The 141,696-nt window shown below is 53.7% G+C and overlaps 2 protein-coding genes across 2 annotated transcripts; one reads left to right on the top strand and one right to left on the bottom strand.

Moving 5' to 3' along the window:
* Window positions 1-45,129: 45,129 nt before the first annotated feature.
* WNT4 (Wnt family member 4) lies at window positions 45,130-64,093 on the top strand. The gene is made up of 5 exons (XM_062193152.1): window positions 45,130-45,206; window positions 56,435-56,670; window positions 62,752-62,883; window positions 62,971-63,113; window positions 63,618-64,093. The coding sequence occupies exons 1-5, from the start codon at window positions 45,130-45,132 to the stop codon at window positions 64,083-64,085; spliced, it is 1,056 nt and encodes a 351-aa protein (XP_062049136.1). The 3' UTR covers window positions 64,086-64,093.
* A 31,581-nt stretch (window positions 64,094-95,674) lies between these two features.
* Window positions 95,675-140,103, bottom strand: CDC42 (cell division cycle 42). The gene is made up of 6 exons (XM_062190590.1): window positions 140,000-140,103; window positions 111,600-111,753; window positions 107,878-107,950; window positions 103,126-103,235; window positions 102,805-103,002; window positions 95,675-96,631 (listed from the first exon to the last, which is right to left on the bottom strand). Exons 2-6 carry the CDS (start codon window positions 111,702-111,704, stop codon window positions 96,542-96,544), a joined length of 576 nt encoding a protein of 191 aa, XP_062046574.1. The 5' UTR covers window positions 111,705-111,753; window positions 140,000-140,103; the 3' UTR covers window positions 95,675-96,541.
* Window positions 140,104-141,696: the final 1,593 nt, after the last annotated feature.

Below are 141,696 nucleotides of genomic sequence, written 5' to 3'. Positions count from 1 at the left end.
GTAAGACGTCTGCTCTGTGAAAGGCAAGAGAGACTGAGAAAGTGTGCCAGGCCACTGTGGTGCCGAGGGCTAAGCTGCTCCCCGCAACACCTGCATTCCCTATCGAAAGTCCAGCTCCCCGCTGAGGCTCCTGGGAAAGCAGCAGCAGGTGGCCCGAGTGCTTGGGCTCCGGCCACCCACGTGGGAGGCCTCATGGAGTTCCTGGCTCCTGGTTTTCGCCTGGCCCAGACCTGTTGCAACCATCTGGGGAGTGAACCAGCAGATGGAAGATCTCTCCTCACCACTCCCCACCACCACTCTGCCTTGCAAAATAAATCTTGAAAAGAAAAGAAAACAAAACAAATCATGGGTTGCAAAACTTGTCTCTGCTAAAGCACTTGAATCCAAGATGTACAAAGCACTCTGCAACTCAGCAATAAGAAAGCAAAAACCCAGGCGCAGCCGTTCAACCTGGCGGTCAGGGTACCGGCATCCCACGTCAGGTGCCAGCCTCGAGACCTGGCTCTGGCTCCGGCTTCCTGCTAACACAGAGCCTGGGAAGCACCCAGGGATGTTGCAAGCAGCCGAGTTCCTGCTACCTACAGGGGAGACCCGGCCTGAGCTCCTGGCTCCTGGCTCCCACTCTGGCCCCAACCCAGCTGCTGTCAGTTTTGGGGGACAGAACCAGGGGATGGTGTTCTCTCACAAGTGCGCTCTCTCTCCCCTCCCTTTCTTAAATAAAAATAAATCTTAAAACATTTTTTTAAAGAATAAGCAAGCAAAAATCCAATTTAAAAAAAAAAATGGGCCAAGATCTGAACAGCCACTTCACCAAAGATTTACAGGGGTAAGTCAGCAGAGGGAAGGGCGCTCCGCACCCAGGCAGCACGAACCAGAGCAGCGATGGGGGACCCCCACCCAGCTAAGGAGCAGCGAAATCCAGAGCTCAATGCTGGCAGGTGCAGAGCCACAGGGACTCGCGCTCCACGCTGGGAAAGTTTGGCAGTGCTTTGCGATGCCAAACATCGTCTCCCGTACAGTCCAGCAACCACTATCCTGGGTGTTCAACCAGGTGAGCTGGAAACAGGCGTCCACACAAAAACCTGCGCACAAACGTTTATAAGCAGCTTTCTTATTCTGAACTGTCCCCAGTCGGAAGCAACCAAGAAGTCCCCACAAGGGGAGATGATAAACAGAAGCAGAGGCACATCGAAAGGAGCGTCAAGCCACGAAAAGGCCCGGGGAGCCCCCAGTGCTCAGCCCTGAGTGGAAGCGGCCAACTCCAGGACTGGAGACGGTGAAAAATCGGGGGCTTCCAGGAGTTCTTGTGCTGAGGGTGGGGGTGAGGAAGGGAATGAAGAGGAGGCTTGGGGAGGGGCTCAGGCGGCAAAGCAGCCCCGTACGACACCGCACTGGGGGACAAAGCCGTAAACCTGTGTGTCTCAAAGACAGAAACCCAGTGTGGACTACACACGGGAATCAGTAGTCTCTCAATACCGGCCCATCGGAGATCACACATGTGCCACACTAAAGCGAGTCGTTAATAGAAGGGAAGTGGGTGTGTGTGAGCACGCACATACCACGGCCCAGGGGGACCCCCTGTGCTGCCACCCAGCCTAAAATCTCCCACAAACCAACGTCTGCTGATTGCAAAGAGCACCCTGGATGGGCAGACGGCTGTTACCACCGCTCTATAGCGATCGGTGCCGCCCCCGTGTTAGGGAGGCATAGTTCACATACCCTCCTTTATACAAGAGGAAATTAAAGCTTAAGGAGGCTGTGCGCACTGTTCAAGGTCACACAGCTGCCACAGGACAGGGTCAAGCTTTGATTAGTGGGCAGGTGGCCAGGAAACCCGCCGGGTGTGGTGCCCAGAACCTAACAGTCCTTGGAATAGACATGCTGACATCTGAGTCCCTGCTGAGCTCCCTCTGCCCAGCCTCCCCCCGTGTCCCTGCACCATGGACCTTCTGGGGGACCTGCAGGGACCTGCAACCCCCACACTGAGCCGCCACGCATGAGGTCATCCTGGGCTCTTCCCTCTCCCCACTCCCCACCCTCTACGTGCAGGAAACCCGGGAGAGGTCTGCAGAAGTCTGCCCAGGGCCACCTGGCTCTGTCCCAAGAGGTGAGTAGTGGATGCGCAGAACAGACAGGTGGCTTAGGGTGGAAGACTTGACCTTGGACCCTGTTGTCACGGTTCCAGATGGACCAGAAATGCAGCGTGGGAGCCTAAGCCTGTGCGGCCACCATCACTTCCTCCAGCACGGGAAGCCCACGTCGGAAGGACACCTGTGAGGGCATCAGATCCAACCATCCACTCCCATCATGAGCTCGCCTCTCGGAGAGGAGACACCTGCCAAGTGACAGCACCAAGGCCACCCTGGGGGTGGGGAGCCGTGGTGAAGCAGCAGGTGTCTGTCCTACGTGGGACTCGAGAAGCTGATCTCAGACAAGACAATGGCAAACTCCCGGGACAGCCTGGAAGCCCCCCCCGAGACACTGACCAGGGGCCCTAGGACTCCTGCTGATAGTCTACGGCCAGCAGGGGCGGAGGACACGTCCATGTGGTGTCTGATCAGAGAAGCCCGGGGGTCCTGGAAGCAGAAGGAAGCCCGGGAGCCCCTCTCGTCCGAGGAGAGGAGCCGGGCAGAACGAGACTCCCGGCGGGGACCCAAGGCCACTCCTCAGCCAGCACAAGGCCTTCCCCGGTGGGATGGGCCTGGGGTGAGGCCGCTGGGGACGACCCGAGCCTACAGGAGGCAGTCTATGTCTCCTCCAGGCGCGGAGGCTCCAAACCAGGCACTTGGCCCTGGAGGGAGAGGACCGGACGGGTCAGCTTGGGTCCTGGCTCTGCCATGGCAGGCTCCGTGGTCAGGACTGAGCGGTCCATTCCTGGAGTCTCTCATAAGCCAGCGAGAGCTCCCACACACAGGTGTCCCCACCGTACCGCTCAGAAACCAAACGTGTGGAAACCATCCAGCTGTCTGCCCACAGGAGGCCGCTGGGTGGACCAGGGCACCTCAGCGCCTAAGTGACTTTCTTAGCGACTGAAGGTCGTGTTTGTAAGGAGTCTGAGATAACTTGGAAAAAACTTATCTTTGGAAGTTCGCTGTAAATTGGAATGCACATTTGGCTATTAAGTCTGACCCCAACTATGTAAAGTAAAATATGTAGTGAGAGAGAGAAAGGGAGGGAGGAAGGGAGGGAGGGAGGGAGGGAGGGAGGAAGGGAAGGAGAAGGAGAAAAAGAGAGAGAGAGAAGAAACAGCATCATGTCTGCACTGGGCACTGGCAGGTTAGGGCATAAAATGAATATAAAGAAAATGATTTCTTTCTACCTTTCCAATTCTGTAAAGGAAAATACTAAACTGAGTTTATTTTTAAATAAGATATAAGATGGATCTGAAGATTCAATCCCATAACGATGCCGGTTCTCGAACTGAAATGGAATTTCAACGCCATCACAATTTCAGAACTCCCATTAGACTGTGTGCCCGTGTGTTTCCTTGCAAGGCGATGATGGGGACGCAAAGAACTGAGAATACTCAAGTCAGACTTGAAGAAGAAAGAGAGCTGTGTCCACATCTACGGCAAGATGTTGGTGCAAGGACAGGCAGACCGGCAGAATAGTCTAGAAGGGTTCAGAAACACGCACTCAGTACTGATGTGCAGCCAAGGCGACCTCCGTGTTGCTGTCCTTTCAACACTGGATCCATTTGCGCTCCCACGTGAGCGAAGGGCTGGCCCCTGCTTCGCACACCGTGCAGGAAATTCTCCCAGAGACCTTGTAGATCTGAATGCGAAGTGTGAAACAGCAAAGCCTCTAAACCTTCGTGACCTCGGGGCTGGCAGGAGCTCCCTAGACAGAAAACAGCATTGTCATAAAAGCAAATAACAGATAAATCGGAACACATGGAGATTTAGAACTTGCACTCATCAAAAGATGCCGGCAAGCGAGAGGAAGAACAGGCTACAGGGCAGGGGGAAATATCTGCAACACAGAGATCCGGCGAAGTGCTTCTATGCAGAGCGTTCAGAGAACTCTATGGGGCTGGCGCTGTGGCGTAGCAGGTGAAGCCACCACCTACAGTGCCAGCCAGCATCCCATATGAGTGCTGGTTCTAGTCCCAGCTGCTCCACTTCCCATCCAGCTCTCTGCTATGGCCTGGGAAAGCAGTGGAAGATGGCCCAAGTTCTTGGGCCCCTGCACCCACGTGGGAGACCCAGAAGAAGCTCCCGCCTCCTGGCTTCAGATCAGCGCAGCTCCAGCTGTTGCAGCCAATTGGGGAGTGAACCAGCGGATGGAAGACCTCTCTCTCTCTCTCTCTCTCTCTCTCTCTGCTTCTCTCTGTGTAACTCTGACTTTCAAATAAATAAATAAATCTTTTTAAAAAACCCTGTTAAAAAAAAAAAAAAGAACTCTACAAATCAATTAGGAAAGATCACCCCATATAAAAACGGGCAGAAGAAATGGACACGCACTCCACCCAGGAGGCTACCCCATGGCCACGATAAAAATCACAACACAATGCTGTTTCCAGCTCATAGGAGTAACCGAAATGAGCGGCAGGTGTTGGGTGTAGCAGTTAAGACACCACCGGGGGCCGGCGCTGCAGCTCAATAGGCTAATTCTCCGCCTGCAGCGCCGGCACACCAGGTTCTAGTCCCGGTCGGGGCGCCGGATTCTGTCCCGGTTGCCCCTCTTCCAGGCCAGCTCTCTGCTATGACCCGGGAAGGCAGTGGAGGATGGCCCAGGTGCTTGGGCCCTGCACCTGCATGGGAGACCAGGAGAAGCACCTGGCTCCTGGCTTCGGATCATCGCGGTGCGCCAGCCACAGCACACCGGCTGCAGTGGCCATTGGAGGGTGAACCAACAGTAAAGGAAGACCTTTCTCTCTCTCTCTCTCTCTCTCTCTCTCTCACTGTCCACTCTGCCGGGAAAAAAAAAAAAAAGACACCACCGGGGATGCTCATGTCCCATGTGGGAGTGAGTCCCAGCTCCTCCACTCCTGCTCCCTGCTAACGCACACCCCGGGAGGCAGCAGGTGATGGCTCAAGTGCCTGCATCCCTGCCGCCCACATGGGAGATTCAGACTGAATTCTGGGCTCCTGGCTTTGGCCCCGCCCAGTCTGGCTGTTGGGAGCGTTAGGGAAGTGAACCAATAGATGAAAGATTTTTCTTTGTTTTTCTGTCTCCCCATCTTTCAAATAAAATGAAAACAGATAAATAATTTAAACAAAAAAAGAATAAATGGGGAGTGGAATAGAGACCCTCTAAATGAAAAGCCGGACAACAGAGCATCGGCAAGGACGTGGGACAGCCGCTGGAACCCTCGTTCACTGTGGCGCATGCAAGAGTACAAGGTTGGGCAGAATTCACTGAAGTGAGGGAACTTCAAAAAGCGTGGGGAGCCAGCGTTGTGGTGCAACAGGGTTGCAACCCAGCTCAAGTCCCAGCCACCTCACTTCCCATCCAGCTCCCTGCTAACGCGCCTGGGAAGGCAGCAGGTGGGCCACTGCCACCCGTGTGGGAGATCTGGATGGAGTTCCTCGCTCCCAGCTTCGATCTGGCCCAGGTGCAACTTTTCAAATAAATCACTCATTTTTTAAAAGCTCATTGAAAATGGAATTCATAATTTTATTTTGATACAAAAAGTAATTTAAATTTCATGCATACAACGAGCCTTCAAAACGTCCATGCAACTGTATTCACAGGGGTTGATGCTGTAGCTCAGTGGGTTAAAGCCACAGCCTGCAGTGCCAGCATCCTATATGGGCGCTGGTTCAAGTCCTGGCTGCTCCACTTCCGATCCAGCTCCCTGCTAATGCACCTGGGAAAGCAACAGAGGATGCCCAAGCACTTGGGCCCCTGCACCCACATGGGAGACCCAGAAGAAGCTCCTGGCTCCTGGCTTTGGCCTGGCCCAGCCCTGACCATTGGGGCCATTTGGGGAGTGAACCAGCTAATGGAAGACCTCTCTCTCTGTCTCTCCTTCTTTCTCTCTGTAACTCTGCCCTTCAAATAAATAAGATAAATCTCTTAAAAAATGTATATCATGGAAAAATTGCAGGTATTTCAAACATCTTTACACCAAAATGCTATCCTTTAATTCCCATTTTTCCACGAACTATTTGAAGCACTCTCATGTGTACACTACATAACCCAGAAATCCCATCCATAGGTTTAAACCCAACCAAAATTAATGGCCGTGCACCCCTCAAGGCGTGCACAAAATTATTCTCAGAGCATTGTTCCTAACAGCCACGACCTGGAAACAGCCCTGTGTCTGTGGACAGGACAAATCACTGTGGGACAGTCACACAGTAAATTCCACTTGGCAATGAGAAGGGGCGATGTACAGCTGCACACAGCAACATGGATGAGAGAAAGAAGCCAGACGCAGGGATGCCACGGCCCCCTTCACACAGAGGACAGAAACAGGCAGCATTAATCGATGTTGACAGCGTGATCGTCTTCGAGGGACAGCTCAAGAACGGAAGGGGGAACAGGGTGGGGTGGGGGAGAGGTCCTGGGGTGTTAATGAAGTCCTTGACCTGGGAGCTGGGTGTCTGGGACCTTGGCAGAGAGAGCGCTCCCCCACTCACCTGGTCTTCCGCTGCAGCTCCTCCACGACCCCCAAGCCTGGAGCCCTCTCCCCAGGCACCCTCCAGACCCCCCCATGAGAGTCTCAGACAGTTTGCTCAGGCCTGTGACCAGCGCCCCCTCCCTGGTCTCCGCTTTCCTCCCGGGACATCTCAGCCATGGGCCTCCCTCTAACACCGCCCAGCATCTCCACCCACCCAGACTCACTCCCCCTGCTCCAACCTCAACCAATCAGCGTGTCCACACCTCTCCGCGCCCCGCCCCCGCCCACCGACAGCCCTGCTCTCAGTGTCAGCTGCACGTGGACCTGTGTCTTCCCACTGGGCTCAGGCTGGACAGGCACGGCGTTAGTGGCCAGCTTGCAGCAGGCGCTCTGTGCGCAAGCCCGGTGATGATCGCAGGAACCACGTGGCTCTGTCCGCGGTTACCGGCGTCTCTCCTCTCTCGCGTGGCACCCATGAAGCCTCCACTTTGCCAAACTGCATCCCAGGCTCGCCCAAGGGTCTCTGTTCCACTCCCCCCAAGCCTGTCGGGACCTTGAGTTGACCTTGGTTTCTTGGGACCATTCGCATCACGGGTGCGAGAAGCAGCTTCGTGGAGGAAGCTGTGGCTGGACCGGCTCCCACCGGAGCCTGACTGACTGGCGGGAGGGCGTGGGGCCTCAGCTCCCTCTCCCCACTGCTGACCAAGGGACAGTCTCTTCCCTGGGGGAGGCACGGAGGCCCCCAGCTGCTCTCCCACCCTCTCATCCACCCCAGGATCGCTACACGAGTCCTAGAATGTGGTTCCTCAGCCAGGGCCGCCTGTGTAGCCTGAGAAGCTCTGGTCAGGGGCGCGAGCTCTCGGGCTGGCCGGCCTGGCCGGGTGCCCAAGTCTTGGTGTTCAGCTGGAGCGAGCCCCCGGCATGGCAGCCACTGCCTGCAGGCTTCACCCGTCCAGACCTCGTTAGTCCTACAACTGCGCTCCCTTTCTATTTTCTTTTTTTAAAAGAAGGTTTATTTATTTATTTTTAAAAATCAGAGTTACAGAGAGAGAGAGGGAGAGACACAGAGAGAGATCTTCCATCTGCTCGTTCACTCCCCCCGTGGCTGCAATGGCCGGCACTGGGCCAGGCTGAAGCTGGGAGCCAGGAGCTTCATCCGGATCTCCCACAGGGGTGACAGGTACTTGGGCCATCTTCTGCTGCTTTCCCAGGCCGTCAGCAGGAAGCTGGATTGGAAATGGAGAAGCCGAGACTCGAACCGGTGCCCATATGGGATGCTGGCACTGCAGGAGGTGATGTTACTCGCTACACCACAGTGCCAGCCCCTCCCTTTTCATTTTCACAAAGATCTCACAAGGTCAGGATTATCTCTTCATTTTAGAGGCCAAAAACTGGAGCTCTGGGCAGGAAGTGACTTTCCCAAGGTCGGGAGGCGGGGTGGGGGTGGACAGGGTAAGCACATGACCCCCAAGTCCACAACTTTGGCCAGGCCAGCCCCTCCCGCCTCCCTGGTCCCATCCTCCATTCCTCAACCCCTTCCCTGGCCCAGTGGTCTCTCACCCAACACTCATTGCCTCCCAAACACAGGGAGAGCCCTGCGGGAAACCCTGCCGGACGGAAAGGGCCGCCCTCCAGCCGCCCGGACGCCCACCACGGCCCCTGCAGGCTGGACCCGGGCAGGAGCAGCCACCACGGGTCACTTCGGCCCTCCCCAACTCTGTGCTCCTTCCTGCCCCTCTCTCCCTCCCCCCCGCCCCAGGGCCGACTGCCAGGGCTGGGCAAGGGGCCACGGGGAGGAGGATTCCTAACTGGGCGGTGGAGGGGCTTCCAGGGTCCCCGCCTGCAGGGCAGGTCCTGCAGCCCAGGGAGGCGAGCTCGCTCCCACCACTCCCGGAACAAGGGAGAAGAACGGGCCCCGTGCCAATCACAGGACAAGGCAGGATTAGATTCGGGCCTTAAGCGCATTTGTCCTTTGCAAGTCTTTGATCAAACCAAGATAGTCCCCGTGCCCGCTTTTTAAATCCTTCCTTGAATCAAGTCCCAGAAGTGCAGTCCTGCGTGCACGCACACCTGCGGCTTTGCCCTGCGTTGCAATAGCTCCGTGCCCCTGCTGTGTGAAGCCCTGTGCATGGAAGAGCTCAGGCAATCCTCACCACGGCGCTGCGGGGGAAACCTCACCCCCATTGTACAGACAGGAAACTGAGGCCCACGAGAGTCGCTAGGAAACAGCCTGACCCCACGTGGGTGGTCTCTGAGGCCAGCACCGGCGGCGGGAGGCCCTAGCACAGACTCCACCCGGCGCCCACACGGGATTCTGGCATCGCAGACAGCAGCTCAACCTGCCGTGCCACAGCACCAGCCCTGGAACATCTGGACACTGAATCCACTTGTTCAACAAACAGCATCTGGGGGCCGGCACCGTAGGGCAGCCGTAGGGCTGCTGCTTGGAATGCCTGCATCCCACGCTGGCGCGGCCGGGTTTGAGTCCCACTTCCGCCTCCGATCCAGCTTCCCACTAATGCACACCCTGGGAGGCAGCAGGTGGTGGCTCAAGTAGTTGGGTCCCTGCCACCCACGTGGGAGACCAGGATAGAGTCAGACTGGCCCAGCCCTGGCTGCCGAGTCCGTCTGCAGAGTGAACCTCCAGGGAGAAGATTCTCTTTCTCTCTGTCTCTCTCTCATAAAATAAATTTTAAATATTATTAAATGCGGCTCACTAGCGTAATCCTCCACCTGTGGCACCGGCACACCGGGTTCTAGTCCCGGTCGGGGCGCCGGATTCTGTCCCGGTTGCCCCTCTTCCAGTCCAGCTCTCTGCTGTGGCCCGGGAGTGCAGAGGAGGATGGCCCAAGTCCTTGGGCCCTGCACCCCATGGGAGACCAGGAGAAGCACCTGGCTCCTGGCTTCGGATCAGTGCGGTGTGCCAGCTGCAGCGCGCCAGCCGTGGTGGCCACTGGAGGGTGAACTAACGGCAAAGGAAGACCTTTCTCTCTGTCTCTCTCTCACTGTCCACTCTGCCTGTCAAAAAAAAAATTATTAAACACGCACACACACACACAAGGAGCATCTGACGGCAGGGCTAGCAGGGACAGACAGGAGGGTAGGGGACAGACAGGAGCTGGGTCACACAGGACCCATGAGCCATAGTAAGGAAGTGGGATTTTATCAAAAAGCCCCCACAGCCTTGGCAGTTAGGAGTGTGGGCTGGGCGGCCAGGTGGTCTGCATCCGAATCCTGGCTCTGCCACTGAGCAGCTCCATCACTTTGGGTAAGCCACTCACACTCTCTGGGCCTCAGTTTTTCTCATCTGTAAAATGGGGCTTAAGGAGCACCAGCCTCTTAGGGCAGCTGTGAGGCCGATGCCAGTGCCCGTACTGGATCCTGGGGCACCAGGTGCTCAGCCGGGTGGCAGTGAGGAGGAGAGGGGTCCAGGTCCCTGGAACGGGGACCTCCAGCTGCTGACGGAGGAAGCAGTGGCCTGCGGTCAAGCATTAGTGGCGCTGCCACTACTCTCTAACCAAGCTGAGCTCTGTGAGCTCAGGGGCCCAGCCACTGCTTCTGTGCACAGCAAAACCCCAGGGAGCACCTGCTGTGCACCCAGCAACCCCGGGAAGAGGTCAAGGGGAGGATCCACAACCCCCCTTCCCCCACATGCCTCCTGGGAAGCCAGATAACCCATGTGCGAGCCACAGGCCAAACTCGGCACACAGTAGACACTTGCTGAATACTCATCGACTGACTCTCTGTGAGGGACCCTGGCTGGACGCGAGCAGAGGCCTGTCCAGAGGGAAGTAGGCCCAGCACAGCTGAGCACACCCAACCCTGCCCGGCCGTGGCTTCTCCAGCCAGCGTCTCTGCTCACTCTGCCGGCCACGGGCGCTCAGGGGATGGACTCTGAATTGGGATCCAGGCACCTGCGATTGAGTCCTCGGCCAGCTGTTGGTTCCTCTGGGCCTCGGGGCCGGCACGTGCCCCGTGGTTTGGACTGGATGTCTGTGGGTCCCGATACCCCCTTGGCTTCTGTTCAAGACACATGCACAGCGCCAGGCCCAGAGCTTCATCCCGTGTGCTGGAGCCTCAGAGAGCAGAGCTACCCGATGGTTCAGTCCCAGGGGACTTGCTGGCAGAGGGGGTGCCGGGGCTGGGTCTCACAGGATGAGTGGGAGTTGGGTGGGTGACAGAGAGGGCACATCGTGGCCCCGGACGGACAGTGTGGCTTAGAGAAAGCACCTTGGCAACTCTGTGGAAGAGAGACTGAGTGGGAGGCGGGGGAGGTGCCTGGAGTCCAGAGAATGGTGGCCTGTGGACATCCTGGACTGGAGCTCATCACAGAATGTTCTGGAAAAGATCGGCGCAGCTGGTAGCCAAGGCCATGGAGCCAGACAAGACTGTTAAGAAGGCGCACCCCAGCACCTGCCAGCCGAGAGCAGGGGGGAGGAGGTGCCGCCAGGGACAGCCTCTGTGCTCCGTGCCCAGCAGGATACGGTGGCCCCGGCACCTCAGGCTCGACCCGGCACAGGCTGGCGGCAGGTGCTCCCAAAACTCCTTTACATCAACAGAGAAAACGGAAAGAGCCAGGGGAGTGAAGCCCGGGAGAAGTGGGCTGCGCGGAGGAGGGAGCAAGCCCCGGGGTCATGACTACCTTTGGGCTGTGCCCGGGAAGGCCCTGGGGTGGGGGAGGGACCACAGGGCAGACAGCACTGGTGTGAGAGGACACGGAGACACCGAGCGCAGGGCGGGTGGGCTTTGGATCCCACACGGAGGCTTTGGATCTCAAAGGCGCCTCTGGCTGATGGAGCTCAGGTGGGGCAAAGCCCTGCTTGGAGCCCCACCTGAAAAGTGACTGGGGACAGCCAATGAGTTCACCGCAAAGTGCTAGCACCCAGCCCGGCACGCATGGCTCCTGGGAGATGTGTTGTCACCTCCCACCAGGGCCCCATCCAGCTCAGGGGGTGGGGGTCAGGACTAGCCACCGCCACCCCCCACCCCTACCCCCCCGAGGCGGAGTCACAGAGACGAGGGCTCAGTCAGGTTCTGCCTGCTCAGTCCAGGCCCCAGACACCGCAGGGCAGCCCCAGTCCTTCAGGGGTGTGAGAAAGGTAAGAGCCTGGCACAGAGCCTGGCACCAGAACATGCCATGAGTGAAGGGAAGAGAGAGAAGCCGGAGGAAGGCTGCTCTGGCCTGGCATGGCTGCCAAGTAGACCGAGCTCAGCAGGTGGGCAATCGGAGCCGGGCATTTTGGTCATGGGAGCCAATCAGAGCCGGGCATTTAGGTTGTGGGGGCCAATCAGAGCTGGGCATTTGGGTCACGGGAGCCAATCAGAGCCGGGCATTTGGGTAGTGGGAGCTATTCAGAGCTGGGCATTTCGGTCATAGGAGCCAATCAGAGCCAGGCATTTAGATTGCAGGGGACCAAGTTGGTCACAGTAGCCAATCAGAGCCAGGCATTTGGGTCATGGGAGCCAATCAGAGCCAGGCATTTGGGCCCCTGGCAATGCCTCATCAGGGGATTACCCCAGGGTGCCTTAGGTGCTGGAGTGCGTGTTACAACCTGGTTCCCGGGCACCCCCACCACCCCACAGCTTACTGAATAAAACTAGAAGTGGGACAGACGCCATACCTCTGGGGCGACGCTGGGAGCCCATGGGTCATGCATCCCTTTTCCAGAGAAGAGAGCCCCCCTAAGACCCCATGACAGAGCCAGCCAGGGCCTGATGGGTCACCCGGGTGCCCCGGCTCCAGTCCCCGTCACTGCCGGTACCTGCAGGTGCCCTGTGGCTGGAAGGCAGGCAGAGGAGCAGCAAAGAGGACGTTCAGCATGGCAGAGGCCAGCGGCCCCGCCCTGTGCACCGGGCACCTCGCTCTCCCCATCAGCCGCCTGCACCTCCATCACGTGGGTTTGTTATCACCATGTCCATCGCACAGGTGCGCCAACGACGCTTCAAGAGGTGAAGCTGACTGCCCGGGACCTCACGGACCAGGGAGCCAGACCTGCCTCACGCGGGAGCCAACCTCCTTGGGCACCTGGGCACACGTTCTCCCAGAGAACAGGAGATGGGGAAGAAGGCCAGTGAGGAGAGGCCCCCGGAGGGGGAGGACAGGGGCGCGCGTGCCCTCCGTGCCCACCCAGGTGGCCGAGCCAGGCTGGCTATGGCCGTGGGGAGCTGCCTGCCTGTCCCGGTGCCCTGTGGTTGCCATGCCGACCCCGGGGCTGTGTTTGCGGATGTTATATTTGATTTCACACATTTGGAACTCCGATTACGTCATTTCGCAACACAGGGTTGCCATGACAGCAGGCCCCACGTTCCCCGGATGGCTCACACCTTGGGGTAAAGGGAGGGGCCCGGCTGGCTGCCCCCAAGGAAACTTAACCCAGAACCGCCTCGAGGGACAAGGGCAGGAGCGTGGCGTGGACTGCACCTCGGGGGTCGCTCACCATCCACATTTGGGGAAACTGAGGTCTGTGTGAGGAGCCCACTCCCTAACCTCCCACTCTCCCCCCAGCACCTTCCAAGGGCTGAGGGCCCGGCAATGGCTTCCGTCCTGGAGCATCCCATGACTGCTGCCTGGTCAGGACGCCCCGTCGAGGGTGTGCGCCGGTGTGGACGGGCAGGGGTCTGCGGACGTGGGCTTTGGCGTCAGGCCGGGGTGCAAGCGCAGGGGGCACGCTGGACGGGGCCCCCTGCTGAGCTGCCCTAACTACATCTGAAAGCAGTGGGCAGGTGCTTCCCCCCCCCCCCCGGCCACAGGACCAAGGGACGCCTGCCCCAGAGAAGGCGCAATCAACGGCGCCAGGCTCCCGTCCCTTCCCTCTCTCGCGCCCTCCCTTCCTCTCTCCCTTTCCCTCTTTCTTTTTTGCCATCGCCCTGTCACTGTAGCTAAGTTCTGGCCTCGGCCTCGCCACCAGCCTGCTCTGTGACTTCGAGCAGCCGGCACTCCCTCTCTGGTCCCCTAGAGCAGGAACCATGCCATGAGCTTTCTCCAGGGCTCACCTCCTCACCATCAACCTCTGCGCCCCTGGGCCCCAAGTTCCTGCTCTTTAGCCTCTCACCTGCTGGCTGCTGGCCGGAGCTCAGACGCCTCGGTGAGACACAAACAGCCCCGGCTCCCGCTGTGCAGAGAGAACCCACGGCCATGGCCAGAGACGCCAGGGGACCCTGGGGCTGGACCTCGTCCGCCCACCTCTGGGCCGCGAGGCTCCCAGGGGAGCTGACAGAGCTTCCCAAGAGATCCCCGGCGCACGGTCACAGCCAGCCTGGCAGCGGCTCTGCCCCCAAAATCCGAGAGAGAAGCAGCCGTTCGAATCCCCGTTATGTAGCTGGGCAAAGTGAGAAGCAGAGAAGTGGCAGGAGTTGCCCAAGGTCTTAGTAACCGGTGAGCGGTGACTAATCCTAACACAGGCACACGCACATGCCCACGCACACGCACACGCACAGACTCCCGGGAAACGTGCCGGGCTGTTGTACAGGGAGGCCGAGCCCTGGGGCAGCCATCACAGGCCTCAGACCCCCCTCCTGCCGCCGCACCTGCCCACCACCCCCCATGTGCCCCACACCCAGAGCCAGGCCCAACGCTCCGCCTCTGACCTACAGGTGCTGAGTTTGCTGGGAAACCAGAGGCCGCCACGCGTGTGGGAGACGTGCACTGGCGGGTCTGCCTCGGGCCTAGCCTTGGCCAGGAGCAGAGCACTGGCCCGGGGGTCTGACCCGCCTGGGGTTCCACCCTGCTCTTCCCCCACAGCCACACTGTGCGAGTCCAGCCCCCGCCCCCCTGCCTTCCTCGCCTGCGGAATGGGAACAAGGACGCTGCTGTTGGGAGGAAGGTGTGGGCGTGCCTGGCAGAGTTGTCCACCACACAGCCACGCCTGCCCTGCTTCTAAGAACAGGGAATGAGGCCACCGTGGTCCCTGCAGCCAAGCAGCCTGTGCCCAGCAAAGCTAATCTCGGCGAGAGAGAACCAGCGAACGCCGGATGCTGCAAGGTGCCTCTGCGCCTGGAGGAGTCAGGAGGGGCTTCCTGGAGGAAGAGGCAGGACGTCGAAGGAGCTCCTAGAGACAGATAGGGAAGCAAGGACTCACAGCACAGCCTGTGAGTGTGCGAGGTCACAGATGGGAGCAGCCGAGGAGCAGCGTTGGGGGCAGGGACAGAAGGCACAGAGGGGGGCCCCTCCAGAGGGGGCCCTGAGGGTGAGTGGGCAGTGCAAAGGCACTGAGGTAGGAAACAGCCCAGGGCGCTGGAGGAATCAGTGGACCAAAAAAGAGGGAGGTGGAGCCAGGAGAGACAGGGGACAGATCAGGGAGGGCCGAGGAGGCTGCCTGAGGGGCTCCAAATCTGCCCAGGAGGCCCCGGGGAGCCCTGGGGAGGGCAGGCGGGGGTCTGAGCAGGCGTGGGGAAGCTTCTTTGCCTCACAGGGACCATTGATATTTACAGCATCGCCGAGGGCTGTGCAAAGCCTCATTAAAGACCCCCTGCTGCGGACTCAGTGAGCTTCCAGTTCCACCTGCGGTTGCCTGGCAAGGCCAGAACCGGTGACTTCCCGGGCCTCATAGAGCCCGTGGCTGGACGCCCCCCAGCCCTGCTCCACGGGAGGCAGCGGCAAGAGCAGAGGTGGGGCTTAGAGATGCCTGCGGACCAGGGATGCGGGCGGTGGGTGCTGAGCGTGAACTTCGAGGCCCTGAAACCAGAAGGTTCTACAGTGGCCCCACTGTGCGTCCACAGCCACGAGGAGACCAGGAAGGGACGTGAGACGGCAGCAAAGTGCCAGCTCTGTCATCCTCTCCTGGCAAACTCCGGTGTCGCAGCCGAGCCCAGCGCCCTCAGCCCCACCCACCCCGCCGGCAGAATCCCGGCCCTCAGTGCCAGCCAGCAGCCAGCACAACGCTTGTGCCCGTGAACCTGACCGCCCCAGCATCTCACATGAGCCTAATCCTGCCGTGTTCGTGCCACTGGGACCGACCGGCGGGTCTCGGCGTCAGGTCGGCGCAGCCTCGGCGGCCTCTCCCTCCCTCTACAGCTGCGGGCGCTGACCCATGGGGGCCCCCACGACACTGACATCGGGCTCGCTCCTGCCTCGGACAGTGGTGAATGCCGCCGCTGGGACCGTGGGGACTCCGCTTACCGAGGGACCGCCCTCCTGCGGGAATTCCATGCTACATTTTTTGAGCAACCTCCCTATGTGTTCCATGGTGGATCAGAAGCCTACTTTGTCTCTTAAAGATCCATTTTATTCATTTGAAAAGCAGAATGACAGGTGTGGGGGAGAGAGAGGGGTGTCTTCCATTCACTGGTTCACCCCCGAAATGGCCACAACGGCTGGAGCTGGGCCGGTCCGAAGCCAGGAGCCAGGAGTTCATCAGGGTCTCCCATGCAGGTGCTGGGGCCCAAAGACCTGGGCTATTCTGCTGTGTTTCCAGTCGCATTAGCAGGGAGCTGGATTGGAAGCTGAGCAGCGGGACTCGAACCAGCGCTCAGATACAGGATGCTGGCGTCAAAAGTGATAGCTTAGCTCCCAGAGCCACCATCTGTGCACAGTGCTCCAGTCCCACCCCCCTTCCCCAACATTGTTACTTTCCGGGCTTCTGAGAACAGCCATGATAATGGAGTGAAGTGCAAACTGCAGGATCTTGGTGACTGGTTGTACGCTTGGAGCCGAGGGGCCAGGACGGTGAGGAGGAGGAGGAGAGTGACCTGTGGGTTTGCCCTGGGCCAGCCGAGTGGAGGGAGAGCCGGTGGCTTCATTGGGACTCCTGGGGGGCACGAGAAAGACTCTGGGGCCACTGGGCTTGAGGGATTTTCAGCACCCGTTGATGGGGGCCCAGGAGCTGGAGACCCTGAAGCCACCGGCGCCCGCGGTGAAGCCCCGAGCGAGAGCAAGGCTGCTTAGGACGGGTGGGCAGCGAGGGAAAGAGGAGGGTCTGGAACAGAAGCTGAGGAGGGGGCCACAGAGGCCACTCAGCCAGAGACGGGGGGAGATCAGCCTGAGAGGAGGCGGGAAAGCAAGGAAGCGAGGTCCCAACTCTGCTGCTGCGCAATCCAGAACCAGGTTCGGCCTAAAGCAAAGAAAATGCACATCAGTGGCTTCGAGAGGCCGCAGGTTCATCTGCAAAGAGACACGGGGTTGACGCGCGCCCCTGGCCGCGGGCTCCGAGCCCCGCAGCTGGAACGTGGTCTCCGCATCGGCGCGCGGAGCAGCCTCTAGGACAGACCGCACCGGGGGCCGCGGGACAAGTCTCAGCAAGCACCGAGAGACCGAAATCATGGTGCGCACCTGTTCTGACCGCAGTGGAATAAAAACTGGAAATTGGCAGCAAAGGCAACTGACGCGATGACACCAACACAAGGAGACCGAGCACGGCGCTCCTGACCGGACGGCGGGTCCACGAAGACATCAGAAGGCAAATCTAAAACTTTTCTGAATCAAACGAGGAATAAAGATGTCAGAACCTGTGGGGTGCAGCAAAAGTGGCTCTAACAGGGCAACGTATAGCACTCAGTGCCTACATCAAACAAAGAAAGCTCTTGGGCTTGGTGCTGTGGCGTAGCGGATAAAGCCTCCGCCTGCAGTGCTGGCATCCCGTATAGGCACTGGTTCGAGTCCGGCTGCTCCACTTCTGATACAGCTCTCTGCTGTGGCCTGGGAAAGCAGTGGAAGATGGCCCAAGTCCTTGGGCCCCTGCTCCCGCATGGGAGACCTGGAAGAAGCTCCGGGTATTTCAAGAGCCTAGAAAAGCAAGAGCAAACCAAACCCAAAATTAGTAGAGGAAATGGAATGAAGATCAGAACAGAAATAAACAAAACAGAGACGGAAAAGATAGGGGTTCGGTGATCTGTGGAGTGGGGCGCAGAAGGGGTTCGGCAATCTTTGGAGTGAGATGTAGAAGGGGCAGCCTCCCGTCCTCAGAGTCTTGAGTTCTTTACTATTCAGAGCTCTGATTTCTACCATCGTGATCACTTCATGGGCACAAAATTGCTGCTACAGCTCTCACTGTCACACTCATATTCCAGCAGCAAGAAGGGAGAAGCAAGAGCAGGAGACTGGCCTCTCAGGTGAGACTGCCCGCACTCTTACAGAATGTTCCTGGGAGTCCTCTCTCTCTCTCTCTCTCTCTCTCTCTCTCTCTCTCTCTCTCTTTCACACACACACACACACACACACGTGGCTTTCCCTGACACCTCACTAGCAAAGCTGAGCGCTGAGGTCTTTGGGCAGAGCACATGACTTCCTGAATAAAGTCCAGATTGTGTTGGTAAAGATCCAGGGGGAGTGGCTACAGGGGCTAGGTCCCCTGCAGGCGCTAACACAGAGGGAGAAGAACTTTCTAGAAGGAAGCGGTAGATGCATCCACAGGGTGTAAAGTTGGACTCTGCAGGGAGGCCACTGGCATCCTGCTGCAGGATGGGGGAGGGGAGATGGCCCTGGCCCTGAAGGCCACAGTCAGGGCTCTCAGGAGGGCAGGGGAGGGGAGGGAGGGCCCTTGACTCCGAGACGTGAGTGCCGATCGGCAGTAAAGCTGAGCAGGCTGAGCCACGGAAGGCAGCGGCCTGGGAGAATGGGGCCACGCAGGGGCCAGGCCCCAGGGGAGGCGGAGCAGAGCAGGTGCCCCAGGCAGGAGCCCAAAGCTGGGGACAAGTGGCCAGCAGGTGCAGGAGTGCAGGGGGTCGGCGGGCGTGAGAGGCCAAGGCCTGGGGTGGATCCTGGGGAGGTGGCCGGCCATCACTTCCTCCAGGTGAGGGGACACAAGCAGCCAGGGGCCCCAAAGGGGGTGGTGAGGGTGAGGACAGAGAGGAGGAACTGGGGAGGAGCCGCCGGCCACAGGACCCGGGCTTGCAGGGAGGTGTTGAGGCCGGGGGTGGCCGGAACCCCCAGGCGGGGATGCGGGTGGCGGAAGGGGCATAGGGCTGACGGGGCTGGGACTCCCTGGGCAGGCAGAGTGCCTGGGGCAGGAAGGGCGGCTCTGGAAGCATTCAGGGGGCTGCATGGGGCAGGGGTCTTGGCGCAGGGGTGGGGCGAGGGCCTGGAAGGGGAGGAGGTGGTCCCTGCCAGGCAGTGAGGATTGGCGCTTAAGGTTCCAGAGGGGGCCTGACCTGGGGGACGACAGGGCCAGGTGGCCGTGGCCCTGGGAGGCGTGGAGTCCCAGAGATGAGAAGGAAGTGAGCGGCCAGGGTGCTAGGGGGCCATCCATGAGGTCACTTGAGTCCCCCCAGGATGACGGTGCCGTGGGGGAGGGGAGGAGCATGAGCCCAGGGGCCCAAAGGGGCAGAGCATGACAAAGGGGGGGTGTCCCCATGGACAGCAGGGTCCCAGGAGGGTTGGGGAGGGGGTCAGGCTGAGGAGGGGCTGGGGCGTTCTTGGGTGGGCAAGGGTGAGGCAGCAAGAGCAGGTGAGCGGATGGCAGGGCCGGGGGAGGGCTGTTTGCTCATGAAGCAGAGAGAGAGAGAGACAGAGAGGGAGAGAGGGAGAGAGGAGAGAGAGAGTGCGCACTCCCATCTGCCCGTTCACTGCTCAGATGCCCGTAGGGGTCAGGGAGGCCGAAGCTGGGAGCCGGGAGCCCCGTCCAGGTCTCCCCTGTGGGCGGCAGGAGCCCAGTGGCTGCTGCCTCCCAGGTCCGCGTCAGCAGGAAGTGGGAGTGGGAGCCGAGCTGGGCCCAGACCCGGGCGCCGCAGGCTTCTGCCTGCCCGGGAAGACGGTGCTTCCAGAGCCGATTCGTCGCTCCATTTCGCAGATGTCAGAGCAGAGCCCAGAGAGGATGAGGGTTCCCCAGACGCACGCAGAGAGCGCAGAGCGCGGGCCCCCGGCCTCTGCCCTGGCCACTGGAGCCTGTGCGAGTCCCTTCCCCCCACTCCGGGCCGCCGTGTCCCCATCGGTGAAATGAGACCGCTGATGTGGCTGGACCTTAGCTGTGACCGTGAAGATCCGGGGACTATACAGATGTCCTTGGCGTGACAGATCCCCTGCCCCACCCCTCCCTGCTCCACGAGTCACCCCTGGAATGGCAGAACCTCCCCAATTCCCTCAGCGCCGCGCTGGGGCCTCGGGGAGCTGAGTCACGGGCGAGAGCAGGAGGCAGGCAGTGACGGCGACAGGTGAAACCAGGCTGCCTCCGGCCATCGTGCAGGCTCCCTCTTTCCGAAGACGCTGCCTCACCTCCGTCCTCACCAATTCACCTGCAATGATCTGGCCAACAAACCCTGGATGGGAGTGGCGCCCCCTGCCAAGCGCACCTGCCCGGTCCCACCCCAGCTCCAGCCCAGCCTCCAGGCGCTGCCGGAGCCACCTGCCCATGGCTAGCGTGCTCCTGTCCCTCTCCTACTCCAAAGCCTTCCATGTTTTCCTGTGACCTCCAGAGGAAGTCAAGTCATAAGGCCGGTGTCATGGCACAGTGGGCAAAGCCACCACCTGCAGTGCCGGGATCCTATATAGGAGCACCAGTTCAAGTCCCGGCTGCTCTACTTCTGATCCAGCTCGCTGCTAACGCACCTGGGAAAGCAGCAGAAGATGGCCCAAGGGCTTGGACCCCTGCCATCCATGTAGGAGACATGGACAGCGTTTGGGGCTCAGCCCCAGCCATCTGGGGAGTGAACCAGTGGATGGAAGATCTCTGTCTCTCCACCCCCGCTTTGCTCTGCTTTTGAAAGAAAAAAAGAAAGAAGATAGAAGAGAGGGGGAGGCAGGAAGGAAGGAGGGAGGGCCAAGTCCCCTAGAGCGCCAGGTCCGTCGTGAGGCCCCATCACCCCCTGCAGGAACCCCGTCCTCAAGTGCCCCACGCCACCTACTTTCTACTTCACAGTTTTGTTTTTTTTTAAGATTAATTTGTTTTTTGAAAGTCAGAGTTACACAGAGAGAGGAGAGGCAGAGAGAGAGAGAGAGGTCTTCCATCAGCTGGTTCACTCCCCAAATGGCTGCAATGGCTGGAGCTGTGCCGGTCCAAAGCCAGGAGCCAGGAGCTTCTTCCAGGTCTCCCATGTGGGTACAGGGGCCCAAGGACTTGGGCCATCTTCCACTGCTTTCCCAGGCCATAGTAGGGAGCTGGATAGGAAATGGAGCAGCCGGGGCTAGAACCGGTGCCCATGTGGGATGCCCGCACTGCAGGCAGCAGCTTTGCCAGCTACGCCACAGCGCCGGCCCCGACTTCACAGACTGCACACCTGGGGTTGCACACTTCCCCTCATCTGGTGGGGGCGCCTGGCTGGCAGTCACCATAAGCCAGCGCCCCACGCTCTCTGGGGCCCCCACCTCCTCCATGTCAGTTACCAACGGTCATTACTGAACACTTCAAGCCCCGCCCGCCATGCCGCAGGCATCCCAACGCCATCTCCGCTTCTCTGAGACCCCTCGGAGAGGCGAGGGTCCCTGCCTGCTTCACCCCGGATCTGCCCTGGCCCGAGCCGCAGCCCCACTGCCCCTGCTGTCACCGGCCTCACTCTGCTCCCCGAGCCCCACCCGGAGCCGTTGTGCAGTCGCGGACTTGGCTGAGGTCGGAGAAAGGAGGGGGGTCCGGACCCTCCCCGGCCACATCTTGCTGAGCGCTTCACTCACTGCTGGGGGCCGTGCTGGGCCCTCCCCGCCAGCCGGCTGCTTGGTCCTGGCTGCCCCTGTGCTCCTGAAGCCCTCTCCCCAGGGACCCAGCTCCTCTCCACCCTACTCCCAGTCCACGGGAGCTGCCTATGTCACACTCTGCTCCCGTGACACACAGCCACGCCCTCCTCCTTACAAGGACCGGACTCTCCTAATGGAAGCAAGATAGCAGCCTCCGGCTCTTTAATTAAGCAGGGGGGGGCTTCTTAGGGGGGTTGTTGTATTTTTCTCGCAACATGGAACTTTAGAGTCACAGGTGGGGCCATCAAGTCCAATGTCATCACTTAGTGCGTAGGAGGCTGCTTGAGATGCCAAGGTCAGGGTCGAGCCCAGCGAGTCAGTGCCACGCCCCGGTCCTCACTACTCCCGACAGCCCCGCCCGTCCACAGCAGTGGGAGGGGCCGGGAGGAAACTGGCCTTGACTGAGCACCTACTACGTGCCGGGCCTGGTAGGAGATGCTCGCTGCCTCCTGTCCCCTAATCCTCACATCCACCCTGCAGGAGCTGCTGCCCCCACTTCCGGATCAGCAAACGGATCCCCACGGAGGAAGCCGCCCGTGTGGCCCAGGGTCACTGGGCGCAGAAGCGCATCACAAGCAAGGCCAGCTCTTGAGGAAGTGATCCCGGCGTGGGCTGCAACAGGGCCCCTGGACTTCACCGCAGTGAAAGCAGACGCCAGGCCCCAGGCTGGTGGTCTGAAAACACGGTTCAGTGTCTTCAAGAAAGAGCTATTATTTCTTTGAAGGGCAGAATGACAGGAAAAGAGCTTCCACCTGCTGGTTCTTTCACCCCCCAGATGGCTGCGACAGTCAGGGCTGGGCCAGGCCAAAGCCAGGAGCAGCCTGGAACCTGGAGCCCCATCTGCGTCTCCCCGGCAGGTGCAGGGGCCCACGCACTCAGGCCGTCTTCCGCTGTTTGCCCAGGCACGTGAGCAGGGAGCCGGATCAGAAGCAGAGCAGCTGGAGCCTGAACTGGCGCTTCGTTGTGGGAATCCAGCGTGGCAGGCGGCAGCTTTACCCGCTGGGCCACAACGCCGGCCCCATGATTCGTCGTCTTAGACGCCCCCGTAAGCCCAGGAAGCGGGCAGGGTTCCTCCCACTCACAGACAAGGAGACGGAGGCATGGCGAGGCCAGGTACTCTGCCCAAGAGGCACGGGGAGCTCCCAACCCAGGCCCAGGAGTCACAGCCAGGGTCTCACTGCGCCCCTGCTTCCTGCGTGGGCACAAAGGCCAGTGCCCGGGGCTGGCCCTCCCTCAGGCTCCCCCATCTCGGGGCCTCCCTTCCTCCCCGTGTGTGAGCCCACTCCTGGGCACTCGGGACTCTTCAGCCTGGAACACACCCTCCCAGAAGGGACAGTCCATCCCCCACCACTGCCAGTGCTTGGCAGAGAGCAGTGGGGTGGGGCTGGGAAGAGCTTCTGGGCAAAGTCCCAGCTGTGGCCCCGGGTGCTCCTGGGGCTGCACACTGGCACCATGCAGGGGTGGAACCAGCTGATCTCGGGGCCCCATCCAGGGCCAAAATGGGGACCTCCCCTCCTGCAGGCACCACCCCCTGCTGCCCTCTGCAGGGGCCCCGGCTCTAAGCCCCACCCAGCCACGGCTGGAGAGGCCCCGGGCTCCTCTGTGTGCAGAGCCATGTGTGGTTGGACGTTTCTAGACTTAAATTTTTTTTAAAGATTTTTATTTATTTAATTTAGAGGTAGAGTTACAGACAGTGAGAGGAAGAGACAGAGAGAGAGCGAGCGAGATCTTCCATCCGCTGGTTCACTCCCCAAATGGCCACAATGGTCAGAGCTGGGCCAACCTGAAGCCAGGAGCCAGGAGCTTCTTCCAGGTCTCCCATGCAGGTGCAGGAGCCCAAGCACTTGGGCCATCCTCCACTGCTTTCCCAGGCCACAGCAGAGAGCTGGATCGGAAGAGGAGCGCTGGGATTAAAACTGGCACCCTTATGGGATGCCGGCACCGCAGGTGGAGGATTAACCTACTGAGTCATAGCACCAGCCCCGTCCGTAGATCTGAGAGATGCTCCCGCCGAGCTCCTTGGTACTGAGCAACAGAGCCCAGTGTGCCTCCTTACAGAAGCTCCTGGCTCCTGGCTCCAGATCGGCCCAGCTCCAGCCGTTGCAGCCATTTGGGGAATGAACCAGCAGATGGAAGACCTTTCTCTCTGTCTCTCCCTCTCGCTGTCTATAACTCTATGTGTGTGTGTGTGTGTGTGTGTGTGTGTGTGAGAGAGAGAGAGAGAGAGAGAAGAGAGGAGAGAGGGAACTCACTGTGATTTGGGGAATTTGTTGAAATGGATTCATGTTGTATCCATCCCCCGTATTAGGCCTGTGTGGGTTCACCGTGCACGCGCACTCTGTGAGCAGCCTGCAGACAGTGCCTGGAGCCCTGGGAGTGGGAACTGGAGGGCCCTCCCCGGTTACAGCCCCAGGCTCCCCAAGAATGGACCTGCTGAGCGCACAGATGGGGCCTTGTGGGAAAGGACACGGCCCCTTTGACCGGGCTCCTCCGCGGGTGACAGAGCCCACCAGCACCGGGTCGCACTCCCTCCAGCAGGTGGGTCACTCAGGACTCTTGGGTTGCAAGCCACAGAGATGAGCTTTGCTAACGTCAGCGAAAGGAGACAGACTGGACAGGCACGGGGAGCCCACGGGGCCAGGCCTGGGGACCAGGGATGCTGCCGGGGTGGTGCAGAAGGCAGAGCAGGGGGCTGGCAGAGGGAGGTGCAGCTGGCAGAGGGAGCTCCGTGTCCAGCTCAGGATCGGATTCCAGGGAAGGGACCTCTGTTCCGCCCACCTGTAGCTAAGGCGAGGTGGGGCCCAAGATAGTTCCAAGAAAGGAAACCAGGGGCGTGGACGCTGGGAGCCAGGAGCAGAGCCGCCTCCCCGCGGGGACGGCGCAGCCTTGGTGGCTCGCGCGGGAACCTCGCCCTCACGTGGGAGCGACGCTCAGTGACTTCACCACTGCCGTTGCCACCGCTTGTTTTTCCCTTTGGTTACTCTGGAAGCCTGCGCTCGGATTTTTCCCGGCTCTGGTTTTCTTTATGTTTCCGTAATCTCTCGGCTCCTGGGTGGTCTGGTTTCCGACAGGCAGCAGCGTCAGCCGGTTCTCACGGAGTCCGTGTGCTCGTGGAGGAAATGTGGCCTGAGCCGGTGTCACCCCGCCCACAGAAAGGAAGTGGCAGCTACATGTGCTGGGGAGCCCACAAGCGATCCAAGAAGACCAAGTTCAGCAGCCTTAAGCAGTCAGGGTGACTTACGGGCTCCCATTAGGAAAAGACCTTCAGGAAAAGCTTGATCCAGCAGCTTAAGAGGGCCAGCAAGGGCCAGCTTCTTAGTCTTTTCCAGCACTGGCTCCTTTTGTAGACCCAGACCACCTGCCAGGTGTTCCAAAGGAGCAGGCTGGGCTCCACAGGGAATTAGCGAAGCGTCTTGGCCCTGGGTTCACATGGACAGGACAGGTCTCTGACACATGCCCACCCATGAACCAGTCATTGAACTGGAGAATGTATGTATTTTTTTAAAGATTTTATTTATTTATTTGAGAGGCAGAGCTACAGATACAAAGAGGGGGAGAGAGAGAGAGAGAGAGAGAGAGAGAGAGGTCCTCCATCCATTGGTTCACTCCCCAAATGGCCTCAACAACCAGGGCTGGTGGAAGCCAGAAGCCCAGAGCTTCTTCCAGGTCTCCCACGTGGTACAGGGGCCCAAGCACTTGGGCCATTTTCTGCTGCTTTCCCAGGTGCATTAGCAGGGAGCTAGATGGGAAGAGGAGCAGCTGGGACTTGAACCAGTGACCATAAGGGACGCTGGCACCCGCAAGTAGATGCTTAGCGCACTGCACCACAGCACCGGCCCCTTGTATGTATGTATGTATGTATGTATGTGTTTGAAAGTCAAATTTACAGAGAGAAAGAATCTTCCATTTGTTGGTTCACTCCCCAGATGGCCACATGGCCAGGACTGGGCCAGGCAGAGGCCAGGAGCCAAAAGCTTCTTCCAGGTCTCCCACACAGGTTCAGGGGCCCAAGCACTTGGGCCATCTTCCACTCTTTTCCCATTAGCAGGGAGCTGGATTGGAAGTGGAGCAGCCAGGACTCGAACCGGCACCCATATGGGATGCCAGGATCCTACATCAAGAAACAGAGTCGCTCTTAGACCTACGCAGATCGCCAAGCCAGAATTGAGGCTTATATGGGAGGGGATGAGGGGCAGATACTGAGCAAACGGCCCCTCAGGCCCTCGCACTGGGCCGACACAGCTGTGGGACGAGTTCGCTGGTTCACCATCTCCACTGCAGCGCCCCCCAATGGCAGGTCGTGAGCATCTCCCAGGCATGAGCTCGCTGACAATTCGCTAAGTCCCGAAACTCATGGGTGGTGTCCCCTTCATTCTGATTTGCACACAAGGAAGCAGCAGGTTAGTGAAGCGACTCGAAATGTCATGGCCAGGCTGTCAGAGACCTTGAAGCTAAGTCCATCGCACCCCAGAATCCCTCTCCTAACCTCTCCCCAGCGTGCCTCCTGCCCGTGTGCCTGTTGGGATTACCCCCCCACCCCCCCACCCCACCCCCCGCCAGGCAAGGAGCCCATTACTCAGCTCCTTAGGAGCACCTGCTGTGCGCCAGGCGCCAGGTAGTCAGCACAGGTGTGGTCTGGCTCCTGTGTGGTCCCTGGGGCTGGAAAGAAGTTAGCTGATTGCCACTATGGAGGCATCACAGGCCTGGTTGCCCTGGGGAACCTGGCCTTATCTCGTCTGGATGCTCGCAGGGCCAGTGAGGGGAAGAACTCCAGGTGGCTGGGCTCCAATTCTGGGAGCCAAGGGGTCATTTGGGAAGGTCAGATCAGCAAGAAGACAGCCACGTCAGAAACAGACGGGCCAGGAATCCGAGGCCTGGAGGAGGGGTGGGGCAGCCGGGTTGGGGTAGGCAGTGAAGGCTTCCTGGAGAGCAGGTGTTGCTGAGCCGTGGGGAGTAAGGGAACGCGTGCTAGGTGCCTGGGCTGGCTCCCGTGCTGACCCCTCCACAGTGCCCTGGGGACTGGCACTGCCACGGGCCCCCCCTCTGAAATTCCCACCCAGTCTCCAACAGGAGAAGTGCAGGAGGCTGTGGCTCCTACTAGAGCCCCTGGTGAGCAGGGGTCAGCATCGGGGCTCAGCACCGGGCTCCATCTCACCGGGCAATCAGCCTGCGAGGCAGGAATTGCAGCCATGCAAGAGAGCGGAGCTCAGGAATCCGCCTCCAGGCCCGACCCGGAATCTCTGCGGGTCCTGAGGCCTGGGCACTCTCCCCAGGCTGGGGCCTTCCTGAGGACTCCTCCCCCACCTGCCCTCCCGCCAGCCCCGTGTCTGACCCAGGCTCCTGGCCGCGAACATTCTAGAACCCCTGGGTAACTCACGAGCCTCAGTGACACCGTCAGCAGGGACCTGGGTTACCCAAGCCTCTCCCAACCTGCCTGTCACTCCTCGAAGCCTTCCTGGAGGAGGTCAAGGCAGAGAGCCCGGAGAGGAGGAGCACTGTGTTTCAAAGACCCGCAGACCCAAGTTTGAATCCAGATTCAGACAGCCCCACGCTGTGTGACCTGGGGCAGGTCATCGCCTGTCCGGAGCCTACTTCCCGTGGTGTTAACTGAGTGCCAACGATCTTTCTTCCTCAGGAAGAACTGAGGGGTGCAAGCCAGGAATCCAGACGCTGGCCTGGGAGGTGTCTCCCCACCGCCCCCCTCATCCGACCAGGCGCCAAGTCCCGTTCACTTTACCTCCAAAATGTTTCAAATCCCTCCGCCTGCCTCTGACCCCTGTGCCCCTCCCTGGCTCCAGCCACCTCCTGCAAGGGCCACTACCATAGCCAACCTGCTGACCCCTCCCCCCCGTCCCGGCGCACACGTGCTGCCGATGCCACCGCCTCCCGCCCCGAGTTGGACTCCCCAGCGGCTTCCGACATTCTCAGGGCGACTGCAGCCTCTCTGCTGTTTGCACAGAGGCCCACGCGGGCTGACCTGCCGGTCCCCTCAAGGCTCTCACGGCTGCTCTGTGCCCCCCGCTTCGGACGCTCTCTCCCCTCCCAGGCTGGTTAACTCTGGCGCATGCTTCAAATCGGCGGTCGGGGCCGCTCCCTCAAGGAAGTCTTCCTTGATTTCTCTGCCAGGTGAGAGTCTCCTGCTAATTGATCTCGCCCTGCACTTGTCCTGTGCGGCTCCAGTGACCAGTGCAATCAGCTAAGTGTTGGGTGAACTGGTTCTTTTTTTTTTTTTTTTTTAAGATGTACTTATTTATTTGAAAGTTAGAAGCCGACGCCACGGCTCAATAGGCTAATCCTCCGCCTGCGGTGCTGGCACCGTGGGTTCTAGTCCCGGTCGGGGCGCCGGATTCTGTCCTGGTTGCCCCTCTTCCAGGCCAGCTCTCTGCTGTGGCCCGGGAAGGCAGTGAAGGATGGCCCAGGTCTTTGGGCCCTGCACCCGCATGGGAGACCAGGAGAAGCACCTGGCTCCTGCCATCGGATCAGCGCGGTGCTGAAGCAGCCATTGGGGGGTGAACCAACAGAAAAAGGAAGACCTTTCTCTCTGTCTCTCTCTCTCTCTCACTGTCCACTCTGCCTGTCAAAAAAAAAAAGAAAGAAAGAAAGAAAAGAAAGAAAGAGAGAGAGAGAGAGAGAGAGACCTTCCATCCACTCGTTCACTCCCAAATGGACACAATGACCAGGGCTGGGCCAGCTGAAGCCAGAAGCTTCACCCAAGTCTCCCAAAGGGTGCAGGGTCCAAGCACTTGGGCCATCCTCTGCTCCTTTCCCAGGTGCACTAGCAGGGAGCTGGATCGGAAGTGGAGCAGCCGGGACTCAAACAGGCGCCCATATGGGATGCCGGCATCTTAGGCGGCGACTTTACCGCTAAGCCACAATTCACCACCAGGCCACTGCCTATTGAACGTCTGTGGTCCCAGGCGCGGATGCGCTGTTCTTGCCCCTTCCCCAGGGGGATGGCTTCTGCCCCACCTGGGCCAGAGGTAGGTCTGGACGCAGACAGGATCCGGGGATCTGATGGCCCTGGGGAGCTGTCGCCCTGGGACAGGAAGCCCCAGATGGAGACGCAGAGCCAGGAGATGGAGAGCAGCAGAGGCCACCATGTCCTCTCACCCTGCAGCCAGCCCTGTCTGGGAGTCGCTAGTCACCCGTCCCCACCCCAACCCTGCACCACACGCGAGCCCCTCCTCCCTGCACCGTCGGCGCCATCTTCCTTGAGTGGCCTCCCAGGGAGGACCTCCCAGCCCAGAGCACCCGTGGTCAGCTGGCTTCGCCATGTTTGCAGGAAGGCAGCCCACGGCCCAATGGGGAAAGGGGCAGGGAATAGTCAGAAACCGATGCCCTAGCTCCCTCCCTCCCCTCGCGTGGGGCCGCACCTGAGCAGAGCCCCCGGCTGTCCTCACAAGCCCTCCTGGGCGGAGTCGGGGTAGCTCGGTCACAGCAGGCTCCTCGGGGCCCCAGCTCCTGCCACCACCTCGCTCTCAGAACCTGAGCCCTCCCGGAACATTCCAGAGCTGACCCAGGAACCCGGGCGCGCCTGAGTGGCACTGTTTACCTTCCGCCCGGAGAAACCACCTCCGGCTGGTGGCCGTGCCCACCCCACAGCCACTGTCTGCCCGCGGCCTGGCCGATCAGGCAAAGGTGCTTCCCGCCAGGGCTTGGCACTGCCAGGCTGGGCTTCTCACCCCTCCGTGCCCCCCGCTGCTCCCACAGACACACACTCAGCTCTGGTCATCTGGGAGCCAGAACCCATCTCCGGCGTCACCTCCGGCCACACTGTCCGGGGCCTCAGCACACAGCCGGGCAGCACGGAGGACTTGGCTCAGCGGGCAGAGGCCCACCGCCAAGCCCAGCCCTGCCCCGTGCAGCTCTGTGGCCTCAGGCAGGCCGCTGTCCCTCTCTGAGTCTCTTGATCCCATCAAGGCCTGAGAACAATGACAGTGGCTGGGCCCAGCTGCTGTGACAATCATGTCAGCGTGACGGGATGGGACCTCGGCCAAAGAGCTGACCCCATCCTGGGTGGATGCCAGAGCTCACCCCTTCCCTGAGGGCTGGCCGGGGCAAGAGACCCTGCCACCCTGTGGGGGGAGCAGCCCCTAGTTGGAAGGCAACCGGGGTGTGAGCCGAGGCTGCGGCACATGGCCGGCTCCCTGAAGCCACCCGCCTGGGGTTTCTCTGTCTGGAGGTGGACCGGGGGCTGCCGAGCTCCCAGCCTGGCGCTCGATGCGGCTGACACCTCCTACAGGGAGCCATCCTTGCTGCCTCAGGACAAGCTTCCTTTCCCATCACCCCTCACCACGCTGGCATCAGGGCCTGTATCAGCACCTCAGACGGCCGTCTACTGAGATAGACAGACAGACAGACACCCCCCCAGGGCCGTCTGCTGAGACAGACAGACAGACAGACACACCCCCAGGGCCGTCTGCTGAGACAGACAGACAGACAGACACACCCCCAGGGCCGTCTGCTGAGACAGACAGACACACAGACACACCCCCAGGGCCGTCTGCTGGGACAGACAGACACACAGACACACCCCCAGGGCCATCTGCTGAGACAGACAGACACACAGACACACCCCCAGGGCCGTCTGCTGGGACAGACAGACAGACACGCCCCCAGGGCCGTCTGCTGAGACAGACAGACAGACAGACAGACACACCCCCAGGGCCATCTGCTGAGACAGACAGACAGACAGACACACCCCCAGGGCTCTGCTGAGACAGACAGACAGACACGCCCCCAGGGCTCTGCTGAGACAGACAGACAGACAGACACGCCCCCAGGGCTCTGCTGAGACAGACAGACAGACAGACACACCCCCAGGGCTCTGCTGAGACAGACAGACACACCCCCAGGGCCATCTGCTGGGACAGACAGACACATGCACACACACATGTCCCCAGTGCCATCTGCCGAGACAGATAGACACACACACACACACGCACACACACACATACACATACACACGTCCCCCTGCCCACCGGCTTTGGAGTTAGAGGAGCCAGGCTGTCCTCCTGGCTGTGTGGCCTTGGCCTTGGCCGGGTCACCGACTGCTCCCCGTGCACTGGGGCCAGGAAGACGGTGCCCAAGCCCTGCATGCCGTGAGGTTAAGCCCGGGGAGCTGTGCATGCAGCAGCCCCGGGGCCGTGGTGCGCGGTGTCGGGAGCTGGGCCCACGGGGGCTGTGTAGGTCACGGAGGGCCTTGCAGGAACCGAGCCGTCTCCGTGGACACACACGTGTGTCCCCCTTCACCCTGCCCACGGCAGGAAGGCTCCCGGGACGATGCACACGCTGAGATCCAGGCCGCGGTGGCTCCGCGCTGCACACTGCCCGCTCCTGTGCTGTGGCCGCACAGACAGACTGACGGATGCCCAGCAAGGGTCGCGCCTCGTCCTCCTCCCTGACCGCCCCCCTCAGGCGCTTCCCAAGGTGGGGTTGGCCTGGGGCGGCCTGGGAGAGGCGAGGAGCCGAGCGGCTGAGCCGGGCTCCGGTGGGCACTGGCCATCAGCTGGAAACAAGAGCGGGCCTTGCGGACCCCAGTGAGAACCCCATGAAGGCGACAGAGTGGCCTGACCCTTCCTCTCCCCGCCCCGGCCACAGCTCCCAACCCCACCCAGGCCCCCGCCAGCCCCAACACCTCCATGGCCACCTCCCGACCCAGAACATGGGCCCTGCACAAAGCCGTCCTCCCTTGGGATAGTTCACAGGGAAGGGCCCACACAGGCCCAGGGGTGGGCCTGGGTCTCGGGCAGGCCCAGCCTGCACAGTGTGGCCTACAGGGGGTGTAGCATGGGCTCATGGTGGGCACATCCCCTGGGCCCTTTAGGGGGTGGGTTGTGGGCCAAAAGTGACCGCGGAGGGGTCCAGGCTCAAGGTCAGGGCAGTTACGGACAGATGGGCTTTGGGCCCTTGCAGCAGAGTGGAGCAGAGAGCACAGATGTCACCCAGGGAGCTGTGAGAAGCTGAGCGCGCCTGTGGCAAGCACGCCTGACCTCAGCGAGGTGACAGCCTAGCGTGGAGACAGACAGACAAGCAAACACTGACACGGTCTCCAGGTGGTGCTGAGTATCACAAGGACAGGAGAGCTCAGGGAAGGCTTCATGGAGGAGGTGACAATTGAGCCGAAACCTGGAGGACGCAAAGCCAGGTGCAATAACCGGTCAGCAACGCGGCCACCCCTCCTCCAGCCGGGCCCTGGTTGGGGGGATAGCCGCTGGCACAGAGAGGCCGTGCTTCCTCCCCCAGGAGAAACCTTCGCACAGTCAGCACGCGGGGAAGTGGTGACGCGGCCCCCACCACACACAAACAGGCCCGGCCGCTCCGGCGTCGCCCTGGCAACCTGCGGTCAGCGTGGACTTAGCTTACGGCCGGGCTCCCGGCCACTACGAGCCCAAAACGGCTGAACAAACTCCGAGCTTCGAGGTCAAGGCCAGAGCGTTTCTCCAAAATCAGAACCGCAACCGGAAGGCACAGAAGGCGCCCTCGGCCACCGGCCAGCCTGGCCCCAGGGCTCGGGCCAGGCTCCCCCAGGGGGGTCCCGGACGGCGCAGGGCTGGAGGGGAGCCAGGCGCATCCCCAGCTGCGGCGCCCCTGCCCGGCCCAGATGCCACCGTGCCCGAAACCCCCCCTGGGGAAGCGGGGTCTGGGGCCAGCACAGCCCTGCCGCGGGGTCCCAGCCTCCAGCCGGAGTGTGTGTGGTGCGGCTGTGCCCACTGCGGGACTGGAAGTTTCCTTGACCGTGCCGATTGCCCATTGTCGGGACCCATTTCCCCAGAGAAGCCACCGGGGTCTCGCTGAGAAATACGAGGATCCTCGTGGTTAGCTGTGGCAGGGAGCCCGCGGCCCGGCTCTGCCACTCGGCCAAGATTCCCGTCCCGTCCCGGGCCTCGCTCTGTTCACCTCTGCCGCAGGGAGCGGGGCCGAACTGTCCGGGGCCCTCCGGCCGACCCTTCCCCGACGGGAGGGAGGGCTCTGGTCAAGGACGGCAGCCGTGGCCCCACGGGAAGTCAGCAGGGCTGGAAAGGCCCCGGGGTCGGAAGGAGAGGACGCCGGGCCAGGCCACCTGCTGCCCCCTCGCCCACATCTGCTTCCTTCTCTGACCTGCAGGCCTCCGGGGAGCGAGACCCAGCTGTCCCAGGCCAGACCCGGGCCCACACTCAGGCCAGCCGGGCAGCCACAGCCAAGGGCCAGGGCCAGGCCAGACTGTGGGAGAGAGGCGAGGCTTTGCCAAAGCTGCCGGGGCTGTGACCAGCACAGAGGCCCGAGCACTGTCCACGCAGGAGATGGCACAGGAGCTGGGGAGGCAGGGACCTGGCCTGGACGCTGTGTGCCATCTGCTATTCACCAGGTGGCCTTGAACCAGCCAGGCCCTCAGCCCCTCGGGGCCTCAATGGCACCACCTGCAGAATGGGCCAGTGACTCCTCGGAGAGCCCAGTCGTGGGCCTACTCTGCCCAGCTCAGCCCATGGCGTGCGGCAAGAGCTCCGGAGAAGAACCCCGACCTCCCCCTACTGCACGCGAGCTGAACCGCACGCCTGCTCCGGCCCGGGCATCTAACCCAGAGGCCAAGCTTCCTCCACAAGTGGATAGGGCTTCTCCCCGTTCAGTAACAGTCACCACCCTCCCCATACGTCTGTCACCGTGTGAGTCCTGTCCAGCTGCTGCTGATCACACACCTGCCATGCGCTGGGTACCACACGCGCCTCGCTAGGCCCTCACAGCAGCGCCGCCGAGGAAATGCCCATTTCACAGATGTGAAGACTGAGGCTCAGGGCAGTGCATTCCGGCTCAGGGGTCTCCGACTAGGGGAAAGGGTCTCGGTCCCACTCTGCCTGCACAGCCATGCCTTTTCCACGAGGCTACCCTGCCTCTCGAGGCTGGGGGAAGCCCCCGCTCCTTCAGGACCCCACTGAGGGCAGAGAGAGAGCCTGGAGGAGCAGCAGAGGCCCGAGGGGCTCCCCTAACCAGTGACCATCTGACCCCCAAAATCAGATTTTCCCCATGGGAAGAGCTCCTCTTTCTTTCCATAGGAAGACCTGGGCTTCAGGGTGGACTCAGCTCGGGAGGGGCCCAGAGTGGGTTGTGATGGTGGGCACACTTCAAGGGTGAGCACGCCGGCCCAAATGGAGCCCCAAGGTCCCCCAGGTGGTGAATTCAGGGCCACTCTGGGCAGCAGGATCCGGGGGCTGTGGCGGGCAAACTCCCATGATGCTTCAGTGCTCTCGGGCAAGTGCAGCTGCGCAGACTGGAACCCAGGGTCCACATCGACGAGCCAGCCATGGTCATCAGGCTCCTGTGGGCTTCTCCAGTCGGACTGAGAGTGGTCAGGGAAGGCTCCCTGGCAGGATGGGTGAGAAGGCATTTTAGGGAGAGAGGACGTGGAAGACAGAGAACACGCATCTTCTCCAGACTCCGTGGAGAGGGTCGCACTCCATGATCAAGCAGGCCTGGGTTTGACTCATTGGAAGGATGGATGGATGGACAGATGGACAGATGGGCAAATGGGCGGATGGAGGGACAGATGGATGGATGGATGGATGGATGGATGACTGATGGGTGAATGGATGGGTGGGTGGGTGGATGGATGGATGGGTGGATGACAGATGGGTGAATGGATGGGTGGGTGGGTGGGTGGATGGATGGGTGGGGAGGTGTGTGGTTGGATGGATGAGAGGGTGGATGGATGAATGGATGAGTGGGTAGATAGGAGTGTGGATGAATGGGTGAGTGGGTAGATAGGAGTGTGGATGAGTGGGTGAGTGGGTAGATAGGAGTGTGGATGAATGGGTGAGTGGGTAGATAGGAGTGTGGATGAATGGGTGAGTGGGTAGATAGGAGTGTGGATGAATGGGTGAGTGGGTAGATAGGAGTGTGAATGAATGGGTGAGTGGGTAGATAGGTGTGTGGATGAATGGGTGAGTGGGTAGATAGGAGTGTGAATGAATGGGTGAGTGGGTAGATAGGTGTGTGGATGAATGGGTGAGTGGGTAGATAGGAGTGTGGATGAATGGGTGAGTGGGTAGATAGGAGTGTGAATGAATGGGTGAGTGGGTAGGTAGGAGTGTGGATGAATGGGTGAGTGGGTAGATAGGAGTGTGGATGAATGGGTGAGTGGGTAGATAGGAGTGTGGATGAATGGGTGAGTGGGTAGATAGGAGTGTGGATGAATGGGTGAGTGGGTAGATAGGAGTGTGATGAATGGGTGAGTGGGTAGATAGGAGTGTGGATGAATGGGTGAGTGGGTAGATAGGTGTGTGGATGAATGGGTGAGTGGGTGGTTGGCTGGATGAGAGGGTGGACGAGGGAGGTAGAGATGGATGGATGGATGGACAAATGTACAGATGAACGAATGAATAGACAGTTGGGTGTGGGTGAGTGAGTGGGCAGGAGGAAAGGTGGATGGACAGACAGATGGAAAGTCGGATGAAAAGTTAGGACAGGACAGAGGACCCATCAGCATTAATTAGCGAACCCTAGGGTGCAGCCCGCCCGCACCTGCACCTCCTGCAGACGTGGCTCACCACCAGTGGGTCCATAGAGCCACATGCGACCCCAGAGCCTCAGAGGCTCCACCAGTGAGAGCCTGGTTCCTGCCCGGGCTTCACACTCGTGGTGGCTGGGGCTCTGCTCCCTGCCGTCCTCACACAGACCCAGCCGCCGCCTTCCTGCTAGTCGCTGGCTACTGTCACATTTCACTGGCCAAAGCCAGTGCCAAGGCAGTGGGAAGCGTGGTGGTCCCTGGGTCTGGAAAGGGGAGAGCCCCAACATCTGTGAGCAGTGCTAGGAGCACGACCCCTGGCCAGCGAGACAGGGACTCTGCAGGGGCAGACGGAGCAGAAGGGCCCTGACCCCGCCCCAGCTCCCAGCTGCCCGAGGCGGCTCCCAGCCCGGCTCGCTCGGGTGCAGACAAGGGGTCAGGTGGAGCCCATCTCCCACCTGCACACGACCACGGGAGCTGGGATAAGATGCCTGCCCTGCCTTGGCCGGAGTCCCACCCTGAGCCAGGTGTGCAAACACGGCGCCCTGGGAAGAACTGGGGGGCCGGGCCCGGATGGCGCCCCCTCTGCAGCGTAGGGGCACCAGCTCTGAAGCGAGGCGGCCCTGTGTTCACGTCGCGTCCCAGCCGAGTGTCCTCGGGCAGCTCACCTCTCCCCGCTGAATTCAGTTTCCTCGGTAGCAACGTGGGGACAAGGATGCCTGCCCTGCTAACTCACGGGGCTCTTGGGAGGAGAGCCCCCTTGGTGACATGTCCGCCAGCAGCCTAGCGGTCCTGGGTCCCCCGGAGCCGTCGCGGCGTGTTTTGAAGACTCGGATTTACACGTGCTCCGTTCACTTCAGCCAGCCCACTTCAGGGTCAGGGCCGCCGGATCAAGTGCTCAAGCTCTTCTGTTAAAGACGCAGGCAAACAAGGAGTCCCGGGTCACGTTGGACGCTGCGGGCTGCTCAGGTCACAGGTCTCTAGCCCCTCTGCCCCAGCAGGGACCCAGCGTGACCTTGTTGCTTCCAAATCCCCAGTGCCTGGCATGGGGCCGCTCATGAATATTTATGGACTGAACGAAGGATCCTGTGGCCTCCAGCTCTGGTCCTACAGATTCTTTATCTGTAAGATGGCCGGGTTGGGGGAGGGACAGACGGTTAGCCTAGTGGCTAAGACGCTGCCTGGGACACGCATGTCCCATATCAGAGTGCGTGGGTGTGAGTCCTGCCCCCACTCCTGACTCCAGCTTCCTGCTACCATGCACCCTAGAAGCCCACGAGTGATGGCTCGAGTGGGAGACAGGGGCTGAGCCCCCCGCTCCCAGCTTTGGCTGAGCCCTCGCGATTGCAGCATCCGAGAGTGAATCCACACATGGGAGCCTCTGCCCTCTACGCCAGCGCCTCTTCATCTAAAGAAAGAAATCAGTAGATGGGGAAGCTGGGTGAATGAACTGAGCACGGAAGACTTGGTTTGCGAAGTCCCTGGCCCATCAAGGGAGCAGTGAGCAGGTTTCTGCTGGACTCACGACCCTCCCTACACGCTAGGACCCTGCAGAGAGGAGAGGAAGCCGGGGGAGGGGCTGCCAAGGCCGCCGGGGGGCTCCAGCCCAGCCCACGGTGTGTCCCGAAGCACCTGCCACCCCCGCGATTCCAGCCTGGCCTCCCCCCCATGTTCGGGATGAGAACAGTGAGAGAACTCACCCAGGGCGCACAGCACCTACGTGCCAAGATCATGGCAAGCGGCTCCTGATCATCCCCACCTTACAGGTAGGGAAACTGAGGCTCACAGGGGTAAGGGGCCTTGCTTGAGATCCTCACCAGTGAGTAGCAAAGCAGCAGCTCCCGTCCCCGCCCAGGCCTCGGCCTCGGACCCCAGTGCCCGCTCCACCCTGGGGGGATGGGGATCTGAGCAGCGGCCCCTCCACCTTCCGCCACTCCCGGAAGTGCCCTGTGCCCACACCTTGATCTGCACACCCACAGTGCCAGGAAACCCCAGCAGAGGCGGCGGGCCGGGGGGTATTTATAGCAGACAAGCAGAAAAGCTGCCACCCCCATCTGTTTACCCAACAAGGCCCTTCTGGGCGGACACTCACAGCCCCGCCGGCCACAGACAGACCCTCGCGGCCGCCTCGTCTATTTTTTCCTCCCCACTTAATTTTGCATCATCCCAGCTTCCAAAATAAACTTCCCCAAACCAGCCAAGCTCATTCTGGCCCAGAATCCCTGCCCGAGAGCCCCCTTCAGCCCCTGCCCCCACTTCAGCCCGTGCAGAGCCACCGAACCAGCCGGCCCGCGCCTGCCCTTGGCCTTGATTTAGAAGCAGCTGCTCCTGCCTTGGCGGGTTTCTGTCTGCATCTGCGGGGACGCCGGCTGGGCATCTGTGCACTCGGCTCCGGCTGGAGCTGCCGATGCTACCTGTTCCCCGCACAAGCATGCAAACATGTACATGCGCGCGTGCACAGACACGCATGTACACGACACAGGTGTGCGTGCGCGTACACACGTAGCACTGCGAGCATGTACACACATACAGGATATGCACGCACATGTACATACAACACGTGTGTGCACACTGGCGTACAGCCAGTGTCCCACGAGCTCCGGCCTCCTCCAGGCTTCCGTCCCGTGCTGAGCGACCTCCTCCCAGCTCAGGCCCTGGCCGCTTCATCACACGCCCCGCCCTCGCCTCATCTGATACGCGTTCGCACCCGTGCCTTCTCATCTCCAGGCCCTGGCGTGTGCAATTCCTTCAGCCTAGAATACTTCCCCTCCTACCATTGCCAAGCTAGCCTCATTGACCCCACAGGATCAGATGTCAACTAGATGTCAACTCCTCCAGGAAGTCCCCCGGGCTGCACAGGGAGGCAGGTGTTCTGAGCCTCCTCTCTCCCACCTCAAAGGCCCAGAGAAGCTTAGCGGTCACACACCCGGTGGGGAGTGGAGCCCCACAGGTTCCCCCAGGGAGTCCTCTGCCCAGAGCACACGCAGGTCAGACGCTCGCTCCTCCCCAGGTGTGGTGCTCCTGCTCCTCAGTGCCCGGAGGGCCTCCTGGTGTCCACCCCCGAGTGCAGAAGCCAGAACACTTCCATCAAACACTTGGGTTACAACTGCAGCTTCAGGTTCAATCCTTTGCGTTGTGGGCTTTTTCAGGCTAGAAATTTCAGACACCGTTCATTTCTGCAAAGGATGAGGACAGAAAGGCGCTCTGGTTTCTCAGGTGCATCTGTTCCCATTTAAAAGAAAGCTAACGGGGCTGGCGCTGTGGAACAGCAGGGGAAGCCGCTGCCCGGGTCGCCTGCACCCCGTATCAGAGCCCTGCTCCGACTCCGGCTGCTCGGCCTCCAATCCAGCTTCCGGCTGATGCGTCCTGGGGTCAGCAGATGATGACCCAAGTGCTTGGCCCCTGCCACCTACAGGGGCGGCCAGGATGGAGCTCCTGGCTCCTGGCTCCTGGCTTCAGTCTGGCCCAGCTTTGGTTGTTGTGGGCATTTGGGGAGTGAACCAATGGTTGGAAAATGTGTGTGTATGTGTGTGTGTGTGTGTGTCGCTCTGCCTTTCAAGTAGATGAAAATAAAGATTTTCTTAAAATAAAAGAAAGATACTCACAGACCCATTTTTCAGATGCAGAAACTGTGGCATCAGCATTTCCTGAGCCCTCCCGTGTGCCAGGATCCCTGCATGGCAGCCACGGCCCCACGGGGCAGGCGCGCCCCCTGCCCTCCTGGAGACCACGAGCCTCAGAAAAGACACGCTAGCCAGGTACCTGGACTCCCGTTTTTATTTGCTGTGCTTCCAAGAAAAAGAGAGAAAATGTAGCCAGGAAGGCGAGGACGTGAGAGCTGAGACCGATGGAGTTAGTCCAGGCGAGCACGGGTTCGAGCGCTCCCGGCAGGGACATGGCACAGAGCAGATGAGGGGCAGGCCCACGCCTCGCTGACCCAGGGCCCTTGCCTGTGCCCCACCACCACACCGGCACCTCGGAGACGCCTCCGGGGCTGCCTCTCTGTCCAGGAAGCTGGATCTCAGCCGTAAACATGACAAGCATCACTCATTCCATTGGGAATGTTTAAGAAAATTGAGTCCCCGATTCAAACACCTAGCAGCCCTTTTTTTTTCTTTTTGGAGGTTCTGAAATAAACAAGTCAGAATATAAGTGCTCAAGGACAGTCTGGCCCTTTCCGCAGTCGTCCCCAGCCGACCCTGTGTCCTTGACCTTGACACCGGCCACTCCTCTCCTACCTGGGCTTCTCTACAAGTCAGACCTCATCCCAAGGCTCCCGAGGCCTCTCGGACCGTCCGCCTCCTCTCTGTGGTCACCGCGAGGCGAGCGCTTGGCTCCTCTACGCTCCTCTGACTCCTTCCCCGGGAGGGAATGTGAATTAGCTTTGAGAAAAAGGCCAAGTTCACACTGCCCACCCTCGAGTTCCCTCCTGGGCCGTGAGGGGCGGCTCCAACAGGGCTGGCCCGCACCTGCATAGTAGGCTTCTCGGGCTGGGTCCTGCTGAACTCAGCTTTCTGCCCAAGAGGCTCAGGACACAAACTTCCGGCGTGAGGCCCAGAGAGCCCGCAGTCTCCCCGAGGAGCCAGCACCCCGTCGGGCTCAGGCTGTGCTGCGTGATTCAGGCAGAAGCAGTTTCTGGAGGGGCTGAGCCAGCCCCCAGGCGCTGGGGGAGAAGCCCCACCCTCAGTGCGTGACCTCTCCCAGCAGGAGCTGGAGGCACAACCAAGGCAGAGCGTGGTGAGCACTCCAGGGACAGACTGGACTTGGAGTCCCGGCAGCCAAGTCGGGTGGCTTTTCTCCTCGGTGCTGGCAGAGACGTGCAGAGCAAACAGCACCTAAAGCTGCAGAGACTGCAGCCAGACACACAGTAGGAACACCTGCTCACCCAAGTGACAGCGTAGGGGACAAACCCCAAGGCCGCTGCAGGTCTTCTCCCTGGAGGGGCCGGACTGTGGAGGGACCTGCCCCAACCAGCGAGGCCCAGTCACCAGGGCCCAGCTGTGCTGAGAACTGACCGTAGCCATGGCAGAGTCCATCCGTAACGCGTGCACTTGGAGTCTATGTGGACAGGAGGACGACAAAATCCACCGTGGATTCAAAACTGCTTTTCCGTGAATTTGCATCTCACTCATCCCCAAGCCATCTGCAAGCATTGAAAAATGAATTGCATGAGCCCAGCAGCAGCCATAAAGCCCTCCACCTGGAAACCTGGGGCGGAATCCATTCCAAGTCCAGAGCACCCAGGGGCAAGGCAGGCGGGGACAGAGGGACACGTGAACGACCTGACGGATCTGCCAACCTCATGTCTGCAACGACTCAGCACATTTAAGAAAAAAAAAAAAAAAAAAGCCACAGGTCGGGGACAGAGGGGCACTGCCCAAGCTTTAGAGAAATGAAGACAGATCACTCCCAAATGTCACAGCCCAGATCTTGTTCCGGCCGGGATTAGACAGAGAGCCACTTTCTCCAAACTGTCGGGGATGTTTGGTTGAGGCTGTTAGGTAAGACACTGAGGCAGGGGTCGGGTAGGAGTCTGTCTGTCCACGTGTTCTAGACCATAGGGCGCTGGGAAACATTTCACAGCCGGCTCTCCGCGCTGGGGCTGTCCGTGGCACCTGCAGTGTCCACAGTGCAAACACCCCCAGCTGCCAGACGACTCCACTGCACGTGGAGTTGGGAAGAGAGGCACAGTGAGGTGCCGGCTGCTCGGCGCACCACTGGCTACAAAGATGCACAGGTGGGTGGAATGACAGGTATCTGGCAGGCGTTTGCAATAATTCAGTAAAGTTTCTAAATGCGATTTATGTATATGAAAGGCACAGTGACAGAGACCTTCCATCTGCTGGTTTACTCCTCAAATAGCCTCAACAACTAGGTCCGGGCCCTGCCCACGTGGGTGGCAGGAGCCCAGGGACTTGGACCATCCTCCACTCCTTTCCCAGGTGCGTTGACACAGAGCTGGATGGGCACTGGAGCAGCCAGGATTCAAACTGGGGCTCTGATGCGTGATGCCAGCATTGTAGGAGACAGCTTAACCTGCTGCACCCCAACAGCGGCCCAGGAAAGATGTTTAAGAGCAGATGAAGCAAAAGAAGGAAATATTAACCACTGAGGATCTGCGTGAGCCAACTCCGGGGGTTCCCTAGACCATGGCTGCCTCCTACCGTGTGCATTTGAACTTTTACATACTAAATCCCTGAAGGCTGCCACCATCTTCTGTGTAGGAGGGAGACTTTCATCCCGAGAATCCTAGGCAGGCACGTTGATTCCTGGGCCCCTAACCCCGCAGCCTCCTGGTGGTCTGGAGGTCCAGGATGGGAACCTTAGCCACAGACATCACATACTAAACCCATCTGTCAATCATTATCACCCGCTGAATCCACCTGTCAATCATGAACACACACTAAATCCATCTGTCAATCACCAGTTGGTCAGAACCAAGGTTTCTCCAAAGACCGTGTGCGGGGCAGAGAGCTCACAGATGGCCCAAGAGGGACACAGCAGCCAGGGCGCCGCCTGGAAGTCCTGTCTGTGCTGTCTGCTAACAGTGTGGCCTCGGGCACCTCACTCCAACTTCCTTCCTGACAATAAGGGCACAGACAATTTAGGGTGAGAGCGTGCGCACTACACAAAGAGAGCTCCTGACCCGGCCTCGGACGCACAGCAGGATGCTCAGGAAACACTGGGCGCCCTCCTCCCCTCCGGGCTCTGTCGGGTTGCAGGGAGGTGCCCGGCTAACGGCAGAGTCTCCCTCCTTCACCCAAGACCGATATGGCCAGATCTGCCCCCTTTCCCGGAGCAGCTGTGCACATCTGCCCAGAAGCCCGGCACAGTGCTGGCCACAGTGGCGCTACCTTTCGGCTCCTTGGAAAACACACCTGTGAGGGTCAGAACTTTCTAGACCCCAAGCCCAGGCCTCGGGTTTCTCCATCTCAGAACTCGGAGAGGCTGGACTAGCAATTCCAGGCATGGGCCGAGCAGATGCTCCGTCCCCATGCGCTTCCAGGCCTGGGCTGGAGACACCGCCAACCACACAGCTCTGGACGGCTTCCCCAAGAGCTGGCGATAATTTAGACACGCTGTATGTGATTCTTTCTGATTAAAAACTTGGCCAGGCGCCCCGCCCTCTGTGAATTTTCATAGTTACTAAGAAGAACTCACTCCAAAAATGGGCTGATCAGAAAGTCAAGAGATTGGCCTGGTGGAGCTGGGTGAGTTCGGATTCTGCCGCGTGGGGGGAGCTCCAGGCACCAGTGCCGCCGTATCTCGGGCCCCGAGGCTCTGGGCCCAGCCGTGCCCTCCTCAGCGGAGAAGACACTGGCCCAGTGACGGGTGGAGCGGTGGTCCAGCGCCCAGCCCTCCGGCCCATTTAACCTTTGTGTGCCTCACTTTCCCCATATGTAAAATGGCAAAAATTGCAGTAACAGTCCCAGCACTGTGGAGGTGTCGATGTCTCCTAGGGACTCACAGCCCAATAGTACCTGCCTCCCAGGGCTGTGGCCAGGGCTGAGTGGGTTCACCCAGGAAAACCCCTTGGAACAGTGGCCGGCGGGGAGAAGGCGCCGGACACGGCCACCTATTAATACCAAGGAGCCCCTGACCACTGAACTTTCTGGAAACAGCAGAACTGCTCCTGAAAGCCCGGAGAGACGTCCACTGACTCAGAGACGTCCACTGACTCAGCCGCAAGGGCTCCTCCGAGCCCTTATCTCAGATCAGGGCGCGTCTCTCTGGCCAGCGGCTGTGTCCCCTCCCTGGACAGCCCAGCTGGGTCCAGTTCCCAGGGCTCAAGCAGAACCACTGCTTTGTGTCTGTCTCCGGCCCCCACTGGGGAGAGGGAGAACATGGATTTGGTTGCGTTGTCCTCACCCGAGGGACACAGACACTGAAGCTCCTGTGGCTCCCCAATGTCGAGGACGTGTGCTTGGGGACAGAGGCTCAAGTCCAAACATCCACGTCCCAAGTGCACCTCTCTCCTGGGGCAAGCCGCTCGTCCCTCTGCAACGTGGGGAAGGTTTGCGGCAAGGCTTGCAGGAGTGAGTGTGAGGCCCTTAGAGCAATGCCTGGCCAGGGGCTCCACGCTGCACGACACAGCCCCGGTGCCTGGCACAGTCCACATTTGGCCTGATTCCCCCATTATGCCTGAAAAAGTTCTGATTGGGAAGGAAATTCCATGGCCACCCTAAACTAATTACCTGTCGCTCTTTATTATTGTTGCTCTCTGCCGTACCACACCCCAGCCTACAAAGTGAACAGCCCAGCTCAAAAGAGCTCAGAAAAACCCAGGAGTGGCCTTAGTCCGGGGGAGGGCAGCCTCTGCCCTGGGGACACTGTGCTCCGGCCCTTCTCTGGCTGACCGCTCCGCACCCAGGCCAAGGGGCGTCCCTAGCCCCTCCCCACTGGGTCACACTCAGGCTACCCAGCCCCTGGGATTCGCACGAGAAGAGCCCTGAGCCCACTCCTGGGACCTGTGCGGGTCTCTTCCCAGATCCAGCCTCTGAGGACAGACTGTCCCCTGCTCCAGTGCCTGAAGGGTGGCCAAGAGGCCGCCCTCCGTGGGGTGCAGGGGGAGGGGTGACCCCAGCTTGCACGCGCAGACTGAGATGTGCACGTATTTGCACGTGTATGCACGAGGCCCTGATGGGCGGGACAGAGACCAGGGTGGGGCGGGGCACGGGCCAGGCACCAGGGGCGCCCTCCCCTGTGCGTCATGGCGCTCCCTCGTGGGGTCGCCGGATTCTGAGGCTGCCGAGGGCAAAGCTGGCCAGCCAGATGTGTCTGTGAGAGGAGGCACGTTTGGTTAGCTCCACTGACAACCTGCACGTATTTAGACACCGGGCATGTCAGCCTCCATCTGCACTCCCACTGGGCCCCACGGACCCCTGCCCCCTTCCTGCCCACTCTCAGGGCCCAATGTACCCACTTGCACCAAGCCCCTCCTGGGTGCCAGGCACCATCGCAGCAGGCAAACATGAGCGGCTCTGTGGGAGCCAACCTCCTGCGGATCCTTGCCTCTGTCCCCAGCCCCAGTCACGGGGGGCAGGTCCCTGTCCCTCTCAGGGCCACAATGTCCCCATTTAGATAAGAGGACCCTCTGGCTCTGAGTGACAGCTGAATGCAACTCCAGGCAGGGTTGAGGTAGAATCAGACCAGCGATCTGGGAGGGTGTGCCCCGGGGCGTGGGGAATTACAGTGTGGGTCTGGGCTCTCCCACCAGCCAGGCACAAGCTCTGGCAACCTCTCTCTCATTCATTCATTCATTCATTCATTCATTCTGCAATTGCCGCAGCCACCCACCCTGTGCCAAGCTCTGGGCAACAGCTTCGGGTCTGGGGACTGAGGTGGCTGGATCGCCCCGGTGTGGGAGGAGAAAGCAAACCAGCCCGCAGAAAACTGACACGCAAAGCCAGACTTGGAGACCCTGTGCAAAGGAGCCGTTCCCTCGCTCGGTCCTTCCTCCCAGCCCTAGGGGGTCCTATGCTGGCTTCTCGCAGGAGAAAACCGAGGCTCTGAGAGAGTAAGGGGCTTGGTCAAGACCTCGCAGCTCAGGGCGTGCCCAGAACTTGTGGCTAGCCAGAAGCGAGGTTTCGGATTCCGCAGTCTCGGGCCACTGTCCCGAGCTGCCCGAAGCCCGAGAGGCCCCGTCCAGCTCCCGGAAGGCTGGAGGGAGGTAAGCGCCAGGGAGGGGCTGGGAGGCAGGACGTGCGGCCCCGGAGGCCGGGAGGGGCCCGGCCGGGGCGTCCGGGCGGCACCGAGCGCCCGGGTGCGCGCAGCTCCGGGCGCCCGGAGCGCAGGAGCCCGGGTGAGCGCGAGTGGCAAGAGGCGCTGGGGCCGGTGGCCGCGGGCGGGCCGGGGCGTGGGCTCCCAGGCGCCGGCGGCGGGCGGGGGGCGCGGCGAGGGCCGCGCTGCAGTGCCCGCAGCGGCGGGCTGGGGGAGCTGTGCCCGCCTGTCCCCAAGGCCCCGGGCGGGGACCGGGCAGCTGGGGCGGCGCGCCTCTAGCCCGGCCGGACGAGGCGGCGCGCAGCCGGGCGTGCCCCGAGCGGGCTCGGGCCCCAAGTGCTCCCGGGCGCCCGGCCGGGGAGGCCCCCGGAGAAGCCCAGTCCCGCGGGCTAGGGCGGCTGCCGCGGCGGCCGCTCCGGCCCGCCCCCGGGGGGTGTCCCGGGCCGCTGGGCCCGCCCAGGTAACCCCACCCTCGGCCCGCCCCCGGCCCGCCCCCCCCGGCCGCCCGCCCGCCTCCGCCGCCGCCGCCGCCGCCGCCGCCGCCGCCGCATCCCGGCTCTGGGGCGGCGCTGACAGTCTGGTCCGCGCCGGGCAGCGGGCGCACAGCGGGCAGGGCGGCCGGCAGGCACGGAGGCAGAGCTCCGCGCGCGCCCCGGCCCGCGCCCCGCGCCGCGCCGCAGCCCGCCCGCGGGCGCCCACCTGCCGCCCCGACGGGAGGCCCCCCGCGGCCGCAGCCGCTGCCCCGGGCCGGGCGCCCGCGGCGGCACCATGAGTCCCCGCTCGTGCCTGCGTTCGCTGCGCCTCCTCGTCTTCGCCGTCTTCTCGGCCGCCGCGAGCAACTGGCTGTAAGTCGGGCCGGGACCCGGCAGGGCCGGGCCGGGGCCGGGCGGGGCGGGGCGGGGCAGGCCCCGGGGGCAGCGGCCGGTGCCAGGCGGCGCGGGGCAGCGGGCGCGGGGGGCGCCCGGCAGGTGTCTCGGCCGCCGGACGGGAGGCTCGCGGGCTCTGCTGCCGCAGCCACAGCCCGGGCCGCCCTCCAGAGAGCCGCGTCCCCCTGCCCAGGTCCGGCTCCCGGACCGGAGGTGGCCGGGCTGGAGGCGGCGGCGTCCGCACCCGTATGGGCGGCCCGGGGCGCCCGCGGACGCGAGGGGTGCGAGCGCCGGGCAGCGGCCGGGGAGGGGTGCCGGCACCGGGCGCAGCCCAGCGGGGTTGACAGGTCGCGGGGGAAGCCCATTCCGGGGAAGGGCTCCGGGACATAATAGCAGGTTAATCCCGAGAAGCCCGGAACGAGCTCCCCGCGCAGAGCTGCGCGGATCTGCGGGCTGGGCGAGAGAGGCGTGCAGGGACCTGTTTCTGCTGGGGGGGGGGGGGGGGCGGGAGCCCGCGATAGCAGGAGGGAAGGGCCGGGGCCGCCGGCTGCGGGGCCTTGGTTTCCCCGGGACAGGAGGAAACTCCTTCCAGCCCTGGGAGTCGAGCACAGCCCCGCGCTCCCTGCGAATGCTCACGGAGGACGGGGTGGTGACTGCCGGTGACCCGTCTGCCCGGCCGCTTCTCCTGTGCTCAGGGCTCCTTGGCAAGCGGCAGAGGGCCACTGGGAGTAGGGGTGTAACCGCGCCAACCCGGGGCAAGGGGACCCTGGACTGCTCCACCCACCCCCACCCCCAGGGGTGGTTCCGGGTGCCCCAGGGGGTAACCCTGCCCAGAGCTCTGCCCGCTGCGGGCAGCCAGTGGGGAGCCAGGCTCCAATATTGATCTGAAAAGCATGAGGTGGGAAGGGGGCTAGCCGGCAGTGTAGCCGGGTTTCCATGGAGACAGCGGGAGAGGAAAAAATTCTCTAGGCATCAAGACTGAAGAACAAATATCTCCCATGAAATTGCCCCGAGTGTCCAATGGCTGTTGCTATGAGGTCATTGTGGCCAGCCGGGGCCCTGCAGGCTGGAAGGAGTGTGTTCGTCGGGGTCAGAGCCACCCAGGGCTTGGGGGACGGAGGTGATGTGGAATTCTCCCAGCTGTTCCGGGAGTGAGCGGCTCCAAGGCAGCCCAAAGTGGCTGCGGGGCTTTTGTTTTTCTTGGAGCCTTAATTTGATTAACACTTCAGGAGCAGTGGCAGGGTGTACAGAAACCAGGGCACCGCCACCTCCCCCCCCGAGTGGGGCCTGGGCCACCGCCACTGAGCCAAGGAGGAGAGCTGGTTTGGACTTTGGGGGAGCTTGGGATCCTTGGAGCTGGCTCTCCAATGAATGGGCTCAGGGCTGGAGTCGCCCCGACAGGCCTGAGCTCAGGAGGAGCAAGAGGTGGCTCTGACCTGCCCAGCACAGACAGCTGCGAAAAAACAGAGACGGGCGGGAGGGAGGGAAGGCGGGGGGGGGGGGGGGGGGGGCAATTCCAGCGCCGGCCCCAGGCCTTGAGGGAAGACAGCGACATCTGCAGAGCAGAGTCCTCCAGAGGACTCTAGCCTTTCAGGCCACTTTACAGGTGAGAAAACTGAGGCCGGGCAGGGGAAGCCCCCTTGCCCGCACTCCGAGCTGAGCGCTGCGCCCAGTGGTCTGACTCCCAGGCAGTGACGCGACCCCCCCCTCCCTGAAGCTGCTGCACAGTTGAGCCGATGTGGCCCACGTGGGCCCTGTAGCCACCTTCAGCCACGTCCACGCCCAGAATCCCAGCCAGGGCGGCAGCTCCGGCTTTGGGTCACGCAAACCATGGGGAATTCCAAGAGCTCAGTTCCCCGACCCGAGCCATGCGGGTGGGTGAGGAGGGGTGGCCCAGAGGGAGGAGAGAGGTTGGCAAACCTGTTTTCTGCACGGCGATGGTGCGGGTTGCCACGAAGCAGGTCTCTGGATGGCCCCGCTTACTCCTGCTCCACCCGGGCTCTGAGCCAAAGGTCACTGCTCAGCCCAGAAGGAACAGGGGTGTCCCAGGACCCCACCAAACGAGAGAGCTGAACGGGAGCCCAAGCAGTCAGAGGGGGAAGTTGGCCCAGAGCTTGTAGGATCTTGACACTGATTGTTGTCCTAACTCTCACGGCCCTGAGTCCCGGCAACATTTCAATCCCATTGTACAGATGAGAAGGTTGGGGATCCCACAGGCAATTGCCTGAACCCCCCCTAGCACGGAAATGGCAGAAGTGTGGGACCCAACAGCTACCTCCATAAAGGAGCACTCCCGGCGGGACAGGGGGATGTGCCTTTGGGGCTGGTGGCTGGCATCGTGCCTTTGCAGGTGGGAGCTCTGCTGGAGGCCCGGCCCCCAGAGCCTGGCCAGCAGTCGGCACGGAGCGCAGGGGCTCCCTTCCCAGTACCTGGAGGCAGGCTTCCGTGCAGGGGTGGGCTGCTGTCTGTTGTCTCAGGAGGGCGGGCAGCCTGGCGGGGAGGCCAGGTGTCCCGCTGCGTGCAGCTGTCGGGCAGGACAGGGCTTGGAGCTGGGAGGGCTCGGCAGCCTGGGGCCTGGGCAAGCCCAGAGAAGCTGAGAGCTGTTGATCAGAGTTGAGTCTGGCACCCAGGCCAGGTTGACAGCTTGTGGCAGCTCCCACCACTGAGGGAGGAAGGGAGGGAGGGAAGGAGAGAGGCTGGTGGAGAGAGCCCCTCACTGGGAGGCCTGGGCTCTGTCCTCCAGCGGCTGCCCTGCCACCGACTCGGGCTCAGCACTGTGTCTGAGTGCTCCTCCCGCACCAGCTGCACCAGGACCAGGAGCCCCAGCTCGGCGCCACATGCTAGGTGGCCCCGGGCGGCCTCTTCCTCCCTCCGGGCCATAGTCCTCAACAGATCATCCCGAACCCTGGATGGAAGTGCTGGGACGAGCTGGCGACTCGATCAGCCGAGGTCCCACTGTTGTGAGTTTCCTGGGGAAAGGCAGGCTCTGCTGAGCTGGGGCCCAGGCAGGAGCTCCCGGGGTGAGGGGAGAGATCCTGAGCTGCAGTCCGGGGCAGCCAGCAGAGGGCTGAGACCTGGGACCCCGGGGACAGGCGGCACCAAGTCCAGCCCCAGCTCTGACACTGCCCAGCTTAGTGACCTGGGACAGGTCACTTAACCTCCACGAGCCCCAGGTGCCTCTTCTGTAATGGGTGCAGACAGTACAAAGTGGTGGGCGGGAGGAAGGGGTGAGTCCCTGGGTGCAGCCTGCAGGTGCAGGACCAGGCGCCCTCGTGGAAATGTAGCCACAGCGGTACTGGAGCCGGGGGTGGGATCGATGAGCTGCACATGGCCCTGTCTCCAAGAGGCTGGGGAGAGCAGGTGCTCAGGCTGCCGCTCCCAAGCCCTGCTGCTCCCAGACTGTCCTGCCTGGATCCTGTGGTCTCACCCAGGTGGGATGCTGTGCCCCTGCCCTTCAGCCAGGGCCCCCGACAAGTCTTCTGGAGCCAGGGACACCCCGCCTGGCTCACAGGCAGATCCCTGCTGGCCAGAGGCGCTGGGCCTGGGAGCACCCTTCCGTGCCACTGGGGGAGGCGGAGTCTTCACACACCTCCCTGGCTCGGATTCCGCACAGGTGTGTGTCTTTGGGCCAAGCTCCCGTGTGCCTGCTTGCCTGATTGCGGGGCGGGGTGACTCCCTTAGCTGTGGTGGGGTGAGGCCCGGTGCCCGGGCACAGCTCCGTGGCCAGGTGTGGGGCAGAGCAGCCAGCCCCACAGGTAAGGATGTGGCCGGTCTCCCCAAGAAGTGGTCCCCTGGCCCCCAGTTTAAAAGATCCCCTCCTTCCCCTCTTGAGAGTAAAAACTCATCTCCTTGGAGCTCCTCCCTTGGCTCCAGGAGTCACAATCACAGCCCCACCCACCGAACTTTACAGTTTACACTGGTTTCTCTGCAGTGCTATTTGGGGCCTGGTGCTGCTGTGTTCCGAGTCTGGCCCGGGCAGCATCCAAGGCCTCTCACTATTAGATGCCCATAACACCTCTTCCCTTTCCAAACAACAAGGTACAGGCGCTGCCACAGATACCACACAACCCTCCTCCCCAGTCTTATTTTCAACCCGACTTCCTACTCGAGGTCGTCTGCGCAACCAAAGCCAGGACTTGAACTTGACTCGCTCTTGCGCACAGTCTCCTGCCCCTGCCTACAGAACTGTTTCCTACTGCACGGAACTGCAGGCCCCGCGGTTGCTCCTGCAAACACGTGGAGGCCAGGGCGGGCACACAAGCTCCCCGGGACAGCCTTGCAGGGCCTGGCGCCTGCCTGCGGGGAGTAGGCGCTCAGTTGGCCCTCCATGGACCGTGGGTCTAAGCCATCACCGAACGGCAGCCCCCCTCCAAAGACCCTGCTCCCGTGACCCTCGGAATGTGCCCAGGTGGGTGCCAGCAGGTGCGGCTGTCCCCCAGCATCTCCCGTCCGTCCTGGGCTGTGGCAGCCTCACAGAGCCAGGCCGGGCCGTTGCTCTCCCTTCCGTCCCGGGGCCCCAGGCCCCGGCTCTGCCTGAGGGGTTTGCTCAGGCGACTCACGACCCAGCTGTCTGCCACGGTTTGACTCTGCCTTCAGCCCTGGATTAGCAATTGAGCAACTCAGCAGGCATCTGACAAGACAGCGCTCCCCAAACCTGTTGAAACCCGCCCAACTCAGGCCCTGGGGGTGCCTCTGCAAAGCTGAGCCTTGCACCCAGCCTCCCCCTCCTCCCCTCCTCCTCCTCTCCTCCGGCGGAGGAAGGGCTTGGGCTGTGCTGACCACGGGGCACACACGGGCCAGGGCGCTGCTGGCTGGGGTGACAGCCTCCGGTCACCCCTCCGCTCCAGCCGAGCCTGCAAACCCAGCTGCAAGGCGGAGCTGCGACCCTGCGCGCGCTTCCCAGATTTCCGCAGGAGTTGCCAGCTTTTATCTCGGAGTCCTGAGCTGCATCTTCTATGATTCAGCCAGACCCGGAGAAGGCTCGCTCCCTGCCGTGACCCCACCGGCTCCCCCTTCCCCCGTCCCAAGTCCTCGCCACCTCCCCCATCTCCTGGCAAACTGGAAACCAAACTATGTCTTAGAAGTTCCCAGCCAAGTCAGAACCCCCGCAGCGGAGGGGACCTGGTCGGTGGGGGAGAGTGAGGGAGCCCCCGTGTGCCTTTGGAGGGGCCCTCCGCTCCGTGGGGAGCGGCTGTGGGCCTCCGGGGGCCTCTTCCCAGCTGTGACGCACAAGGTTCCTTCCTGCCCTGCTCTGGCTGTGTTCCTGAGCAAACCCTGTCATCCCAGGATGGACCCCAGGACCCCTCCCCCTGGCCCAGGCCTGCAGACGGCAGCCTGTTCCCTCCAGGGTCAGGGATGCACTGCTGTCCAGGTGCCCCAGGCTCCAGAGAGGCGTCACAGACCGCAGAGCCCGGGGTTCTTGGCCCCACAGGGGAGTGAGCGCCTGGTCTGCCCAGTGGGGCAGGCAGGCATCAGACCCCCGCGCTAGGCATGTGGGGCCTCAAGCACGGATCTCTGCCTTCTCCCCAGACCATGCCCTGCAGCAGATGGAAGCAGAGCTGCAGCCCCCAGACCCGCTGGAGGGGCGGGGCAACGGGGCAAGGGAGGAGCCAAGGTTTCCCACTGCCAGCGCCTGGATTCAGCTACCAGCTTCCCCGAGACTGGGCCTTTAGAAGCAAACCCGGAGGCAGCGGTCTCCCTCCAGGAGGCCAGCGCGGGCGCTGGACAGCTCAGCTGGACTTTGCCCTGTCCCTCCTGGCTCCCACGCTTGGGGGTTCCATTCAGTGGCAGGGGGAGCTCTGTGGATGCGGGTTGGGGGGGTCTGCAGAGAACCCTCTGCTGCCACATTAGGGGTCCAGATGGGGCCAGGCGCACCTCGCCCACCAGCTACACCTACACATTGAGGTGGGGGGTGGGGCTCAGGTCTGGGGGGGCTCCCAATCAGGAAATGGGGGACACGGAGCCCTGCCGTGGGAAATATATGGGGCTGGATCACCAGTGTCCTGGAAGCGATGGGAGCCGGGAAGCCAGACAGCAGTGTGGGCGCCGGGGCTCTCAGGATGAGGACCAGAGGGAGGTAGGATCCCGGAAGAGTCCTTGGGCACGGGAGGGGGTCTGGGCTCCAGAAGCCACCATTTCTAACTAAGGAACGCCCTTGTCCCCAGGAGTCATGCTAAGGCTAGGAGCAAGGTGGGGGTAGAGATGACACCCCCGCCCCCCCAGGCCACCAAGACGCTGCCAAATGCAGGCCCTCCCCACCGACTGCCCTCCAGGGTTGCAGGCCAGGGGTGGCGGCTCCTTCCAAGCCCACAGATCCAGGCACAAAACCAGCGAAGCGTCACCCTGCCCCCCACCTCCACCCCATCCTCACTGTGGCTCAGAAGAGGCAAGCACTCTAGAAACACGGACAGGCAGCAGAAGCCCGCCTCTCCCCTCTGGGGACCGTCAGACTCAGTGCCCCCGGCCAGCTCGGAGTCTGATCAGCCACCCTCAGACCCAGGAACCAGAATGACCCGTTTCCTAACTGCCCCTGACGGGACTGCGGGACCTTAAACACAAACCTCTCCGAGCCTCAGTTTCCCCATCTGTAAAATGGAGCAGGAGATGCCTGCCTGGCCAGCCCTGCACTGTTGGAACGAGGGAGTAGACTGGGAAACACGTTCTCTGGTCACAGACCCGGTGGGGAGGGGCCGCCCAGGCTCCGCAGGTGGGAGTCCCCCAGGTGCGCTTGGCTACTGTTAGGATCGGGTTTGTCACCCCGTGACTGCTGATCGATGGCACAAGCGACAGGGAGGGGGAGGAGCATGCTTGCAGGCGTTCTTGTCCCCACACATGGTTTCCAGTCCCCTTGGCACACGTGAACTTGACACAGGCCCTGCCTTGGCCACCCCAGTGTCCCCAGCTCTTGCTGGTCCCATGCCTCAGCCTGCACGCTCTGGCAGGGTGAGTCTCTGGGTGGAATCACTAGGAGACGCGTCTCTGCACACAGGGTCAGAGGGTGTCTGTCCAGGATCTGCCCCCGAAAGAACCCGCTGTGTCCACTGGGAGTGGCTTCTACCCCGAGGTGTGCTGGGCTGAGAAGAGGCTGGGCCCCACGTGCAAGAGGGGGCCCGGACAGCCAAGCCCGAGAAGTAGGAATGAGCAGAGCTCGGCGCTGCGCCTACCCAGGGTGCAGCCGGGGTGCAGCTCGCCAGAGCACGGAGGGCTTCGGAGGGGGTGGGGGTGACGACAGGGAGGGCAGCATCTCCATGATGACGGCCAGGGGATAAGGCGGAGGTGCAGTGGCTTCCGTGTGCCCATCTCATCGCCGTGAGCCCTGAGGCGAGGACGGCCAGCACCCCCAGAACACCCCGAGGTGCAGAGACGTGCGCCGGCTCGCCCCCAGTGGGGGCACAGGGGCGTTCTGACCCAGGCTGTCCCCCTAGCCCCCATGCGTGTCCTGACTCCGCGGGGGACAGCAGAGCAGATTGCTCAGAGCCGGCCCAAGACCCGAAGACCACTGACCCCCCCGGCCGCCCGAGGACCCGGTCCCACTCGCTCCCGCTTCCTTCTGCTCCCCCGCCTGCTGCCCTCCTGGCCTCCTTCCTCCCCGGTATCGCAGGCACCACCACTCCTGAGGAGGCTCTAAATGTGGCCCGGGCAGCCAGGGAGGCCAGAGGGAGGGGGCGGAGAGGCCTGGGCCGGCGTCCCAGCCCCCACCTGGGCACCCGCAGGGCCAGGACCGGCGACACTGACCTGCTCGGCCTCCCAAACGCTTCAGCTATTTCCCGTCCCCTCTCCTCTTGACGCGCAGAGTGACAGCCGGGGAGGAGGTGCGGAGGTGCGATTTTCCTCTAGGAATTTGTATGTATATATATATTTTTTTAAAGTAAGCGAACCTGGAAAAGCTTGGGACAAGCCCAGCTAATTTTAGTTTCTAATGAAAACAGCAGGTGGCTGAGAGGATCTGATCTCCTGGCAGGCAGGGCCAGGCTCTCCAGCCTTGCGGGCTTGCAGGCGCGGGGCCGTGCGGGGAGGGCCTGCTGGGAGGAGCCTCGAGGACCTGTGGCCCCGTGGAGAAGAAGGGCACGAGCTGGCTGGCTGCTGGGGTAACCCGATCGATGGCACAGCCGTGGCTGCGGTCCGGGGTGGCCAGGGCAGCAGGTGGCAAATTGCTAGGCCAGGGCTCGGCTGCAGCCGCCGCTGCCGTAGCAGGGAGAAGCCTGAAGTGGGGCAGTGTGGTCAGGCCTGGAGAAGGAGCAGGAGTGGTGGGCCAGGCCCCCGTGGGCCGGCGGCAGCCAACACCCACCTTGCCCTGGCTCTCTGCCTCCCCCGGGAATGACCTGTGCCGTGGGTATTTGAGCCCCGCCCAGCTCCAGGATCAGCAAGGGGCATGCATTTCTCTGGGTGGGGGGGAGGGGGAGTTGGGCCACCTTAGGGCACTAGGAACTCTTGCAGCCTCCAGGACTGGCTGGGCCCAGCCCAGTGGGTCTCCAAGCCCTTGGCAGTTCCCCTTGTCTCCCTACATCGCGGCAAGCAGAGCGCGCTTCCTCAGGCCAGAGCCGTCCGTCCAAGCTGTGAGCATTTGCTGAACACCTTTCTATGCACTGAGCCCTGTGCAAGGCGCCGGGGGGTGCCACAAGCCAGGTGTGACAGCCAGGCTGCTGTCGGCTCTCCCTGCCGTCATCCACAGTGCGTGCCAGGGCCAGGGAGCTGAGAGCCAGAGCAGGGCTGCCACCCCAGCTCGCTCTGGGGGAGTCGCCTCAGCCCCCTGGCCCTCGGCTTGCTCATCTATGACGCAAGGCCAGGCACGCACCGGAAGCCAGGAGCAGCAAGAGAGGCAGCACAGGCCAAGTCTGTGTCGCCTGCTGTCTTGCCTCCCCCAGCCTGCACCAGCTCCGTCTGCAGCTCTGGCACCCTGCCTTCCCCAGGCAAGCCCCTGGGGTCTGGGAGGGCAGGGGTGGGCCAGGCCACACGTGCATGGAAGGGGACAGCTGCCGTGCCAAGTGAAGGCAGGGGCTGGGACGGGCACTGGTGCCCGCCGGAAGAGGTTTCTCAGTTTCTTCCTGGACGTGGTCCCAGTGACTCACAGCCGTGGCAGCCCAGCAGCTCGCCCTAAGGCTCCGCACTGTCATTTCAGCTCCCCTTGGAGACTGCTGAGCCCAGGGGAGGGCAGGCGGCTCCGCCGGCCCACCCCACTGCTGGATCAATGGCGGAGGTGCCACCAACAGCCTGGTCGGGGACCCGCTGGCCTCGGAGGCCCGGATAGATACCCCACCGTGCATCCCTCCCCCGGAAGGATGCCCGCCTTGTGTGCAGACCCACAAGGAGGCGAGCTTGGAGACTGGGGGAGGGGGACTTGCCAAGGTCACCGTCGGCTGGGGGCTCCGCCAGGCCTGCCCAGCCCGCTCCCCCTGTCCTTCACCAGGGCCAGCACCCAGCATGGCCTGACCTCGGCTGGACAGAGGGAGCAGAATCTGAGCTGGGGGCGGGCCAACTCCGTGCCCCCTCACCACAGAGGGAACGGGGCTGGGCAGGAAAGGATCTCATGTCAGGCTCAACCCCTGTCCCCTCACTGAGGGACACCTGTGACCTCTCCAGCATGGACCTGGCCCTCCGCCAGTAGCTGGGCTCTTGGCGCCCCCTGCAGGCCATGGGTGACAGGTGGGACTGGCTGCAGAGGAGACCCCTTCCCAGGCTGGGCTGAGGCCTCAGGGCCAGCCCACCCGGAATCCCCTGGGCAGGACCTGGTAAAGAAAAGGAAGAACCAGGGAGCCCCTGGGGGACCGGGGCGCGAGGACTGCCCCACCCTGAGAGCGGCCAGCCCATCTCCCACCAGCCTGCCAGGGAGGGGACGAGCCTCTCAGCGCCCTGGGCCCTGGGCTCTCACGGTGACTGGGCACAGCGGCCCTCACGGGGAGCGTCCCTGAGTCTCTGCCCGAGTCCAGGGCCCCTCGGGCTCAGCGGGAACCCTCGCCCATGCCAGTGGCTTCAGACGCCCACGAAGCCCCACCTGGAGCACAGCCCAGGCACCTGTGCTGCCCACGAACCTGCCAAGGTTTCCCACGCACAGCCAGACTCGGAACCGGTGCGGGGGCCGCCCACTCGCGTGACGGGGAGGGTCTGCTGCCACTCACCCGCCTCCAGGGTGGGGAGGCAGCTGCTGGCCACTCGTGCGTGGGTCAGCATCCTTAGGTTCAGCAAGGCCAGCTCCCAGCCCTGGAGCCAAAGGGACACTGGTGCTACCACAGACCGGGAGGTCATTCACTCATTCCTTGGCTCAGCAAACAAGCGGTGGGTCCCAGCCTCATTGCCACACACTCTTGGACACACAGACCCCTTCTGCTCCTAGCTGTGGGCGGCAAGAGTGACTCCTTCCCAGGTGCTTGGTGAGAACACGGGGAGAGCAGGGACCTTCCCCACACTGTCAGACAGGAAGTGTGTGCAGCTTCACCCCCCCACACACAACACACCCAGAAAGCCCCACGTTCAGGGAAAGCCACTGGGGGTGGGGGCGAGGCAGCGGGGAGGGTGCAGCTCCCTGCAGAGGCCCGGGCAGCAGGACACGTGCTTTTCTGCCCAGGACCCCCAGCCGGTGGAGCTAGGGCTGCAGGTGGAGCAGCAGCCTGCACTTCCTCCTGCGAGGCCACAGGAAGACCGTCTTACTCACCTCCAGGTGCTCCACTAGGAAACAAGGGGTCTGGACCACACCGGCTTTTGGAGAATATTCCGGGAGTGTGTTTCCCCGCATCCCGCTGCTCCGTCAAGACCCTGGATGGCAGCCCCACCACCACCAGATGCACCTCCCCTGGACAGATGGGGAAGGGACATCTTCCAGAGTCACCATGCAGCTCTCCTCCTGGGCAGGTTGCTGCCTGTGCCCCTACTATGCGCACTTGGCCTTGACTGGGGACGCTAGGGCAGGTTAAGAGGCAGTGGTTAGAACACAGGCTGCTGGGTCGTCTGGACCTTGGCTATAGCTGCACCTGCAGCTGGGGACCGTGGGTGTCACTCCTCTCTGAACAGTACCCAGCACTCAGTAACTGCTCAGTTAACCCAAGCGCCCCTTCCCTCAGGAGGGGGCGTCTCCCAGCTCTGCAGGGAAGCTCTCCCACCCTCGGCAGGAGGGTGCCTCATCCTCGGATGGGGGTGTGGCCTCACCCTGGCATGGACAGAGGAGGGGCCGGGGGTTCCAGCGGGCTCAGCGTCACGTTCTGCCCCCTGCCCAGGTACCTGGCCAAGCTGTCGTCGGTGGGGAGCATCTCCGAGGAGGAGACGTGCGAGAAGCTCAAGGGCCTGATCCAGCGGCAGGTCCAGATGTGCAAGCGCAACCTGGAGGTGATGGACTCGGTGCGCCGCGGCGCGCAGCTGGCCATCGAAGAGTGCCAGTACCAGTTCCGGAACCGGCGCTGGAACTGCTCCACGCTCGACTCCCTGCCCGTCTTCGGCAAGGTGGTGACACAAGGTGAGGAAGGGTGCGTGCGCGCGTGCGCGCCGGGCTGCGGGGGCGTGACCGGAAGAATGCCGGGCTGCGAGGGCGCCGGCTGGGGTGGGCCTGGGGTTCGAGACAAGACTCGGGCCGGGGCTGTGGGAGGGCACTGCTGCCTGCGGTCGGCTTCGGGGGAAACCGAGGGTGGACAGGGGCTGCTCCCCCCATTTTAAGGAGGAAGAAGGCGAGGGGACAGGCTTGTGTGGCCCGAGGCTCCTGGGAGGGTGGGGAAGAATCGGGTCCAGGCCTGGGTCTCCCAGCCCCCAGCCCAGTGCTCCCCCACCTCAGGCCCCCCGCCTCCTCCTCCTCGGGGACTCCCAGCCGCCGCACAGGGGCATGTGGCTCACTCACCTGCGGCGCCAAGCCCGGCCCAGACCACCCTGTATGGTCCCAAGTAACGTAACTCATCAGCCATCTGAGATAGGCATACGTGAGGCAAATAGAGAAACCGAGGCAGAGAGCGAGCCAGTGAGCAGCTCTCTCAGGGTCACAGAACCAGAAAGTGGCAGAGCTGGGGCCTGGGGCCAAGCAGTGCCGCCCCAGGGTCTGTGCTGTCACCCATGAGGGACACAAAGATGGACACACTCCCCGGTCAGGCCTGGGGCACCCAGGGAAGGCTCTCTCGGGGAGGTGGGCCCTGGGCCAGGATCCGGAGGCCAGAAGGCAGGGAGCCAAGGGGAAGCGAGCCAGGGCACGGAGAACCATCGATGGAGCTGGAAGGCGCCTCAGGAGGTCAGCGGGTCGAGCCCTGCCCTCGAGGAAGTACTCCCAACCGGCAGCCTCCCTGTCTACTTCCTGAGCATGAAACTGACACTCCGGAGCCACCAAGAGTCCCTGGGGCCCTCGGGAAGCAGGAAGGGGCCGCCCGGCCACCCCACATCTTGGCACCTGTGGCCCTGGACAGCCAGGGCTGCCGGGCTCGTGGCAGGCCATTTGGATCTGCTGGAAACCACCTGTGATAGAAATTTGGAAGCCGGTCTCCTGGGAGCTGGCAGGGGTCAACAAGGCTCGATCGCACTTGGCATTGCTGAACATGGCTGCTCTTGCAAAGAAACAGAGCCAGGGAGCAGCCTGGGGTGGGGGATGATGGTGCCATGGCCCAGAGCCTAGGGCTGCCTGGGTGAGGAGGCTTCAGAACCAGACCCCAGCTCGGGAAGCCCTTTGCACACACAGCAGGTGTTTGGAAAGTGTTTCAGGCAAATTGGGGGGTGGGACAGCAGGGTTCCCTATGCCGGGCCCTGCCACACCCCTGGGCCTTTGCACATGCTGTTTCCCCAGATACCCCAACCCCTCCCAGACCAGCTCAGCTGTTCCTTCCGCCTCCACGCCTCCCCAGCTTCCCTCTGGGCTCCAAAGCTCTTACTGGGAGAGGATGGTCCTCTTTTCGGTACAAACTCAAGACAGTTACAAGGGCTCCCTGTAGGCTCTGACTAGATGCACAGCTGTGTACACCTTCCTCCGCTAGCCACGCTGTTCTCTCTCCAGAGACAGATACGCAGGCACCCACGACTCCGTCTCAGCCGTGTGTGTCCACGCAGCTCTCCCAGTGAGAAGCACCTTCCCAGATGCCGGGCACGAACCAGGAGGGGGACCTCACATGGTTCTGGGGACACCAGGAGTCCGGCCGGGCCGGGCCAAGCTGCTCCAGGTTCACTCTGAGCCTCTTGGCCAAGCGTCTAGTCAGGCACCTGAGCCCAGGCCTGCTGAGCTGAGCTCCTCGCACTCACGCACCTCCACACATCTGTGTTTTGTGGTTTTTTTGTTTGTTTTTTTTTTTTAAGATTTTATTTATTTGAATGAGAGAGTTTTAGAGAGGCAGAGGCAGAGAGAGAGAGGTCTTTCATCTGCTGGTTCACTCCCCAGATGGCTGCAACAGCCAGAGCTGGGCCAGTCTGAAGCCAGGAGCCAGGAGCTTCTTCCAGGTCTCCCATGTGGGTGCAGGGGCCCAAGGACTTGGGCCATCTCCTACTGCTTTCCCAGGCCATAGCAGAGAGCTGGATCGGAAGTGGAACGGCCAAGACTTGAACCAGCGTCCATATGGGATGCCGGTGTTGCAGGTGGAGGATTAACCTACTGTGCCACAGCGCCAGCCCCCACACATCTGTGTTTCAACAATTTTTTAAGAAGATTTATTTATTTGAAAGGCAGATTTAGAGAGAGGGAGAAGGGTAGGGGAGAGAGAGAGAGAGAGAGAACTTCTGTCTACTGCTTCACTCCTCAAGTGGCCACAACCGCCGGGGCTGGTCCAGGAACGCCATCTGGGTCTCCCAAGTGGGTGACAGGGGCTCAAGGCCCACTGCTACCTTCCCAGGAGCACGAGCAGGGAGCTGGGTCAGAGCTGGCAATCCACCAGGGGATGCAGGCATCGCAGGTGGCAGTTTAACCTGTGTCACATCACCAGCCCCTTCTTGGAGAATCCAGCTGTCTCCACTGGGCAAGTAAGGGGTGGGACGAGTCCATCCCGGCTTCTGAGAGCAGAGCGTTGGCCCTCGGAAGCCCCAGGCTTGGCTGATGAGGCTGATGGAGGGACAGCACGCACAAGCGCAGCCTGGGGCAGTGCCCGCGCTCTGCGAGATGTCCCCACCCCCGGCCCCCGGCCCCGTCACCCAGAGGGGCTCACGAAGACGCGGTGACACGGGGGGGGGGGTGCTCGTGGGCCTTGAAGAGCCCCCTCCCCACCTGCTGCTGCTGTCTGCGGTCTGGGAGCCTCCTGCCCCCCACCGTCCAGGCATGGGGGCCTGGCTGGTACACACACACACACACACACACAGTATAGCCACCTGTGCCTGGGATGTGGGGCGGGCCGGCTGGCGGGAGCTCCTGCAGTCTCTGGCAGTCCATGCTGGGAAGGGGTACGGGGACGTGCGAGGCTCTGGCCTGCAGGGGCGGCACGGCGGTTCCCGTGTCAGTGAGGGGACAAGGCTCAGAGAGGAAGGGCACACCACTGGTGAGTCCAGCGTGGCTCCGTCTGACCCTACCCCATTCTGGAGGTGACTTAGAAAAGCAAGGCTTCTGCAGACTGGAGGAGAAAGGATGCTGCACAGCCAGGCTGGGGGCAGAAGCAGGGGCTGGGCGACAGGGTTCCTCCCAGGGACCAGCTCCCACGGGCTCCACTGCCTTAGGTCTCCCACTGGGTGTGCTGGGGAAACGCTCGTGTTGTGCCCGTTCCCTGACCTGTGCTCAGATCCAGCCCGACTCGGCCTCAGCCGGTTCTGTACCACACTCCTCCCTGCACCAGTGTCCTGCCTTCCAGCGTCTGGGAGAGCCAGCGCCCGCTGAGCAAGGGCTGAGCAAGCACCGCCTTCCTCCTGCAGCTAGAACGGGCAGACCCCTCGAACAGGGCGCCGTAGCCACCATCTGCTGGGGACCGCCTTGCTGCTGCACGCCCCAGCCCAACCTCAGCCCTGTCTCTGGGCCTGAGCAGCCCTGCGAGGCCCTGCACTGGCGAGCGAGGGTCTGCCCTGGGTGCCTGGGCAGCTGGGGGGCTGAAGCCAGGCCTGTCAGACAGGGTTTTAGGCGCTAGGCCTGGTGGGCTGTTGTGCAGAGCCCAGCGGCCCAATGCCCACACTCAGGAACTGGCTCCTACCACACCTAACACTTAGGGGAGACCTAGGGAAGTTCTCGCCGGTTCACAGTGGGAGGCAGGAGACCCACTGAGGGCACAGGCCCAGGGGCTCAGGCCAGCGGGAAGCAGGCAGAACACCGTACAGAGCCGAAGCCAGGCTGCCTGAGTTGAAGTTCCAGCTCCACCACTTCCTGGCGGGCACACTGATCCACCACTCGGTGCCTCGGTCTCCCCATCTGTAAAGCAGGGGTTAGAGCCGTCTGCCCGCAGAGCCGTGAGCAGCACGCCACTGCAGGTAGCTAGTGCTTGGCACCCAGAGCACGCAGCTTTAGCTCTTCCTGTTGAGGGGCCTTCAGAGTTCATTAACAGTGCAATTAAAAGATAAGTTGATTTCGGTGCAAAAAAAGTTTGAAGCCCATGCATTTTTCCCTCATAATGGGCATTTACTACGAATTCTTTGAGGCCTCCTCTTTTCCTTCCAGAGTCTTCCTCCAGCTGAGGAAACTAGTGGCCTTGTCCTCCTGCAGCCCAGTGGATGGATGTTGGCTTAGGGAAGCAGGCAGAGGGCTCCCTGCGCCCCAGGGACCCCTGGCACTCAGGGGCCGAGGTCAGCCCAGAGCTGGAGCCGGGCTGGGGCTGGACAGGAGTCAGGAGAGGCAGAGGAGAAGGGACTAGGCTGGGAGCTGAGGCCGCCGCCACCATTCCATCAGCCCTAGCTCCTGCCTCCCCTGCCCTCCCCCCTTGGTCTTTGGGGCAAAGATTTGTGCTGGTTCAGGCCTGGAAATACCAGAAATACCAGAAACTGAAGTCGTCTCTCTTTGGGCGGCCACAGCATAAAACCAACCAACATGATCCTGCTATTAACCTCGATTAACTTGGAGAAGATTCCGTCTCGGGCTGTCGAGGCTCCTTTGCTCCGGCCAAGCCCCCCAACGCTGGCCCACCACGGCCAAGCCAGGGCAGGGCCTGGGCAGTGGAGTGCGGGTGGTGGGCAGTGTCCCCGGCTAAGGGCTCAAACCCAGAACAGGGCGTCCTGCGTGGTCGGGGGCCGCGCGGCCCCCCACCCGGCGCTGGGCTTCTCCGGCTCTGTCCACAGACACCGGCACAGAGGCGGTGATTGTCTGCTCTGACCACGGGGACTGCTCCCCAGGGCGGCCGGGAGCACAGGCCTGGGTGTCACACAGGTAGCTGCCAACCGCGGGGCCGAAGCCTGCCCGCTCGGCTCCTGCGGACACAGAGCCCGCAGCGGCAGACAGAAGGACAGTCATGGCACACAGAGGCCCTCACAGGGCCAGGAGAGGAGCAGGACCTGCTGTCTGCTCCCACCTCCCCCTGGAGACTCCACAACAGCTACGCCCCCGAGGCCCCTTCCTGGGAGGGTGAAAACATCCATTCAGGCAGGGAGGAGGCGGGCCCCAGACCAGAATGGCGGGTAGTCGGGGCATATGCAGGGGCACACAGGCCCAGGCCCGAGGCCCCGCCTGTCCCTTCCTGGCTGGGTGACGGGGCCCAAGCCTGTACCCTCTCGGAGCCTGCGGTTCACCTGTAAACTGGGGACAGACGAGGCTCCAGGGGCAGAGGGTGTATGGGGGACAGGCAGCACCCACATCAGCACAGGGCAAGGGCCGTCTGAGGCTTTACTGTCCACATTCTGAGTTACAAGGAGCAGAGGCACCAGCCCCAGGAGGAAAGGGCCAGGCAGGATCGAAGGAGCGGAGCCACCCTCTGCGAGCCCAGCGGGGCCAGCTGGGTCAGAACGGGAGAAAAAGGGGTCCTTGGGCCGGCGCCGCGGCTCACTAGGCTGATCCTCCGCCTGGGGCGCCAGCACACCGGGTTCTAGTCCCGGTCAGGGCGCTGGATTCTGTCCCAGTTGCCCCTCTTCCAGGCCAGCTCTCTGCTGTGGCCCGGGAGTGCAGTGGAGGATGGCCCAAGTGCTTGGGCCCTGCACCCCATGGGAGACCAGAAGCAACTGGCTCCTGCCTTCGGATCAGTGCGGTGCGCCAGCCGCAGCAGCCATTGGAGGGTGAGCCAACGGCAAAAAGGAAGACCTTTCTCTCTGTGTCTCTCTCTCACTATCCACTCTGCCTGTCAAAAAAAAAAAAAAAAAAAAAAAAGAAAGAAAGAAAGAAAGAAAAGAGAAGGGGTCCAGCTCTGCTATGTCATGGCTTTGTGGTACGGGGTCAGGTGACCTCTCACAGTCTGTCTGGTTTACCTTAACTGTGTGACTTATCAACGAGTCTCTGGAGAACCAGGGCTGTGCCGACTCAGCCATGTGCTGTGTGACCCGACAAGCCACCTAACCTCTCTGTGTGGCGGGGATAATCTGTCCCAGTTTGCAGCACCTCTGGGAGGGTGAGAGGATCTGCTTGTGCCTGGGGAAGCGCAAGGAGACGCGACTGCCAGCTCAGAGCCAGCACCCAGGGCTCTTGGGTGTCGGCTGGCCCTGCCCCAGCCCCCCACCAAGGAGCCCTGCCCTCTCCCCACTCCCACAGGGACTCGGGAGGCAGCCTTCGTGTACGCCGTCTCCTCGGCAGGCGTCGCCTTCGCCGTGACGCGGGCGTGCAGCAGCGGGGAGCTGGAGAAGTGCGGCTGTGACCGCACGGTGCACGGGGTCAGCCCCCAGGGTAAGCTCGGGCCGCGGGCAGCGCGGGAGGGCAGGGACGAGCCCGGGCCCAGCTCACGGCGACCTCTCTCTGCCCGCTGCGCCCCAGGCTTCCAGTGGTCGGGATGCTCGGACAACATCGCCTATGGCGTGGCCTTCTCGCAGTCCTTCGTGGACGTGCGGGAGAGGAGCAAGGGTGCCTCGTCCAGCCGGGCGCTCATGAACCTCCACAACAACGAGGCCGGCAGAAAGGTAGGCGAGAGCCTGGAGGGGCCTGGGCGCCACCCTCCCACCGGAGACCGCCATGCAGGCCCGTGCCAGCCCGGGTGCCTGGAGTGCGCTGGCACGGTGCAGACCAGGCTGGGCGGGGAGTAGACAGGGGGGCAGGTACACAGCCAGCAGTGCCGCCCTCCGTCCACGCCTGCGCCCATCCTTGTGACACACAGCAGAGCAAGGTGCTGACCCCTTCCTGCACTAACCATGACACCCTCTGCTTCCCGCCACCCACTCCCCAGCTCCCTGGGGGGAGAACGCCCCTGGGACCACCTGTCACTCCATTTCTCTAGTCTCTCTCGCATTAGCACTGAGTGCCCCAGGCACAGGGACAGCATCTGGTCCCTGTGGCCCATGCGTGGCACCCAGCAGGCGCTTACTGTGGGGGAAGTGTGACAGGAGCCCCCTGACTCAGCAGTATCCCCACCTTCCGTGCTCCCGTCCCCTGCGTCTCCTGACGGCCGCCTCTGTCCTGCCCCCCAGGCCATCCTGTCACACATGCGGGTGGAGTGCAAGTGCCACGGGGTGTCGGGCTCCTGCGAGGTGAAGACGTGCTGGCGGGCGGTGCCGCCCTTCCGCCAGGTGGGCCACGCACTGAAGGAGAAGTTTGACGGCGCCACCGAGGTGGAGCCGCGCCGGGTGGGCTCCTCCAGGGCCCTGGTGCCGCGCAACGCGCAGTTCAAGCCGCACACGGACGAGGACCTGGTGTACCTGGAGCCCAGCCCGGACTTCTGCGAGCAGGACTTACGCAGCGGCGTGCTGGGCACGAGGGGCCGCACCTGCAACAAGACGTCCAAGGCCATCGACGGCTGCGAGCTGCTGTGCTGCGGCCGCGGCTTCCACACGGCACAGGTGGAGCTGGCGGAACGCTGCAGCTGCAAATTCCACTGGTGCTGCTTCGTCAAGTGCCGCCAGTGCCAGCGGCTGGTGGAGCTGCACACGTGCCGGTGACTGCCGCCAGCCCTGTGCCCAGGAAGGCCAGTAATTTAAACAGTGTCCCACCAGCTACCCCAAGAGATACTGGTTGTATTTTTGTTTTGGTTTGGTTTTTGGGTCCTCATGTTATTTATTGCCGAGATGAGGCAGGCAACCCCAAGGGCACCGACTGGGGCCTCCCCAAAGCCTGAGCCTTTGTGGCTGCCGCTGACCAAAGGGACCGTGTCTGTGCCCCTGGCTGTCCACACATGGCCGCTGCTGACCACTCGGTTACCTGTGTCCACCTGGCTCCTTGCAGACTGAAGGTGGCTAACACGGAGTGCACCAGCCCTGCCCGCCAGTGGGGAAGACAGGCCCCCTCCTGCCTGGGAAAGGGCTCACGACTGTCCACCCCACACTGGCATGGAGAGCCCTGGAAAGGGCAGATGGCAGGTCAAAGGTGGCGGGTCATTTCAGCCCTCACCTGAGCACCTGTCTAATCTCCGTGGGACCTTCCAGGAAGCTAGTGCAGCCGGGATAGGGGCGGGAAAAGGCTATAGCCTCTGCTCGGACGCCAGCCTGTCCCAGCTGCCCCTTGGGAAGGGGACAATGCCAACCTCCCCTTCCAGTCCTTCTCAACAGGAGTGTGGGCTGCCATCCTGGCTCAGCACAGCAGCCACAGCCCTCAGTCACCGCCTCACAGTGACTCTGGGAAGGGAAAACACACACACGCACACGCACAGAGGGAAGGGCTGTGCAAAAAAGTCCTGTCCCATGATGTCACTCATTTCATACAACTCACTGAGCACCACCCGTGCCATGTCCCCTGATGATCACAACAGCCTGAGGGCAGACAAAACAAGGGTGAGTGCTTCTCTTCCAGCAGGGGGTGGGCAGTGCAGGCCGGGCCCCAGCAGCTGGGTGGAGAGCCACAGACGTCCCCCACTCAGGGGCGGGCACTGCAGGTCTCCGTGGGGCTGGGCTTTGGGGAGGGGACTCTGGCTGGAGGAAAGGGGGCAGGGAAGCAGCAGGAGCCAGAGACCACAGGCTGAGCTGGCCACGCAGTTCCAGAGGGTGGAACAGGCTTGGAGGGGAGAGGGGAACAGCTGGAAGGCTGGTGAGGCCTCAGCCGCTGAGGACGCCCCCATACTGGGACCTGTAGGCCCCCGAGGCCCGAGGGACCGTGGGTACTGCCAGACCCCAAGTCCAGGCCTGATGCTGAATATCATTGGGAGCCCCAGCTTTCCCAAGCAGGAGCAAGACTGGCCCTGGACCCAGCTGCTGCTCAGCTGGACTCCCAGCCACCAGAGGAATCTGCCATCAGCCCAAGCGGCCCCACACTGGGGCTCCAGGCTCCAGGATGGTGGTCTGCTGTCCGGACCCCCACCAGGGGTTCCACACTCCAAGCTCTTGCCTCCTGGGTTCAGTACTGAATCCCAAGTTCCAGATTTGTGAGCTCCGGCCTGCAGAAGCTCCCCGGGCCTTGTGGTCTGTGCCTCCTGCCGCTGGCTCCCTCACCGGGAAGGTCGACCACTTTGGCCCCCAGCCAAGCTCTCTGCTCAATGTCCATCCAAGGAGGCCAAAACCAAGTGGGATGCTCGAGCCACATTTGAATTGGGGGTAATCTCGGGGCAGGCCGGCTCTCATGGGGATGAAAGCTGAGCTGACTCAGTGTCCCCACAGCTGTGCGGCTGGGCTTGGCTCCCTCGCTGGCAGACAAAGAGAGCGTGGGGACCCCTCCCTTCAGAGACAAGGCAGAGCCACTCTCCCCCCACCTAGTGGACTGAGGGCACTGCCCTAGGACCAAGTAAGAAGGGCTGTGTCCTCTGCCCGCCAGGGAGCTTCTCAAGGCGGGTCCTCCTGGGGTTCTGAGGGCCAGGACCCAGGTCTCAGAGATGCTGGGAGTCACTGCCAGCACACCACCACTGCTGAGGTCAAGGGCATCCACAGCCACAGGAGAGTGCTTCCTTGGACATGCCCAGCCCCAGACTGTCCGTCTGAAAACAAGAGGGACTTGCGTACACCTGACAGCCCACCCACTCTCGGTCCCACAGGGGCCTGGAAACTGGCCGCAGGGTCCACGTCCTGCCCAAACTGCCTTCCACTAGTCTTGTCCCAAGGCAAAGGCGATGTCCTCTGAGGCCTGCGGCTGGGTGAACCCCAGCTCTGGATGCTGCTACCCCACGCTGCGGCCCCCACCCCACCCCACCCCTCAGTTTTTATACTAGGCTCCTTGCCACTGTGACAGCCCATGACATAGTCTGATGCACGATAAAATGATTATTTCTTTACCTTGTAGTTGTGCCCGTGACTTTTTTCGTAGAAGAGAGGGAAGAGACTCGGGGAAAGGCATAGGAAAAGCAGATGAGCAGCAGCAACAGCGAGATCCCCGTTGCTTTGCTTCTCCTGAACAACTCGTTTGCAGGGGAAGAAGGACCCACTTGAATGTGGTCTGAGACGCCACCATTACCACTCAGGAGCTGTGTGTGTCTCACTGAGCCACAAGCAGGTTACCCTGGGCCCGAATGAGGTGAGCAGACCTCGGGGAGTGTGACACAGGAGGGGCACGGCAGAAGAGACTGCGGCTCCCGTCCGAGGCCTGTGGCCAGAGGTCAGTGCTGGGTGGACAAGTTCAAGTCACTCAAAATGGGTCTGGGTGGACAAGTTCAAGTCACTCAAGTCAAAGCCACAGCTGATGGAGCTCCCTGCTCCGGGGAGACCCAGGGCGGCTTCTCAGGAGCCTTCCCCTTGGCTGGGCGACATCCTCACCCTTACCCCACCCCGCAGCAGCAGGGCAGCTGGCAGTCACGCACTTGGCTTTCTAAAAGCCAGCAGGTGTGGGTGCAGGCGTGAGTGTGCATGTGAAGACAGGAAGGGCGCTGGAGACCAAGGATGGGCGGGGCTCGGGCTCGGGTGCATGAGGGTCAGGGCAGAGGAAGGGACCGGCCACGCAGAAGGTCCCGAGGGCAGGGCCAAGGGACAGTGCTCCTCCCCCCCCCCCCCCCACCATTTTCTGGAACTGAGATAAGGTCCCAGGCTCTGCAGTCAGACAGACCTGGGCTGAACCCCGTGCTGCTACTTCCTCTCTAGGCAGGGACTTAGATAACTCACTCTACTCTCTAGGAGGGGCTCTCAGCTGCTCCCTGCCCACCCTCATCACACACCTCACCTGGGGAGGATGTTCAATACGCTAATGTATGCAAAACTCAGCATGTGGCTCCCCGTTCAGGGATGCAGGAGGCAGGTGAGGCAGTTACAAGACGCAGAGAGCCAGAGCAGGAAAGCAGAGAGTGTGGAACCGGGCAGGGGCTGAGGCAGGCGGCCCCCTCCCAGGGAGCAGAAGCAGAAGCAGAAGCAGGCTTCTAAAGGAGAGTCCCAGGCAGGGGTGGGGCTGGCAAGGCCTGGGGGCAAAGCTGCCCTGGGAACCCCTCATTTACCGTGATTCTTCTGAACGACTGGCTGGGGTGAGGCCAGGGAGCAGGAGTCAAGTGGGCACAGTCAGAGGAGCGGGAAGGGAATACAGCCGGCTGGGGCTCCACCTGAGGGGATGAAGCTCTGGAGCCCATCCTTGGAGGCTGCCCTCCAAGCTCAGACCGCAGGGCCCCGAGAGGGGTGTTCAACGGCAGTGATGCAGTGGCCCCCCTGCTCGGCCTCGTCCGGAGAACAGCAGCTCGTGCACAGGAAACCTGGGGAGCACCGGGAAGCCTTCAGGTCCAACGGCAGCCAGGCGAGGGCCGAGGACACAGAACAGGCAATCAGGGGACTAGAACCAGAAACAGAGGAAGGGAAAGGCAGAGGGAGGGAGGGCAGGAGGAGCAAGGGGAGAAGACACAAGGAGACGGAGAAGGCAGCGCGACAGACCGGCGGGCAGTGGCTGCAGTGCAGCGCCGGCAGCTCCCAGTCAGACAAAGTGCCGAGCTTCAGGAGGAAAGCGTCTGATCGGGGGTGGGAGGGTGGGAGCAGCAGTAGGGGGGAGGGGTGTGCAGAGCGTGGCCCGGCCTGGCCCAGGCAATGACTTCATAGGCATCTGCTCCCATTCCTTCCTGAGCCGCCGGTCCTGGTGACCCCCTGCCCGGATCTCAAGGGTCTAGGCCAAGCAGGCGCTGACAGGGGAGAAAGGGGGCCCTTCTGGGCCAGGCCCCCAAGCCTGGCACAGTGCCCGCCAGGGGGAGGAGGGCCCAGAGGCCAGCCCTTGTCAGCATCCCGGCCGGCACTTCGGAGGCAATTAGCAGCCCAGCTGAGCTAATCCCCCGCCTGGCGAGGCCAACACAAACAGGCCCAGGCCGGGTGCACACTCGCCTCCCTGTTTGCTGAGGGGCCCGGTGGTCCGCCAAGAACAACACCAATAACCCAGGGCCTTCTCTGGGTTAAGAGGAGGACTCGGGCCTGCTGAAGAGCGGACAGTGCCCGGCAGAGCACACTCTGGCCAGGTGCCCTGGCGGCCCCAGAAAGGCAGCCACTGTTTCCAAGCCGTGGGCCAGGAGGGAAGAGGAAGCCGGACACAGGAGCCGTATTTTCTGATTCAGCACACACACACACACCCATCCTGACCCACGCCACCTGCGAGGGAGCAGGCCCAGCCCATACTTGTGCCACCTGGGCCAGTGCAACAACTGAGACCGGGAGGGGACAGGCCCTCTGGTCAGTCTAGGATTACAGGCAGGGAGGCAGGCGCTCCCGGCCTAGGAAGGGAAGAGACCACGAGACCAGGACTAGGCTCCAGCCCATCAGCAGCATCTCCACACCTGGAAAGGCTGATGTGGAACCCGCAAGTTAGAGGAGGCTAAGGGCGACCCAGGAGAAGAAACAAAGGGAGGCTCAGACTGCTAGACGGGAGAGATGGTGCCCTGGGCAGCAGGACTCCCAGGCCACGCTCTGCTGTGCGCTGCTCCTGCACCAGAAGTGGCTGCCCTGGGTTTCATTAGCTCAACCAGCAGCCAGGGGAGGGCTCAGCTTAAGCAGCCCCAAGCCCTCTTGCTCGGAGATGGATTCTAGACCGGGAGACAGCATCTCCTCTTGGAACCAACCCCTCTCCCTCAATGTGGAAGAGAGGGGCCCTCTCTTCCCCTCACCCCCGCGTCCTCACAGGCCTCCTGTCAGGAACATCAGAAACTGGCTTCCTTGGGAGATGACACCGCGGCCTCCCGGTTGGGCTGGGTCCCCGGGACACTGCACCACGCTGGTCGCCAGTACTAAACATCACGCCCTTTGTGAACCCAGCAGCCAGGGCCAGTCCCGCACCCCCACAGCCCTGGCCAGCACTACTTCAGGTCCCACACGAAGATGAGAGCTGAGTGTGAGCACACACTTCCTGCTGTGTAGACTGGCTCAAAGGCAGCTGTGTGACTTATCCCCCCTTCCCAGATGAGACTGAGGCTCACTGAAGGGAAGAGACTTGCCCAAGCCCAGAGCCCAGTCAGACGCACCGCCTCGCCATTTCCCTCTCTCCCTGCTGGCTGGCGCTCTGACGGTTCTGGCCACAGGCCCCCTCCTCCCCACCAGGCGGTATCAGCTGCCTCTCGTGAGGCTGGGCAGAACTCTGCCCCTGTGCTAGAGACCTGCACACCACTCTCCAGCCGGCCTCCTCTGCAGGGCACCGGGCGAGGAAGGCCAGGCCCCCTCAGGACGGCAGCTGGGCCAGGACACTTCAGGCCCAGCAGGGCTGTCGGCCCACCCAAATCCCCCAGGGGTCACTCCCACACCTGGCTTAGAACATCTAGCCCACCCAAGGTACAGACGAGTTGTTGAGTCCTCTTCCCCTTCAGTTCAGCCAGACAGGGAGGAATTTTTCAAAAAGCTCTTCTACAAGGACACTGAAGGAAAACAAACACACAGAAACAAGCAGACTTTAACCAGCACCCAGCAGGCTCCCAACACATGCTGCTCCTAGGGCTGTTCGGCGGCGCTGCCGGGGTCATGGGCCAGCATCCTGGCTCCCACCTTCCGAGCGAGGGAAAATGTGCTTTGGGCTCGAGTGGTGCTGAGGTCCCCGGGCTGATCATGTTTAGACGACACTACAGTTTGCAGGGTCTCTCTCCTTGGAGTCTCCCCATCCCTCCTCCTCTCCCTCCTGCAGCCTGGGCCTCCTCCCCCACCTCCTTGGAGAGCAGCTGCAGCCACCTGGGAAACTTCAACAATGGCTGATGGCTATCACAGCCAGGACAGGGCAAGCGGCTGCCCCTCAGACTCACCACGGCGCTGGACTGCATCCCGAAGTGACCGAATGGACACAGGGCTGCTGCTATGAATTCCTACTGCTCCAACCCTGAGCCAACAAAGCTGAGAAGGAGCAGCTCAGCGATCCAAATGAGAAGGGGCTGAGGAGGGGAGCACAGACCTGCTCTTCGGAAGAAGGAAGAACGTGCCCAGTGTGGTGGGACAAGCCCCAGAGCTGAAGTGCCCGGATGCAGGCCACGCCTCACCAGCTGACCACAGGTGAGTTAAGCCCTGGAGTTCTCAGCGGCCCCATCTGCTGTTGCAAAGGGCTGTGTGCTAACTGAACCGCAATGCCGGGGTGTCCAGTAAACACTCCCTTCACTTCTACCTGGGGTCTCCTCCTCCAGCCACCCCAACCTCTCAGAACCTGGGACACACTTAGTGCGGCAGATGGTTCTGGTCCCCAACAGCTCAAGTGCCCATTTTCAACCACAGCGTGCTCCAGTTGACAGCAGGACCCCAGCCCGTGGAGGACAAGGCAGGGCCTGGCCGATACCCACTCAAGGGTCAGAGCCCCACACAGGTCGCCTGTTAGAGGCACTGATCGTGAGCCAGCAAGAGGTTCTCCACCTCTAACTTAGGTCCCTCCCCTTGAGAGACAGAACTCCTGCCTTGATAATTCTGACATTCCAAAATAAATCTTGTGAGCAAAAACAAATCAGAGCAACAGCGATTTAAAAATAAGCATTTGGGTTTGTACATACCACGTGTCCACCGATCAGTGGATTCCTCCCCAGGGGGAGGGGTGTGGTAAAAACCTCTGGTGTCCCATCATCCCAACTCCCCTACTTGCTCACTCTGAACCTTTAACAACTCACTTAACCTGCCTCCCTGGGCAGAAACTGGCACAGAGTGGGTGTGAAGAAAAAGCGTGCAAAGCACTCGCCTGCCCCTGTCACCGGCTGTGACTACTCCGGTTAACCTCAGGGACAGTCCTGCCCCTACCCTGGTCCTGGGAGCCTGTGCTGGGAGAAGCTGGGTTGGGGGGAGTCTGCAGATTTCAGAGGACACGCTGCAGGAACAGGGCCGATGCCTTGGGTGGGCCTATGCTTCCCCTGAGGCGCACGCCACACCCGCCCATCCCACACGCACTCCACACTGTGTGTTTGTATCCCCTCAACTGCGAGCCCCTCAGGGTGGGATCGGCAACCTCTGCTTCAAATGGTAGGTGGGTAGGGAGTTGGGAGGTGGCACGGAATGAACGGCCAATGAATGTAAATACGAGTGCTAGGAAAAAAGCAACACAACCATCTCCGGAGGCCGAGACAGGCACAAGAGGCTGAAGCTGACGGCGGGCGCCACGGTAGAGGGCGCTACTTCTCTAAAGCTCCAAACCCATGGCTCTGCGGCTGCTTCTCTGTACTCCTCCACAACAAAGGAGTCCGGGCAGTGGATTACACCACCTCTGCCCGCTGTCCTGCATTTCAGGACCCCGTAATTTGCCTTTCAGAGCCCCTGGGAAGAGACTCAGCCTAGGTCTACGGCCCTGGTCCCTGTGCAAGGCCTCCCTGAAGGCCCTCACGGCTTTGTTCTAAACGATGCCCTGGGCGGCCATCTGACCTGCTGTCTCCTGGTCGTGTCTGCGAGTTCCCGAAGCCTCGGCCAAAGACAACAATGTGGGCGCATTTCTTTGGGGCCCAGAGCGGAAGGCTCCCCAGCACCTGGGAGCAGCTGGAAGTTGGATCTCAAGGACTCATCACTGCTGGTCTCCCCGTCCCGTGCCAAGTACACTGTAAACAAGTCTTCCCGGTGGCTCCCTGCAGCTGCTCCCCGAGGGGTCAAGAGGGAGACAAACAGCCTAGAATCTGGGCAGCCCACAGCTTGCAACGGAGAACCTGCTCTGAAAGGTGGTCCCTGGCTGCAGCCAGGCCTGCACAGCTGGCCCTGTGCCCAGAGCTTTGGATGGGCTCCCTACTGCTGAGGACTGCTGCAGGGTGCCAGGCTGCTGGGACCCCAGGAGCCACAGGGCCTGTGTCACACTGCTGTAGGTCCCACTGTTTTACAAGCTGGCGGGGAGAACGAGCTCACTGGGGCGGAGATGCCTGGATGCTGGGCTGTTGTGCGTGATCCTGTTTGCTATAAAACAGTCAGACATTCCTAGGACCTGGAACCGCGCCGAGGCCATGGAGTTAGCCTTCCCGGCCATATATCTCCAGGCGGGGGACAGGCCTGAGACATCTGAGATAATAAAGACATGACTGTCTCAGTCCTGGGGCTTGTCTCCCCTTCGTCCCAGGGCTCAGCAGCCAGCAAGAAGTTTAAAGACGTCCTCCCCCTTCTCCTGGGAAAGTACAAACGTATGGGGCTCTACAGCCCCACTGGGGGAGCTTCCCAAGAACCAGGCCTAGCCCAGGATGCCTGCTCTCGGCTCACCAGAGCTCAGCAGAGCAGAAGGTGGTGATCAGGGCACCACACAGGAGAAGCAAGGAACTGGGTTGGAGTGAACGCTCTTCACATGCCATGGTCTGTGCACATATCCCTAATTCTCCCCAGCCTTACATGACACAAGGACTTAATTTTAGGAAAAAAGAACAAAAGTTGGGAGAGGCTAATGGACTTGCCCAAAGCCACGGTGATCAGAGGCAAAGGCACGGCTGACACCTGGATCTTACTCCAAAGCCTGAAACTCGTGGGGGAAGTATTAAACTGTTTAAAAAAAAAAAAAAAAAAACATACTCCTTCTCCTCTAACTTCCAGTTTCTCATCCTCAAAGGGGAGAGGGAGAAGGTGCTTCTAAGACCTCAAGAGAAAGGCTCAAATCAGGGAGGCAAAACCCAGACTCCTCAACATGGAAGCCGACACAGCAGCTCCACCTGGCCGCTCACAGTCCCTCCTGCCTCCATCTAACAAGTGAGGGCAATGGCCTGTCCCGCAGGTGCCTGGCCGCACTGGGGAACTCAAGGACATGAGAGGAACTCAGGAGGCGCTCGCTCACCCTGTGCAGTGGCAGAAGGCCAGTCCTAGCCCTCCTAACCACAGAGTGCACCGGCTGGAAAGGGGCATCTCACACACACACACACACACACACACACCAGGTGCTCAAGTAGAGAGAGCACGAGACTCAGAACCAAAAAGCTTCAGTTTCATCCATGAAATCTTGGAGATGCTCAACTCTCAGCCAGTTTTCTCATTTATAAAATAAACACCTGTTCGACTTGCTGTACAGGCTCTTATGACAACAATCATGAGAGGAGAGCGTGTCTTTAGCAGCTTTATAAACTGATGGCATTATCTATCACCCACGTATCCCTTTTCCTTGTTGGCTTCTTCTGCATTTCTGGCTTCTCCTCTTCTCTCTGCATTTCTTTTCTTCCAACATCTGAACTCAAAGCCACGCCAGACACAAAGAGAGGCTCAAACACAGGTTAAGAGAATGTGACAGAGACCCAAGACCAGAGTGTGAGACCAGAACCCACTGGCTGCCAAGGAACTGAAGGATCAGGCCTGCCAAGGGACAGGCAGGTCTGAGGTCTACTTGTACTTCTACTTCTGTCTGTAGAAGCTTCAGGCCTGTTCGAGGCCCTCTCGGGCTGGCTGCAGAGCCTCGAGACTACAGTTTGGCTTCCCCCTCACCCAGTCAGGTTCCACTAGCCCACAGGATCCTAACAATCCACCCCTAAGTCACCTGCTTTTTCCATAATCTACTCACAGACCTTTGCAAACTGGGGAGCCTCAACTATTGTATGTACAACTGCCCTCCTTGGAAGCAAAACAGGATCTACAGAAAACAAGCAGTTGGGATTCTTCCCGAATGACACAGGGAAAAACTGAACAGTTCCCTTACTCACCCCTCTGGCCACCTGGGTTGAGACCTGTATGGGAACGGGGAGGCCACCTGGTCTAACGGTCCCAATGCACGCTCTGAGGAGGGCTGCTTCTGCTCACTCTCAACCAGCCCAAACTTCTCTAGAGCCCTGAGATAAACCAATGCTGCCCGAGCCCCTCCTCACACACGGGACTTCACTATTCCCAAATGCAATGCCGTAGGTAGGAATGGAAAATGTCTATACAGAGAAGGCCTTGGTCTACAGGTGCCCCAAAGACAGTCTGCACCAAGGCTTGATGCATGGTCCAACCTAAAAAAAGAGACAATAAGGACAGATGGTTGACTGAAGGTTAACTAAAAGTCATGCAATTTCATGAGAACCAAGCCAACTCCAGTCTATGTAAGGAATGGCAAGCAGTATCCCTGGCTTTACAGGGTAGCAGTCTTAAACATGGAAGCACAGGCTATAGCTATAGGGCAGGGGGACTTTTCCCAGTAAGTTTGGAGACTGTTCTCTCAGGGGCAATAAGAGAGAAACTCAAGAAATGTTGCCAAGTCCCAGGTGCACAACCAATCTGACTTTTCCTGCTGTTTCTCTGCCATCTAGTGGCTGCTCTGGGTCATTGCAGGCCAACCTCAAGGTCTTTCATCCCTTCTATCTCCCTGTGGGTACCATTTAGCCAGACACACTGCTGGGTGCTTCACCTACATTACGCTTGGTCTCCACAACACTGCAAGGCAGGCATCAGTCCATTTATCAAATGGGATACCCAAGGCTTACAGAAGTCACCTGTGGTAGGTTGCAGAGGATCACCAGAAAAAGTGATACCAAAGTCTACTCTCATCACCGTATCACCCCTCCTGAAGAGTCAGAGGTCCTAAGGCTAAAGATAACTCCAGTTTCTCCACGAATCCTGCATGCTCCAAGCAGCTCCCAGCTGGTTACCCTCCTGCTCCATGGGATGGCACCCAGCTGCCTCCAGCCCCACAATACAGCACTGAACATTGGACAAACTACCTGAGTGAACCTTTCCACGTGAAGACTGAGGGGCCACTCAAAGACATGTACCCCAACGTTCAGTGGGATATTATCCATAATAGCCAAAAGGTGGAAACAACATTAGCACCTATCAAGAAGGAAGAAGCAAACTGCAGTACATCTACACAGTGGCTACTATGCACATCACAAAAAGGAACAACGTAGGGGCCAGCGCTGTGGCGTAGCGGTTAAGACCGTCGCCTGCAGTGCCAGCATCCCAATATGGGCGCTGGTTTGAGTCCCAGCTGCTCCACTTCCAATCCAGCAGATGGCCTGGGAAAGCAGGAGAAGATGGCCCAAGTCCTTGGGCCCCTGCACCCACGTGGGAAACCTGGAAGAAGCTCCTGGCTCTTGGCTTCAGATCAGCGCAGCTCCGGCCATTGCAGCCAATTGGAGAGTGAATCAGCTGATGGAAGACCTCTCTCTCTCCCTCCTTCTCTCTGTGAAACTCTTTCAAATAAATAAAATCTTAAAAAAAAAAAAAAAAGGCAACGATGTAATGTAATGGCAGAAACTGCAACATGGATTAACCTTGAACACAGTTCAGGGACACAAGCTGCCACAAATTAGACATATTCGGACCCCACTGAAATGAAATGTCAGAACAGGCCAATCTACAGAGACAGAAGATGAATCCGAGGTTACTTAGGGCTGCGGGGGATGGTGTAAGAGTTTTGGGGGATGAGAGCTCAAGGGTACGAGGTTTTTTTCCGAGATAAAATCCACTGACTTGCCCACCGTAAGCATGCGATCTGTGTGGTACATAAATTACCTCTCAAGAAAGCTGTTACACTTGCACCAACCCAATAGAAGAGAGAGGGCTAACCAACCTCCACACGCCCGGCACTGTCCTGTTGGCTGAGAAAGGCGCCTACCACTGCCACCCCCAAACTGCTACTAACCAGCTCCATCAGGGCCACCTGATAACTACAACACGCACTCCTTTGGAGCCTGCAGCAGCCTCCGCCTGCCCAACGGGCTTTCCCTCCCTTCCGCCTTGGTCCCTCCTCTTCAAATAAATTCTTAAAAATTTAAATAAATAAATAAATAAAATTCTTAAAAATTTAAATAATTTATTTGAAAGGCAGAATTTATAGAGAGAGGGAAAGACAGAGAGATCTTCCACCCACCCATTCACTCCCCACATGGCTGCAAGGGCTGGAGCTGGGTTAGTCTGAAGCCAGGAACCAGGAACTCCTGGGTTTCCCACATGGACTGCAGAGGCCAATGACTCGGGCCATCTTCTGCTGCTTTCACAGCCATTAGCAGGGAGCTGGACGGGAAATGGAGCAGCCGGGACTCGAACCAGCACCCCTATGAGCTGCCAGCATCACAGGCGGCGGCTATGAGCTGCCAGCATCACAGGCGGCGGCTTTTACCTGCTACGCCACAGTGCCCGCTCAGTGCTTCCTCTTTCACGGCGCCCCCTAAAGCATGAGTCCGACCCTTCTGAGACAGTACACACTGCGGGAAAGACATCAGCTTCAGAATCAGAAGAGACCTGGAGGCAAGCTGTGGTCTTGGGGTTAGATGCTTTGTTGTGGACAACTTAGCTGCTCAGCATCAATTTCCCATAAAATCCTTGTGAGTAAGCTCAGGCCACCATTATGAAATAACCCTGCATCATTTGGGGGGTAATATTCAATGACACAGGCCACGGTGCCAGACATCAGGAACACATCGGACAGTCCTACCTGACGTTCCCATCTCACTGCTCTTAACTTTCAGTCTCGTGGCCCGCAACCTAAAAAACACCTTGTCTGTGGAGTTCCTGCTTCCCATAATCTGCTAAAGCCCAAGTTCTACTGCTCTTCATTATCAAGAGTTGCCCAGCCAGTCCTTTGAGAACGTTAAGGGCTCTGATGTGTGACAGTACAAAGTCCTGGAAGAGCATACGACCCAGGTTGGTTCTGCCACTGACTATGCTTTCTACAACTCTGGGTGTAAGATGAGGGACTGAGAACAACTTTAGATCTCTCCGAAGTGGACAAGACATTCCCCTAAAACCTGTGGTCACTAACTGTTTAAAAAGCAAACAATACAGGGGCCAACACTGTGGCACAGTGGGTAAAGTCACTACTTGTGATGCCAGCATCCCATACAATGGTTCGTGTCCTGGCTGCTCCACTTCCAATCCAGCTCTATGCTAATGGCCTAGGAAAAGCAGCAGAGAGTGGCCCAAGTATTTGGGTCCCTGTCACCCAATGGGAGATTCAGGAGTTCCAGGCTCCTGGTTTGGGCCTGGCCCAGGCCTGGCTCAGGCCTGGCTATAGTAAAGTCGTTTGGAGAGCCAACAAGTGGATCAAAGATCTCTTTGTCTCTCTCTTTAACCCTGACTTTCAAATAAATAATTTTAAAAAAATTTTTATAAGCAAACAATACATTTAAATGAGGCAGAAAAGATACCTGTAACCAGAAAGCAAAATAAACTCTTGGGGTCAGACTGGGCTCTTGCTAAATTTTCACTGTCACTGGCGCCATCCTGTCAGCCTTTCTCCAACGTGGGCTGTAATTCTTCTTTTTCTATAGGAATGCACTGGGATTTGTTACTACAGTGTCAAAAAACTCCTGAGAGTGCTTTAAATACTTCAGAGACTACAATATCTTCAGGACAACTAAAAACCACAGGAGAACTAAACAACAATCTAAAAGCTGTCTAACTCTTTAAAAGAGTTCTGTGTCATAAATCCTAGATTTTTGAGAAGCAGTTCTTCCCCCTTTTTGGCCTTGGAAGATTTTTATTAAAACCTCAAAAGTCTACGGTCTCAGAGCTGACAGCACTGCAGGGCCCCTGCCTTTGCTGTGTCCAGGACACTGACCAGCATCTCTGACAGCTCATGTCTTTTACTCGCCTGCCTTCCCCTGCTAGAAGGTAAACTCCATGGGCAGGAGGAAGTTTGTCTTGGCCACCTGCTCATGGTAGGCATTAAATCAATCAATCAATCAATCAATGGGTGTTATGAAGGTGAAGGAACTACACAATAACCCCAAGGCACACCACAGAAAACTGCAGCTCGATAAGCAAAGTGGTTGGAAATCACTGTGGGCAGTGACCAGATGTGGCAGAACTAAAACTGAGTACTGACAAATAATCACATGCGCTCGCACTGTCCCCACGAGCCACCCTCACTGAGGGAGGCCAGACTGTGCTTTCTCCATCACTACTGTTACTGTTCCCAGGGGGGCACAGGTCACCAATCCCTAGATCACTGGTTAATTCTTGGCGACCTCAAAGTTTTACTTTCTTAGAACCCCCATCAAAGCAAAGCAGAATAAGGTTGATGAAAAGCAACACTGGCCTGGCCTAAAAAGGGTTTGGCCACTAAATAACTATACAAACCTAAGCAAAGTGTCTCCCTTCCCAGAGCCCATGCTGCTATTCTAAAATATAATGAATTACTTCTGGCCTGCCTACCTCCCAGAGACTGTGGGGATCAACTGAAAGAATGTGCACCACTGTGCAAACGTAAAATCCTGCTCATTCCTTCCAGGGAGGAAACACAGGCCTCAGCACATCTCAGCAGACACTGGGGTCTTACCCAGAGGGACTGCAGGGGTCACTGGAAATACTGCTGGGACTGCCTGACAGATTTCTGAACGGTTAAACATGGCCTCCAGGAAATGCCCACTTCAAACAGAGCAGCCATTCAGGGCATCTTCGTAGGTGTCGGGATCTCTGAGCAGCATGTTCCCCTGCAGGTACCACACAGCAGCTAACAATAAACAGCCAAATACTGTTTGAAGTACGATACCCATATTAACTTCCCTAGCGCTGCCCAACCCCTGCGAGGTGATTACTGATACAATTCTCACAAAACAGCCAAGGTCAAGAGCTTGCCCAAGATCATATGGCTGGTAATGACTGAGCCGAGACTCCAACCTGGGCTGTCTGGCTCTTGAGTCCCTGCTCCCAGTCACTACTCTGTCTCTCGCAAAATGGACAAGACCCAGACCAGTGTCCTTGAAAGGAATGCACCCCTAACCAAGGGTAAATCACAGTGGGCGATTTACTAACATTATAAAAGGGGATATCATTCCGTGAGAATTCCTGGAAAGACAGAGCTGTGCCTGTCCTTTCATCGGAGGAGCGGGAAGAAGGGAAAGATAGATTACCCCGATCTTCACGGCAACTCCACAAAACGTTAGCAGATATTACTGGCTCAATTTTACAGATGTATCCAGTAAAGACTCACAACAACATAATCTGCTCAAACGTGGCTAGGTATTAACAGAGCCAGCTTCAAATTTAGGCCCTCCTACTTCAAGGTGGATATACTTTTTCTACTATTCAATACTGTTTCTCTTTGAAATTAAAAAGTTCGATGTAGAACTAGCACTGGAATGATTCCTTAAACGTGAATAACAGCAGCAAATGTGCCACCGATTCTACATGTTCTCTAAGGGGGGCCTCCCAAGCACCTCTAAGAGTAGACACACTTTAGCAATCTAGTTGTACCACTGAATTTTATCTATGCTTGGATCCTACTGGTACAGGGAAACAAGATCCCTAAAAGGGAAATACCTGTCTGCCACCATTAAGAAGTCTTATTAGGGGCCGGTGCCGTGGCGTAGCAGGTAAAGCCACCGCCTACAGTGCCGGCATCCCATATGGGCTCCAGTTTGAGTCCCAGCTGCTCTACTTCTGATCCAGCTCCCTGCTAATACACCTGGGAATGTAGTTGAGGATGACCCCAGTTCTTGGGTACTGTTGCCTGCATGGGAGATCCGGATGGAATCCCAGGCTCCTGGCTTCAGCCTGGCCCAGCCCTGGCTGTTGCAGCCACTTGGGGAAGGTCTCTGTCTTTCTCTCTCTCACTGTAACTCTGCCATTCAAATAAATAAATCAATCTTTAAAAAGAAAAGAAACTGCTGGGTCTACATCAAGCACAGAAGCTGTTTCATGTGACACCCTGTGCTGTTTCTAAACTGGGGTTCTACATAAAATTTTGCTTAGGGAAAAAAAAAGCCTACTGTTAAAAAGACTCAAACCAAAAAGGAATAGGAAGACATTTTATTCATACATGGGAAAACTGAGACCCAAAGAGGTACAGCAGCTTGTCCAAGGAAAACTCTGGAGCCCCATTTAGAACCCGGGTCTTCAACTCCCAATCCAGAGCTTTTCTCAGTAGTTCTGTAACTACCACGGGAGGAAGGAAGTGAACACATCAAACACTGTAATGCAAGCTAAAAGCAAAAACAGGGCTCCGTCGGTCACACTGTTTACCAGGGCTCGGGTCTCGCGGGGAAGTGGGTGCTAAGGAGAGGCTGGAACCCCTGACAAGGGAGTTTTTGTCAGCAGAGGAGACAGCCACCAGTTCAGCCTCCCGTGAGGCCGCAGTCCCACCCTCTACAAACTGCTGGTGGATGCACTCAACTCCCAAACACCTCTAACTCCAGCACAACTGACAAGTTCCCAAATTATGAAGAAAAGAGTGTAGTTCTTTCAGAAGTTGAGGCTTCAGAATCAAGCCAAAACCCCTTTGCCCATTAAACCAGGTTGAATCTGATAAAGCTTGAAAGGGAGGGCCCAGCAGCTCACCCGGTGGCTCTGCCATTTCCAGCCCCGTCTGAGTTGGTGAGATGAGACGAAAGGGAGTACGATACACCCTCCAGCTCCCAAGGCCGCATCCCACTCCTGGCACTCACGCAGCAGCCCGAGACCCAGAAGTCAAGCATTCTGTGTCCTGGTTTGACACAAGGAGGACAGTCCCGGTGCTGGAGGTGCCAGCTTCTAAATACCCCATTTACAGCCGAGCCCTGTGACTCACCAGGCCCCGGGCTGAGTGCTTTCCTTATCACAAGTCTTGGAACTCTCGCAACTCTCAGCAAGGTAAGAGGAGTGTGCAAGAACCAGGCCCGAGTCATCTGCTCAGAGACCAAGTTAGTGGTAAAGCCAAACCCACGTCCAAAGCTCACGCACGCTCTATACGACACCACAACGCCAAGGCATTTGGCCTCAGTTCTGCCACCTCACCAAGGACACCTGTCCCTGCCACTCTCTCAGGGTTGTTCTGAGAGTCAAGTGAGATCAGTGGTGCAGACATGACTTAGGTTTATGATTTACCACCTGAACTGGTGGGGAGATGTAGCTGGAGCTCCAACCGTCTCTCTCTATTTGGGTCAAGTCAGAAAGAGAACTTGGCTATCATCCACCAAGCCCTGGGTACACACTAAGGTCCAGCTCTCTCACCAGAGAAACTCTGCTCTGCCCAATTTACAGGCTGAAATATAATGGGAGTTAAAAAAGTGGTGGTGGGGGGGTGACAGCTCAACAGAGACGACCTGAACTAAATCTGTTCCCTTCCTAGTTCTGAAATCCTGGGCAAGTCGTAACACGCCTCAGCTTCCACCCTCGAAAATGGACTGCTGTGAAGAGCGAATGACTAAGTCCCTTAGGGCTTAGGAGAGTGCCAAGCACAACGTGAACACCCACTCCAAAAAAAAGACAAAACACAAAGGGTGACAGCTCCTCAAAAAGGAAAAATGTGTCATTCCCTCATGCTACAGGTGACCTAAAGCCATCTTCTCGGGTCTGGCATTGTGGTACAAGGGGATTACGCCGCTGCCTGCAACGCTGGCATCCCACATGTTTGAGTCCCCATCCTCTGCTTCCAACCTAGCTCCGTGCTAACGTGCCTGGGAAAGCAGAGGAAGATGGCCCAAGAACTTGGGCCCCTATCACCCACATGGGAGACCCAGATGGAATTTCTGGCTCCTGGCCACTGGGGTGTGAACCAGCGGATGAAAGATATATGTCTTGGCTCTCTCTCATCATTCTGCCTTTCAAATAAATAAAATAAAATCTTTAAGTCTTTAAAAAGCCCCCGACTAACCTATCCTTGTAGAAGACTTTGGACTTTGCTCTGTTGACCTAGGCATTATGTGATGCTTGAACTTCTATTAGTCACATACATTTTATTTCCACAATGACACTGCAACAGTCAAGCACACAGGTTCCGGAATCACAGAGCTATGAGTCCAACTCTGGCTAGAGGAACGGAGTATCTTCGAGTCCTTCTCTGTAAAACATAGATACCTGTAGTACCAACCTCACTGAGCTGAGCTGCTGTAAGGACCAAGTGTGGTAACACGGTGTTAATGCAAAGCACTAGTAAGGGTCCAATAAACACAGCTTCTATTTCACCAAAGACCATGCTGTGTTCCTCCCATGAGCCTCAGCAGCTAGGGCAGAGCCCTCCCACAGCGTGACTAATGTTCCCTCTTCAGTGCACTCATGTGATTGGGTGACTCTTTAAAAGCAGCCAGCTAGGCCAGCGCCATGGCTCACTAGGCTAATCCTCCGCCTGTGGTGCAGGCACACTGGGCTCTAGTCCTGGTAGGGGCGCCAGATTCTGTCCCAGTTGCTCCTCTTCCAGGCCAGCTCTCTGCTGTGGCCAGGGAGTGCAGTGGAGGATGGCCCAAGTGCTTGGGCCCTGTACCCCATGGGAGACCAGGAGAAGCACCTGGCTCCTGATCAGTGTGGCGCGCCTGCTGCAGCGGCCATTGGAGGGTGAACCAACGGCAAAGGAAGACCTTTCTCTCTCTCTCTCTCTCACTGTCCACTCTGTGTGTAAAAAAAAGGGGGGGGGGGCAGCCAGCTTCCTTCCCACTGGAGCTTTGTCCCATGTGCTGGTGAAGCACGACCCTCCATCTCTGTTCATATTCTCTCTCCACCCAAGAACTCATTCTCACCTACCTGATATACTCCAGCCCTATATACCTACACATGTCTAAGTCTGACCCATCTTAGAAGGTAGAACTAAAATATTACCCTTTCCAAGAATCCTTTCCTGATTTCTTCTCACCTCTCTTTCCCTCCCCCAAGATACACAGCCAACAAATGTGATTCTCTCCCCCGGTGGATCCAGTCACCTCCCCCCTTTCATTCCTTCTACAGCCATCCCCACCCACAGGCCATCTCACAGAGGGCCTCTCATGTTAAATATCCTATTACACTGACATTCTACACACACAGCAGGCATTTGGGAGATTCGCAGCGATTACTGTAACAGCGTCTTCTGAACACTTCTTACCCCTTGGTGTTCATAAGCTGCCTGGGACTGGCATGATTCTCATGCTGGCTTCACATATTGGCCCATCTGAGACAACCAATGCCAGCAATCCTGGCACACAGGAGATGCCTCACATCTGATCTGATCATCACAGGTTTCTCATCTCCTTGACTCCCAGGGATCCCAAGAAACAGGAATTTCAAAGGTGAAACATCTAGGGCTCTTTAGAAACATGTCCTACACACACGAAGCACCTATGACATTAAGAGCTTGAGAGGAATCTCTCTCTAGGTCTTATGCCCTTCTTAAAGGCAGCGTTAAAACTAGCTTGAGCTACAATATTCTAGTCCCAAAACACTAAGTAACTCCTGTAACTACTAAAGCACAAAATCTCACACCCACAACACAATGCAATCAGTAAAGTCTTCCCACTGCAGTGCAAAGCTGATCACAGCTGGTGTCCGCACAGCGCTCCTGTGCTCCCTGCTGAGATGTGGACGTATTATCTTTCCCAATCCAGAGAAGACGCAAGCGGAGCTTAGGGACGCCCACAGACTTCCCCAAGACTGCGGCTAGTGGAGGCGGAGGGGAGACTCCAGGCAATTATTTTCCTACAGAAGACACTCTCTTGAATTTTAAATTTTGACTGACTATATATAGCTTCAGATAGATTAACGGCCTCTTGAATAATCCAGCATTCTCTCCCGCCCAGCAAGAAACTAACTCTGCTTGTATTACTTTGTGCTATCCATCAAGACCCCATGAGGAAATTGTGTCCAGAATTAGGTAGAAGGCACCTTGGATTCAACTACAAAAACTTTAACTTAGATGCACCACTGGGTGAAGTTAACCTCAACAATCTAAGTATCCCCTGGGATACCTCACCAGGGGAAAAACCGTAGAGGAGCCAGACCTAAATTTCTGCTCAAAAGCAAGAAACAGACAGCATGGTACAGGTACAAGCCTTTTCACTTTTTTATGTGATCAGAAAACTTCGAGTTAAGGGCTAGTGGCTTAGGGGCCAATGCTGTGGCACAGCAGGTTAACGCCCTGGCCTGAAATGCCGGCATCCCATCTGGGTGCCGGTTCTAGTCCCGGCTGGTCCTCTTCCAGTCCAGCTCTCTGCTGTGGCCTCGGAAAGCAGCAAGAGGATGGCCCAAATCCTTGGGCCCCTACACCCACGTGGGAGACCTGGAAGAAGCTCCTGGCTCCTGGCTTTGAATTGGCGCAGCTCCGGCCGTTGCGGCCAATTGGGGAGTGAACCATCAGAGGGAAGACCTTTCTCTCTCTTCTGCCTCTACTCTCTCTGTATAACTCTTTAAAAAAAAAGGGGGGGGGGGGGCGCTAGTGGCTTAAAAACCTGAGTGTTTATAAGCACACACTTCCAGTTCCCATCTCTGCATAGACCAGTTTTGTTACTTTGCATCAATTCACATGTATCAAGACACAGGAACTAAGGCCCTATCTAATCAAGAATCAATTCATCACTATTAGACACATACACAAAGAAATCAGGTAACTGTTTAATCATTCAGACTTAAAAATGAACCCACTTGAAACTACACAAACACTGACAAGAGCGGCCCACATTAACATTGTCCACACCCTGCCCAAAAATCTGACTGAAAACAAAGATGGTGGGGAGAGTGGATATCTGTAGTCAAAGAATAATGCAGGTTCATTTTTAAGTTAGCAAGAAAGTTCATTGCCCCAGAAGTCCAATCTAGACTGTTGGTACAGCTTTAATATTCTAGTGCAAACTTAGAGTATGTGGAATTTGATCCTGTGTACCCTCTACAGATGTCTTAAAATATTTCCAAGGGGTGAAAAAGATAACCATCTCCAATGAAGCTTGTATGGCATGCTTGTCAGGGAGTTATCGGGGAAATACGGCCTTCTACATTCTAGCTCTTACTGGAAAACCTTCGCTGACCTCTGTGATTCAAATATCTGCCCTCTCCAACAGCTGCCTCAGCCATCTAATTACTTAGGAGTCAACCAAACGATCTCAGTGCCAGTTCCCCAGTAAGATTACAGACAGGAGCCAGTGTTGTGGCCTAACAGGTAAAGCTGCTGCCTGTGATGCTGGCATCCTCGGTGAGCTCCAGTTCATGTCCTGGCTGCTCCACTTCTGAGCCAGCTCACTGATGATGGCCTGGGAAAAGCAGTGGAAGATGGTCCAAGTGTTTATGTCCCTGCTGCCCACACAGAAGACCAGGAGGAGGGTCCTGGCTCCTGGTTTCAGTCTGGCCCAGTACTGGCCATTGAGGCCATCTTGGGAGTGAATCAGAGGATGGAAGATCTGTCTTTCTGCAACTCTTTCAAATAAATAAATGAATTTTAAAGAAAAAAAAAATTACATGACAATGAACTCTGTAAAGGACCCAGTAAGTGAAAGATGGTTTGCAGCAACAAACCTTACTCCTTTTGAAAAAACTGGCAAGACCTGTATGTAGCACAGATTTACTCTAAAATTCAGGTAGAATATGAAAGAAGCTTAAGAGCTCATCTTGGGGCCGGCACTGTGGCATAGTGGGTAAAGCCACTGCCTGCAGTGCTGGCATCTCATATGGGAACCAGTTCAAGTCCCAGCTGCTCCACTTCCAATCCAGCTCTCTGCTATAGCCTGGGAAAGTAGTAGAAGGTGGCCCAAACACTGCACTTGCATAAGAGACCCTACTCCTATCTTCAGAACAGCTCATCTCTGGCCATTGCAGCTATTTGGGGAACAAACCACCGGATGAAAGACCTCTCAGCCGGTGCCACAGCTCACTAGTCTAATCCTCCGCCTTGCGGCACCAGCACACCGGGTTCTAGTCCCGGTCGGGGCGCCAGATTCTGTCCCGGTTGCCCCTCTTCCAGACCAGCTCTCTGCTGTGGCCAGGGAGTGCAGTGGAGGATGGCCCAAGTGCTTGGGCCCTGCACCCCATGGGAGACCAGGAGAAGCACCTGGCGCCTGCCTTCGGATCAGCGCGGTGCGCTGGCCGCAGTGCGCTAGCCGCGGCGGCCATTGGAGGGTGAACCAATGGCAAAAGGAAGACCTTTCTGTCTCTCTCTCTCACTGTCCACTCTGCCTGTCAAAAAAAAAAAAAAAAAGGAAGACCTCTCCTTCTCTGTGCCTCTCCCTTTCAAATAAATTTAAATCTTTAAAGAAAAAAAAAAGTAGAAGAAGTAGTATTGTTATGGTTCTTGAATCTTTTGGCAATCTGATGGGCTGTAAAGAAGTTGTATCCAAAAAAAATTCTTAAAACATTTCAATGATGGGACATGCACTGTGGCGTAGCTGGTTTTAGCTGTTTGTGACACCCAAATCCCATACTGAGTGTCAGTTTGAGTCCCAGCTGCTCCACTTTCAATCCAGTTTCCTGTTAGTGAGCCTGGGAAGGCACCAGAAGATGGCTCCAGTGCTTGGGCCCCTGCAACCCATGTGGCTCTTGGCACTAGAGTCACCCAGCCCTGGTTGTTGCAGGCATTTGGGGGGTGAGCCAGCAGATCTCTCTTTCAAATAAGCAAGTCTTTAAAAAATTTCAGGGGCTGGCATTGTGGCATAGCAGGTAAAGCTGCCACCTGCAAATGCCAGCATTCCCTATGGATGCCGTTTGAGTCCTGGCTGCTCCACTTTCTGTCTAGCTCTCTGTTAAACGCCTGGGAAGGCAGTGCAGGATGGCCCAAATGCTTGAGCCCCTACACCCACATGGGAGTCCCGGAGAAAGCTCCTGGCTCCTGGCACCAGACCAGCCTAGCTCCAGCCGTTGAGGCTCTGTGTGGGCTGGCAGTGGCCATTTGGGGAGTAAACTAGCAGACAGAAGATCTATCTCCCTCTCTCTCTCTGTCCCTTTCAAATAAATAAATAAATCTTTAAAGTTTTTTTCAGTGATACAGCTAGACCCCATCTTCAGAGATTAACTTAAAAAGCCTCAGGCACTGTTTTCCTTTTTGTAAATGGTAAGCTCTTGCCCGTGCCGTGGCTTAACAGGCTAATCCTCCGCCTTGCGGCGCCAGCACACCGGGTTCTAGTCCCGGTTGGGGCACCGGATTCTGTCCCGGTTGCCCCTCTTCCAGGCCAGCTCTCTGCTGTGGCCAGGGAGTACAGTGGAGGATGGCCCAAGTGCTTGGGCCCTGCACCCCATGGGAGACCAGGAGAAGCACCTGGCTCCTGCCATCGGATCAGCACGGTGCGCCGGCCGCAGCACGCCTACCGCGGCGGCCATTGGAGGGTGAACCAACGGCAAAAAGGAAGACCTTTCTCTCTGTCTCTCTCTCACTGTCCACTCTGCCTGTCAAAAATAAAAAAATAAAAAAATAAAAAAAAATAAAAAATAAATGGTAAGCTCTTAGGTGACATTCACAAACTTTTAAAATATGTAAGAAAGAAAAAGAAATAAAATCTGTACAGATTCTGTCACCAAAGTATGCACTGGTCCTCAAACATAGCTAATCAAAGTTCTACACAGGAAACTTTCAAAAACCATATTGTTTCCCAAGTCCTAACTGTTTACCAACCAGGCTCCTACCTTGCGTTGAGACCTCAATGTGTGTATATAATTTTATACAGATAGAGAGGACAGGAAAGTGAAACCTACCTGCCAAAGGGTATGTGGCTGAAGTAAGACGGCAAAGGCCAAGACAGGTGGACCATAGGTCACGAGAGAAACACTGCTCGTAATCACCTTTGACTGGAAAACCTGCAACTTGTATTTCACAGAAAAATGCAACAGTGAACCAAAGTTCACTGGGCAAGTATTTGCCTTTGGGACATCACCTATGCAATAAATTCAAGGCTTCCCTCCCACCCTTACCCCACCAATCAGCAAGGTGCTTTGAAACCTTCCACTGGCCTCCTTTACCACATTTTTCTGCAACGTAAGGCTTTACTGACTCACCGGATGTGCCTCTAATGCTCAAAGATCTAACTTTACCAAAACTGAAAGTTTCTATCACAAGCTAGCTTATACCCAAATTGCCTGAAGGCAAGACAAGACGTGCGAAAGGTTTTAGGCAAGAGCAAGTTCTGCAGGAAGGCAGTGCTCAGCTGTGAGGGCGGCCAGAGGATACAGACCTAAGATACAAAACTGGACCCAGCAAGACAGCACCACACACACTGGGGAGGGAAGCATGGAGTGTGAGCTCGAAGTCCAGCCCTGCGACTGTACAGCTGCGCAATGGCAGACAAGTCGCTCGCCAAGGGCGGAACAAAGGGAATGAACTAGCTTTCTGCAGTTCCCTGACGCAGCGTCTGCAATGAAGATCACTAGACAGCTTCTCTCCCACGGTGACCCACCCTCATGTACTCTATCTGCCTGAGCACAATGTAAGCACAACACAGCACTGCAAACTGCGAGCCTGCACCACCAGGACACACGGAAGCCAGTGTTACCGCCTACAATCAAAGCAGATTTGCGTTCTTACTCCAACAATTCTAGCAAATGGCAAAATTTCAAAAAGCTTCAGTACGGCATTTCAACACATTGGTGGTGTCTTGGGAAGTGTGGAATGCACACAGAGGCTCCGTGGGCCTGGCGGTGGCCCAGATCCCCATCAGGGCCTGCAGCAGGTCCTTCCCGCGGCAGCACACGCACAAGCCACACAGCACACAGAGCACGCTATTGGATACTCAGACAGAAGTCCTTATTTCTACCTGCTTTCAAATTCGCATTGCCTGAGACTGTCATTCTCCAATGTCTCTGGCTCCCAGTACAGAAAAGGGGCTCAATAAATAATAGCAAATGGATGTGTGTCACGGGTATGCACACACAGACAAGGGTTTCCCTCTATGAGATCAATTCAAAGTGGGTAAGACCACATGGTTATTCAAGAAGAGACAGCTATCAACCTGCAGGGAAAACTTCAACTAGAAGTCAGGGGACATCTATTTTATTCTTTGCTGTATCTTCAGTGTCATGAATGATTCAACAAAACAAAACAATCCTCTACATTATTTGTTGAATTTCCTAAGTTACTATAAACATGATTGAACTGGGGTCTAGTGCTAGGGTACAGCAGATTGAACTGCTGCAGCACCCCACAGCAGAGTGCCAGTTCGAGTCCTGGTTGCTCTCTCGATCCAGCTCCCTGCAAATGTGTCTGGGAGGAGCTGGCATCATGGCATAGTGGTCGAGATACTGCCTGTGATGCCAGCATCCCTTGGGGCACCAGTTTCTGTTGTGGCTGCTCCACTTCCAATCCAGCTCCCTGCTAATGACATGAGAAAGGCAGCAGAGGATGCCCCAAGTGCTCGCGCCCTTGCTCTCCACATGGAAGACCTGAAGGAAGCTCTTGGCTTTAGCCTAGCCTAGCCTTGGCCATTGCAGCCATCTGAGCAGTGAACCAGCAAATGAAGTTCTCTCTGTGTGTCTCTCCCTCTCTAACTCTTTCAATTAATGAAATCTTTAAAATAAATCAATGAATGCCTGGTTAAGTATGGGATGGGTCCCTACCACCAATGTGGGAAATCCGAGGGGGTTTCAGGTTCCTGGCTTCAGTCTGGCTCAGCCCTGGTTGTTGCCAGTATTAAATGGGAGTGAACCAGTGGATCAAAGATCTCCGCCTCTCCCTTTCTCTTTCAAAGAGATTTTTTTTCTAAGTATTTTTTAACATTTATTTATTTATTTATTTGGAAGGTGGAGTTAGAGAGGGAGAGGCAAAGGCAGAGAGAAGTCTTCCATCCACTGGTTCACTCTCCTAATGGTCACGATGGCCAGGAGCTTCATCTGGGTCTCCCATGTGGGTACAGGGACCCAAGCACTTGGGCCATCTGCCGCTGCTTTCCCAGGTGCATTAGCAGGGAGCTAGTTCAGAAGTAGAGCAGCCAGGACTTGAACTAGCACCCATATGGATGCTAGCACTGCAGACAGTGGCTTTACTTACTACACCACAGTACTGGCCCCTCTGTCAAAGAAATTAAATTTTTTTTTTTTTTAAAGTATGTGTGGGGGGAATGTGTGAATGGCAATGACTTTGGGATAAGCTCTATTGCATAACTTTGGGCAATAGAATCTGAAAATTTTTAAATGTGCTTGACCTTGCCCCTCTATGGCCTGAGAACTCTAGTATCAGGTAGCCACTGCACTCTGGAGCTGGGCTCTAGAATAAGAAACTTGGGGGCCGGCATTGTGGCGTAGCAAATAAATCCAACACCTGCAATGCCAACATCCCATAAGGGGACTGGTTTGAGTCCTGGCTGCTCTATTTCCAATCCACTTCCCTGCTAATGTGCCTGAGAAAGCAATGGAAGATGGCCCAAGTTCTTGAGCCCCTGCTCTCACTTGGAAAATCTAGAAGAGGCTCCAGGCTCCTGGCTTCAGTCTGGTCCAGCTCTAACTGTTGTGGCCATCTGAGGAGTGAATCAGTGGGTAGAAGATATCTCTGTCTCTTCCTCATTAAAAAAAAAAAAAAAGAAAGAAACTTGAGGGCATCTGAGCCCAACTAGAATGTGGAGGCAAGCCTGTTGACCCATGAATAAAATAAATAAATAAACTTGTACTGTAGTAAGCCATTGTCTGTGGTTTGGAATACAAAATCATTAGGGAAATAGCTAGTAAGATGTAAGATGAAGTTTAAAAAAAAAAAATGGGGCCACCATAATGGCAAAGAAGGTAAAGCTGTTGCCCATGATGCTGGCATCCCATATGGGTGCTGGTTCAGATCCTGGTTGCTCTACTTTTGAGTCACCTCCCTGCTAATGTGCCTGGGAAAGCAGTACAAGATGACCCAAGTGCTTGGGCCCCTGCACCCACATGGGAGACTCAGATAAAGCCCTGGCTTTGGCCTAGCAAAGCCTTGGTCATTGCAGCCATTTGGGAGAATGAACCAACAGATGGAAGATCTCTGTTAATTCTTTCAAATAAATAAATAAAATCTTAAAAAAAAAAAAAAGAAAAAGAAACAAACACCAAAATATGGTGAAAGCAGCTTGGAAAGACTCAGGGTAGTGCTTACAAGTGTTCAAGTAGCCCCAGAAAGAAAAAAACCTGGTTGGTGAGTTCTATGTGATTAAATCACCACACCCTGAAGTTGGGTGATGTAGGTTAAGTCTTGCAAAAACAAGGAAAGCTAAAACAGGAGTGCAGTTTAAATCCACTTCCCTCATATAATCAGCCAGAATCGTCTACACATGAAAAGTGCAGCCCTGGCTGGAAAATAGTAGAGCTGCTACTTCCTGGCGAGAGGCTGTACTTTCAGCGTTGCATGACAAAGCTCTAATTTACGTTACCTGTACTCAGCAAGGAATAAGCTTCAGGCCTTGAGCAGGGCCCTTGTATGCTAAGGTTCTTAGTACCAAGCACCCAAATAATCACTGAAAATCTCAAGATGGGGGCACAACAATTAAACCCCCCTTAGGGTTCCCCTACCTCATGTTCAGTGCCTGGCTGGAGCCCCAGTTACTCTGTTTCAGTCAGCCTCCTGTTAATACACACCCTGGGAGGCAGCAAATAATGAATGGCTCCAGTCCTTGGGCCCCTGCCCCCATGTGGGAAACCTGGATGGATCTCCAGGCTCCTGGCTCAACCTGGCCCAGCTGACTGTTGTAGGCATTTGGGAGTGAACCAGCCAGAAGATCTCTCTCCATCTATTCCTCTCTTTGCCTCTCAAATAAATAAATACATTTTTTTGAATCTCAAAATTGGAGGGAAAAAAAGAGAGAAAAGCTTAGCAATGAAGAAAAACAGGTATCACTACTTTATACATTCTGTAACAATTACAAGACACTATTGATTTAGAGACAGTTTTTCAAAAAAGAAAAACTAGGGGCCAGCACTGTAGCACAGCAGGTTAAACCACCTTCTGCAACACTGGGATCCCACATGAGCACCGGTTCGAGCACCAGCTGCTCCACTTCTGATCCAGCTCTGTGCTGACGCACCTGGGAAAGCAGCAGAAGAGAGCCAAATACTTGGGCCCCTGCCACCCTCATGGGAGACCCGGATGGAGTTCTAGGCTCCTGGCTTTGGCCTGGCCCAGCCCAAGACATTGCAGCCATATGGGGAGTGAACCAGAAGATGGAAGGTCTCTCTCTCTCTCTTTCTAATAACTAAGCCATTCAAATAAAGTAAATCATCAAAAGAAGAAAGAAAAAAGAATAAGTACTACTACATTAAATGCACACAAACTTTAAGAAGCATTCTAATAATATGAAAATGTGAGAAAAACACATGAGAATAAACAGCGGAGTTGCTCTCTCCACAATCCTTTCACCCCTCAGAACACATTTCCCTGCTACAAAGCTCAGCTCCCTGAGGATGCAGCCCGAACAGCCTAAAGAAGCCGTTTCTAAGATCTTCAGGACAATACTTAGATTTTACAACACCAGCAATGTATCACTGCATTATATTAAATACTGTAAATTCTGCCACACACTGAGTCTCCTAAGGACTGTTTTCTTTTTTTTTAAAGATTTATTTATTTGTTTGAAAGGCAGAGTTACACAGAGTGAGGGAGAGGGAGAGAGGGAGAGAGGGAGAGAGGGAGAGAGGGAGAGAGGGAGAGAGGGAGAGAGGGAGAGAGGGAGAGAGGGAGAGAGGGAGAGAGGGAGAGAGGGAGAGAGGGAGAGGGAGAGGGAGAGGGAGAGGGAGAGGGAGAGGGAGAGGGCTTCCATCTGCTGGTTCACTCCCCAATTGGCCGCAATGGCCGGAGCTGCGCCAATCTGAAGCCAGTAGCTTCTTCCAGGTCTCCCATGCGGGTACAGGGGCCCAAGGGCTTGGGTCATCTTGTACTGCTTTACCAGGCCATAGCAGAGAGCTGGATCGGAAGTGGAGCAGCCGGCACTAGAACCGGCACCCATACGGGATTCTGGCACTTCAAGCCAGGGCATTAACTCAAAGTGCCACAGCGCCGGCCCCCGACCCCCCGCCCCCCTTTTTTTTGCTTAAAGATTTATTTAGGACTGTTTTCACTAATCCCTTTCCAAACTCTAAGCCACACTCCCTGGGAAATATCATTCAGCTACTAAGTCAAGACTAAATAGAAGTTTTCTTAAATCAAAGAGAAAACAGTACTTAAATAGAAAACAACAGACGCTGCATTCTTTTGCTAGCCTTGTTCTTCCAAAATGTGGAGTCAAACTTTTTCATTTAGATGAAAAAGCTCCCATCGATCCCTTCATTAGTCAGCCTGGTTCTGACGTGTGGATAATGCATCCATGTAACACGCAGACACGCTTTATTTGACTTCTTCATTCTTAAACCACCCATTTAACAATTACTTTTAGAGCTGTTTCAAGTATCATGCACTGTTCTGGGACACAGACACAGCAATAATCAAACACCTGTTTGTCACTCTTCTAAGAACTACAATACAGGGCCGGCACTGTGGTGTAGTGGATAGAGCCACAGCCTGCAGTGCCAGCATCCCATATGGGTGCTGGTTCGAGTCCTGGCTGCTCCACTTCCAATCCAGCTCTCTGTTATGGCCTGGGAAAGCAATGGAAGACAGCCCAAGTCCTTTGGTCCCTGCACTCACGTGGGAGACTCAGAAGAAGCTCCTGGCTCCTGGCTTCGGATCGGCACAGCTCAGCCGCTGCAGCCATCTGAGAAGTGAACCAGTGGATGGAAGACCTTTCTCTGCCTCTGCCTCTCTGTAATTCTGCCTTTCAAACAAATAAATAAATCTCTTAAAAAAAAAAAAAAAAAGAAGTAGGATACACATGTCTCTGCTCTCTAGGGTACTGCAGGACCACCGAGGATTTATCCCTAGTATGGTCAACAAAGAACAAATACAATACACTGATAAAGCCTCCATCACTCTTTTTAACCCATTCCCAACCAGCCTGACTTAGTTCTAGAATGATATGGAATCACACCAACCAGGACTGCATGTAATGAGGCTATACTCTAACAACCGGAGAGAAGTAAGGCTTCTCAGTTTCTGAGAGTCTCACACAGATCAGCATCATGACTCTGAAGTAAATAAATCATTCTTGCCACCTAACAAAATTGCATCTCTTATTGAGATCCACAGCACAGAATCTGGAATCTGTAAATAGCAGTTTGGGACAACCACTTAGAAACAATACCTCTCAATCTTGGCTGCATTTTAGAAAAAAACTTGAAAACTTTTTAAAATCTCATTGCTCAAGCTATACTCCAGTAAGTAGCCAAGTTTGGAGAACCACTGAGGCAGAGAACAGGGGAAAGCTGGCTGCTTTTCAACTAGTCTATGGTTTGGAGGTGTACCAACAATTCCTTCCAACAACATGAGCAAAAGCTTCACTAAGAACTATTACAGACCTATTCAGTGTTTTGTTTTGTTTTAAAGATTTATTTAGGGGCTGGCACTGCGGTGTAGCGGGTAAAGATGGCACCTGAAGCACCAGCATCCCATATGGGTGCCAGTTCAAGCCCTGGCTGCTCCACTTCTGATCCAGTTCCCTGTTAATGCTCCTGGGAAAGCAGCAGCAGATGGCCCAAATACTTGGACCTCTGCACCCACATGGGAGACCCAGAAGAAGCTCCTGGCTTCAGATCGGCTCAGCTCCAGCCATTTGGGGAGTGAACCAGTGGATGATTTCTCTCTGTAACTCTGCCTTTCAAATAAAAATCAATAAATATTTTTAAAATGTATTTATTTGAAAATCAGAATTACAGAGAGAGGGGAGGGGAGGGCAAGGGAGGGGTGGGGAGAAAGAAAGAAAATCAATCTTCATCCACTGGTTCATTCTCCAAGTAGTGACAACATCCAGGGCTGGGCCAGGCCAAAGCTAGAAGCTTCACCTAGGTTTCCCATGCAGTTGCAGGGGCCCAAGCATTTGAGCCATCCTCTGCTGCTTTCCCAGGCGCATTAGCAGGGAGCTGGATTGGAAGTGGAGTAGCTGGGACTTGAATCTGCACCTGCTAAGCCACAGTACTGGCCCCAGACCTATTCAGTGTTTAAGGGGAAGTTTCTGGGTTGCCTGACAAACATATGGGAAAAGGCACAAGGATGAACTATGGAGGGAACATCAACTCAAACTGAATGCCAAAAATTAAATGAAATAATAAAGCTTTAAATTCTTGTCCCAAAATCTGATGACATGTTAAGAACCAAGTTCCCACTCCTAAATACCTGAAAGATAAAGAGGCGAAGGGAAAATAACAACCCTCAGGCTGGCTTGTGAAGGGTTTTGTTTGTTTAATACATCTGAAAAGAATGCATATACAAAGAATTGAGACATGAGAAAGCATTGGTTCAACACTAATGAATCTATAAGAATTAGGATTCTGGGAAGGTGGAAAAGATTATCTAAACATTTTAAAAATTGGAAACTGAAACCGAAATAAGTAGAGTCCCTATTAACACTTAATGAAGAGTCTTAAGACTCCTTCCAAGATTTTTATTAAACTAGAGAGCCTCACCTGGCTGCTCTAGTGCTCCTCTCATGCAAAACAAAAATAAGGGGATCCCCCTGACTGGTTGGTCCCCATGTTGTTAAGTGTCTCCCCACCCCATCCTACTCTCAGCTTCTTAACGAAGCAGGCCTGCATCCACACAGTCCCCAGGGATCTTCTAGCACCGCCCCTCAAGTTTCCTCTATATACCAGATCTTCCGCTGGGTTCTAGGAACACCATGTAACACACTACGCATTGCAAATCTATGCTAAGCACATAAGACAATGACTGACAGGGAAAAAAATATTTTTAATTATGAACTCAATCCATTTGGTGTATTTCAAAAGGTGCAATACTTTTTTTCATTTATCCGTGAAGAAGTTAGAAATTAACTTCCCCAAAATCAGCAAATGGCAAACAAATTTCCTTGAAAGTCACAGTCACATATATAGTGCAGCCTAGAAAAGAGGAGGGGCAAGACAGGCTCCACCCACTTCCACGAGTTTCCTCAAAGACTGGATCTACTCAAGGGTGGAGAGAAAAGGCAACTTTCAAAAAGGAGTATGTTATTAAATGAGGCATTTACTGTACTCCTTCCTAAGAGCACCAGGTGGGGGACATGTCTTCTAACACTAGGTCCAGGAAGTAGAATGTGGAATCAATCCATCCTCCTCCCCTGAAGGGCTGTCCACTGGTTAATGAATTAAAAAAACAAGACTAAAAAACCCCACACATATTCCGCCCCCCCAAAAAAAGAAAAAAACTAAACAAACAAAAACACTAAGATGTCCCAGATTACTCTCCAGAGTGGAACCAGGGAGCAGCTCCAACAATTCAAATTAGTCTGTTACAGAGTCATCACAAAGCATGCCTTGCTTTAAAACAATGACAACAAAAATTTTTTTGGGAACAATAAAACATAAACTAGTACTGATCACTTTTCTGACAATACACAATTACTCAAAATTAACTAGTATTGGAGGGGGAAGGGGGGCCATACCTATGGGCCTTGTCTCACACGAGTGCATGTGGGTAGGTGCAGGGCATTTGTCATTATTGCAAAAACGAATTTTAATTTTTAATCTTTAGTTTGATTTAAACATTGCTTTTAGTACGATGCCGACACCAGCTGTGCAGAAAGGGCTCTGGAGAGTGTTCATAGCAGCACACACCTGCGGCTCTTCTTCGGTTCTGGAGGCTCCAGGGCAGCCAATATTGCTTCATCAAATACATTCTTTAGGCCTTTCTGAAAAGGGGTAAAAAGAGAAAATGGGCAGTCTGATTTTCAGTAAAATAAAGCTGGAGTTCAAATTTGAAACATTCAAAACCCCAGAAGTTGGCAAAGACAGAAACATTAGAAACAACTCTGAACCTCAAAGAATCATCTCACTTCACCAAGTTGTGTCCGGGCAGGGCACTGGATCAGGAGCAGATATTCATGAGTGAGACAGCTTTTTGCAGACCAATCAATGTATGTCACAAGAAGCGAACAAGCCTCAGTGTCACTTGCTCATTCAGTATGAGTTTTGTAATGGGCTACTGAAACGTTTGACATAAAAACAAGGAAAGCAGCTCTGCATTCCAATGAAACAGCTGGATGTGAAACAGGACTGAGAGGTGGTCACAGGGCAGTGGCATCCTGATTATATGGAAGGCGCAGGCAAAGAGAGAGTGCGAGTATGGTAGCTGCAAAGATTCACGTTGAACTCCCTTTATCCCACCAGACAGAGCCAGGAGGATTCAAGGAAGCAAAAATGTGGGTACTAGATACATACGTAAAATCAAAGCCAGTCAGTGCGACAGGAATAAAGCTTCATCAGGCATTTATACAAACAATTGTATTTTTTTAATTTCAAAATTTGAAGGTAACCACAATTGTATGTTCCCCTCACAACAATAAAATCAGAAGCAGGAAAATATAAAGGCAGCAGCTTTACATCTCAACATTAACAAACCTTAAGTCAACTGTTAAAATGGATACTATTCTTCAAAGATAATGTAACAAACTCATAAAGCAGTAGCAGATACATCAATATCCTCCCCACCCCAGACTGACAAATACTCCACTACAGCACAGACAGCCAAAGCAATTGCAACACAAAGTTTCACTGCACAAAAGAAAACCAGAAATGAATCCTCCCTTCCCCATTACACTCTACTAGCAGATCACCCTTTTTCCATTAAGTTTGTCATGCAATTACAATTAACAATAGATCATAAGAGTAAAATGATGTTGTATTACTTTCTTCATCTAGAACTAAGATCTAGAAGTGTTAAAACTCTTCTTATGTTCTCCAAGAGGACATTCTTAATGCCAGACCAAGTTCCCTTTTGCAACAGTAATCCAAACCAAAAGCTCTGAGCACCAGGCAACTCAAGCGGCAGAAAGTTAAATGAGTTCACTTGACTACTGATCACAAAAAATATTCCGTAAGATATTGCATTCTTGATCAAAAACTAGTACAGAGGTTGCTCTAAGGTGGTGAGTAAAAACACGCAGAGGCTTTCAAACAGGATGCTTTTATTCCTTTGTTTTTAAACGCTCTTTCTACAGTAGTGGGACAGGAAGCAGCAGCAAAGAGGGGAAGGAGAAAACAGTTTAGAATATACAGCACTTCCTTTTGGGTTGAGTTTCCGGAGGCTCGAGGGCAGCTAGGATAGCCTCATCAAACACATTCTTCAGACCTCTCTACAAGACAGAGGGGAGGAGAGAGAATAGCAGCCAGGTTAGAGGATTAGAAAGACTAGCAGATATAATAGCAGTCTGGATTAAAGTGAGCTGAATTCACAGAAGCAATGTGCATTCATAATAAATGCTAGAATTCTAGATCTGAAACCCACAGTTGGGCAAGAAGATAACAGAACAGAAGCTTCACCTCCAAAAAAGGTCAGCTGAACGAAAAGGCAGCTTTTGTGAAAATGGCAATATTTTGACTTCTAAAATCATCATACACTGGAATTTAGTATTAAACATTTTAATAACAATAATGCCAGGCCAGCAAAAGCAGACCAGTAAACACAAAATCGATGTGCTGGATAATTACATCTTACAGAGTCTCCCAGTATTTCTACTGCAAAGAACAACATACACTCTTCGGAAAGAAATCTCTCTGAATTTCAGGCTTATGTGAATTCAGCCCCTGAATAACTGAAGGACACAAACAGCAGACTAACAGGCATGCTACATGTTTCTAGGTTCGGTGACATATTTGGATGGGATTAGTCAGAATTTTTAAGAGTAAACTAGTTTCCCAGAACAAGAAAGTTGAGACATTTAGAAAAGGTGTTAACTGAGCAACAGTGCCAACTGGGAGGAGCTTAAAAAACAGACTCTAGAAACAGCATATGCTTCAGTTATTCAGAAATGTTACTGGGGCAAGTAACCACCACCCAAGTCATAAGAACACAAGGAATGGGGTCCTAGAATGAGTTTTAAGCAAGCAGTCCAATGCTTTAAGATGTCCGCATGGGTATCAGAGCATAAAGCATGGAGGTGAAAACAAAGACTCTCCTCAGATTTCCAGGGATTAGGACGCAGAAATACACTTACACCTCAGCCAGAAACTCCAGGACAGTGTGACTCAGTAGCAATGGTACCGTGGCCCAGGTCTATAGACTCACCTAAACTCACCTAAATCTGAAGCCAAAGATTTACACCACCCAAAGCCATTTCACATGTTCTTTAGGTCATGTTTGATCCCAAGTAAAAATATCCCCCAAATCCTAGAACACATCTTCAACAACAAGTGGCAGTCCCAGACATCCCCAGGTGTTCCCACCCCCACCCTATTCCCAAGCTTAGCATCCCAGATGACTGGTACCCACACATTAGCAATCAGTACTTGAAAAGAGGAAAGAATTTCAAATATTTTCTTCTTCCTACATCATGTACAAAGTAGAAAAGCTATACAAAACAAAAAGTTTCTCTCCAAGTCTTCTCTAAACATCTAGAAATAAACTTTAGTAGTCAAAAGTAAAAGGAAGGAGTGAAGATGATAAGGGAAATATATTTCACGGGGGGTGGGGGGAACCATTAGAAATTAGCATGTGTCCCTTAACAAGAAAAAAAAAAAAACTAAGTAACAAAACTACTCTTAGCTTTACCCACTCTCTTTTTATATAAAGCTTATTTTAGAGGCTCCAACAAATACAATCCAGAATCCTTAAAGTTCTGGCTCCCAAACACAACCACAGATCCTATTTTCTAACTACTCGCTCTTTTGACTTTTCCAAACTTCAAGATCTGGTAAGAGAAATGCACCTGCTAAGACTAAGACCTTTCTATTCTCGGCCAAGTGATTTACTAAACAACCTTGATCATACTGTAAAACTCTTATATGAGGCACACAATTATCCAGAGTAAGCCTCACCAGTGACCTAAAACCAGGTACCTGTGGCCTCCTTGCTTCCACTTCTCCAAAAACAATCTGTATCTGGAGGGTAGGGGTATGGTACCTATGCAAACAGAATTAGTGTCTAATCAAACATGTTCCACACATCTTGTTCTCCTCCCCAATCCCCAATATACACACTAGGGATAGTATCAAAACACAGAGAAAAGCATCAGGCATTTTTTTTATCTCAGTGCTGTGTATGAGAACATGTAAAATTCTTCTACATTTCGGAGCCAGTTCTGTGTTGCAGTGGGTAAAGCCACCGCCTGCAGTGCCAGCATCCCATATGGACGCCTGTTTGAATCCTGGCTGCTCCACTTTCCATCCAGCTCTCTGCTATGACCTGGAAAAACAGTGGAAGCTCCTGGCTCCTGACTTCATATTGGCGCAGCTCCAGCCGTTGCAGCCATCTGAGGAGTGAACCAGAGGATGGAAGACTCTCTCTCTCTCTCTCTCTGCCTCTCTTGAACTCTGCCTTTCAAATAAATAAATAAACCTTTTTAAAAAATCTTCTACATTTTTAAATACCTGCTTTTACAATTGTATTAAACTAAAAAACCAGGCTGGTGGTGGGTGGGAGGCATTAATGATTAAGATGCCACTTCGGATACCCACATCCATGAGTGCCCGGGTTTGAGCTCTGTTCCCAATCTGAGCTTCTTCCTAATGTGTGCTAGGAGGCAGCAGGTGACGGCTCTGCCGGTTGAGTCCCTGCCACCCATGTGAGAGACCTGGACTGAGGTCCTGGCTCTTGGCTTCAGCCGAGCATAAGCAACTAGTTGTTGTAGGCATCTGGGGAGTAAACGACCAGATGGGAGATTTCTATTCATCTTTCTCACAAAAATTAAAAATAAATAATTTTTTTAAAAAGTTGGGTTTAAGAATATATATTTAAATCATCTAATATCAGGCCTTGTATTTATCCTGTAAACTATCCAGTCAAAGTTTTACCTTTAAGGGTAAAAGTTTGGCAAGAGGTTAAGATACTACTTGGGATGCCTGCATCCCATATTAGAGTGCCTGATTCGAGTCCCTGTTCCACTTCTGATCCAGCTTTCTGCTATATATACCCTGGGGAGGCAGTAGATGATGGCTCAAGTACTTGGATCCCTGCCACATACATAAGAGACCCCAAATGAGTTCCAGGCTTCTGGATTCAGCATGGCCTAGTCCTGGCTGTTGAGAGGGATTTGGGGAGCAACTAGAAAATCAAAGATCTCTCTATGTCTCAATTGCCTTTCAAACAGAATGAAAGTAATTCTAAAAATAAATGCTTTAAATTTTTATCTTTAAATATCTAATCAAGTGTTAAACTGGAGATTATGTAATGCACTAGGCCCTATATACTAAATGTAATATTTAATTATGTATGTCATTTATCCCAGTATACATGTAATCAAGAACAGTGTTTAAAAACAATAAAAATTTACTTTAAAAACCATGATCAACCAGTGGATTTAATATAATTATTAAAAACCTCTACCCTAGGAGATGACATTTTGGAACAGTGTGTAAAGCTGCCGCCTGCGATGCCAGCATCCCATAAGGGTGCTGGTTCGAGTCCTGGCTGTTCCACTTCTGATCCAGCTCCCTGAAAATGTGCCTGGGAAGGCAGCAGAGGAAGGCCCAAGTACTTGGGTACCTGCACCCAGATGGGAGACCTGGAAGCTCCTGGCTCCTGGCTGTGGACCAGCCCAGTTCTGACTGTTGCAGCCATTTGGGAAGTAAAGCAACAGATGAAGATTTATCTGTCTGTCCCTCTCTCTAATTCTGCCTTTCAAATAAATAAATTTTTAAAAACAAAAACACATACACACACATACAAATCAACCCTATCTTGTTTTAATTAGGCATGAATGCTTATTGTTCAAACTTCAAAGCACCAGAACTAGTGAGAAGTAAGCATTCTATGCTAATTCTTCCCTTTGCCCCAGAAGGGTGCTCAAAGGAGGGAATCAGCACTACCATAAAGGTGAAGATGAAGAAACCAGGCTAAGGCTAAGACCATGTAATTCTTTTTTTTCTTTCTTTCTTTTTTTTTTTTTTTTTTTTTTTTGGACAGGCAGAGTGGATAGTGAGAGAGAGACACAGAGAGAAAGGTCTTCCTTTTTGCCGTTGGTTCACCCTCCAATGGACGCTGCAGCCGGTGCTTCTCGCTGATCCGAAGCCAGGAGCCAGGTGCTTCTCCATGGGAGCCAGGTCTCCCATGCGGGTGCAGGGCCCAAGGACTTGGGCCATCCTCCACTGCCTTCCCGGGCCATAGCAGAGAGCTGGCCTGGAAGAGGGGCAACCGGGATAGAATCCAGCACCCCAACCGGGACTAGAACCCGGTGTGCCGGCGCCGCAAGGCGGAGGATTAGCCTGTTAAGCCACGGCGCCGGCCAAGACCGTATAATTCTTACTCCAAATAGTCTAGCACTGCTCCCTACCCTCAGAATCAGAGTTTCCCATCAATTGCATCATTTGGAAATGAACAGGAGGAAACAGAATCCACATGAGGAAGGAAGACCTCCAAAAACACAGGCACAGACATTCTATAAAGCAGGCTTGAGGACTGTGGCAGAAATAGCCAAGGCAGCCTTCTTTGACATGAAACTCAGTTACTGTCATTCATTCCTTGTTCCAATTAACTACCCCAGAAACAGCATAGCATTAAGTGTCAGACTGGCAAGAAAAAAATCAGACATATTTAAATAAAAATTTAGGTCTCTAGGGAAAAAAAAATCATTCACATCCTCTCTTGCTGGTTTGTGCTTATCTGAACCTCTCTTATAAATCTCGTGTTCTGCTTTGAACACAACCCTGGGAACGCGTCACACAAGTTTTAGAGATCAATAATGTTCTCCATACAGACAGACAGTTCTGGCAAAAGAACATACAACACGAAGTTGGTCATATTCTTCCTGAGTAGTTTTGATCACTGCTGACCACATTAGAAGTAACCCCTTAGAAAGCATCCCTGTATCTTAATGCTCTAAGAAATAACTCAAGCATAAACAAACATGGAGTTTCACACAGTCCTTACCTGTGTGAGCGCAGAACACTCCACATACTTGACAGCCTTCAGATCACGGGCCAGCTTTTCAGCCGTCTCTGGAGTGATAGGCTTCTGTTTGTTCTTGGCAAGTTTCTCAATAGTAGAGGGGTCATCTCTGAGATCAATTTGGGTCCCAACAAGCAAGAAAGGAGTCTTTGGACAATGGTGAGTTATCTCAGGCACCCACTAAAGAAAATGTATTTTGAAAAATACACCTTCATTAATCCACAAGTCTCTAAAGCTATCTGCAATAGGTCAATAGCAATTCTGTGACAGCCTTTCTCAGAGAATGGTATCTGACCAACTTACCTTTTCTTTCACATTTTCAAATGAGGATGGAGAAACCACTGAAAAACACACTAAAAATACATCTGTTTGTGGATAACTCAGCGGCCGTAATCTATCATAATCCTCTTGCCCTAAAAAAAAAGTTGGAGAAGTCAGCAACTAACTCTTGGTGTTCTCATAGTATTAAAACCACAAATCAGTTACCTGACCAAGTATGCAACTTAATAGCACTCGGATAATTAGCCAGAAAGCAACTTATCTGATGAAACATTTGGCTGTGTAATATAATTTTTGGGCAATATTCTCACTTGGCTAATTTCTTTTATTATCAAGAACTCAGAACAGCAACCAACTTCCTATTAAATTTCTTGCTTTCATTACCAGTTTGCAGTTTTCAATTTCTGTGCCCATTAGTGACCTAACAATAGTTCACAACAGTAAACCGCTACAGAAACAGTTAAAAATCCATCCTAGTCAGATCCGGCTAAGAAACAATCACAGTGCAGCCATCTAAAGGGAACTGTTATCAAAGTCATTGTACATCATGACCACCAAAGCAGGCTACATGCTTAGTTTCTGCGTGCATTTAAGACCAATATCTGAAGCAGAGCCCAGGAGGAAAAAAAAAAAAAAAAATATGGCAAGAATCAATGGATACTCAAAAGGAATAAAATACACAGGAATTAACTAAGGGGGTGTAAAATCTGAAATACAGTGAAAATAATAAAACATTGCTAAAAGAAATTAATGACATAAAAAAAGGGGAAATGTTCATGGACTAGAAGGCTTAACATTATTGACCACTTAAAGCACCTTACAGATTTAATGCAAACCCTATCAAAATCCCAATTTTTTTTTTTTTTTTTTTTTTTAGAAACAAAAAACTCATTCTAAAATTCACATGGAATCTCAAGGACTCCCAAGTAGTAAAAACAATCTTTTTTTAATACAGATGTTTTAATTTATTTGAAAAGCAGAGTACAGAGAGGGAGACAGAGAGATCTTCTATCCTCTGGTTCACTCCCCTGATGACCACAACAGCCAGGACTGGTCAGGCTAAATCCAGCAACTCCATCCAGGACTCCTATATGGCTCAAGCACTTCAGCCATCATCTGATGCTTTCCAGGTAGTTTAGCAGGAAGATGGATTAGAAGTGGAACAGCCAAGACTCAAACCAGCACTCAGATATAGGATGCATGTATACCAAGAAGCAGCTTAACCCACTATGCCACAACATTGTGCCAGTTAAAACAATCTTAAAAAAAACAGAGGGATAACCACTTCCTGATTTCAAAACCTACTATATAAGGCTACAACAGTCAAAACAGTGTGGTGTTGGCATAAGGTAGACGTAAAAGGGTATACTTCAAAAAGTTTGTGAAAAAAATGAAACTAAAGTTTATTTTGCTCTAAAAATTTTTAACTCACATATTTCTTCATAACACATACTTTCCACACAATATTTGAAGTCCATGAAATTTTTTGGACTTGATGGTCATACAGACCAAAGAAATACAACATGGAACCTAGGAACAAATCCTCACATACACCACCACATTACATGTGACAAAGGAGCAAAGACCGTTCAGTGAGGAAAGGACAATCTTTTCCAAAAATAGTGCTGGGAAAGCTGAATAGCCAAATGCAAAACAACAACAACAACAACAAAGTTGAACTCTTACCTAACACTATACATAAAAATTAACTCAAAAATGGATCAAGGGGCAAGCACTGTGGCGCAGCGGGTTAAGTCGCCGCCTGCAGTGCTGGCATCCCCTATGGGCACCAGTTCAAGTCCCAGTTGCTCCACTTCCGAACAAGCTCTCTGCTGTGGCCTGGGAAAGCAGTAGAAGATGGTCCAAGTCCTGGGCCCCTGCACCCGCATGGGAGACACGGAAGAAGCTCCTGACTCCTGGCTCTCAAATAAATAAATAAATCTTTTTTTTTTTTTTTAAAGGATCAAATACCTAAATGTAAGAACTAAAACTAAAAAACTATCAGAAAACGTAAGGGAAAATTTCACGTCACTGGATTTAGCAATGATTTGTTTCCAGTGCAACACAGGTAACCAAAGACAAAACAGACAACTTAAGACTTCACAAAAATTTAAAAATGTATGTACCCAGAGTATCAATGTAGTAAAAAGGTAGTCTGCAGAATGTTTTTACAGACTTGCTTATCATCTCTCTGATAAGGGATTAATATTTAGACTCTACAAGAACTCTAAAACTCAATCAAAAAGCAGGCATCGTGGCACAGTAAGTTGGGCCACCACTTGGAATGTCTACATCCCATACTGAGGTGTCAGTTTGATCCCAAGGTCCTCTGCTTCTGATCCAGCTCCCTGCAAGTATGCCTGGGAGACTGCAAATGGTGGCTCAGGTGTTTAGGTTCCTGCCACCTGCATGGGAGACCCAGATGGTCTGGGTTCCTGGTCCCTGGCTTCAGCCCAGGATGTTGTAGCTACTTGAGAAGTGAACCAACAGATGGAGGATCTCTTCACATCACTCTGCCTTTCAAATAAACAAATTGTAAAAGGAAAAACAAAAACAAAAACAAACAAAACCCAATTTGAAAATGAGTAAAGGACTTGAATAGACATTTCTCCAAAGGTGATACACATTATCATTTTTAGGGTTTGTTTTTTGTTTTGTTTTTTTTTGGGGGGAGGGGCTCAGTTTGATATGTAAGCACATGAAAAGATGTTCAACATCACTAATAACTAACCATAGGAATATACAAGTCAAAATTACCCCAAGATGTCACCTCACACTCATCAGGATGGCTATCAACCAAAGGACAGAAAAAAACAAGGGTTGGCAAATATGTGGAGAAATTAAACCCTTGTGCTTCAGTGGTGGGAATGTAAAATGGTACAGTCACTGTGGAAAACAGTATGAAAAGTCCCCTAAAACTTAAAATCAGAACTCCCACATGATTAGCAACCCCACTTCTAGGTATATATCCTAATAACCTAAAAGCAGGGACTCAAACAGCTCCTAGCAGCATTATTCACACTAGCAGTCACAGCATGGACATTCGTAATGGCTTAAACTGGAAACCAACCACCTGTCAATTTGTAAGAAAAAACTGCGACATAATCACAGACTGCAATACTACTTAGTGATAAAATGAAACTACCAAAACATACAACATAGATGACACTACTATGATGCTAAGTAAAAGGAGTCAGACACAAAAACCTACATATTGTATGATTCTACGCATAGGAAATCTTAGAAAGTATAACTGTGGAAACCCATAAACCAGATGTGTGGCTGCTTGGGGCCCCATCAACTGAGGGGACGGACTACAAAAGCGGACTAGGGAATTTTACAGAGTGTCAAAGATGTTTCATACAAGCAGCTTGGTTACAGCAAAGGTGAGCAAAATTCATTAAAACTGAATACTTAAAATGAGCGAATTTTATCATAAAGATTTAAAAATAATTGATTAAAAATGTAAAGGCTTACCAAAAAATAAGCTCTGAAATTTGAAAATAAAATTTTAAATTAGGCTTCAATGCCAACTCTGGCAACCATGGTGAAAATTCTTACAACTCCTCAGCCCTTCTGTTAAGTGTGGTAAGCAACAACCCCACACACTGACAGTGCTTGATATGCTGTGTCCTCAGGGAACGTGGGCTATCACAAAAAGCAAAGCGGCTATAGGGAACAAACTATACCAACTTTACAGAAAAAGACGAAAACTACAAAGATTGTACTGAGGTTTGACAGCACTGATCCTAATGGTAGATCGGAGGGTGGCTATTAAGAGATATAAGCACTTTGAACTGGGAGGATATAAGAAAAGAAAGGGCAAAAGAGCTCAATTCCTCATCTTCTGTTTTATTATGAAGATAATAAAATCTTGAGGTTAGTGTTAATAAATTTTTTTATTAATTTTCAACGACAAGCAGTCATAAATTATTTTTCCTCTACAGGTAGATTGCCTCCAGTGGTACACAGAAACACAGGGTGAGAGAAAATCCCTCATTTATCACAAGAGTATGGGTTATAATATTTTAAGAGTGAATCAATATCTAGCTCACAATTGGACATTTGTCATCAACTATTCAAATTATAATAACAAATTACTGGAGCTGGTGTTGTGGTGTAGCGCGTAAAGTTGCTGTCTGAGATGCCAGTATCCAATATAGGCACCGTTCCTGTTCTAGCAGCTCCACTTCAGATCCAACTCCCTGCTAATGGTCTGGGAAAAGCAGCAGAGAATGGCCCAAGTGCTCGGGCCCCTACAGCCACATAGGAGACCTGGAAGAAGCTCCTGGCTTCAGATCGGCCCAGCTGCTGCAGTTGTGGCCGTCTGAGGAGTGAACCACTGAAGGAAAAATCTCTCTCTCCCTCTCTCTGTAATTCTGCCTCTCAAATAAATCTTTTAAAAAAATTACTTTCTTCTTTGATATACCTAATTCTCAGTGTTAGTCATTCCCCAACTGCTAACATAGTCCCCAATTCTCTGCAAGATGCATACCTCAGCGTTGTAGATCAAAGACAAGACTGTCTAATACACACTGCTCTCATTCCACTGTTATCTTCTACTACATCAGCCACCCAGGGTACTCCCAAACTCCTACCAGCCATCCCAAGTCTGATACTACTCCTTGATCAAGCATCAGTCATCATTATACTCATTTCTGCTCACTAAAGGCAGGTGGTTTGCCAATATGCTGGTTTCCTAAAATGTACAAAAATGACAACCAACAATTACTAAAGTTAGACATCAAAGTATTATAAAAGATATTAAGTTTGCACCTGCAGTATCAAAAAGTCCAAGAGTATATGGCTCTCCACCAATCATAACTGTGACTGCATAGTTGTCAAAAACCTAAAAACAAAAAAGAAACACAACATTGTTAGCGTACAAGGGGAGGGTCAAAGTGGGACAGGACAGCTCTTAAGCTAAGGTAACAGTTTCCTTCCTTAGACTTAATCTTCCCTTAGCCCATGTTCCGTATACAACTAGCCTTGCCAACTAAGCTCTTGCATGAGGATGTCTTCTGGGATACCTGCACTGTCCCAGCAGCTGCATAAAGAGACACATAGACTGAAAGGCGTCACAGTAGCAGTGTTCTGGCTGCACAGAATGATCCTGTTTGAGTTTGAAACTTTGCAGACAACGGTGTATCTCAACGAACAATATGATTTCTAGGCAACTTTCTTCTTAGGCCATTTATTTTAAATTTAGAATTAATATCTCCTCGACCTATGACCATCTCTTTTCCAGATAATAGCCTTGTTGCAAACAAGCACATCTGGGAGAAAAAGTTCTCTCAAAGTACTCACGGAAAGTGTCCAGGAAAAGGCTGGTAGATTATTTGTTGGGGATTTCAAGAATAAAATTTATGTTATTGGGTACAAACCACATGACCTAAGATATCTTCTCTGACAAGATGCCTCATTTATAAATAGATCATTTAGTCCTTTAAAAAAACTCTATCTACTAATTTTGCTTATACTAAGCTTGTGAAAATGAGAGGTAATGGTGCTAATGGGAAAAGACCCAAAACTAATTTATGGGCTCCTTTGAAAAATTTTAATTGAAAAGCAATGCTTTCACATACAAATGTAGCTGTTGATTTACAACAAAGTTATTAATTTTAAAATCAAAATTAAGGACTGGTGTTCCGGCAGAGCAAGTTAAGCCCAGTCTGCAAGTCCAGCATCCACATGAGCACTGATTCAAGTCCTGGCCTGTTTCACTTCTGATCCAGCTTCCTGCTAACGTACCCGGGAAAGCAGCAGAAAATGGCCCAACTGTTTGAAAAACCTGCCACCCACACTGGAGACTCCTGGTATCCATCTGGCCCAGCCCTGGCTGTTACGGCCATTTGGGGAGTAAACCAGCACATGGAAGATCGATCTCTAACTCTGCCTTTCAAACAAATTAATAAATCCTTTTTAAAAAGAAATAAAAATTAAATTAATTAATCAAAAAAAATTTTAAGGGGCTGGTGCTATGACATAGTGGATAAAGCCGCTGCCTGCAGTGCCGGCATCCCATACGGGCGCCAGTTCGAGTCCCAGCTATTCCACTTCCTATCCAGCTCTCTGTTGTGGCCTGGGAAAGCAGTGGAAGATGGCCCAAGTCCTTGAGCCCCTGCACCCATGTGGGAGACCTGGAAGAAGCTCCTGGCTCCTGGCTCCCGGCTTTGGATCAGTGCAGTTCCAGCCACTGCGGCCAATTGGGGATTGAACCAGCGGATGGATGACCTCCCCCTCCCCTTGCTCTCTCTGCCTCTCCTTCTCTGTGTTAACTATTTCAAGTGAATGGATAAATCTTTAAAAAAATTTTTTTTAGGAAAAGCAATGCTTTTTAATCAGGAGAAGGATGTTATATATTGAAAGCAGCCTCACTTAACCTTTTGGCTATGTCATATAATTTTCTGGTTCCCATTTCTGAGTTGTTTAGAAGATCAGTTAGATGTAAAGGAAAGAGGAAACAAGGGCAAGAGGGAGATGGTAAGGAAGTCAGAAACTATAAAGGTTATTTCATTTAAGACACACTTAAGATACTCAAATAGCCCTTCTTTAAAGGGTTATTTACATACAAGGCCTTTCATTCTAGACTCTACCTACACCAGTGTGTCTGATTACTTAGACTTCTAGGTCTCATCCCTAAATTGGCCTGAATTTCCTAACCCAGAAGAGATGGATAAGATGGCACGTATGATCCCTTCTAGCTCTAAGTTTCTATCAGTCTATAAGTGGCAGCTCCCAGTTCATAAATAGATACAAATAAGCACCACAATCTCATAACTTAAATAAACAATGAGAACATTTTTTGTGTGTTAGTCTTTGATTTATCTAAATAGGCTCAGTTTCAATTTTATCCCACCACTACTCTTCCTCCCATTCTACCTCTTTTCTGAAGATCCACATATAAACACAAATATGAAACACCCACAAGTCCACCTTATATATCACCAAATAATCAGTCATAAAATAAGACTCTGAATAACGTTTAAGAGTAAATACCTTTATGAAGACTGAAATACAAAATCCTGACAGTTGTCTTTATTTGAAACAAGACCCATACATCTCTAAAAGTCCCTTGCAACTTTAAAAGGTCTTCCATTTATACTGTCCTCATATGGGACAGTTCAAAATAAGACTTTTGAGTTTAATTATTCTTTCCAATTCTCTTCCTCAAAGAAATTTTGTCTTCTCTCCTCCTATTTCCTTGGCCTAACTCATTACCTGCCCTGGAACTTTATAGAGCCTATCAATCCCAACAGAATGCAACACCAAACCTTAAACCTGTATTCATCTTCCTAATAACGCTCAAGTCTTTGAACATTAACCTTAAGTACCCATTCATTCTCTTCCTTTTCACTTCCAAAGAATACCAGTCGCACATTAATTACACAAGAGTCTTTCAAAACATTTAAACCTACCAGAGGTGGAGGCCAAGACAGGCTAACTCCAACTGGCCTCTACTCACGCAAGGAACAAGTATGTTTAACACAATTATACCATTGGATGGGTCAAGTAACTTGGGACAAACACTAGATTCCCAAATAATCTTTCACAGATAGGTGTTACTCTAAATAACTCATCTATCACTTCAGTATCTTCATTATCCCTCCCTCTATCCTTCAGGGGAGCTGATAATAAAGTAACTGTTAGAGAAGACTCCCAAAGTTTTCTGTTGGTGTTCTCGCAACAAAACAGGTTTTCTCTAGGAACCAGTGTGATGCTCCATTGCTGCTAAGAGAACAGCTCTACAAGAAGAGATTATTTTCCTTGAAATTACAGAGCCCCAAATGGCATCCCAGGAGACCTTCAAGTGCTGATCATTTATTGGCCAAGATAGCAAAAGAAATATCTCATTCCAAGACATAGGGCATATGTCTCTAAACTGAGACCACCACTGGTCGGAATCCTGTCTATGGAGTTTGCCTCCCAAAATTTCTTGAAAACTCTTATATCGCCGGCGCCGCGGCTCACTAGGCTAATCCTCCGCCTTCCAGCGCCGGCACACCGGGTTCTAGTCCCAGCCGGGGTGCCAGATTCTGTCCTGGTTGCCCCTCTTCCAGGCCAGCTCTCTGCTGTGGCCCAGGAGCGCAGTGGAGGATGGCCCAAGTGCTTGGACCCTGCACCCCATGGGAGACCAGGAGAAGCACTTGGCTCCTGCCTTCGGATCAGCGCGCTGCACTGGCCACAGCGCACCGGCCGCGGTGGCCATTGGAGGGTGAACCAACGGCAAAAGAAGACTTTTCTCTCTGTCTCTCTCTCACTGTCCACTCTGCCTGTCAAAAAAAAAAAAAAAAAGAAGAAAGAAAACTCTTATATCACCCCTTCCAACTTTCCACTGATTTTTCTGCTAATTTTAAAGTGTATATAATTTACTCATGAGAAGTTCTTTAAAAATAGGAAACAAGGTAGACAACAGAAAAATTTCAGCAGAGAAAGCATTGTCAAAATGTATCAAATTATAATACATTTCATTAACAGATGGAAGCCTTTATACTTACAGTCGGCACATACTCAGATGGAAATTTGTTTGTTGTGTAGGAAATCAGGAGACATGTTTTACCAACAGCACCATCGCCCACAACAACGCACTTAATTGTCTGCATTGCTGAAATAGTTTTGTATCCACTTTAAGTATTCAAACTTGATGATGACCTAGAAAAAGATTTAAATATTTGTTTTATTTATACTTACATATTTTTTCCCTCAAATGGCAAAAATCTCTTCACAGCAAGAACAAAACTAGCACAACTACTACGACTGAAGGACTCTAAAAGGAGAAATAATGACTTACTCAAAGTCATAGTAACAACAGTTGATTTTCTAAGTTTCTGATTCTGGATTGCTTCAATCTCTCTCTCTCTCTCTCTCTCTCTCAGAAACAGGAGAGACAGAGCACCTAACATTCTTTGACTTCCTAAATGCATGTAACATCCAGGGCTGGAGTTGGGCCAGTCCAAAGCTGTGAGCCAGGTACTTAATCTAGGTCTCCCAAGTGGGTGGTAAGAATCCAAATACTTGAGCTATCACCTGCCGCCTCCCAAGGTGCACATTAGCAGGAAGCTAGATTAAGGAGCAGAGCCAGGATTCAAACCCAGGCACTCCAATATAGTATGTGGCTATCTTAACTGCTAGGTGAAATGCCTGCTCCCATATTTTTTTTCAGAATCAAAGAAAAGGACTCTATCCAAAAGAATCCTATGTAATATGCCAATTATTGTGTAAAATACTTCCTCCAGTTTTATGTGCACACACATGCATTTGTATACATGTATGTGAACTGGACCACAATGCAAAGGCCATTTCCTTAATGAATGGCTCAGTTACCCAGCCTGGGAGTTACACTCAGGCTATAACCACAAGCAGCAGAAACCAGTCTCCCCAGTCACCCCTACTCCGTCCCAAGTATCCTACTAATATAACATTAGAAGTTAAAGGTCCTGATCCCTTAACTAAACCAAACCTGTTCTCAAACAGTAACTCTTCTGAAATAAAAAGCAGCAAGCACGTACATAGTACTTACCAAGCACCATTTACTGCTCTAAACACATTACATACACTGACACATTTCATCTTTCCAACAACGCTAAGAGGTAGGTGCTGTATCACCCCTATTTTATAGGTAAGAAAGTGAGGCTCAGTGATATCCAATAACTAGGGCAAGGTTAATCAGCCAATAAATGATAAAACTGGAATTTAAACCCCAGCAGCCTGATCTCGGACTCTCTGCTCTTAAACATTACACTCTACATCCTTTCTTGGGAAGTGACATTAATAAACACAAACATGATCACTGCTAACAGAGTGAGGCAAGTATATACCTATTAGTTGCCAGCAATACAAAGAAGAAGGCAGAAATAAAGGGGGGAAGAAATAAAGTTAATGACCACTTCCTGTTTGTTCATTCTGCAGGCTGAAGTTTGAGACAGGGGAGGCAAGAAGAGAACTTCAGCAAGATAGACTCTGCTCTTCCTCTTTCTATTTCCCCATAAACCTTCCACTTCTTTGGCCTCACAACCTGACAGCTCAGCAAGTCTTGGAAACCAATTGTGGGTCCTCTGTTCAGAGCTAGGGTTTGAGTCAGACCGGCTCTACCACACTCCAACTTCATGGCTTTGGGCAAGTTAGTTAACATTCCATGGTTCAGGTTTCTCTTCTCAAAACAGGAGATGATGGTAGGACCTTCCTGATAGGGTAAAATGATTGACTAAGACAATACACATGAAGAACTTCAACTGCGCTGGGCATACAGTAAATGCTTACTACATGTCCCTGTTAGCTAGTTGTCTCAAATGAGTACAAGCACCTTGAAGTCAATGAAAGCAGTCTGAAAACAGCAACAACTCCAAATCACTTAGAAAGGAACATACAAAAATTATTATTTCCAAAGTATAGTACTCATTGTTCTTATTAAAAATATAGCTAAATTTATAACCACCATTACAAAGGTAGTTATTTTAGAGTCAAGTTGCAACTATTCTGCAAAATGTTTGTAATAAATTAATCATCAGTTATTTCATACATTAAAATGTCACCAAGAGGCCGGTGCTGTGGCATACTGGGTAAAGCCATGCCACCTGCAGGGCCAGCATCCCATATGAGCGCCGGTTCGAGTCCCGGCTGCTCCTCTTCCGATCCACCTCTCTGCTGTGGCCTGGGAAAGCAGTGGAAGATGGCCCAAGTCCTTGGGCCCCTGCACCTGCGTGGGAGAACTGGAAGAAGCTCCTGGCTTCTGGTGGAGGCAACTCCAGCAGTTGCAGCCAATTGGGGAGTGAACTAGCAGATAGAAGACCTCTCTCTCGCTGTCTCTTCTCTGTGTGTAACTCTTGACTTTCAAATAAATAAATAAATCTGCTGGTGCCGTGGCTCAATAGGATAATCCTCCGCCTGCGGTGCCGGCACACCAGGTTCTAGTCCCGGTCAGGGCGCCGGATTCTGTCCTGGTTGCCCCTCTTCCAGGCCAGCTCTCTGCTGTGGCCCGGGAGTGCAGTGGAGGATGGCCCAAGTGCTTGGGCTCTGCACCCCATGGGAGACCAGGATAAGCACCTGGCTCCTGCCTTTGGATCAGTGTGGTGCACCGGCCACAGCGGCCATTGGAGGGTGAACCAACGGTAAAGGAAGACCTTTCTCTCTGTCTCTCTCACTGTCCACTCTGCCTGTCAAAAAACAAAAACAAAAAAATGGACAAAAATCCAAAAATGCATTTTAGGCCGGCGCCGCAGCTCAGTAGGCTAATCCTCCGCCTTGCAGCGCCGGCACACCGGGTTCTAGTCCCGGTCGGGGCACCGATCCTGTCCCGGTTGCCCCTCTTCCAGGCCAGCTCTCTACTGTGGCCAGGGAGTGCAGTGGAGGATGGCCCAAGTCCTTGGGCCCTGCACCCCATGGGAGACCTGGAGAAGCACCTGGCTCCTGCCATCGGATCAGCGCGGTGCGCTGGCAGCAGCCCACCAGCCGCGGCGGCCATTGGAGGGTGAACCAACGGCAAAAAGGAAGACCTTTCTCTCTGTCTCTCTCTCTCACTGTCCACTCTGCCTGTCAAAAAAAATAAATAAATAAATAAAAAATAAATAAATAAATAAATCTTTAAAAAAAAAAAAGTATCTTCCATTTAAAAAAAGAAAGTCACCAAATGACCCACAGATTGGGGTGAGTACGGGTGGGCAACTAGGGGACAGACTTTATTTCACAATGCCCATGTCAGCTTCAACAAGAAACTAGCCAGACATGTTTATATATCCTATGTTAATTTCCTATTGAATCACGGAAAATCACTGTGACAGGAACAAAGCTACACAGCACTAATTATCATTTTGCTACCTAGAATAGGAAGAAAAGTAGTTCTGCTCAAATAATTAAATATATCCATCTTTAAAAGGGAAATTAATTTGCTCCATAACTTAGAATTAAGGTTGGGAAATTTACAGCATAAAAATTAATCTTGGGGCTGGTGTTGTGGCATTAACAGGTTAGCCACCATTTGCAATGCCAGCATCCCATATACATGCCAGTTGGAGGCCCAGTTACTCCACTTCCAATCCAGCACCCCGCTAATGTGCCTGGGAAAGCAGCAGAACATAGTCCAAATACTTGGGCCCCTGCCACCCATGTGGGAGACCTGGAATAAGTTCCTAGCTCCTGGCTTTGAGCTGGTCCATGCAGCCATTTTGGGAGTGATCAAGCAGATGGAAGATCTCTGTGTCTCTTCCTCTCTCTCATTGTAACTCTGAATTTCAAATAAATAAATAAATCTTTAAAAAAAAGTGAATCTTAACATAACATTCTCCAGTTCTATCATATTGCTGAAAATGACAATTTCATTCTTTTCTTTTATAGTTGAAAAATATTCTGTTGCATACATACCTGATGTCACATTTTCTTATTATGGTAAACAGAGACAAGTATCTGTTCTCACTCACGTATGGAGCTAAAAATCTGACCTCCCAGAAGTAGAGCTACCAGAGCATGCAGGGTGGGGAAGTATGGAGAGATGATAGTATGTGCAGGGATACAGCTGAGTAGGAATGATACACTCTAAAGTTCTGCAACACAGTAGGGTAACTATGGTTGACAAGAATTAACTGTGTATTTCAAAATAGCTAGTAGAGAAGATTTTTAATGTTCCCAACAAAGCAATGATAAATGTGTAAGGTAAGAGATACATCAGTCACACTGGGCTGATTATTGCAGGCTGATGCACATATCAAAATGCTACATTGGCCGGCACCACGGCTCACTTGGCTAATCCTTCGCCTGCGGCGCCGGCACACCGGGTTCTAGTCCCGGTCGGGGTGCCGGATTCTGTCCCAGTTGCTCCTCTTCCAGTCCAACTCTCTGCTGTGGTCCAGGAGTGCAGTGGAGGATGGCCCAAGTGTTCGGGCCCTGTACCCACATGGGAGACCAGGAGAAGCACTTGGCTCCTGGCTTTGGATCAGCGCGGTGCGCCGGCCGCAGCATGCTGGCCACAGCAGCCACTAGGGGGTGAACCAACGGAAAAAAGGACGACCTTTCTCTCTGTTTCTCTCTCTCACTGTCCACTCTGCCTGTCAAAAAAAAAAAAAAAAGCTACACTGTACACTCTACCAATGTACAATTGCTATGTATTAAAAATAAAAGGCACAGGAGGCCTAGAAGGTTAAGCCACCTCTGGCACTACTGGCGTCCCATGTTGGAGTGCTGGTTTTGAATCCCTGGTGCTCTGCTTCCTATCCAGCTTCCTTCTTACGTGCCTGGGAAAACAGGGGAATATGATCCAAGACCTTGGGCCTGCCATCCACATGGCTCAGCCGCGGCTATCACAGCCATTTGGGGAGTAAACCAGGAGATATAAGATGCTTCTCAATCTCCAACTGTCCCCCCTTCTTCTCTCCCTCTTTCAGATAAATAAATAAATCTTTTTAAAAACAGTAAAATTGAAAAAAAAGCAGGGGCAAGCAGTTGGCTTAGCAGTAAGCTGCCGTCTGGCCCAGAGGTCGAGAAGCCAGCTGGAACAGCCGTGTCCTGCGTCAGCGTGCCTGCCTCCAGCTCCTGACTCCAGCTCCCTGCTAACGCAGACCCTGGGAAGCAGCAGAGAAGGCTCAAGTAACTGGGTTGCTGCCATCCATATGGGAGACCCAGACTGAATTTCTGACCCCCAGCTTCCAGCTTGGCCTAGCCTCAACCATCCCAGGCAAGCTAAGAGTGAACCTCCAAATGAGGGCTCTCTCCCGTTGTTTCTTTGCCTCTTTTAAAACAAAGATGAGTTCTGAAAAAAAAAAAAATTCTGCTGATCGTAGGAAAACAAAATTACGAGGTAAGGTCAGGTCACTTCCACGTTCCTTCCCAATATCTATCCCTCCACTAGACAGCCATTATCAATATAAGTATCTTCCAGCTTCTTAACACTCTAGGGGTTCAAGTACTTTAAATAACCCTAGAGAATTTCCTGAAATTCTGTGGAGCTCACAAGCTATAGCTTCGGAGTCTGGTTATTAAATCCTCTTCTTTACTGTCATTATCATTGGCTGGCTCCCAACTAAACTCACCAAAGACAACCCCTGGAAAAAGGATTTGTAGGGAGGAAGGGGAGGCTCCCAGCTACAGATGCCCTATTTTCCCATGCCCCATAATTCATTCGAGGTACAAGAGACTTGTAATATATGAAATGATTTATGAAGTCTTTGTTAATATGTATGTTTTGCCAAAAAAAATTGTTTTCCCAGTCACATTATTATGCACCTTATAAAAATTATGTCACATACTAAAAACATGGGCAGGAGCTGTAACACAGTGGGTTAAGCCAGCATTTGTGATGTCTGCATCCCACTGTCAGATAATGGGTTCGAGTCTCAGCTGTTCCACTTTCCCACTTTCTCCTGCAAATGAGCCTGGGAAGGCAGAAGATGGTACAAGTGCTTGGGTCCCTGACACCCACATGGGAGAGCTGGGTGGAGTTCCTGGCCCTTGGCTTTATCCTGGTCCAGTTCTGGATGTTCTGTTGCAACCATTTGGGGAGGGTGAAAAAGTAGATGGAAGATATCTCTGTCTCTCCCTCTCTCTCTTGCCTCCTTACTGCCCTCTGATGCTCCACCTAGCAAATAGGTAAGTCTTTTTTTTAAAGCATTAACAAAAAATTTTATGAATAAAAGGCAGATCAATTTTTTGGTAATCCACTATGTGGTAATATTTGTTCTCTGTCCCCTGTTCCTAATACATAGTTTCTAAAAATTTTCTGATAGAAGCTTTTTTGTGAATCACAAAATCATACCTGGATTTATACTAATACAATGACTTTGGGAAAGGCCAAGTGATTACAGAGGATCTTAACTGTCAGCCCCACCCACCAAACTCCAGGGAGGAGAAAGGGGCTGGAAACTGAGTCTTACATAAGACATATGGAATTTCCAGTTGGTAAACATACTGTAGTGCCTGGGAGGTGACAGCTCAGAGAGCAAGGAAGCTACCCCACTACAGTCCTGTGTATCTCTTACACACGGCTGTTCCTGAGTTGCAGCCTTTATAATAAAGGAATACATGTAAGTGAACATTATCCTGATGTCCAGTAGGTGTTCTAGCTGATTACTGAAGCTGAGGAGGGCCATGAGAATCACCAAGTTTGTAGGAGACTGAGCAGAGGTGTGGTGCCCCCGGCACCAGTTTCTCACTGGTGCTTAGAGGCAGGGAGGGCAGTCTTGTGGGACTGGGCCCCTTCAGCTGTGGGGTGAGAGTATCAGAACTGAACTGACAGAAAGACACCAGATTCACATTAACCCAAACTATACCATGTAAAACTAAAGCTATTTTCAACTGAAATAAATATCCCCCAAGTAATCCAAGTTTCTACTTAGGAAAGAGGAGGCACCCTTGAAATCACCAGAATGACCCAATTTCACAAGGCTTCCTTCCCAATCCAGTGGAGTCTCTACTCTGACCGTGAGACTAGGGAGGCTGAGTACGGTCAGAACAACTGTCTTCTATCAAACTCAGTTACTTCAGAGCAGTGGGAAAGAACCTTTTTTCTGCCAAAGGCCATTTGGATATTTAGAACTTCATTCAAGGGCCACACAAAATTACTAAATTAAAAATTATCTTGCCAGTGCCAGAGCACTCACATGGCCTGAGGGCTGGACATTCCCCACCCTTGCTTTAGAGAATGCAGTTATATAACCTTTTGCTATCAAATTATAGTAGTATAAAATAAGGCAAACATTTTTAAACATCGGGCCCTGGGATTAAATAATCCAAAGTACTACTCAAACTACAAAGATGTTCTTCATGTAGCTATTCACTTGCATACAAGTGTCTCTCCACAGTGTCTTGTCAGAAAACAAAAAGCATACAGCTGGCCTTGTATGTTCAACTGAGAATACAGTATTACTTAGAAGACTGAACCCAAAAATCCTATACAGCTCTACTGCAGGCACCTCTGTCCCCCTAAACAAACAATACATTCAGAGGTGTGTTTGGCACCCTACATGTTCAGCTTCAAACAAAATTTAAGACAATAGAACTGGATAAGTTCACCCAACAGTATTCAAAAGAACCAAAATTAATGAAATTCTTTTTTTTAATGAATGGAAATTCTTAATGAACTAACTTAACCCTATTAATTTACAGACAACAAAATTCTGGTCCAAACACAAGGACTTGCCCAAAGCCACAGTTGGTGCTGACATATCCCGACATTCCTTTAGCCCTGGCCAACTGGGAGTAAACGAGCGGATGGAAGATCGATCGACTGATCGATCTCTCTCTCTCTTTCTCTGTGTAACTCCACCTTTCAAATAAATTAATTTAAAAAAATTAAGTTTTACATATAAGTAATGTAACAAATAGTTTCTCAGTATATAATTATTTGAGTAGATTCTAGGTAAAGATATCCAGTCTCAAATATTCATTATGTCGATTTTTTCATTATATAAGATATTCCTGAAATAATAAATGCTTTTCCATCTTTTCCCATTTACTTCTACATCCACCAGCATATCTCTAGGGACTGTTGTTTCAATTTGTTTATGTTGCATTTTCTATGTGTTTATACTTCCAAGAAAGAAATTAACAAAGGCTAGAAATCCACCATCAAGAAAGGTAGTAGAGGGGCTGGCATTGTGGCATAGTGGGTAAAGCCGCCACCTGCAGTGCCAATATCCCATGTGGGTGCCTGTTCAAGTTTTGCTTGCTCCACTTCCAATCCAGCTCTCTGCTATGGCCTGGGAAAGTAGTGGAAGATGGCCCAAGTCCTCAGGGCCCTGCACCTGAGTGGGAGACCCGGAGGAAACCCCTGACTCCTGGCTCCTGGCTTTCGATCGGCCCAGCTTGGCCATTGCAGCCATCTGGGGAATGAACCAGCAGGTGCAAAACCTCTCTCTGCCTCTGCCTCTCTGTAATTCTGTCTTTAAAATAAATAAATGAAATCTTTTTTTAAAAAAGTAAGAAAGGTAGCAGAGGGGCCAGCACTGTGGTGTAGGGGCTAGGCCGCCACCTGCAGTGCTAGCAACCCATATGGGCACAGGTTTGAGTCCCAGATGCTCCACTTTCAATCCAGCTCTCCACTATGGCCTGGGAAGACAGTGGAGGGTCGCCCAAGTCCTTGGGCCCTTGCACCGACATGGGAGACCCAGAAGAAGCTCCTGGCACCTGACTTCAGATCGGCCCAGCTCCAGCTATTGTGGCTATTTGGGAGTGAACCAGTGAATAGAAGATCTCACTCTCTCTGCCTCTCTGTAATTCTGCCTTGCAAATAAATAAATAAATCTTTAAAAAGAAAAGAAAAAGTAGTAGAAAAGTTTCTCATAACAAGCATATAAAAATAACCGAGAAACAACTACAAACAACAAAGAATAAAACAATTCTTAGCTTGTTCTGCTTTAATTTAGCAAAGCTAACAAAATTTAACTTTTTAAAACAACCAAACTTTATTTTATTATTTCCTATCCTTAAATAGCTATAAATAACTGCTTTCCCTAAAAAGTCCATTTATTCATTGCCAGTATCAAATCATTACAGAGACTTAAAGGACAAAATCTCCAGGTTACATGGCAGAGAGCCCTTTTGCTGCCTTTCTGTTATTTTGACTTGATAAGTGCATATATGGAAAATCAGTGGGTATTTTACCAAAATATAGTCAAAGTAACCAGAGAGACAGAATGAGGCAAAGATGAAAGTAGTAACAGCTATACTACATCTTTTCTTTAATTCGCTTGAGAGGCAGACAGAATTTTCATCTGCTGGTTCCCAAAAACAATTACTTGAAGCATCACTGCTGGCTCCCAGGAAGCTAGAGTCAAGAGCTAGAGCTGGGTGTCAGACTCAGGTGCTCCAAACTGGGACACAGGGACCTGATCCTACTACAGCTTTTGATATTGAGAAAGATACTGGGATTTTTCCCCCCTCTCTCTTACAGGTACTTTTCAAATTTACTAATAGGGGCCGGTGCTGTGGCGAAGCAGGTAAAGCCACCGCCTACAGTGCCTGCATCCCATATGGGCACCAGTTTGAGTCCCGGCAGCTCCAAATCCAATCCAGCTCCTATGGCTTAGGAAAGCAGTGGGAGATGGCTCAGGTCCTTGGGCCCCTGCACCTGCATGGGAGACCTGGAAGAAGCTCCTGGCTCCTGGGTTCAGGTCAGTGCATCTCCAGCCACTGTGGCGAATTAGGGAGTGAATGAGAGGATGGAAGACACCTCTCTCTGCCTTTCCTTCTCTTTCTGTGTAACTCTTTCAAATAAATAAATAAATCTTTTCTTAAAATTTATATAACAAAAATATCTTTGGGTTTTTACTAAAGAGATACCATGTAGAAGTTTTTTTTATTTTTTTGACAGGCAGAGTGGACAGTGAGAGACAGAGACAGAGAGAAAGGTCTTCCTTTTCCGTTGGTTCACCCCACAATGGCCGCTGCAGCCAGCGCACCGCGGCAGGCACACCGCGCTGATCCGAAGCCAGGAGCCAGGTCTTCCTCCTGGTCTCCCATGCGGGTGCAGGGCCCAAACACTTGGGCCATCCTCCACTGCACTCCTGGACCACAGCAGAGAGCTGACTGGAAGAGGAGCAACCAAGACAGAATATGGCGCTCCGACCAGGACTAGAACCCGGTGTGCCGGCGCCGCAGGCGAAGGATTAGCCTATTGAGCCACGGCACCGGCCACCATGTAGAATTTTTAAAACACATGTGTCACACTAAATGCTTGTAAAACCCCTACAATCTCCAACTGCCAATGACAACAGCACACATAAAATGAGAGCTGGTTCCCTCTGGAAAAGGATGTTTCTAGCAATGCTAGAAGTCTGTCTGTTGTCTCTGCTGCACTTCCAAATAGGATTTCATTCTGAAGGGTCTGTTCTGATGAGAAGAAGTCCTTACTCTCACTATAATGTGAAGTTGTTCTTCAAACTGGAAAAAACTAAAGGATGCTAGCCAGAGGCATTATTTCATACAATATTTGTAACAAAAATGTTTAAAAACTCAATTAGTAAATATATAAATAAGCTGAATAATTTTAAATCTAATACTTAAAAATACATAATTTGGAAAAGCTAAAAGTGTATGTGATAACACAAACACAACACTAACAAAGCATCTGAGCAGATGAGAACGGAGGGGCCAGCACTGTGGTGTAGCAGGTAAAGCCACCACCTATATAGTGCCAGCATCCCATATGAGCTGCTCCATTTCAGCTCTCTGCGATGGCCTTTAAAAGCAGTAGAAGATGGCCCAAGGCATCTGCATGGGAAACCCTGAAGAAGTTTCTGGCTCTTGACTTATGATTGGCCCAGCTCCGGCTGCTGTGGCCATCTAGGGAGTGAATTCGCGGATGGAAGACCTCTCTCTCTGTAGCTCTGCCTTTCAAATAAATAAATCTTTAGAAAGGCAGAGGAGGGGGGACACATTAAGGTTTTCCCTCAAAATAATCAAGACACAGCACAGCAGACTGAGCCACCGTCTGTGACGTGAGCGTACCATATCAAGAGTGCCAATCTGAGTCCTGGCTGCTCTGCTTCTGATCCCTGACAATGCACCTGGGGAGGCAATAGAAGATGGCCCAAGTACTTGGGTCCCTGCACCCACACAGGATATATGGATGTAGTTCCTGGCTCCTGGCTCCTGGCTTCAATTGACCCAGCCTTAACATTTGCAGCCATTTAGGAAGTAAAACCAGCAGATGGAAAAATCTCTTTCGCTAACTCTAACTCTGCATTCAAATAAATAAATAAATAAATTTTAAAAAATAATTAAGACAAACAGATTTATTAATTCATGCCACATTTTTAAAGCACCTACTACGTGCCAAGCATTGTCCTATCCACTGTCATTACCCCCCAATGCAGAAACAAAGTTCACATCTTCTTGGGGCAACAATCTTGGTGGGCTACACAGACAAAAAAAAAAACAGTAAATATCATCCCCTGCATATTCTTCTTCATAACATTACCGATAACTGCCACCCTTACAAGCAATTTTCTCATTCTGGCCTCTTAATGAAGGGCAATATAATAATACTCTTATTACCTACATGCACAAACCTCCCTTCAATTTCATGTAAAAGATCAGGTAACAAAAGAGCATCTGGTTTATTCCAAATCTCAAACCTGAGTTTACCACAGCTCTGAGGTCTAGATAGTCTGGGGAAAACAGGACAGAAATTGCTCCACCAGCTTCTATGATTTAACTTTACCCACCTAGTTATCTGTAATCGCTGATACTATTCAAATTATCCAAATGGTATGGTGCTTATTCAAGATCTATGCCTTTATTCTCTGTAACCTCCCTAAACCCTGAAGGCCCAATCTTCCCACTGACCCTACTTCTATTCTAATTCCCTACACAGGAATCTCTAACAAATACCTGCCTTAACTAGTCTAGCTATTAAATACTACTCCAGTTATCTAGTATCTTGCTGTGGTCTGAGTTTTTGTGTTCCCACAAATTCATATATTGAAATTCTCACCCCAGAGTTGAGACCTGTGAGGTAATTATGTCATAAGGGCTGATCAGGATTAGGGCCCTCATGAAAGAGCCCTCCAAGAGCTTCCCTGCGCCTTCTACCATGATACAGTGAGAAGGTGCCATCTACGAACCAGTGAGTAGATCCCTGCCACGTCTGCTCTTTGAAGCCCCAGCCTCGAGAACTTGAGAAATCAATGTGTTGGCTACAAGTCACCCAGGCCTGCTATTCTGTTCCAACAGGACAAGGACAACTCCACGGCAAGGCCCTTTTTAGCTCTCCAATCTCCTTTTCTTGTTCTCCTCCCTCCTTCACTCCCCAGCTCCAAAAACACATGCTTGTTCATAATCTCAAACATGCCAGACTGTGTCCTGCCTTCAGCCCACTACCAATAATACAAGGATTCATCAAAAAGTTTACGAAAAATGGAATTAAATGATAACTTCAGGGGCTGGCTCTGTGGTGTAATGGGCTAAGCCTCTGCCTGCAGCGTCAGCATCCCATAAGGGTGACGGTTGGTTCGAGTCCCAGCTGCTCCACTTCTGGTCCAGCTCTCTGCTATGGCCTGGGAAAGCAGTGGAAGATGGCCCGAGTGCTTGGGCTCTTGTACCCAGTAGGAGACCTGGAAGAAGCTCCTGACTCTTGGCTTCGGATGGGCCCAGCTCCAGCTGTTGTGGCCATTTGGGGAGTGAACCAGCAGATGGAAGACCATTATCTGTCTCTCCCTATTTCTATCTGTAACTCTCTCTCTCTCAAGTAAATAAATAAATCTTAAAATAAATAAATAATCAGCTTTATTTTGCTCAAATTTTTTTCAAAATCACATTTATGAGGGAACTTCAAAAAGTTCATGGAAAATATGTGTCATGAGAAAAAAAGCATGGATTTCAAAATTTTTGCACCAAAATAAACTTAAAATTAATTCCATTTTCCACAAACTGTTGAAATACCCTCATGTTCATTCCATTCCCTTGCTGTTGCTTTCTCACCCTGTAGATCTCAGCTCCAGTCACCATCTCCTCAGAAAGTCCTTCCCTCATCACGTGAACCAGAGCAACGGCTCCCTCCCCCTTACTCCCTGTCATATTACCCTGTGTATTTCCTTAACAGTACAGTCATAACCTATTATTATCCTGTTTGCTTGTTACACTACAGCAAAGGAGACAGATTTAAAAATAAGGAAATCTCCTAAAGGCATGAATTTTGCTGAAACCAGACTGGTCATTACCAGTCACACAGTAGGTGTCCAATTACTGCTAAAATGGACCACATATACTTACACGTGTTATTTTTACTTAGATGTGCTTGTGTTTATTCTGATACATTCAAACTTTCTGTGGAAGTAGTAGGATTATCCTGAACTTTATCTCCTTCCCCAGGCTCCTACTCTAATATAGTAATGAACCATGTATCAGGACAAGAAAAAACAAAATGTTGAAATATTTGTAAAACCTTGTTGACTACTAATAACATAAAGAAAGGCATGAGATTTTTCAAGACAGGCACTTATGGATTCCATCTCAGCTCTAATCCCACCTATGTGACCCAACAAGTTTCTCTACTTCTACACCTTACAGTTCTCATTTACAAGTAACAGAAACTCACACAACTGCTATCATGAGAAATGGGGTCATGGATACAAAGCCACTAGTACACACCAGCTGACTCAGGGTAAACGCCTAACATAGCACCTTATTCTTCAGCTCCATTAACACTCACAGACACCAAAATTAACAGTATGGTAAAGATCAGAACCACTGCTGCTAAGTGAGAGTGGAGTGAAAGCAGCTAAACCCTATAAATAAGAAGGAACTCAGGAAAAGCCTGGCTTCCATGTGACAGGGTATTTTGCTAATTTGATCAATCCTGCAGTTTAAACCACATGTCACATTTGTAGCCAGGGGACTTGGAATGTTACACAAAGGGTGTAACCTATATCTCTTTTTTATCAAGTTTATAAACTAAAGTTTATAAAGGGTGTAATCTATATCTCTTTTAAATAGAGACAAAATAATATTACTTAATCATTAACCAAATATTTTTTATCAAGTCTATCTAGGAAGACAGTACAGAATAGTAGCAAACAGCACAAGCTTTCAAGCCAAGTAGCTGTGAAGCGCATTATTCCCATTCCTGTGTGATTTGGGGCAAGCTTCTTAACATCTTTAAACCTTTCTTTCTCCATTTGTAAAACAGAGATAAAAGCATCCACATCCCAAGTTGTTTGTGAGAAGTGAGTTCCTAGCATACAGCACTAAACACTCAAATATGAGCTCTTGCTATCACTGTGAAGTTATCTAGATAAGCAGCCAATTTAGAACTAGGCAATCTTCTAGAGCTGGTAACTCCAAAAAGGTGAAAGCCAATTTTGAATCTCTGAAAATAAAACAAAACGAAAAATACTAATAAAGTATTTCCTAGATGAGACTGAAAATTACAATAAGATTTTGTCCCAAAATATTAGGACTTAACACACAGGGAGTTTAGTGCCTAAAATAAAAGCTAAATTGTTGCTTTCAAAAACTATTAGGATTATTAAGAAACAAGCCTTCCAGGTTTAGACAAGTAAGCACCAAAACTTAGCACATCCACTCTCTGTCCTGACAATTCCATTTCTAAGCCTTTCACAAAGTACACAAAGAGGGAAGTTCAAGGATATTCACTGCAGCCTTGCTTGCAGGAGCGAAATGAGATTATCTATATGTGCAGTAACAAGGGGCTGGCAAAACAGGTTACAGCATTAAGAATACTATACAATTATTAAAGAGAATGATGCATACTGCACCTTATCAGCTGAACTATCCACCCCAAGACCCCACAAAATTCGTATGTTCAAGTCCTAACCCCCAGTACTTTCCAATGTGACTGTGTTTGGAGAATAGACCTTTAAGAAACTAAGGTCATAGGTAAACTCTAATCAAACATGACTGGTGTCCTTAACAAAGAGAGGATTAAGACACAAACAGTTACATAGGGAAGACCACGTGAAGACATCCAAAGTCAGTGATCTACAAGCCCTTCAAAAAAACCAACCCTGCCGATATCTTCATTGTAGACTTCTAGCCTCCTAAACTGCAAGGAAACAAAACATTAAAATGAAAAAATCTCCAAGAAAAATTCAACAATCAAGAAAAACACTAAGGTCTGAAGTCTATAGCTATCAAATCCTGATAAACCATTCTCAAAGTCCTTGATCTACTTCATGACCCAGGTAATTTTTTAATGTCCTTCATACATTATTTTAAGAGCTATAAAAATACTCACATCAATAATTTCACTGAAGATAATTTATCCCAAAGGAAGAAGACACCTTATCAAGAAAAAATGGAATGCCATAACATCAAGACAGTTAATGCAACAGAAAAATGGCAAATGATACACCACTGGATGAAATACTATATACCTATTAAAAATAACTATGACGACTACCAACATGGTAATGTAATATTGTTAGAAACGTATTCACTGTTAAATCTTTTCTTGTTGTTCTAAAGGGAAAAAACAAATGCAAAAAGTTCTACAATATTTCTGCTGCTAAGTGTCACTTAAAGAACAAGACTCCAAGTACCTAACAGTCTTATTCAATCAGATCACAAGTTAGGAGCTAAAACATTTATTATAATATGCTTCTGTTCATCGAAGAAACAACTCTATTAACTGTGAAAGTCAGCAGGATACTGAAATGTCCATTACAGTAGTACAGTGGGAAATACAGAAATCCTGCTTTCAAAGCCAGAAGACATTTCAGTAATTTACCAAATGCCTACTGTACCAAATACCATGCCAGATAGCATAACATGCACCGTCGTGTATGTCACTGGTCACAAGCAAAAGAGGCTAACAACAGTAGCCTCAGATTGATACAAATTTATACTAGAAACCACAAGTACCATATTTTTCAAAACAAATATGGGAGACTGGTCCAAAATAAGGTGAGAATGAATCTCTAGTTTCCTGGAGTATCAGGAAAAAAGGCTAACAAGTGGAAGAAACCAACAAACTGCACGGTCTAAGTCATACAGGCCCTGAAAGCTAGGCAGAGTACTAACTGCAAGTGGATGAGGAGCAGCAAGTGTCCGTTTCTTTCATGTTTACGAACAAGTTTTAGGAACACCAATTGGGTCCTGTTTTCCAAGGTGAATGGGCTGTCAGAGGGAACCAGACAAAGTCAGGGAACTTAGCTATGAGACTACCAGAGTAATTAAAGACTTAAGTGGGAAATTTTCACTAGAGAGGTAGATGTGGAAATAAAGAATAGGTAATGTGATTGAAAGTGCAGGGTTTAAAAGGAGGGGGTAATTCTGTAAAGGAGGGGGTAATTCTGAGGAAGTTCCAGAAATTAGAGGCTATGTCTGTACAAGATAGAAGAAATCTTGAGTCAGGCTACATGTGTTCTTATACAAGGTACTTCAAGAGGTTCATGGAAAAACTAAAGTTTTTAGGTGCAAAAAAAACTGAAAACCATCTATAATTTTTGCATAATACGCAATTTCAGTAATTTTTTGAAGAACTCTCACATGTGAAATGATTTTCCTGTTCATGCTTCTGACCAAACCAGATCGAAGGACAAGTTGTAAGGACAGTGCATTTTCATTTCCATGTAAGATGTGCAATAGGAAAAGTGGGGATACTAATCAAAAAGACGAGATGTGAGTTTATCAGGGGAGAGGAGAGCAGGGGCAGTATGTGTGACAAAAAATAAGAAGCAACACCACATGAAAAAATTACACAAAGAATGTACAGATCACCATCACCAGCTCCCAAAATAATTTAACTTCTGGTACATGTGAACACAGATTAACAAAAATTTTCGGGTCCCACAGTGGGTTATGAGCACTGAGGAGTCCTGGCTGCTCCACTTCCAATCCAGCTCCCTGCTAATGTGCCTAGGAGAGCAGCAGCAGACGGCCTCAATGCTTGGGCCCCTGCACCCACCTGGGAGGCCCAGAAAAGAGCTCCAGGCTCCTGACTTCGGATCGGCGCAGTTCCAGCCATTGCGGCCATCTGGGGAGTGAACCATCGGATGGAAGACCTCTCTCTCTGCCTCTCCTCTCTAACTCTTGACTCAAGTAAAAAATAAATAAATCTTTTAAAAAAATAATAAATAAATAAATCTGTCTGAAAATTTCTGGATCACAAACAGAACCATTTATTACATGAATCTGGGAGCCAGCATTGTGGTACAATGTGTTAAGGCTCCTTCGGCGACAATGGCTTCCCATATGGGCACAAGTTGGAGACCTGGCGGCTCCACTTCCAATCCAGCTCCCTGCTAATGCTTCTGGGAAAAAAGCAGAGGATGGCCCTGGTGCTTGAAGCCCTGTACCCACATGGAAGACCCAAAAGAGGCTCTGCCATGCTCCTGGCATCCGCATGGCCCAACCCCAGCCGTTGCAGCCATCTGAGGAATGAACCAGCCAATGGAAAACTTGCCTCTGTCTCTCCCTCTCTTTCAAATAAAAAAAAAAAAAAATACAGACTTTGAAATTACTGCAAGCTTATCAGAATACCATAAAATAACAAAATACTTAAACCAGTATCACTGACCCAATAGGAAACTGAACACACTGACTCCATTTCAGTCTTGGAGACCCCACAATTGTGACATGATTTTCCTGTTCATGGATCTGACTTAATGAGAACCAACAGCAAGCTGTAAGGACAGTGCATCTTCACCAACATGTAAGACGTGCAGCAGGAAAGGGGGTCAATCCCAAAGATAAGATGTGCATTTTCCAGGGTGCAGTGAGAGGAGCTGGGGCAGTATATGTGACAAGAAAGAAAGGGCAAAATCATGCTAAAATTATCAAATACAAAGAACGTACAGATCACTAGTGCAAGTTCCCAAAAAAAACTTAACTTCTGGTATAAGTGATCACAGATTAAGAAAAAATTTCACAGCAACAGCTATTTGAAAAATCTCTGAATCACAAACAGAACAGGTAATGGCGTGAGCTCAGAGTAGCAGAATCTTGGCTTTGAAATGACTGCAAGCTTTTCAGAAGACCTGACAACAGTCAAATACTCACGCTGGTGTCACTGACCCAAGAACAGAGGAAACTGGACACTGTGGCCCCATCTCAGAGGCTTCCCCTGCAGCCAGAGACAGTCACTTTGAATCCTCATGCTGGCCTGCTTCCCCCTTCCGAACCTGTGCCTCATTTGAAGTGGAGATGGAGCTACTGCCCCGTGGATACCCCAGAGATGTCTCTCGTACACATCACGGGCAGTCCCACCCTAGGAGGGTCCAAATGAGCGTAGCTGGACCACCGTTCTCCAGTGGAGTTTAGGCCACAAAAGGAATAAATCAAATCCACGCCTCTCCCGGAGTCTCCACCACTCACCTGCCTCAGAAACCTAAAGGAAACTTTTCCCATTTTTGTACCCATAGCAAATATTTGGCCATATCAACAGCTACGAGCTGTATGGAGATTACTGACTCACCAAACACTAGTGTCTCCCAGTTCGTGTTTTGCAAAAACTTAATCGGTATTGCATGGTGGTGGTTGCAGAGGGCAGAACTCCATCAACCAAGTATAAGGAAACATCAAGTTAAACAGATTCTGATGACCTAATTTCTCTGAACATCTAATAAATTTATACACATGAATTTGCAAGATGGGGATAGAATTTATTTGATAATCAACCCAACAGAAATATCTTTCAGGTACTCTGAAACGTAGGCATTATTCAAAAACCTAGAGTTATTCCTTGCACCATCTTGACTGGTTTATGAGCTACTCGAATGCTCCAACACTTCCTTTGGCCCTGTGATGAACAAAGTAAATAAAATCCATGACCTAAAATAATTCAAGCATAGCTTAGCTTATATTTGAGGCACTATTTCAATACTTTCTATTTTACTTTATATTTGAGGCGCTATTTCAACACAAACAAATTATATCAGATAGTGATTTAAACAAATCAGAACTGAACTGATGATATTCATAGGAATTATCTTTTCCAAGTTATATAATACATGAATGTTTCTATTTTAAAATCTAATGATTTAATTTAAAAACATACTGTTAATTTTAAACAGTAAAAATATGGTTCTCAAGGAAATTAAGTGATATGGACAGTTTAACTCCATTTCAGGAGAGATTTAAAATTGCACTCTGCCCACAGCATTGTTAGTGAGTAGTAACAGTGAGCTGTATCACAATGACTCTGAAACCAGAGGAAGACAATCATTCTTTAAGAAACTTCATTCATGGGGGCTGTCACTGTGGCATACTAGGGTAAAGCCTCACCCTTCAGTGCCAACATCCCACATGGGCTGCTCCACTTCCAATCCAGCTCCCTGCTAATGCTCATGGGAAAGCAACAGAAGATGGTCCAAGTGCTTGGGCGCCAGCACCCATATGGGAGTCCTGGAAGAAGCTCCTGGCTCCTAGCTTCGGATAGGCTCACCTCCAGCGCTGCGGCCATTTGGGGAGAGAACCAACAGATGGAAGACCATTCTCTGTCTCTACCTCTCTCTCTTTCAAGTAAATATAATAAATCTTAAAAAAAAAATTTTCAGGCCAGCGCCATGGCTCAATAGGCTAATCCTCCACCTTGCAGCGCCGGCACACCAGATTCTAGTCCCGGTCGGGGCGCCGGATTCTGTCCTGGTTGCCCCTCTTCCAGGCCAGCTCTCTATATGGCCCAAGTGCTTGGGCCCTGCACCCCATGCATGGGAGACCAGGAGAAGCACCTGGCTCCTGGCTTCGGATCAGCGCGGTGCGCCGGCCGCAGCGAGCTGGCCGCGCCGGCCATTGGAGGGTGAACCAATGGCAAAGGAAGACCTTTCTCTCTGTCTCTCTCTCACTGTCCACTCTTCCTGTCAGAAATTTTTTTAAAAAAAATTTCATTTACTTTTCATTCAGCTGATTTTAGATTGAAAAATAAGCCAAAAATATTACAAATATCCTTCAACTGCCCACCAACACAGCAAATGGACTGCAGCTCAAATTTTGCTCATGTTTTCTATTAAATGTATCCTTTCTCCACACTCCTGAACACTGTTCAACATGGTACTCCCCAATTCCAGCTCCACCTCCCGCCTTGGGTTTATCTGTTCCTTCCACAATCTGTTCTGAAACCACTCTTCCCCTCCAGGGGCAACAACAGTGACAATCCTTCAACTGAATGATTGACTTGGGGGAAAGAGAGGAGACAGGATGGTTCATAGGGACAGGGGGTTAGTTCTGTAAGAGGAATAACTTCTAATATTCTATAGCACAATAGGGTAACTACAGTTGACAATATTTAACTGAATAATCAAAATAGCTAACAAAGGCCTTTTAATGTTCCCAATAAAAAGAAATATCTGAGGTAACAGATATGCCAAATACCCTGATCTGATCATCACACACTACATACTTATATGCTGAAACACCACACTATACTGCATAAATACGTACTATTACCGTGTCAATTAAAAATACACATGGGAGGGCCAGCACTGTGGTGTAGCAGGTAAAGCCACCGCCTGAGTGCTGGCATTCCATATGAGTTCTGGTTCGAATCCTGACTGCTCCACTTCCGATCCAGCTCTGCTGTGGCCTGGGAAGGCAGTGGAGAATGGCCCAAGTCCTTGGGCCCCTGCACCCGCAGGGGAGACCTGGAAGAAGCTCTGGCCCCTGGCTTCAGATTGGCGCAGCTCCAGCCATTGCAGCTGATTGGGGAGTGAACCAGCAGATGGAAGACCTCTCTCTCTTTGCCTCTCCTCTCTCTGTGTAACTCTTTCAAATAAATTAATTTAAAAAAATACATATGGGGGTGCTAGTGCTGTGGTATAGCGGGAAAAGCCACCTGCAATGCCAGCATCCCATATGGGCACCAGTTAAAGTTCCAGCTGCTCCACTTCCTATCCAGCTCTCTGCTAATGCACCTGGGAAAGCAGTGGAAGATGGTCCAAGTCCTTGGGCCCCCGCACTGACATAGGAGACCCGGAAGAAGCTCCTAGCTCTGGCTTCCGATCAGCCCAGCTCAGCCCCAGCCATTGCAGTCATTTGGGGAGTGAACCAGCGGATGGAAGTCTTCTCTCCCCACTCCCCCACCCATGTAACTCTGCCTTTCAAATAAATAAATCTTATTAAATACACACACACACACACACAAAGAGTATTCAGCATAGCAGCTAAGTCGCCACCTGGTAAATCCAAAACCCTGCAACTGATATCAAAGTACCTAAATCTCGTCCCAGCTCTGCTTCCAATTCCATACTGCTGCTAGTGCACACGCTGGGAGACAGCAGGTGATGGGTCAAGTACCTAGGTCTCTGCTACCTACATGGGAGACCCAAAGTAACTTAGACTCCTGGCTTCAACCTGATCCTGCCCTACCTGATGCAGTCATTTGGGAAGTAAACCAGAAAATGGAAGATTTATGTCTGTGTCTGTCCGCTTACCCTCCATCTTTCTTTCTTTCTTTCTCTTTTTTTTTTTTTTTTTTTTTTTTTTTTGGACAGAGTTAGAGAGAGAGACAGAGAGAAAAGTCTTCTTTTTTTTTTTTTTTTTTTTTGACAGGCAGAGTTAGACAGTGAGAGAGACAGAGAAAGGTCTTCCTTCCGTTGGTTCACCCCCCAAATGGTCGCTAAGGCAGGCGCTGCGCCGATCTGAAGCCAGGAGCCAGGTGCTTCCTCCTGGTCTCCCATGCAGGTGCAGGGCCCAAGCACTTGGGCCATCCTCCACTGCCTTCCCAGGCCACAGCAAAGAGCTGGACTGAAAGAAGAGTAACCGGGACAGAACCAGCGCCCCAACCCAGACTAGAATCTGGAGTACCAGAGCTGCAGGTAGAGGACTAGCCTAGTGAGCCGAGGCGCCAGCCCCTCCATCTTTCAAATACAGTGAAAAATTAAAATTAAAATGAGGCAGGCATTTGCGTAGAGGTTAAGACACCTCTGGGAACATCCACATCCCATATCAGAATGTCTGGGTTCAAGCCCTGGCTCTGCTCCTGATTCTAGCTTCCTACTTATATGTACCCTGTGAGGCAGCAGGTGATGACGTAAGTGGCTGGGACCCTGGCACCCGTGTGGAAAACCTGGATTAGGTTCCTGGCCCCTGGCCCAGCCTTAGCTATTGCAGGTATCTAGGAAATGAACCAGCAGATGAGATAGCACTCTTTCCTTTTTATATATATTTTACTTATTTATGCGTGTGTGTGTGTATGTGTGTGTGTGTTATGACTGGCTTTAAATATCCAACAGAAGCCAGCTCCAGGTGCCACTTAACAGAGACTGGACACGGGTGTACCTGACACATCACTCCCCAGGCTCTCCTGGCATGTGAGGTCTCCCAACAACTCTAGCCAACCAAGAGCAACCTTTCCTTTGTCTCATGCATGGTGGCACACAAATACTTTTCCATGGCTGTCTTGATTCAAACAGAGTAGCGAAGCGTCACTCTAGAGCACAGGTGGGGAACATCCAGACTGTGGGCCACATGAGGCCTGTGAACTCATCTGGTCTGACCCTGGCAAGGCAACTGCAAGTGGGACTCCAGATTCAATAAATGTACAGCAGGCTAATTTTTTCAAGATTGATTTATTTATTTAAAAGGCAGCACTACAGGAGGTGAGGGAGAGAGGGGAGACAGGGAGAAAGAGGGAGAGGGATCTTCCATCTGTTGATTCACTCCCCAAATGGCTGGAACAGCTGGAGCTGGGGCAGGTCAAAGCCAGAAGCCAGGAGCCAGGAACTCAACCCTGGTCTCCCACTTGGGGTGGCAGGGACCCAGGTACTGTGTTATCTGTTGCTTTCCCAGGCACATTAGAAGGGAGCGGGATCAGAAGTGGGCAGCCGGAACTTGAACCAGTGCTCGTACGGAATGGAGGCATCACAGGTGGTAACTTAACCTGTTATGCCACAACGATGGCCCCAGCAAGGTAACTTTTAAGTTGATCGTTTTAGTGGCCTGTGAGTAAATATCCAAATAGCAGATGGCAGAAAACAGCTTCTTTACCCTGCTCTCGAGCACACGCTGCACAGGATAGCACTGCTGAACATCTCCACCAGAGCTCAGGAGAAATGAAATGTATCAAAGAAATATATGCAATCTTGTCCTTGAAAAAACAGCAATTATTTTTTCAGGATGGCAGCTAAGAAGAACCAGACTTTAGTAACACTTTTCCTTGAATGGAGATAACGTTTTATGCTTGCTTTGCTAAAATAAACTTTTTTAATTTTCCATTTGACCAGTTAAATGCCAACTCTGCATTTCATGTGAGTTTTCATAACAGTACCAATCAGTCTGATCTTATGGTTCGGAAATTGGCCCAAGTACTTGTGCCTCTGCCACCTATGTGGAAAACCAGGATGGAATTCCTGACTCCTTGCTTCAGCCTGGCCCAGACCTCTTCATAGCAATTAGCTTTCAGTAAAACATCATTTAAGTTCAAAAATGTATAATTCACATACTAAACTAAAATTTACATTAATTATTACTAAGTGGGCAGTAGCACTTGAAGAATGTTAAACAATACAGCAGCTCCTAATAAAGAGCACAGATAAACAACAGGCAAGAAACCTTGATTCCTTTAAAAGATGAACAGGCTTCAAATCACCATTCCTGGCACCTGCATGGTAGCACAGCAGACTACGCTGACACTGAGTGTACCAGCATTCCACACGGGGGTGCTGGTTACTGTCCCTGATACTCCTCAGATTCAGCTTCCTGCTACTGCTCCTGGGAGATGGCAGATGTTGGTTTAAGGGCTTGGGCCCCTGCCGGCACTTGGGAAACTCAGATGGAGTTCCAGGAGTCTCTGACCTGAACCAGCCCTGGCTGTTGAGGCCATTTGGTGAATTAACCACCAATCAGAGATCTCTCCCTTCTTCCCTCCCTCCCTGCCTTTACCCCTGCCCCCGCTACTGTTGTCTTGGAAGCGGATGAAAACAAGTGATTTTTTTTTTTTTAAGTAAAAAGGTGAAATTTTTAAATTTGTTATTGGTTCATGAGATTGGTCTGCAGAGGGATCTTTTTAATATGTTTATGCTGCGGACATCTGCAGAATGAACCAGCAGGTGAAAGATCAATCTCTGTCTCTACCCTTCGGTTACTCTTCCTAATTAATGAAAAACACATTTTGCTGCAAAAAAAAATTGAAAGCATGTATGAATATTAACTGAGCTAATCTTTGTAACAACACTGTGAGGTGGGCACTATTACTGCCTTATCTTTACAAGTGGTAAACGAAATTCATAATGACGTTATCTGGACTTCCCACAGGTAATGAAGGCAGAGCCAGGAGTTGAATCGAGCCAATCTTACTAGAGTCTACGGTTGGTTGGTTTGAATTATTTATTTATTTATGAGGCAGAGAAAGAGCTCCCATCTGCTAGTTCACTCCCTAGCCCACAATGGCCAGGGCTGGGCTGGGGCCAAAGCCAGGAATGCAACCCAGGTCTTTTTCAGGAGTGAAGGATTACCTGAACCATCACTGCTGCATCTACATTGGCAAAGCTGGAATCAGGAGCTGGAACTGGGCACCAAACTCAGGCATTCCAGTATGAGATGTGGGCATCTTAACCAGCAGGCCAATCATCCCCAGGGTCTATACTTTTAATCACTTTACTTGTTTGCATGGATATCAGAAATATTTTGCACCAATATAAACTTATTATTTAATTCCGTTTTCTATGAGCTTTTTAAAAAGTACCCTTGGGAATGGCGCTGTGGCATAGCCAGTGAAGCCACTACCAGAGGTGCCAGTTTGAGTCCTGGCTGCTCCACTTCCGATTCAGTTCTCTTCTATATATAGCCTGGGATAGCTGTGGAAGATGGCCCAAGTCCTAGGCCCCCTGTACCCACGTGGGAGACCTGGAAGAAGCTTCTGGCTCCTGGCTTTGGATCAGCACAGTTCCAGCCGTTGCAACCATTTGGAGAGTGAACCAGCAGATGGAAGACCTCTCTCTCTCTCTCTGCCTCCTTCTCTCTCTGTGTAACTCTTTCAAATAAATAAATAAATCTTAAAAAAAAAAAAATACTCTGGCACTTCCTGTCCACATTTTGAAGCACTGTAACGGCAGTACACACTTCAAGAATACACAGTGCAGAACACTTGGTTTCACGACAGAGTAAGCAGTTTTGAGACCAATGTCCCAAAAGTGACTGTCACCAGTGAGAAAGAACTGTGACATCAAACGACTTATAATAGCAGCAATGGTAGACATAGCTGAAATGGGCAGTAATAAAAACTGCTTTAGGAAAAATATTTTGGACTAAAGGGATGAGTAACTAAAAGTAGAATCTGGTAAGGGACAAAGCATAACATGACCAGGAACTTGACACTGCAGAGGGAAAGAGGAGGCAAAAAAAAAAAAAAAAAAGGCTGTTATTTTCAAATGAAGACAAAGAGGAAAACAAGAAGATAAGAAAACAAACATTAAGTGTGCATAATTTTAGGAGAGTAAGAGAACTAGTTGTCAAGACTTCCTGGGGCCAGGCACTGTGGCGTAGCAGGTAAAGCTCTGCCTGCAAAGCTGGCATCCCGTTTGGGCACAGGTTCGAGACCTGTTCGAGACACTTCCCATCCAGCTCCCTGCTAATGCACCAGCGAAAGCAATGGAAGATGGTTCAAGTCTTCAGGCCCCTGCCACCCACCTGGGAGACCCAGAAGCAGCTCCAGACTGCTGCCTTCAGTATGGCCCAGCCCCAGCCACTATGGCCATTTGGGGAGTGAACCAGTGGATAGAAAATCTCTTTCTCTGTAACTCTTTCAAATAAATAAATAAATCTTTAAAAAAAAAAAAATCCCAAGTGTTGCTATACTGTCCAAATAGATAAGATGTTCAGTCCAGTAAGATTTCCCGAGTGCTGGCAGCTGCAGAAGTTCCTGGCCTGAACAGATGAGTAAGGTCAGGTAAAGAGAGGTCCCGATTCCCAGTCCGATACGCCCAATTACGGATCTGGCTGACAAAGCACAAAGCCACCTCAGGAGACATCACACAAAGGCCTACGGGATATGCAGAGAGGAAAAGGTTCCCCTCAGACATCATCAAATTCATTCAGTTGACAAACATTTCTTGAAGCCTGCAGTATGTCTGGCAGCACTCTAGGCGCTGGGTGCCTGGGCCAGGCCAGAGCTCTGGCCCTCAAGGAACTTAACTGGACAAGAAATGTATCTGGAAGAGAACAGTGAACAAGGCTTTCTCACAGAAGCCTAGAATGGGGCCCTTTACCACCCTGGGCTGCAGAGATCATTCATAGGAGATAAAGGGACACAATGTTAACCCCTTCCTCTCAGGAGAGGCCTCAGCACCTGGTCCTCATCCTCTCAACAAGAGAGACCTGCACTAAAAATCTATCTATAAATAAAAAAACAACTGACTTCTAGGTCTAAGCGAGCCTAACACTGCTCACCAGACAGGCATGGCGGACTGCATCTCAGTGCTTTCCTAACTTGACAGCTCCTGGATGAAAACATCTAATTACTGTAACCACTTCAAAAATAACCAGATCAAAAAACGCCAAGTGGAAAAGGACGCTAATAAAGGGAAACCATCCTTGGCGTGAGAGAAAGCTCCGGACCCTCACTGCCTCTAAGCCTCCGCCTACTCTAGGCCCTATACAGACCCGGCAGGCCCCAGAGTTAGGCGTAACCAGGCACGTGTCAGCCACAGCAGGTGAGCATTTTCAGGGCAACAGTGGGTATGATACCTTCCAAGCAGTGGACAAGTAACTGGAAAAAGAGCTCATTTGTCATACTCAGTTATCAATCCCTTATCTCCTCAAGTCTAAAAACTTAAACTACCCTGGTACATTTCTAAAGAAAAGATACAAAATTATGTACACGAGGAAAGTTCTCAAATATGGACTCAGGAAGTTCAGCAAGAGGCGAGTGTCACAACTGTGCGTTTCTGAAACAAGAAGCCCACCGAGGCTCCCAGCGCATTCAGAAGACCACCCCCCGCACTGGCCAGCTCCACGCCACCAGCGTCCATGACGCCCACACTACAGAAAGCTCAGGTGAACCCGTCACCCCGTCACCCCTTAAGCAATCCGTTCATCCGCACAAACGAGACGCGCTGGGAAAGACCTGTTCCGACACGAGCTACCTCCCCGCAGCGCCTACCACAGCTGGAGCTGCTGGGCCGGGCAGTGACCTCTCTGTGCGCTGCGCCTGGCACTCAGGGGAGACGGCCGCGGGACACCCCGAGGGGGACCCATCACAGAGTTGCTAGTAGTAAGTACTGTTTTCAAAATCCAAAATTAATTTTAATGATAAAAAAGTGTCCAGCAAGCAACGACTGGGTGTAAAAACAGGTTTCCAACACATCCCTGCCACCCACGTGGGTGGGTCCTCCGCCTCCAGGAAGTCCGCCATGGGGGGCGAGGGGTCACAGAGCCTGGGGCAAAGGATCCCCGGGCACAGGCCCGCTCCAGCAGAGCACGGTCCGCGCGGCGGGGCAGGTGCTCCTGAGACCTTACACCTCCCTCTCCGGGCGGCCGGCAGGAGCTCACCAGCACCTCCGCGCGGGAGGGTGGCAGGGCGCGGGGAGCACCCACCCGGGACCGCCCGAGGCCCCGCGCGCCGCCGCCCTCCGCGGGGGCCCGGCTTGTTGGAGGGAGTGCGCTCGCCCCTCTGACGGCGATGACGTCATCGTCCACACCGCGTTTCCCCCGGACTTCAAGGGGAGAAAAAAACAAACGAACAAAGAAAATCCCGCCCCCCGCCCCGGTCAGACGACCCCGCAGGCGGCCCCACGACGGCTCCGCGCGCGCTCCGGGACCGGCCCGCAAGGGAGGCCGCGGCCGCCCCGGCAGCGACGGCGGGGAGAGGGCGACGGCGGCTCGGGGGCACCGGGAGGCCGGCAGAAGCCGGCTCAGACCCGCCCCGGGCTGCGAGGCGCAGGCCCAGCCGCGGGCAGTGGGCGAGCTGCCCGCCCTGCCCGCGGCCACGGCCCCGCCGCGGTCGCAATTCCGCTCCCCTCCCCCGCCCGCCGCAAAATGTCCGCGGCGGCGCGCGGCGAAGCAGGAAGTGGAAGCCCGAGCGCGGTGGGCAGCACCCAGCCCTGCCACTCCGGTGCCCGGCGCCTGCCCGCCCGGGCGCCCGCGAGCGGCTCCGCGGCCCCGGCCCCGGGACCAGGGCCCCGCCGCCCGCGCGCGGCCGACCGCGGGGCCCGACCGCGGGGGAGGGGAGCCGGCGGCCGGGATGGGTGTGACCCCTTCCTTCCGCCGCTGCCCGGTGACAGCCCGGCCCCGCCCGCGCGCTCGGCCCGGCGCCCCGACCCCGGCCAGCGCGGCTCCGCGCCCCCGCGCCCCCGCGCCCCCCGCCACAAGCGCCTGCCCGCGGCTCCCCCACAGAACCCGGCCCCGGGCGCCTCCGGAGGGCGCAGCGCGAGCCGCGCACTGCCCCGCGCTCCGCGCTCGCGGGCTCCCCGCGGCGCCTGAGCCAGGCTGCCCCCGACGACGGGGGGAAGCAGGCGCGGCGCGGCGGGGACGGGACCGCGGGGAAGCCGCATCCGCGGGGAGTCTCGGGCCCCGCACTCACCTCAGCTTCTCCACCGGGGCGTTGGCAGCACTGCGCGGGGTCTCCTCCGCTGCCGGACAGGGGCACGCACCTGACGTCAGCACGCAGGAGACGCACGGTTGGGTGCCTGCGGAAGTGGGAGGGGCGGGGAGAGAGCAGAGGCGTGGGCGGTCCCGGGCGGTGCCTACTCGCCCCGCCCCCTCCTTGGCCCCGCCCGCGCCTCGCGCACGCGCAATGTGATGCGTCCGTTGGCTCTGGGCTGTGCTCTGCACGGCTCTTTCCCGTGGTTGTGCTGGTGATGATGCTGTGAGCTGCGGTGTTCTGTGCGCTTCCGCTGACGAGTCTTCGGAGCTTTGCAACCTTGTGAAGCAAAGCATGCTCCCTGTTTTCGCAGAGAAGAGGAAAAATCTCCACGAGGGCCTGCGCGAGGTCACCCTGCCAGCCTGGGTCAGGGAGCCGTAGGCTGGCTGCTTTACTCTGTCTACACCGCGGTGTCCCCGCTGCAGCCTCCTGGGCCTCCCCGTGGCTCAGAGACTCCCCCACCACCACCACCACGGGCCTTGCGTCTCCTGCTTGCCCCTCTCGCCCAGGCCTTTGGGTGGCTCGCAGCCCTCAGGTGTTGCCGCTGCCCTGGGCCATCCTGCTGTCGCCGCACCTGCTCCTCTGCTCCCTTCTGGTGCGCCAGCCTCGGGCGAACAGGGCGCTCCCTCGGTTATTCTCAGATGTCCCCCAGTGCTGGAAACATCGCTGATCTCAGGAAGGATTCCCTTACTGACCCCTCCAAGACAGACGCGCGATTCTAGTAGATCGATAGGTGTGCTTTCTTTTGTGTTGTTTACGCATGAAGACGACACTTTGAGGGTCTGCTGTAGGTGCTGAAGCTTTGCATGCAGTAGTAGCTAATTGAAAGCACCAGGGTGGCCGGTGCCATAGCTTAGCAGGCTAATCCTCCGCCTTGCGGTGCCGGCACACCGGGTTCTAGTCCCGGTCGGGGCGCCGGATTCTATCCTGGTTGCCCCTCTTCCAGGCCAGCTCTCTGCTGTGGCCCGGGAGTGCAGTGGAGGATGGCCCAAGTCCTTGGGCCCTGACCTGCATGGGAGACCAGGAGAAGCACCTGGCTCCTGGCTTCGGATCAGCGCAGTGTGCCGGCCGCAGCGGCCATTGGAGGGTGAACCAACGGCAAAAAGGAAGACCTTTCTCTCTGTCTCTCTCTCTCTCACTATCCACTCTGCCTGTCAAAAAAAAAGAAAGAAAGAAAGAAAGAAAGAAAGAAAGAAAGAAAGAAAGCACCAGGGTGGCTTCATGGCATAGCAGGTTAAGCCCCAGCTGAGATCCACTGGTTCCAGTTCCAGCTGTTCTGCTTCCAACCCAGAGCCTTCTAACGCACCTGGGGAGGTGCAGAGGATGGCTCAAATGCTTGGGCTGCCGCCACCCATGTTGGAAACCCAGATGTGTTTCCAGGCTCCTGGCTTCCCCATGCAGCCAACCAGCAGATGGACGATCTGTCTCTCCTTCTGTATACATCACTTTGCCTTCACATAAATAAATCTTAAAAAAAAAAAAGCCACCCTGTGATATAAGAACTGTTACCCAACCCAAGTCCCATTTATGATGCCTAAACTGAAGTTCAAGCCTGTTAAGGGACTTGCCTGTGGTCAGCAAGTCAGGCTGTGGCAGAGCTGGACTTCGGCTCGGGCGGCTGCCTGTAGTTGGCCACC

This window comes from Lepus europaeus, chromosome 5, assembly GCF_033115175.1.
Source record: "Lepus europaeus isolate LE1 chromosome 5, mLepTim1.pri, whole genome shotgun sequence".
Classification (NCBI taxonomy): domain Eukaryota; kingdom Metazoa; phylum Chordata; class Mammalia; order Lagomorpha; family Leporidae; genus Lepus; species Lepus europaeus.
This window is presented reverse-complemented; position numbering and strand designations above follow the sequence as displayed.

Excerpts from the sequence above, each read along its gene's own strand:
- CDC42 (XM_062190590.1), bottom strand. The coding sequence starts at position 111,704 with ATGCAGACAATTAAGTGCGTTGTTGTGGGCGATGGTGCTGTTGGTAAA. Across the intron at positions 107,951-111,599 it reads CATCTGAGTATGTGCCGACT|GTTTTTGACAACTATGCAGT; the intron begins GTAAGTATAAAG and ends TTTTGTTTTTAG. Across the intron at positions 103,003-103,125 it reads TTGAAAATGTGAAAGAAAAG|TGGGTGCCTGAGATAACTCA; the intron begins GTAAGTTGGTCA and ends CATTTTCTTTAG.
- WNT4 (XM_062193152.1), top strand. The coding sequence starts at position 45,130 with ATGAGTCCCCGCTCGTGCCTGCGTTCGCTGCGCCTCCTCGTCTTCGCC. Across the intron at positions 45,207-56,434 it reads GCCGCCGCGAGCAACTGGCT|GTACCTGGCCAAGCTGTCGT; the intron begins GTAAGTCGGGCC and ends CCCCCTGCCCAG. Across the intron at positions 63,114-63,617 it reads ACAACGAGGCCGGCAGAAAG|GCCATCCTGTCACACATGCG; the intron begins GTAGGCGAGAGC and ends CCTGCCCCCCAG.